Source organism: Amphiura filiformis, chromosome 4, assembly GCF_039555335.1.
Source record: "Amphiura filiformis chromosome 4, Afil_fr2py, whole genome shotgun sequence".
NCBI classification, from domain to species: Eukaryota; Metazoa; Echinodermata; class Ophiuroidea; order Amphilepidida; family Amphiuridae; genus Amphiura; species Amphiura filiformis.
This window is the reverse complement of record NC_092631.1, coordinates 66,398,097-66,542,275: the sequence shown is the minus strand read 5'-3', so window position 1 is coordinate 66,542,275 and position 144,179 is coordinate 66,398,097. Positions and strand designations below refer to the sequence as shown.

Sequence of the window (144,179 nt, the reverse complement as noted above, 5' to 3'; positions counted from 1 at the left end):
TAATCATGTTAAAATGTCCACTTTTACAGTATTGTCAACTCTAGCCTTTGTCTTGGATTTAACTTAGTCAGGTTCCCATACTCTTAAAGCAAGAGGCTATTCAAGTTGAAATTCATACCCCCTATGTAAGACACAACCTTTTAAGATTAAAATCTTCCACACAGGCGGTCACAGTTGTTTGATTTGATCATTTATTAATTTTTCTAATAAAACATTCATAATGTTCAATTCTAGATACAGATATATTTTTTAGCTAATTTTAACAGATTTTCATTTCTATATAAAATTATTCATCTGTTTCTGGTTTTATTTTTATTTGTGTGTAAATTGACTAATTGAGGGAGCTATTACATATATTTTAAATTTAAAATTAGCCAGATAATATGGTTATTGCTTACATTTCATGATAAAAAATTTTTTTGAAAATTTACTTGCCATTTGTTAATCTTTTTCTGATCTTCTAATATCATTATAAAAGTGTCTACCCCTTGTAGAGATGCAAGCAAGATTTAAAATAAATAACCACCATCATTGTTCACTATTATGATAAAATGCCATGCCATCAAACAACTGTGGTAACCCCATTTGAAATTCACACTCCCTGTATAACACAAGCAACCTGACTAGTACTGTGGAAGATATATCGGGGTTTTTTTCCATAGGTATATGAATTTCAACTGGAAGAGCCAGATACTGATTGTAACATTTTCATAAATAATAAATGTTCCCTCCCATGTTAGTTTTTTTATTGCTATTTCATTCTAGCACATATTATCTTCCCTGTGCCCACCCCCCCCCCCCCATCAACACAAAATTGGTAACCATGAGAGTTACTAATCTTTCAAAAAAACCCCTTTGCAATGATTTTTCATCAAATTTAACCCCTTTTTCATGCAAAATCAAGGACAAAATTTGGCCAAATTCAATGACAAGAATTTAAAACATCCCTTTTCACCAATGACACTAAATATTGACATAAAATTACCGGATTTCCCAATTACCTTTTTTCCAGATTTTACAGACAGTGCAAATCAATTTTGCTGATTTCGCGGTCAAATTTTGCAGATAGTGCAAATTATTAAAATACCCCCTATTTTGCCAATTGTCCTCGCTACTGGTAACAAAATTGCACCTTTTCTGTGTTATTTGGTAACTCTCATGGTTACCAACTTTTGTGCAGACTGCTCTGCATTCCCTTTTTGATAAACAATCTATACCATTTCATGCATAAAACACAACATATCCCCAGTGACTGCCTTGCCCAGAGAAAAATGGGACTGCACTAATTGGAAAATGACCTTGTGACCAGTGGCATAGCTGGGATTTTTTCCAGGGGGGGTGGGCAAGCCTGTATGGGGCGGGGGCCCAAATCCACCAAACAAAAATGGGGGTAGGCAGGCCCATATGCAGGGTGGGTGCGAGGGGTGCGATGTCCCCCCCCCCCCCAATTTGGACAAGCATACAAGAAGTCCCAAAATCGCGTACGGTATCGAGCAAAAAAAATCATTTTGGGAAGAAAGTCCACTTTTCACAAAATCGGCCCCCCTTGGAAAAAAAAAAAAAAGTCCACTTAAAAAAAATCTGCACCCCCCAAATGAAATCCTGCATACAGGCCTGAGGGTAGGTGTGGGTGGTGCGACGCACCCCCATCAAAAAGAAAGTGTACTTTCAGAGTAAAAATATCAAAGAAAAATTAAACAAGAAATGTCTTTAAAAAGACAACGCCATGGATGAAGATCATGTTTCATAATTTTGCATTGCAAGTAGGCCTACCGGTACTTGGAAAGCTAGTAAATTTGAATGTTTGGCACAACTAACCGGGTGCGAAATATTGGCATTTATTGGTAAATACCACCAATGACATACTAGGAAATACTCAAAATTTTCATGTCCAAAGCTGAATTGGAAAATGTGTGCTAAATAGGTCTAGGCCTACATTTAATTCATACTTGTAACAAACGGCTCAATTGAAATCACATCCTCTGAGTTTTACAACAATCCAACAATCTATATTCAGATAACCTTAAGAATGTTTGCTGCTTAATTAAGAGATTTCATATCAACCACATTTCATGACAATCCAATTATCTATTATCAGTAACTGTTAACCTTGATATTGGAGCATGGTAATTAATTTAATAATTTAGATATATTTATTCGCAATGTATAGTTTACTGGTAGTTACAATCACATCATAAGGCCACTAACAGTCAATTTTGAGTTTCCCGTCACATAATTTCTGAAAACAAGTGAGGTAACTTTTTCATTATTCATTATTTTTCTGCCTTTCATTATATGACTAACACGAATGTAAAATGTGTTGTTATTTGCCACTCACTCACTTTGAAGATGGGTGTTTAGCCCTAATGAGATTCAAAAGTATATTAAAAATAGTCACAATAATGAATTCAAATGAGGGTCAGAAAATGAAGTGAGGGCGGTGACGGGAAACTCAAAATCGACTTTCATTGGCCTAATCAAAAAGACTGATTACTCAATCCCAGGGATTCCCAAAGCCACTATCTACCCCAATTACTGGTATCCCCCCCCCCCCCCCACGACTAGTGTCACTCCCAACATCAATTAGTGTTGGTAGTAGTGCACTATTTATACCCAGCTCTGGTCAGATCAGGGAATGGTCAGATAATGCTCATTATTATTGTTTAATTAGTGGTCACACTTTACTTGTCAATGCTTGTTGACAGCTTATCAGTAGTCAGATCAGCAGGGGTGCAATTGTATCCTTTTTCATAGAGCAAAATTGTTCAAAATGTTCTAAAAACCTTATTTGTGAACGGATTTTAATCGTTATCAAAGCAAAATGTATGTTTAATATATTAATTATTTCATTAATAGCAATTTCATAAGTTTCCATCTATAAATAACCACAGAGCATTATCTGTTTACAAAATAAGTGTTTATTTTCAATTAGCCATCTTATCAGTAAAACTGGGAGGAGGCCAAATTATAGTCAAATCAATTAGTCATCTTATCAGTAAAACTGATAGGAGGCCAAATTATAGTCAAAAAACAGATTCTTTGTCTGGTAGTCCCGGCAACCCAGTCTATATGTGGCTCAGTTGTAAACATACACAACACAAACCGACTGTGAAGGAGCCTATATGCACATAAACAACTTTCTAGTACATGTATAATAAAATCCGTTTTTGAGTATAATAAAGCAAGTCATGCATTGGCAACATGAAGGAAATGCCTATTGCTAACTTGGTAAAATGCATACTCCTAGCCCAATCTTGTACATCATAGCACCCAGTTTGGGTTTGTAGTTTCGAAATGTTGCAATTAAACATTAGTTCTTTCAAATATGAAACGCTAAAACACAAATCTAGAACAAACGATCATTATATTTAGAAAGATATAGCAAACTTTCCATTATAGAGATTGGACCCAAGACCAAGTAGGCCTACACCCAAATTAGGTGACAATTCGGAATTAAGCCATGGCTGGAAAAAACAAAGGAAATAAGTGTAACTCATTTTGCAATACAGTGGCCCAAGAGGGAAAATGGTCAACTAGGTTATTACTTTTCAAAGAAATTGCGCGCTCCGCCCCTCCTCTCCCTCTCACCCTCTCTTTTTCCTCTCTCTCCCTCCTTTTTCCCTTGCACTAGGGGCGGGGCCCAAGGCAATTTTTGCCAGGGTGCAATTTCCCCCCTGCCCCCAGCAGCTACGCTACTGCTTGTGACCCACCATATCCAGTATTAGAGTGCATATAGTTCATTGTATATTCTAAATATGGTAGACCATTTTTCTTATGGATACCTTGGATCAGAACAGGATTGGTGGATTTTCCATGGTCAGAGAGATAACAAATTAAAAATGGTCTACTACGGTAGACTAACTTTTGTGTTGAGTTGGGCGGTCGTGTATATGCAGTCCGTTGATCATTAATGAGGTAGATTGATTCAATGTGTTTATGAACAAGGAGGGGGATTTTTATTTTTATACACAATGGTTTTGTCATATTTGGCAAGCCATATAGTTTTGGGCAAAATAAGCCCTTAGCGTTCACAAACCATAACAGAGACTGTTGCACAGGGAATGACCTTTTCACGTCGTGTTGGCAATGTTTACAAAGTTTAGCAGTAGGCCTGTATTATCAAAGCCATGATGATACGATGCGTGAAGAATGATCGAAGTAATTAATTAGTGTCACTGATAGATGCATAGCCTGACTCTTAAATCGGCTTGAAGAGGAACGAGTCACAGAATCGAGGGTTTGATTTATGGTAAGAAGAAGCTCCTGGTCATGCTGGTAAGCTTAAATTTTAAGCTTTATAATAATTATTATCATGATCATGATCAGCTCTTAGTTATAGGCGTGATCAGCTCTTACAGTCGTGGATTGATACAGAACGGCGTACACACAGCCAGGCGCAGCACCTACGCGAAGTGCGTATTGCGTGAATGACGCATGCTTTTGTGAATTTACGTGTGTATAAGTTGGAACTTTATTGACTCGCGCAGTAACAAAAACCGAATAATTCCTGCCTATTTTTTAAAAGGCCTCTAACACTCAATTTTGAGTTTCCCGTCACATAATTTCTGAAAACAAGTGAGGTAACTTTTTCATTATTCATTATTCATTATTTGTCTGCCTTTCATTATATGACCAACACACATGTAAATTCGCGTAAAATGTGTTTTTATTTGCTGCTCACTCACTTGAAGATGGATGTTTAGCCCAAATGAGATTCAAAAGTATATAAGAGTCTGCAAGGTTAATTGACAGCAAAATGTATGTTTTGATTTTGATTTTTCCACAAGAAATAAAGGGATATTCATAATTTTTTTTGCAAATATAATGTACCAGTTTCCATTGGTATTTTTTGGAAAATCACAATAATGAATTCAAGTGAGGGTCAGAAAATGAAGTGAGGGCGGGTGGCGGGAAACTCAAAATCGACTTTCCTTGGCCTTAAGAGCTGATCATAGTATATAGGTATGAAAGGTGAATTCAAATTTGCCATCAAACCGCTTCATTTTATATATCAAATTAAAGCGCTTGAGTAAAGAAAGCCACAACTGAAGGTCAAGTAAAGGGGTTGCAATTTGCAGGGTCGATCTGCATTAAGCAATTTTATTTGTGTAGCAAAAATGATCACCAAATTTGGGAGCGAATGCTTATGAATGGTATCGAAATTGCTACACATTGTGTAGCAAATTTTGTAGCAAATGATGAAAATTGTGTAGCATTTTGCTACTGCTACGCACTTATTGCGGACACTGACAATTTGTGACCCTACTTCTCATACCCGACTTTTCATACCCACCTGACCCGACTTTTTTCCGTTACAATAAATCTGTTTAAATATTTCAGTGAATACTAAATAAAGTGTAAACAAATTCTACCGAATTGACAAGGCTAAATCAGTGTAATTAGTGAAAAATCATGTTTTAGAAAATATATATAAACCTTGTTCGCCATAATCTCCAAACCAGTCTGTCACATTAAGGTGGTATTTAAGGCATTTAGGAAGTGCATCCCATCAAACACAAAAATGTTTTTAAAACGTTTTTTATAGGTTGTATTTTGGGTTTTGAATTAGGTAAAAATGTTTCGATAACATTAAAACGTTTTGTATGAAAACACACTACAATAATAGTTTTTAAATGTTTTCAAAGTGTTATTGTAAAATAAAAAATTTTTTTGCTAAATATTTTATCAACACTGAATAACATTACCGTATTCATCTGAGTATAGTCCCACGTTCGAGTATAATCCCCCACCCATTTTTAGAAAAATTCCAGAAATTGTAAAAAAAAAATAAAAAAATAGAATTTGAATGCATTTTGAAATCATTAAAACCCATTCAGTGATCCCACCGCAAGTGTAAAAAAAAAAATTAAATTGTTTATAAATTTTTTTAAAGTGAAGGATAAGTCATTCAAATTGTCATTTGGTATTTATGAAATGACAAATTTGGCAAAAAACGAAGAAAACAGCAGTACTGACGAAGTTGAAGCCCCATTCAAATACATGTAGCTAATTTAGATACTGTCAGTATCTAAATTACAGATTTGGGTAAAATGTCTTATTTTGTCTTTTAAAAATCCACGGCTTTCAGCTGAACCACTGGCAGGCTATGTTAGCACATCTACAATGTATGACAATATCAAAGGTACCAAAATCTGAATTTTGATGATTTTTACGATCGTCCGGATGAGCAAATCACTGACTTGGCCTTTAATAGAGTTTGACATGAATACAAATTATCAATTTTCATATTAAAATTATTTTTAGGTCAACCATGAATGATCCTAGCATTTAGGTCTAGGTCCAGGGAAACTCCAAAACCGAATAAATGAATAACTTAAAACTTGAAATTCGCGTATAATCCCACCCCCCAATTTTGAAAAATTTTCACCTAAAAAACGGGGTGGGACTATACTCGGACGATTATGGTATGTTTATAGAATATTTGCAGAAGCTTATCAAAAAATGTTTTTGAATGTTATGAAAACGTTTTATACCCTTTATTTAACCCGACATTTAAACATTTTCTGGCAACCTTTTCTAACCTTTACGAATGATGTTAAAAACGTTTTGTGTTTGCTGGGTCCATTGATCAGTGTAGGCTACTTTACCCTACTCAATTTGTATAAAACATGTTCAGAGCATTTACTAATTTCTAGAATATGCCTCAAATACCACCTTTATAGATAAATGCATGGTGATAAACTTTTTTATTGTCATTGCATTGAATTAGGTGCGTTTTGGGTCACTCATATTTTGACTTTAGGAAAAAGATATTAAGCTGAAAATTGTAGGATCTGGCCTTAATTAAAAACAGTGTAGTTCATCTACTTTTATCTCCCAAAACCCATTTTTGTTTTGTCATATTTCACCGTGTTCGATTCCAGACCCCCTTGTACTCTTAAATAGGTATCAGAGAATGTTCAAACTTCATATTTATGCCAAATAGGCCAATATCTCTCCCCTGAAACAATAACAGATCATTGACACCTTTTTATCAAATAGTGTCTTGGACCCAAAGTTTGCTCCGCAGAATAAAATCCTGAAAGTTTGATTACCTTCACAAATGCTTTTTTGTGAGTATCCGGCATAGGCCTGAACTGTTTGAGTGCATCAGATATAATAAAACAATAGGTAATTAGTTGGTGCATTGATACTTCAGTTTGAACATTTTGGAAAAAGGTTAAAGCTAAATTGTAACAGTCCCATGAAAAAATAGATTAATTAGTATTTCTTTTCTATAAAATGTTAGCTATTACCGTAACCACTCGGGTATAAGCCCACCCCCCAGATGGCAGATTTCACTTAAAAATGGGGGGGCTAGTGCTTGAATTTAAAAATAAGAACAATCATCCCCCAATTGTATATGCCCAATGTACCAGTATTTTCTATCATCTATGTCAATTTCTTAAAATTGTAAGTGTGGAATGTTAATCATCAACTGATATTTTTTTATATTTGTTCTTAAATATGAGAGCAGAATGTTTTGAAAAATAGGGGGTGGGCTTATAGCCAAAGGTGGGCTTATACCCGGGTGGTTACGGTACTATCAGATATGTCTGCTTTTAATTTTGAATCAAAGAATTGAAGTAAAGCAAAGAAAAATATGAAAATACTACCAACGCCGATGTCGCCAATGTGTGCCATGCCGTCAGTTGTTCTATGGTACTGTCCTTTGATGTGTGTATTCACACAAAATACCCCAAGACCAGAACCTTTCACAGACAAAAAGATTGACGATTTGAAATAAATGTTGTAATATTGTTGTTAAAAATAAACATGTTGTTGCAACTTTTGTTGTTATTTCTTGTAATAAAATTATGATTGTATCACACCAAGAAATCAAAATATTTATATCCTAAAAATTTCAGTTGACCAACTCCACAATGTGCCCTTATTCTTTGATAAAGATACTGGTACCGTATTTAAGAAACTTTTGTTGTTATGTTTTTCCATTTTTTTGACTTCAAATTACTTTTCAGTATTAGGTTTGAATAATTACTGGTACTCTGAGACTACACCATTCTTGCCAGGACCAGATGTTGCGACAATTAATAATCACAAACTTTATAGCACAGCTGCACAGGCTATAAGTACCGGTATACTATAGCCAGTGTACAGCAAACATGGCTGCCACAAATGAGACTCAGATTGATGACGATGAGACTGTGCCTTTTGCATGGCTGGATTACACAATATTTAGTCTGATGCTGCTGATTTCTATAGTTACTGGTTTATATCATGCTTTAGTTGGAAAAGGACAGAAGACTACATCAAAGTAAGTGTATTTGATATTAAATGCAATATGAGTGATTCACTAAATCAGAAAATCTAAAAAATCATCAACAAAACAGATTTTTTATATACACATGTGGGTCTGCTAAATACGGCTAGTGACAAGACTGGAAGTCTAAGGTTAATATTTAATAATAATAATAATAACAAAACATGGTGAATCACATGGTGGGGCCAGGGGATCAGGGCTCCCCATAGACTGGCCCCAGTCTCGGTTCAGTTCCATCTCTGGATAATGTAACAATAAATATAAATTTACATAATGCCCTATTCCTGTATCCCCCCCCCCTTAGTTTTTTCAATGCCAAAAACCCATTCCTCTTCATCCACAAATCGACGCCACTGATTACACACACAGTCAGTGCAGCAATATAGAAACATACTCGTATTATTAGTCATGTTAGTGAACGCGAAAGTACATTGAGCGCTGAATCCTCGACTGCATGGTCCAATCTGTTTCAGATCTCACTTCCAAATATTCGTTCAACGAAGCCCGGTGATTCTGATGTCAATTACGAAAGCCCCACCCCAGTTTCAATTCAAATATGGTAGCACGAAGCTATGCCGCGGGATGTGACGCAAGATCGGATGGGACACTTGTCAACAACTGAGAGGTAATGAGCTGAACTGGCACGCGTCTGATAGACCCATGGTACGCGCAATAATAAAAGGCAACCACTCGACTCGGACTTAGGCCTATTGTCCATATTGCGTATATTATCGCGTGCGGTTTGCAAATGTTTGCACATTATTTAGCTAGAGAATCCTTTTCAAATATCCCCGCGCTGCCAAGCTGCGTTGATTGGTCAGATACAATATCGTTGTTTTAGTTGCTTACACAAACGTTAATGTGGTGAAAACATGGACGTGGTATATAGAAAGATTGCGTGACTCCAAATCCGTAAAAGTGAACTCCCAGCATTTTGTGGGAGCTGGAAGTGAAATTGCTTACAGACTGGGAGGGTCCATGTATTGGGTTGATTTTTAATGCTATGTAATCTACATTACCAGTCGTTCTCCATGGACCCGAGGGAGGGTCTAGGCTCCCCAGTTTGACCGATCAGTCGGGGAAATGGTCATTCGGGGGAACTGGAGTGGTCACTGTTTGAGCTGGAAATTTTTAAGGTTATTATTAAGGTGAAACAATGAAATGGATTAGAATAAACTTAACCACTTTACCCCTTAAAAATGAGCATATTTAAGGTTAAAAAACCTACAATCCAGGAGGTTTGGGGTGGGTGGGGGTGGCACCCGTTTGAAGTTTGGTTAATTTTTTTTTTGCTCTCTACTTGGGTCAACCTTTTTTGGGCACAGTCTTTCAGGGAACAAGATTGTGTGCCCCACCAGTCAAAAAATCTTGCACACGCCACAGTACATCAGCAGAAAAGGTGTAGTCTGAAAAATTTTGTTCAATCTGATAAATTTCTACACCTGCACTACAGAGTAGGGTTAGTCCAATTTGTTATTTTTTGCAAGTCTTAGTTCATACTGTATAGTACATGCAGAATTGAGAGCTTCTGTAGTTTCTACTGTGTACCTATTCGTACCATCTTACATCATGTACAAATAAATAAATGTCCGGGATAAATGTGTTACAGAAATAACAAAGAAATTGGTGCTTTATTTTTTAATTGTAAAATATACATTTGGTTTTCTTTTTATTGATGCTGTAGGTTCTTGATGGCTGAGCGGAGTATGTCAAGTCTACCGATCACAGTCTCTGTTCTGGCATCCTATCTATCAGCCATAAGTCTTCTTGCTCTTCCAGCTGAGGTAGGTAGTGACCCCAGAGGTGCACAGCTGTCCTGCTACTTTGTGGCTACTGTAGTGTACCAGTGCAGTATCAATAAAGCACTGGTAACTAATCTTTATGTGTGATTCTGATGTGTGTACTCTATACCCACACAGGTATATACTCAAGAGTACCAGTGAAGTAAACTCAACCCAGAAAGTATCGAAACGATTATAGATGGTCAGATATATCGGGAACTGAAATATATAGCAAAACCTTATTTAATGTATATAAAGTGCAGCTTTCTCCTGCGCATTTTGATACCTCTTTTGTTGTTTTATGATATCATTTGGTCGAGTTTATATGGGCGCTTGAGTGCCTTCAAGTCGGATTTTGAAAGTTGCACTTAGCTCCTATTCAAGCCAAATGCGTTTGTCGTGTACACGTACACACACACACAAAATCAAGACAAAGGACACCGATGTGCTCTGTTTACTTAAAACCATGAACTTTACTTTTTTTTACTCCTTCGACTTCCAACTTCAATACTTGCTACCCTTTACTTATCTCTGACTTATCTCATGAACTCTTTCTGTTAATACTTGGTGTGCCCACCATCAAAAGCAATGGTCATTTTATATTGGTCACAGTACAACGCATTTGGTTTGAATAGAGCAACTTTCAAAATCTGACTTGAAGCCACTCAAGCGCCCATAACTCAACCAAACGATATCGTAGAGCAACAAAAGAGGTATCAAAATGCACAGGAGAAAGCTGCGCTTTATATACATTAAATAGGTTTTTGCTATTATATATTTCAGTTCCCGATATAATCTAGCTAGGGCAGCAGTGTGTACCTCTGGGGGCAGTAGAAATAGGAATCTGGTAGTGTAGTAATGATGACCCTATTCTTAAAACACAAAAAACTAATATCCGACAAATTATTACTTCTTTAAATAGAGAAAGAACAGTCCAACCTCACCTTAAAAAAAGAATTCCACGCTGTACCTTATGTCTCTGTGAGTTTAATACTGTCTCTCTGTAGAGCGTTCGTCACCTTTACATGCAAGGGTATTATGTTGTGATTCTTTGTATTATAAACCTTTTTCCTACATTTCTGTTTTTCAGATATTCTTACATGGGATCCAATATTGGTTCTTTGTGTTTGGTGCTTTTATTACATTTCCCATAGCGGCATTGGTTTATATGCCTGTATATTATGATCTAGGATTAATCAGTGCCTATGAGGTAAGAAGGATTCAAGTCACAATATTGGTTCCTTGTGTTTGGTGCTTTTATTACATTTCCCATAGCAGCATGGGTTTATATGCCCAGGTATATTATGATCTAGGATTAATCAGTGCCTATGAGGTAAGTCCAGGAAGGTAAGAAGGATTTCAGTCATTGGTTTAAATAAACCAGGATGTTCCCTACCAGTGGGTTGTGAACTCCATTGAGATATGACAGAAATTTGATACAGGTTGCAAATATTTTGACTTGCAGTAAGTTATGTGGTTGGAGATGATTGCAGAGCGTTAATGATGACGCTTGTTATGTCCATTAGCGCCAACCTGGCTTGAAATGTGGGGGGGGGGGGACAATCAGTCTGAATTGTCAAAAAGTGGCTGAAAAGAACAAAAAATGGGTCATTTGCCAAAAGGTGGGGGCACCCCCCCCGATTGATGCCCATGGTTATGTCAAATGTTTGCTACGTTGAAGGTTCACTCTGTCGAAAATAAGGTTTGCTATGTTAAATATAACCCCAACCCATACCTAAACCTAACACTAACCCCATATTCAACATACAGCAAAGCCTTGTTTTAGTTTAGTTTAATTTAGTTTAGTTTAATATCTTTATTGCACAAAATATCAAAATGCGGTGTGTGGTGCAAAAGGGCAACCCCGAACAGGCACGCAGGCCCACTGGATGGGGGCCCTTATACACACACCAAAATAAAAGAACTAAAATTACACAGTACATAATTATAAGCATATTTAAAAAACACTATAAAATACATTAAAAATACAATATAACACTAAAATTGAGTTGCCAAATATAGGGTAAAGACATCGCATAATTCAATAAACATTAGTGAAATTGCACAAGGTACTGAGGTAGGTAAACTGATAAGTTCACAACTTGCAAATGTTCCCCGCACAAATCCAAGAACACCTCGCACAAAGATCCCTACACACCCCAATGACGCTCCACACCACGTAGCACCATATCAAATTGACTGATCAACACTGCACTCCTCGTCTGATTCCTGCTGGAACTTGGCGTTGGTGGCGTCAATTTGAGAAAGTACCACAGTGCAGCACGAAACGCCACCGAGGCATGCCTAAGACCTCCATACCGAAGCATTTCCGGACATGTACAGAAGAAACATTTGCAAATTGTGAATTATGAACAATCCCGATGAAATTATTTATGGATACTGACAAGTGAATTTGAGATGTAGTAATTTAGGAGCTCGGATTTGAAATATTTGAAAATGTGAACGTTCCTAACGTCAGCAGGCAGGGAGGTTGTTCCAGGAGTTGTACACACGGTTAAAAAATGTCTGCTTGACAGAACAAAACCTGTGAGGGTGCAGGCAGACACTGTGTAGTATTTAGAGTGTAAAAGTATAATGTAAACTTAAAAATAACGTTGGTTAAATACTTTATTTAAACATGCTTTACCTATTTCGTTTGTGTATGGACCTTTTCCAGATGTCATTTAATATTCAAACTTGCAGCATATTTAGGATAAGTAAAAAACGAATTCCTTGGTGCAGAGAGAAATTGTTTTGCTATTCAAAAAAAGATCCGCAGAGTATCTGATGTAAATTATCTTTAAATATAAGTGGATCACGTTTTGTTCTTGTGGACATCATCATAATTTCATATTTTGTGTTTTTTACAATTTTCAGTACCTCCAGATGCGTTTCAACATGACAGTGAGGATATGTGGTGCTCTTATATTCATCATACAAACAACTTTCTATATGGCTGTAGTTTTATATGCACCAGCTTTAGCCTTAGAAGCAGGTAAGCATATAGGTGGAGATATAACCCCTGGGTCACGGTGTTTGTTAACATTTAATAACCAAAATAGGGAGATCTAGAGTTGATCCCAATATGTCAGATAGTTCAGTATTCACTATCATTATGCAGAACATGCTCTTATAGCACTTACCAAGGGGTATTTACTGTATTTCCTTTTTCCAGCTGGACCAGTCAGCCAGGAGCTGGTATTTCCTAGTGTTAGGCTCTTTAAATTCTAAAATTACATGCCCGAATGGCTGCTAGTAATTCAGCCTGCTAAATGACACATGTACACCAGTATGTTGAGTTGCTCTGAAGATGGCACTGGCTAAAGTTCCGAAAGCTCAGCCTTCTGAAAAGGACTTCTCTAAAGATTAAATCTTACTCAGTATGTCGAGTTGTTTTTATTTTACAGTTACCGATTTCCCCTTGTTGGCAATGATAACATTAACAGGAGTAGTATGCACAATATATACTGCCTTGGTAAGTTACGTTCTCGGAATATTTATACACTGCATATACATTACCTTTGAAATAAAGCTGCATAGCTAATCTTTGGATGCGGACAAAATCAGCGCTCTGTCAGCCTGTTACAATTCTTGCATTGGCTTCCTGTGAATCCAGCACTGTTTACAAGATCATTTAATACAATCAACTGCCTTAAAAGGGCATTTCGTGATCCACAGCCTCATCTCCCCACTTTTCTCAAAAAAAGTTGAGATTTTTATACCACTGGAAACCTCTGGCTACATAATGTTGATGTACAAAATATTTCTTGCAGATCAATTCGTTTTGCAAAGATATCGTGAAATTTGAATTTCGTTCTGGCATACCAGAACGAAATTACAACGTAATTTCGTTCTGGTATACCAGAACGAAATTACAACGTATTGTCTATGGAGCAGTGTAATACACATAATCATGCATAACTCATAAGCATAAAATCGGAATCAACTAAAATTTTGGGAATATGCTTTTTTCGTGGATATGTACTGAAAAATGTCATAAAAAGAGGATGCTAGGATCACGAAATACTCCTTTAATGACCAAGCACCCTCACACCTGATTGATTTTCAGTTAAATCCAGATGAGGTTTCTGGTCTCTTCCTCTGATTGCACCCAGCTCACCATTCCATGATCTATAAGAGAGCCAGGGACTCTTCATTTGCTGATGAAGTTGCACCACAGCTTTGGAATGGGATCCCAATAGCTATCAGGGAATCAAAATTTGTGTCTGTATTCAAAACCATGCCCTTACTAATTGGGGTGTGATGCTGTGGATCTCACTGTTGGTAACCTCTCCCTGCAAAGGCTTTTTCAAATGGTTATGTTTATCCGGGGAGGGGTGGGGGGAGTACTCAATTTATATAGGGTAGGGTGTGAGATTATGAAATCAAAAACCCTTGGGCTTCAGAACTGAACAGCATACCAACTACGGGTCTTTGGAACTGATTAACAGCTTCTCAACAGGGCACCTCAAGAACTCCTTAGGGAAGTCAAAGAGGGGGTCTTAAGGACTGACAAACTCATTAATGTCATTAAAACTTGGAGTCTCAGAACTGAAAATGTCAAAAATGGGGGTCTTCAGATATAACTAATTAGCATTAGGTGTAATTATGCAACAATTTTGGGCGAAATCGTGAACAAGTAGCTCATTAATATTCACTCTTGAAACTTTATTCTCACTGTTTCATTGGATGAATCTGTTAATTGTGGGTTGTTGTGGGCGGATATGAACTGGTGTTTGAAATTTGCAGGGGAGCTTTTAATCGATCTCCTGGGGTGCTCTAGGAGAGCATTTTTAAAAGCTCCCCTGGAATAATTGAGGAGAGCAATTAATGACCAATGTCTATGACCGACAAACATCCTGTACATGTACATGTACTGGCAATCTGGAATTCAATAAAGGAAAACTCCCCTGCCTGCTTTCTGATAATTATTATGTTAATTTTTTAATACAGGGTGGCATCAAAGCAGTAATCTGGACAGACGTTTTCCAGTTTGCTGTTATACTGGGCTCTATACTCACAATACTTATCATAGGCACTAGGGATGCTGGGGGAGCTAGTTATGTATTGAATTATAACTTAGAGAGGGGTAATCTGGACCTCAAGTAAGTATTACACAATACGAATCTTATTCAGACCTCTTTCATACGGATCTCTCTGTTACCTGACTCTTTATAGAAAAATGTTTTTAGTGCTTTGACACATTAATTTCATGCTCAGAAGTCTACGTTTTGATTGGCTAATGTAATCAAGAAATCTTACCACTCCATTCACTGAACAATCTGCATAGCATCACATGACCAAACATGGTTCTTTTTAGCCATTAATAATCAGAAAGTGCAAAGATACCTTGTTCATAACAGTTACTGTAATTTTACACACTTCACACGACATAATGGTCACTTCACATGATTTATTTGATTTGTTTTTTCAGCTGGAATCCAGACCCCACTGAGCGCCTGTCAGTTTGGTCTTGTATCATTGGTGGCGGTATTAGTGCATTGCCCGTATTTGTTTCTAGTCAAATAAGTGTACAAAGATTCCTGACTGCTAAAAGTTTGAAAGATTCACAAAAGTAAGTTAACTGTGTATGTATAATTCAACAAAGATGAATGCAGGTGTGTAGCCAGCTTTCTTGGTCAGGGGGCAAAATCAAAACTAAAAAACTTCCCAGTCGTATCATTTTGACCCTGTACTATTGGGTACTTGGTGGGATATATATATGTGACATGATCAAGGGAAATGAGTCACATGTCGACCATGGTCAAAAATGAGGTTGGCATAATGTTTCTAAAGAGGACATTTAGTGCTTTCAGAAACTGAAAATCCCATGCTAAGTTGCGCCAATTTATCAATTGCTGAAAACAATATAAAACAAAAGAATTTTAACACTTTCTTTGCCAATATCTCAAAATCAATATTGGCGACATCCGACTCATTCCCCATTGATCGTGTCACATATACTGTTTTTTTTACTGAGAGACTGTACATGTAAAGTCTTGTCACTTCGGAAAAAGGGCTTCATTGGGATTTGGCATTTTACACTATTTTGGCCCATAATTGGGTGAATTTTGGTGGGAAACAGGCTCCCTGCCCCTCTTCTTTTCCTTTCATTTTTTTCTGTGTTCCTCTTACTTGATGCAGCATATTGAATGTAGTGTTTATTGTGTGATCGAATAAGCATTCAAATCATCATAGTAGAATTAAATAAAATTGGTGTTTTCTTTTCAGAGCTATGTTTTATTGTCTTCCATGGAAGTTTCTGATGGTATCATTAATAGCTTCACATGGACTCATTTTATTTGCATTCTATAACAGTAAGTAACTTTGAATTATTATGCAAAATAATTAAAAATGTAATGGAGCAAAGAGCCATCTTTATTTTCATCTTTGTATTTCGAAAACTTGATGTAAGGTGTAGAAATATGAAGTAGCATTATTAGCATTTAGATTACTTTTTATGAACCAATTTACAGAGATCAGATACCCAGTTTCAATGTTTGTCCACAAGGAAATGAGAGCACACGATATGTAATTAGAGAATAAACGATAGGAATTTTTGTTTTTACTATCCTCTACCATGTGATAGACGATAGACGACGTTTATTGTCATTCTTAGTCAGTTAAATATTATTTTAATAACTATAAAGCAAAAGCTAAGTTACCATCATAAAAACTCCCCTTATTATAAAATGAACTAAACTTGTTTACAACTTCACGTATTCTGTTGCGCGTACTGCTAGTGCGTGCGTGTATTCCACACTAGTATACTCATACAATGCGATACATACGCACACCTCTACAAGCGTGTTACGTGTTATAAACACTCATGATGACGTGGGGTCATCTACAGCCTGATAGACAGTACCCAAAATCATGCGATTGTTCAATCAGATTATGTTTCTACGAACTAGACCACTCCCACTGACTCATAATGTAGACTTGATAACTTCCATTTACTTTGCTTTAACATTATTGGCACTGAAATAGTATGGAATTCCTACAGAGTTATTGAGTGCTTTAGTGGTTAAGTGGAAGAAACATTATTTTTCCTACTCGCCTTTGCTTCACAGTTGTGTATTCTCTATAAAGTTTAAATAACAGAATTAATTAACATACAGATTGGTAGGCATCATTTATCTGGCCATGATGGGACCACACATTGTGGCTAAAACTGGACACCCAAAAAATCTCAATATGGGATAATACGAGGGGGTATCAAAAAGTTTTAGAAATCGCCCAGAAGTGAAGGAGCTATATCAATGAAATTTTGTCAGTGCAATCATTGGTCCTTATGTACACTATGGTGCAAAAATGGTTTCATAAGTATGTTTACTTTTTTTTACAGGAGCTAGATGTCACTACCTGCTTATGTAACCGCATAACCAGCAAAATGGAGAAAAATGAGGCATGCAGCATGATTAAGTTCCATTCTAAGGGTTACAGTGCCCAGAAAATTTGTGATGAAATAAAAATTCCTTTTCCAAAAAGCGACAATGACATATCACAATCACCACCGAAGATAACTTTCATTTCATCATCAATTTTCTAGGCACTGCAACCCTTCAAAAGCAGGATCTTAATAATGCTGCTTGCCTCAATTTTCTCAATCTTGCAGTTTATGCGCAGTAACTGGGGCAGCAGGTTATTGGCATCTAGTGCAACCTGTAAAAAAAGTAAACATACCTATGAGACCATTTTTGGACCATAATGTACATAAGGACCAGTGATTGCACTGACAAAATTTCATTGATATAGCTCTTTCACTTCTGGGCGATTTCTAAAACTTTTTGATACCCCCTCGTAACATTGAAAATATGGTATTTTAGTGCTGTATGCAACATTGATATGCCCTTCTAAATGATTCAGAACATGCCATTAACTCTAACACTCCCAGGTACTACAAAGTTATACTACTTGATATATGCACTGTTCGTGCATGCATCCCACATGATGTGATGACACAATCACCCCAAGTGATATATAGGCATGCTTTCGCTGGCCAGGCCAGCGCCAGACCCGTTGCAAAGTGCCGTTGACCTAATGCTTGGCATGCGAGGGGTCTCAGGTTCGAATCCCACCCAAAGCAAACCACTTATTTCTTTGTTTTTTCTCTTTATTCTTTCCTTCTTTCCCTTCCTGTCGCCAAAACCCCCTGGGCGTTAGGGTTAAGGTGAGAAAGCATTAAACTTACATTTCCATATGAAGGTCGCACGGCCGGATAACAAACACAAAAAACATGACCTGTAAAAATTGAACCAAGCAAAGGGCTAAAAATCCTAGTTTTGTTGTTCCACTGAAAAATCTGGTTCACGATACGTCCAGCTGCATGAGTACACTTTAATTTTAGTTTCCCATCACGTTTTCAACCCAGGTTTTCAATTTTCTACAGTCTACATACCGTGATATCAAAAGCAAGGGTCCGGGTCGGACCCTCGAAAATTGGTGAGGACCCTTGAGATTTCAAACCTTGGATTTTTTTTCTTATTTCAAGGCCTGATTGTAATAAGGGTTTAAGGATTAGGGTTGGGATTACAATTGGGGAGTTACCTTAATTCAAATTTCAAAATCAGCAGCTGGTATGGAGTTTGCATGTACTGCATATTAGAAAGAACAAACATAATGATGTGAGTGATTTGGTTTCTTTTTTTTGCAGATTTTATGACACCACTAGGTCCAGCTATAGGTATAAATCAAACAGTATCAAGTAAGTTATGTATTCACAACTAAGGGTGCGTTCTCACTATGCCTGTTTGATACCAGGACGTGGACTCGATCCTACATCGAGTCCACTTCCAAGCATAGTGAGAACGCGAAATAAGTGGTCTCGATCCTACATCCAGGATGTAGCATCGAGACCACCTCATTGAGGTAGTCTCGTACCTAGGACGTGGTATCAAACAGCATAGTGAGAACACGTTTACAAGTGGACTCGATCCACTTATACCGAAATGCTCTATGCACGACCTTGATGGCCCGTCGTTGTACTATAGGCCTATACAATATACAGTCTACATTATATAATTTTCCATTATAAAAGTTAAACGTATGCATTTTAAACTTTAAAAATTCATAGCTGGTATTATAGAACAAATTTCTACAGGCTTTTATATTTCATGTAGTAATTTACAACATTTATTTTTATGTGGAAAAAGCTCGGGAAAGTGGCTATACACGGAAATTAGCTTTGAGATGCTTGCCGTAGTTTGGTGAGGAGCATGCTTCTCGTGCAGTGTGAAAACAACGGCATCGCGGCAAGATACAGATTTTATCCAGTTTCAGAATTAAACAAAACGACATTGAACTTTACAGGATAGTACAAAAGGATATTATTCAGATGTAATATATTCGTTTTTGAGGTGTACATTTTGCTAGACTGAGTCAAAATTACACTATTTTTGATGGTGAATTAGAGGTTGTGTTGCGTGTAAATCGGCGTGCTTGACCAAAATCAGAAATAACAACCCGATGTATTTCTCTTTTACACGTACATAGGCCTAATATAAAATCTTTAGAGCGTTTTATTTCAGATCTTTCCAAATTATACATATCACAAAATAACATATCCATAGATTGCAGAAATATATCAGGGGGCCTGGAAATAAAAAATGATCTTTCAAAATTGATAGTCTAGTAAAGTTTGATTTGTGCTGTGAGTTCGGCTCAAAACATGCATTGCAACAGAATTCGTGACGTCATGCATCAATTGATATTATAACATCCGGGTAAGTGGAGTCGATCCTACATCAGCATTTTGGTGGTAGTGAGAACGCGAAATCAATGTGGACTGAGTCCACTTGTATGTGGACTCGGACCTAGGTACGAGACCCCATGTCTGTAGTGAGAACACGACCTTAGTAAAATATTGAGATAGCTTTTAGATATGTTTCAGAATTGCTATATTGAGCTCAGATGAAGCAAAACGTACAGCTGTGTGCGTATCATGCATCCTGCGAAAATCCCAACAAGAATTAAGAGTCCGGACCCACATTTGCTGGTGGGACCTCTACAGGAGCTAGGGTACTTCCATTATGCACCTAAAATTCCAATTTGCCATGGGTGCCCATATGCGCCATTAGGCGAATTTTTACGGTATATTATGGTTGCAGAATGGAATCACATGGGTAAAGGGACACTTTGTGGTGCAACCACAAAAAAGTATTGCCCCACTGTCAAACTTGCGGTGAACCAAAGTATATGATTTGAGCTAATATTTGCTTCTTTGCTTCCTTAGATATCACAGAACCAAGTGGACCAATGCCTCACTACACTCCACATTATGAGAAAAGTGATCAGGTAAATGAAACATTTGTTATCCAGGTTGTTATCTCTTTCATGCTGGGGGCTGGGATGCCAAGCTAACCCAGCAAACACAAAACATTTTTGACATCATTCGCGAAAGGTTAGAAAAGGTTGCCAGAAAATGTTTAAATGTCAGGTTATATAAAGGGTATATAAAGGGTTTAAAACGTTTTCATAACATTCAAAAACATTTTATGATAACTTACTGCAAATATTCTAACAGAATGTTATTTAAATTATTTTTGTAGTGTGTTTTCATACAAAACGTTTTAAAACGTTTTCATGACCTATGTATAACCCGACATTTAATATTGTTAAAACATTTTTACCAAAATACAAAAAATAACTTGTATAAAACATTTCGTATTTGCTGGGAATTTAATGTTTCCATAAAGAAATGAATTACATCTGGTATATAGTATATTACCCATATTTACTCTTTCAAACGCCCCAGAGGCGATGCATTTTTCAAAAAGAGGGTCGTTTATTAGAAGTGAATTTTCAATGAAAAACTCACAAAATACGATTTCTGGAACTCGCAAAATACTACTTCTGGTTTGAAATACAACATGGCAGACCAATACAGGGACGACATATCAGGGTCAGAATTTTGGCAAGAATCCAAGAATGGATTCTCGTAAAGATTCTTGTAAACAGAGAAAAAAGTGAAATACATTCACTGTATATAGACACACCTTTAAAGATGATCTTCCAGTTTATACAGAAACAGTGATAATACTTAAACACAATTAATATTAATAAATATAATTGTTTGCATTTTAAAATGTAATATCTGACAATAGGCCATGGAACAGCAGTCATGCATTTAATTGTATGCATACTATGAACAATTACTTTTACCCTTGGACAGAGAACTTAAAAAGCACAAGGACGCAACATTTTGCTTGCATGTTGGTAATCAAACACGACAACCAATTTATTTCACTTTGATCAGACCCTCACCCGTACCTATGAACTCAGCCGTGTTATAAAAGATATTCTCAAAATTGAGTGACTGCCCCAACCCAAAACCCTAGCGGCACAATGGCCAGAGTCGCAAAGAGAATTTAAATTAGATCGGAAATTTTGAGATGCCAGTGGGCACTGACTATCCACTTTATTGCAACGCCATGCCGCAATAAATTTTTCCATACGACAACACGTGATCAAAACTTGCCGCAGGTGGCCATCACCCAGAGCTTAAATTCCAGGCGTTGGACCCAAAACCCCTGTTTGATCATTAACACACAAAATCATGGCTGGAACATTAACAATAAATAAAGGTACTATACAAGGGTGAATACAGGTCAACTGCTCCCAGACGACGTAGCCCAAGACTCAACAGGCGTGGGACCTGAAGTTACAATGGATAAGTTGTTAATTATTAATGTTACATTTTATAATATGTGCATATATATCATTATCAATAAATCAGAGATAAATCAAAACCCCACACAAGTTACTTGTATTTATAAGGAACTTGCGTAACCCTCCCCCCTCCCCCCCCCCTAAAACTTGTTAGTTCACCTTGTTGTCAAATTACATGTACATGTAAGTACTTAATAATCCTCCCCTAGCGCACCTGGAGGATAAACTATCGACTGGGGTGAATTATTGAAGTGAACTAGGGCATTCGAAAGTGTTTGCTTGAAAACAAGGAGCCCAAAATCTGATGGGTGTACACAATCATACATATAGATGGGTCTGCCATGCTCATTACGCCTAGAGGAAGTAAAATTCCCGAATGCACTACAATATGAGCGTTTCCTCCCAATTCTTTCTTAATAACCCCATGTGCATACTTGTTGATGTTTCTCTGACATTTCTTTCCAGCCCCTTTACTATTTCTTCTATGTAACCCAACCTAACCAAAATATCCGACCAAATTATCCTGGTATTTGGTAGCACTTCTCTTAAACCTTGTAAGTTCTGTAGCACTCGCTCTCGGATTTGCCATGTTGGGGTAGACAATATATTATTGGTGCCGGCGTGGACAATCAGAGTTGTAGGGAATGGCCTTCTTTTCATTTGAAACAACACTTTACCAACTAGTCCCTCGCATCTGGACCCAGGTTTGCCGAACCAATTAACCTGTCCACCGCCATGCAGTTGCGTATTCTTTTGACCGGCCCGAAACACTATACTATCGCCTATGACCCACGTACGCATAGAGCCTGCAGAGGACAAAACAGAACAAAACGGCAAGCAGCTATTCGTGTTTTCTGTGGGTATACCACTTGATTATTAACATCTATACCAAACTAAGAGAAAACAAAGAATTATTCAATCTGCCTCTGCTAGCGATGACCAACAGCCTAGCTGGTGATGACCCGAAAGGTGGCGTTGAATACTTCTTCTCCTCTGAACCTAAAGACTCCAAATATAAATTTTACCAGTTAACATGTATACATTTACTTTGTATTACCAAACTCATACTCTTAGCCTGCCATCTCAGATGATGACCGTCTTTTACACCTCCTTTTCTGAAATTAACATAAATTTATTTGTTAATAATTGTCATTAAATACAATATATCATTGACATAAGTTTGTCACTCATCATTATGTCCAAGTGGACACTTGGCAAAACACAAGCGTTGGACCTGTAACAAATTCCTCAATCATATTAGTTAAAATTTATCATGCGCTCATGCCTTATGTAGAGTTGAAATGCTGATGATTTCAATCGCCCCATTGTTTTGATAATACTCTCTGAAAACCCACTCATGGATGCTGCCGTGGCTGCCCGATCCTAAAACTATGTGAACTAAAGGAGGAAGGGATAGGCCTAATAACTTCACGCCCTCTTTCAACATGTGCGTGAACTGGAATGATGTCAAAGGTTTTCCACTGAAATGAGTGAACAATGGACCACTGCCATTTGATTTTACTTCCAAATATTCTAACATTGCTCTTACAGGACACAAATTTCTGTGTGATGAACTTTCAATTTTGAGCTGTATTGAAGCCCCCCTCTGATCAGTTTTTGACATTCTTATCTTAACAAACATATCTGACCCTCTGATTGCAATATCATCAACTGCTATCATACGTGTTGTGTCCCCATTCGTGCTTGCACATGTAAATTCCCCTACCCTTAAAAAACCAAAATATGCTAATAAATAAGCAGCTTTGAACAATTTTATCTCATACTCCGATTTACATGTTGATGTCAGTTTCTCGATAATGTTTTTTTAACATAGTCGGGCTAATTGGCAGTCTGCAATCTATCCTAGGATTGGACCTTCTACACCCCTCCTTCAATTTTTTAATGAGGAAAGAAGCTGTTGGATCAGACCACCCATTAATCTTGTGCACGAATGCAATGGCGATATACATGAATTAATAGATGATGGGGCACACTTCTCCATTGATAAAAACGATATGTAAGATACTATTTGGTCCTGACTTACTGGCCACTCTGACCCTAACTGAAAACAATTTCTAAAATCTATAAATTTTTCTATATTCCTTTTATACACTATCCATGTTCCTGGAGCCAATGAAGCACGTAAGAGACGCTGAGATTCACTCACTAGAGCATCCAAAGGAAGTCTGGCACCGGTGTGCCCACCGACTCTGCCTGCGGCGCTACTGTTCTGAAACGGCACATCTGAAACCGAGAGAGAGCGTCAGCAATATCATTAACCTTGCCCAGTATATGCCTTGCGCAAAAGGCTAAATTGAGTTTTAGACACTGGAGTACGAAAAATCTGACCAGTTTCATAATCTGAGGACACTTTGATGACTGTTTGTTAATGATCTTGACTACTGGCATATTATCTGATCTTAAAATAATCCTCTTCCCAATAAGCTGCTCTCCCCATAACACTACCGACACTAATATTGGGAAAAACTCAAGCCAGGTTATAGAACGTTTTTTGATTTTTGCATTTGGCCACCTGCCCTGAAACCATTTGCCTCTAAAATATCCACCAAACCCGATCTCCCCGCTTGCGTCTGTAAATAATTGTAAGTCACTTTCTATAAACCAAGCTTGTTCGGGGATAATCGTTGTTCCATTGAAATGTTCCAAAAAGAGCAACCACATCTCTAAATCCCTCTTTGCACCAGCAGTTAACCACAACTTGCACCATGGTTTTTTAATGCCACATGTGATGTCAATTAGACGCCGTAAAAAGGCTCTACCGGGTGCAACTGCCTTGCATACAAATGACAACGAACCTATTACAGATTGCAACTCTCGAAGAGAAATCTGTGTCATCTTTAGCGCATTCTGTACTTTTTTTTTTTTTTTTTACAGTTTACCTTCAGGTATCGAAACAATTTGCTTTATTGCATCAATCTCTAAGCCCAAATAAGTCAATTTTGAGGACGGACCTACTGATTTTTCCCTCGCTAAGGGGCGCCTAATTTTCCGCATACCTCTTGAAACACTTACAAGGCGCTGGCATGACGACCTGCTTGCCACGTCATTCGAACCAACCAATATGAAGTCATCTGCATAATGGCTGACCTTATCTGACCCCGATTCCTTTTTGACCACCCATTCAATGAATGTGGAAAATGTTTAAAAAAGGCCGGTGAACATGAGGCGCCCATAGGCAAAGCCTTGTCCACAAAAACTGGTTATTTAATTTCATCCCTAGCAACTGAAAATCTTCAGGATGCACAGGCAACAACCGAAAAGCAGATTCAATATCAGCCTTAGCCATGAGGGCGCCCTTCCCGTGCTTTCTAACACCAACTGAACAGCCACATCAAAATTTGCATATTTTACTACACACACATCTGGGTCAATCCGTCATTTATTGATTTACCTTCCGGTAATGACAAATGGTGAATTAACCTTACTTTCCGGGCTCAGATTTGGGCACCAAGCCGATTGGAGATACCATTAAATTAGAAATGGGCAAACTTGAAAAAGGACCTGCAAGACGTTTCAATCTAACTTCTTTTATTAACTTTTCCATAGCTTTTCTGGTTCCAAGTCTACCGACTTTAAGTTAGGAGCATCTTTCAAGTACCTCTGCCCTTTAAAGCCTAATTTAAATCCAAATTGAAAACCCTCACCCAACACTGATGCTGCTTTTCTATCGGGATATAATTTCAAATATGGCATTAAAGCTTCAAGCTTAATTGGTGAAGGATATTTGCAACATAAGCATATATCATTGCGCGATTTGCTACAACCTTTCATACTTTGACTACTTTTTTGCTTTTTTGCAATTGAAAAGCCCATGACCGAACTCTTTGCAGCCAGAGCACCTGTGGCTGTAGATGCATTCTGGTCGGGCACAAGCGAACTTGTTGAAGTCAAAGCACACTTTGTCTGTGGGCATTTTTTGTTTTCCTGACAATCCTCCTGACCAACCGACTCGAGATGGTCCTCTGAATCGAAATGACTGCCGAAACCCCCCTCTTTGCTTCCCTCGAACTACGAAACCCTTATTCTCTAAACTCTGGCTGGTGAAGCTTGGTGATGTAACATATAATGCCCAAAGCTCCCCATCAATAATAGCCCATGAGCGTGGGTTGCATTTGCTGTCGCATGCGGAAGTGTTGATCATCGATCGCCACCCCCAGCCGCCAAACCTAGATGCCGCAGTTCTAACCGTATCCATGTATTTTAGCATTTCCTGAACCTGCGTAGGGTGAGCTTCCAAAAACACTGAGCTGTATACCAAAAATACAGATGTCCACGAGTGTATACTTGTAATGACCTTCTTTACTTTATTGCTTTTCCAAATAATCTGCCCATTTTGGTTGACTGACAGTGCCATGCCCTGTTCATCCTCAAATTGCTTGCTGGGGTCACTTATTTTTCCAAGAGCATCGCTAAATCTACATAATCCCCATTGACAATTTTTGTTTTAATATTCTGAGGTACAGACATGCCTAATGGGCTGCACACTGATACCAGAGGAGAAAAACCTAATTGATGTTGGCTGATATCATTCATAGTCACATATGGTGATAATCACGGGAGTACAAGGAATATGGTCTACTGAACCTGTGAAAACATTCGTATTATACTTTGCCCGTGCATATTTGCACTTGGGGCAGCATGACTTGACATGATACATGTAGTACTCGGAATATTCATGACCCCTGCATGCACTACCGATTCCACCAGTATTAATTGAGCTTGCACCACTTACATTTCTGATATGACCGGTCCCTGAACCCAATTCCATGACATTTGAATTCATTGTATTACGATTCCCAATAGAATTCATCTGAAGCATATTAGATGCATTATTGCTCATTGCACCAACCCCAGTACCACTACTCATTGTATTTATGACCTGATCATTCAATCTCCCATTCCCCATCATATTCAATGCATTGCTATTCATGCTACTTGTGGTATTGTTTGACGACATACCCATTGAAACTGTACATGCACTATTTAAATTCATCCTGTTATTCATACTCATTGGTACTGTACATGTATTCATACTAACATCATTATTCATCAATGGCAATGGCAATGCATTATTTACATTTATCACACTACTATTATTTTCATATGTACCTTCTAACAGCCGATCGGCTACACCTCTTGGTCCAGGCATTCTGTTATTCATTCCCTGAGCCTGGTTTTGGTTTTGGTACTGCCACTGCTGCGCATGTTGTTGTTGACCAACTACTACTGGCGGTTGACCCTCCATCACACGATGCACTGCTGGTTGTTGCACCTGTTGTACATCATCTACCTGTCCCTGTACATGTTCATGGAGTTGTACATGTTCATGGCCCATTGGTCTTGGTTGCTGATGTACCGCTGGCTGTACATGCACTTGTTCATTATTTTGTTCTTGTTGTTCAAGTTCTGCAATGACTTCTGGCGGTGGGGCCCTAGAGCAGCTGGAGCATTAGATGCACTTCCACGACCACCACGGCCCCTTCCCCGCCCTCTACCACGTCCTCGTCCACGATTCTGAACTTGGGAAATTGACACAGAACCACCATTCTCCCGTTGTTGTTATCATTATTATTAATATCATTATTATCAGTCGACATCAGACGCCTAATGGCTTGCGCCTGTGATCTAGTTTGGCGATTTGCATTTCTGTCCATATTATTATCCGCCGCCCGATTTACTTGACGCAAATTAGAGCTTGGTCGTCTATTCGATTTCTTAGAATTCCGACCCATGATTGATAATTTTATCAGCTTCAGTTCAATAATCTGTACCACAATACTGTTCTGTCGTGTACGTGTACAAGATGAGTTGACTATTGATGGTTGGAATACGGCAGCAGTTAAGCTTACCGAATATCACTCAATCACTGGCGGATCAGGATCGCAAAGAAAATTATTTAGATGTTGTCATGTCCGATTTCCAATCAACAGTGAAAAATACCAACGAAACACACCCAAGCCCGCGAAGGCGACGATACCCGTTGGTCCGGTCAAGTAAACAAACACGCTGCCATAACAATTGACCTCTGACCCAGAGAACAAAACATGGGATCGATTAATATTCTCAGCCAGGTTAAATTGAGTTTAACTTGTTGCACATCGTTAAACTTTATTATTTTTTCATAAAATGATAGTACATGTATTTGATATTGGTGGTTAACATGGTTAAGCAGATGCACATCTGTATGATGTATTGTGGAAAGAAAGAATTCTCTTTAAAAGGAATGCACACATCTTAGTATATTAATTAATTCTGGATGCCAATATAAAATGATAAAATAAATATAAATAAAATAAATTTCTGTATTTATATAGCGCCTTACCACAGATCACGGAGTGTTCAAAGCGCTGTAACGCTGATACTGATGAAACATCCAAATATGAAGAGAGTTTGATTTCTTTAATTGTTTGCGCATTGTACATGAAGTGACGATGAAAAGTTTGAGTTGATTATAAGTTTAATTTTGTATTCTTCCTTTTCTTTGTAGATTTTGATATATTTTGTAAATCGTGAGTTCAGTAAGATACCAGGAATACAGGGTCTTTTTGTAGCATGTCTGTATGCAGGATGTATGAGGTAAGTAAGAAGCTTATTATGATATAATTATCATCGAACACAATTTGACATATTGATCTTGGCAGGCCCGTAGCCAGGATTTCTTTTGCAGATGGAGGTGCAAAATTTCAAAAAAGTAAATAACTTCACTTACATGTAAAAAGTTGACTTAACCCCACTAAATTGACCTTTCCTGGGCAATTTGAACATGAAAATTTGGCATGAAAAAGTGGTGCTTTGGTTATTTGTCTTCATATTTTGGACTTCCTTTGGTACATTTGTACATTTTCCCATCTTTTTGTCAATTTGGGGGAGGTGCCTTGCTACAGGCCTGAATACCCCTATGCCTAGTTACATTCCAACCCCCTGGAACAGTTCTAGTTCTAATTCCACCCAGTTTTTCATCACATAACAACTGTAAACATGCACATTATATGGGGAAGGGCATTCTTCCATTTATTCAGTCAAAATAAAAAATCACTGCAATTCCACTATTTTTAGTCAAATATATAACAAATTCTCAGAAAAATGTCTGGGTAAATGGAGACAATCTGTTGTGGGAACAACTGTAGTTTGGGTTTGCTATAATTTTCATTTTAAAAGGAAAGGTTTGTAGAATGTGTGAAAATGCTGATATTTATTATAACAGGATCATGTATTTTTGCGTTCCAGTTCAATGGCATCAGGCTTGAATTCACTAGCTGCTGTAGTTCTTTCTGATATAGTACGTCCGTGGCAAAATCGTAAACTTCCATCTGGCAAGCAGCCTCTGTCTCACGAGAAGGACCTGAAAGAAGTAATAATCAGCAAAACATTGAGTGAGTTAATGCTAAAGTAAATAGAAGTCATTTGGGATACAATCTATGACAGTAAGGGCCAGTGGTAAAAATAAGGCTAGCCCTTGGGCATCATACATACATAGTGAGCAATATTTTGATAGGGGGATGGTCGATACAATCATCTTTCAAATGTTGACACCTGTATGTGAGTTCCTGACCAAATTAAGCTCATATTTGGCCATTTAGCTTAAAAAGTGCCAATTTTGTGTGCTTCGTGTAAGTTTATTCCACTTTTGCACCAGTTTAGCATGCCAACATTTTTTGCATGCTTTGCCCGCATTTGTACCATAGATTTATTCTGTTGCTAAAAGGTGCTGCATTCACTATACTTTTCTCCAATGTCAAAAAGACATCTACGTAACACTACTGGCATAACTTGTTATAGGGCGATTTCACGAAAGGTCATTAGTTCAAATCTGCCTCCAGAATATATGATGCGTGCATAAAGCATAAAAGAAATCCCCAGTTGAAGTGATATTGATTGACTCATTTGCTTTGTACTTGTTCATGCATCTTGATCTTATGACCTTTTGTGAAATTGCCCTATTGAGTTGTAAGCGTGATGTCTTAAAAAGTGTCACAAAATATGGACCAGTCTAACATTAGAGTCTTTAATCTGTTAAATATAATGTGTAAAATTTACAATCAAGTTCTGGCACTTGAGTTCCAAGCACTTGCACATTTTGGCTTATTTGTAACACTGATTAAAGCTTTTGATAGTAATTCTTGGAGAAATAACCAAAAGACTTTGACCACAATTTGTTATTTTATCAAATATCTAAAAAATACAAAAATCTAAGCTAATTGAGCAGACAGTAGGAGAAGTAATTCATTGGTAGAGCACCAGTGCAGTCACCTTCGGAGCCTTATTTCACCCTTATATAGATGAGCACTCCATTATAATGCCTCTTTGAAGGTGTCTTGGGAAGTATTTCTTGAACTGCATATCTCCTTGTCTTGGGTAGGCATCAAACAATTCTCTGAGGTCTCTGGACTTAGGACCAGACTCTGGTGGGTTAAACCGGTTTTGATTAAATCATCATCAGAGATTGGGCACTCCATCCTACTTTCAGGCTAGGAACAGCTGGTATGAGTGGCGTAAACCAGCGTGCGAAGTCAATGCCCCATATTACCCAGCAGACCTTGGGCTAGAGTCAGCTGAGCAGAGTTTGCACTGCTGGAACTGGGATGTGCAATGTCATTAGGGACAATGACTGGTCACAGGAACCTAGTCTTACTATCAGTTGGAGGGGTAGTTCATTGGTAGATCATCAGCGCGGTCATCTTCGAAGTCTAATTTCACCCTTCTTAGATGAGCACTCCTGGTGTAGTTCTCTCTTGGAAGTTGACAAAATTGGAAAAATCACCTTGTTGCAGTCTAATTAACAAACAAACAAAATCAGCTTGTTACACTAGCAAGTGCCACACCATTGCAATGGTCCACCCGGGGCGATGTAAGGCAGCAGGCAGGACTAGTGTATAGCTATGAAAAGTGTCATTGAGGGAATTAGTGCAAAACTTTTTCATTTTTGTATTATTTTCCTGAACATGAATCTTCACAGTATTGATAACTGATTCAATCTATTCTTTTCTTTTTTCAGCTGTAATATTTGGAATAATTTCAGTATTCCTAGGCATGCTGGCTCCCAAACTAGGTAGTCTTATCCGCATGATGCAAACAATAGGTGGTGGTACTGGAGGACCTATACTTGGACTCTTCTCACTGAATCCTGTGTAAAAGGACAACATCAAGGTATGTGTATACAGGCTGACCCATTACTATGGTACAGTAACAGTGGTATCAGTGGTGGGGCCAGATTGTGTGGTTTCTTTGGATATCAAAACCATGACAATTAGCTAGAAATTTGACATTTTGTGCACAAATAGGGTATTACCATAATTTTGCATTTTGTGAGCATTATTTTCTTTAAAGCCATATTATAACATTTTCATACAAAATAGATTAGCATTTCTTTGCCATAAAATGTTAGTTTTTACTGTCAGATATATCCCATTTTATTTTTGAGCGAACAACTACGGCAAAGCAAAGAAAATTGGAATTTACTACCAGCGCATATATGTCGCCAATACGTACCAGTCATTCGGTCATGTTATGGTACGACCCTTTGTTGTGTAGATCACCGTCCCGCACACCGTGTACGTACTTTGTGTTATGAACATCGTGTATGCGTTCGACTAATAATTCCGTCGTAATAATAAAACGCCAGTTCCATCGTTTTATTCAAAATCTCGGATTTTGACAAAACTACAGCATCTAGAGTCTTGATTTTTGCAGGGTATATTCATGCGCGTATTTTGGGGGGGCTTTTATGTGTTTTGACAAAAGGTTGCTTTTAGGGCGCCAGCGCCTAAAATCCTTGTTTCTTCTTCAGCCCCCCGGGGTTGGGGCGGCCACGGTACGCCACTGATATTGGTTTAATAAAGTACAATATAATATAATCGTAAAAAAATGAATTTTAAAAAATCAGTGAGGGCGTCCTCAGCAAATTTTATATGGCTTTAAGTTTGCTAAAGTCATGTAAAAAAATTGATTGATTTTGACGGGATAGTTTTTGAAAAAAATATGTTTGCAAATGTTTTGCAAACATATTTTGAATGTTTGCAATTTTTTTGCAAACATATTTTGAAAATGTTTTGATAAATCAAATCAAATCAGATTTTTCAAGCTTTCAGTGATATTTTACTGTCATAATCCTTCTGTTTCAGGGGTGCTATTGTAGGGGTTGTCACTGGATTTAGCATAGCAGTTTGGATGTCCATAGGAGCTATGTATTACAAGGATGATAATGGGCAGATTCCAGATGATGTACTGTTGCTGTATAGGGTGAGACATTGTCCATCTATCCATCTGTATGTTCATTCATTCATCTGTTTATCCTCCCTTCATTTGTTACTTTGTTCACTCATTTATACTTAATTTTTTTTTCTTTTCAAATTTTGTTCCTTTATTCTTTAATTTCTCAGATTTAATACTTGCAATCTGTTTAAAACATTCATAGAGCACTTCCAAAATGCCTCAAATATCACCTTAATCAGTCAATCAATTAATTGAATGACCAATGATCCAATCAGTCCCCATGAATCAGTTAAAGACCCATTCAGTGATCTCAGCGCAAGTGTAAAAAAATTAAATTGTTTATAAATTGCTTAAAAGTGAAGGATAATTCAAATTGTCATTCTGGTATTTTTGAAATGACAAATTTGGCAAAAAACAAAGAAAACAGCTGTATTGACGAAGTTGAAGCCCCATTCAAATACATGTAGCTAATTTAGATACTGTCAGTATATAAATTACATATTTGTGTAAAATGTCTTATTTTGTATTAAATACACAGCTTTCGGCTGAACCACTTGCAGGCTATGTTAGCACATCTATGACAATTAGCATGTTTCTATTGAGTCCCCTGCATTTTACCGGTAAAACTGTTCGCCGTCAAATAGCGACGAAAGGCGGATAACAGTCAGTTTCCATTGCACGTTGTTTACCGGTAAACACTCGATGAACAGCATCAATTGACACACCTTAAAAGTTTGCCGCCGAAAGGTCGTGCACTGGGGTCAATCCCGGGTCAATCGCATAAGCATTGTGGATTTTAATATTGTAGTATTTTCTTAATTGTTTGGCTAAAAATGAGGTAGCAAACACGAGAAAAGAAGACTGAAGAATAATGTTTTTTATTAGCATTTTCATTCGCTCTCGTGACATCAAATTACCCCATTGGGAAATCCCCCTCAGTGATATCGATGTGATTACTCAGTATTTTTGCGCGCAAAAAAAAAATAGGTCTTAGAATTTAATCTTTCACAGTTTAATTTCAGTTAATATTCTTTTTAGTGAATAGTAATTTAACATCAACAACATAATATTAAATTCATGAAATCTTTCTAATCTTCACCACCGCGGATCCGAGTTGATTTCTATTTATTTCGCATGCACAGCTGGATTCATCCGCTGTTGTTGTTGTTGTTGTTTTATTTCATGGCTTTTACTAGGGTCATAAATCATAAATCATGTTAAATATTTAGCATAATATGTCAATGCACGGATAATGCATTATGAATATTTCTTCCATTTACTTTATTTATAGCAAGTGAGTCAAATATTTGTACGTGATTAGGCCTAAGAATTTTTGCGAACGGAATGGTATAATACATAAACAAGCTAGCTCATTGAAGATGCAGAGGTCAATTTTGCGACTCAACTTCCATTTTCTTCCCTGTATGCGCATTCAATCGGAACGGAGTGAGTTTCTATTGACGTTCACCGGTAAGCGTCCCCGCTATTTTCCTTCCTCAAGAAGGAAAACGTTACCGGTAAAAACTCGCCTCTGTTTACCGGTAAATAGCGGGGAAGGTCAGTTTATATTGAGCAGAATTAATCCCTTTACCGTCTTTTTACAGGTAAATGGTCCCAATAGAAACACACTAAATGACAAAGGTACCAAAAACTGAATTTTGATGATTTTTACGATCATCCGGATGAGCAAATCACTGATTGGGCCTTTAATTAAGAAATTTATTGTTTATTATTATCATTTTAATTTTGTTTAGCAATTTCTGTTTGTACTTTTAATATGAGTTATGTTAGGTACATGTAATAGAAAAGGAAAGCACTCTGTGTTTTGACTTTCAAATCTATTTCCTTTCCTGAATTATCATTTGCTCCGTATTCCTTTATCATGTTTTGTTTATATTTATGGTAATTTAAGTAAATATGATTATTATTAATACAGTCCAACCTCTCTTATCCGGACCTCTTTTGTATGGATCTCTCTGTTATCCGGATGTGAAATCTTCACAGGGAAATGTGTTTTTGATGATTTACCACAGGTAATTCCATGCTCTGAATGCTTAGAATGACATCTATGTTGCAAATAGCACTCTAAAGCCATCTTTTAGTGTTATTACACCATGTTTAAACAATCTTTTGTTGTCACCATTTCAGTACTTGGGACAGTCAATGCAGAATTACATGTATTTCACTTATCCGGATTTTTCACTTATCCGGACAATGCTTGGTCCCATCATGGCCGGATAAGAGAGGTTGGACTGTATGTTGATATGTGAATTTCTCTCACCAAACACTTTAAAATACTTGATTTCTTACCAGATATCTTTCTTTTGGTATTGCGCCATATCTGCTGGGTTAACTATGTTGATTGGATCCCTTGCTAGTGAAATAGACAGGAGAGTCTATCACATAAGTCACCATGTTGATCCATCCTTGTCGGCCCCATTCCTTAGGTAAGGGATTTATCACTAACACATATATATGTGAGCTGCTCCCACAAAATGAGCGTTAAGATGCAAGTTGGTTTCAGGACATCCTAGCTGCTGAGTTTGTGTTCTTTTGACCAGGAACTTTCCTGGTTTGACACACACCTTTTAAAGTAAATTAGTATGGCCTTTGTGAATGTCCCATTGTGCATGGTGTGCCCCATTCACATTCACAAAGGACATTACAGAATTGCAGATTGCTCCACTCACAAAGACATACTTACTACTGTCTTGTACAGGTGCACATAATACAGAACATCCATTCAGCAGCCAGGGTTCTCAAAAGTACCAACTTGCGACTTTACTCTCAATTCGTGGAGCAGGTCACAATGGGATAATGCATGGTCATTATAATAATTATGTCTTGCACAGCACATTAAATTTGCATACCAATTCAGATGAACCTTCATGATGCACAATTTCGGTCCAAATCACTGGGATTAGACTACATGAACTGTACAGGATAACACAACATCAGGCTGTGCATTTAGTGGCATCCTCATCCACTGCTTCTCATACGTTTGTCATATAATTTAAAATGTTCCGGACTATTTTGTAAAAAGAAATTATTATTCTGTATTATGTTTATAATTGAATGCATGAAATAAAACTGAAATTGTACATACACCTGCAGGCTATCAGCATTCTTTGGCACTTTTTTGCCAACAAAACTGGTACATGAATATTTGAGTTTGCTAGCTTAAACAACCCACTATCCTGTAAATGAAACTCGCATCCCTTACTAATCCTTTGATATGAAGCTGATACCAAGCAATTTTGCAATGTCCTCAATGATAACAGCTAGTGTAGATGGCTAGATGCATGGCTTAAAGCAGCACTAATTGCAAACCATGGAGATAGGTACACTACTTGACTGCCAGTGTAATTCCAATGACCTTCAACAATGGTATGGGCCTGAACTCAAATTTGACACAATTACCTATAATGCAAGATACCCTTTGGATTTAAGGGATTTAATAGATGACTATTCAGAAGATATCATTAAATATCTGGCACAAATTGCAACAGTTTAGATGATTATGGAATTGGAAAGGGACTATCAGCGATTGACTAAACCAGAACAAGCTTGATTTCAAAATTCAGACTTCTGCATTTTGGAAGAAGCATAGATGTCTGAGTTAATTTTTTATTACTTCCGTGGTCAAAGTATGTGCTTGAGATCGGCGATCGCGTAAATGTATTGTTGTCAAGACTGTTGATCAGCCAATCAGTGTGATTGTTTATCACTTCTGTGTTTATGCTTGTGTATGCTTGATGCACAGCACAGACCATGGAAGTAATAAAAAATTAACTTTAATGAAATGAACAAATTATAAATGTGAAAGCAATCTGATGAAAAGAAAATCTGATGTTCTAAATGATAGGATTGTATAAAAGTATGTATGACTTGTACATGCTTTTATTATTGTGCATCTGGGGCTGTTGTACATGAGTAGCCAATGCTGGGAATAGCAATTTACTACAAAGCAAGTTATTTGTAATGTTTGATGAAATAGACATGAGATGTTACAATCAAATTGGCCTATTTATTATTGTTTTGATGATCGTGTGATAGAGCACATTGTCACTTTCACGCCTTGCTGTCTAGATTTTAAAGGCGAGTGGCCAATCACTCGCTAGCATGATGCTAGGTGAGTGGTCAAATCACTCTCTACATTATAATCAAATCACTCGCTATGTTTGAAAGATCATTCATACTAATATAAAACAATTTCACACTAGCTGTTCACACCCTCTCTTTCGTATCCAGGGATTAATGCTAACCTATTATGATAGATCGAATATTTTGAAGTGCTGAAACTTGAATGTAAATTGATATTGGATTCAATTTTAGGCAAGCAATATTTAGTGTCTTTGGCGAGTGGAAAATAGCTTGCTAGAAATTGAGTTTGGGAGAGCGGTGGCGAGTGAGAGTGATCGCTCGTCTCAAACAGCAAGGCCTGACTTTAATGTTGATCACTGTGGTTTCTTTTTCTTACCGTCTTATTTTCCTTGCTTTAGGCCACAAGGGTGGGTTTTAAGTAGCAGTACATCCAATGGTAGTACTGATATGGCTTTGAGTCAATTGCTGAAAGAAGATTCAGATGATGAGATGTGAACAAGGTATACACTGGCAGTTTCCATTTACCTTAACCTAACTAACTTTTCTGTCATGCATTTCTCCATCATTTTTGCAATTTCCTTGTAACTGATGAATTGAAGAACTTGATGAGTTGAATTTGTTAATGTTATGAGGAGTAAGGATGTGATATTTGGCGGTCAAAATTTGGGTTTGTATAGAATAATGTTCATCTGGGATTTTTAAATCATTACCCCAAAAATATGCCAAATTTGACAAAAAAAGAGACCCAAAATATACTGAATTTATTTATTGCTGTTCCAAATTACATTAAATGTGCCCATTTCTAGGAACATTTTGCAAATTTTGCTAAAGTTTTCACATAAAGTAAAACCCCGATTACAAGCATATATAGTGTTTTTATAAAAGCTTAATTAATTCGAAGCAAGCGTTAATATACCAATACAATAGATCAGTCTTAAAATAATACTTGTTTGTATATGCTTAGATCCGTAATTTATTTGCTCAAACTCCATAATGGCGACTGGATTAATGTAGCTTTCATCAGAAGCACACTATATGCTTGTAGACGGGGTTTTACGGTATTTGGCTAGAGAATCTGCACTTTTCCAGAAAATTGTGAAAAAATCCCATCTCTGAACAAGTTGTCTGATAATTCACCCCAAATAATACCAAAAAGGCTGAAAAGCACCCCAAATCTGCCACACCTCCTCCCTTTACACACCTTTTCACTAAGCAATATCATATAAATAAGTGTTTATATTATGTTTAAGGATTTCTCACTGAAAAGATAAAAATTACTCTTATGCTGTATCAGGAAAAACAGTGGCACACTCAAGAAATTGGTTAGCATGAAGAAAAATTTGTCTATTTTGTATTTTCATTAGAAAATATCTTTTGCAATATGTACACTTTTCAGAAATTGATCAGTCTTTCCTCATACATGCTTCTAACAAGTCCCCAGCTCTCTTGCAAATGTTAATATTTAATTTCACTAAGAGCCCTGAGTGGCTAAGCCCGGCCCCCCCCCCCCCAACTCAACACAAAAGTTGACAACCATGAGAGTTAACAAATGGCACGGAAAAGGGGTAATTTTTACCAGTAGCAAGGACTGCGAAATTGGCAAAATAGGGGTATTTTATTTGCACTGTCTGTGAAATTTGACAGTGAAATTTGACAGTGAAATCAGCAATATAGGGTATTTAATTTGCACTGTCCGCGAAATTTGGATAAAAGGGGTACTGGAGAAAATCCAGAACTTTTATGTCAATATTTAGTGTAATTGATCAGGGGTGTTTGAAATTCTAATCATTGAAAAGGGGTGTTTGAAATTCTAGTCATTGAAAACCACAAAAAGGGGGTGTTTTAGGCCAAATTTTGTCCTTGATTTTGCATGAAAAAGGGGGGTAATTTGATGAAAAATCATTGCAAAGGGGGCCTTTCAAAGATTTGGTAACTCTCATGGTTGTCAACTTTTGTGTTGAGTTGGGGGGCCGGGTGGCTAAGCAACTCATTTAAGGGGGCATATATTTTCATTTTTACATACATATAAAATGTCCAAAAGCTATTTGCCCATTGCCATCTGTCTGTTATTTTTAATACTTTTTACCTTTAATACTTTTTACCTTTCTACCAGACCTGCAGGATGGATTCGTATGGAAGAAGAGCCACAGGCTGAGGATATTGACTTGCAGGGGTTACCCAAGAATGATGCTGAGAGTTCACCAGGTGACAATGTGGAGAAATAATTACTATACCTCATAAATATTTTAACCCAAACATCTTATTGGTTATTAACGCTAGCATCAGAGTAGGCCGTATTTTGACTACTTCCCCATGCCTATGCAATTATGCACATGCAGGGAAGTAATAAAAACTTCCACACCCCTACTTCGATCCACATGGTTATTCGACCTGCATTCATACGTAGCATTATGCAGATGCGTTTATTGTGAAAATGGCATCTAGTGCAGTTACGAGATCACCGATGGATATTAACATGCAAATTTGACGTTTTACAAAACAAAATGTTATTAATGGAGTGTTAAAAAGACAATTATAATAATTCAAATCTAAATTGATTGAACAGAAACCCTACAATAAAATCAGGCACATTGTGTAAGCAAATATTAAACTTATTTACCATGCTGGCACGCCTACCGATACCGGTGTGTTTTGAGCTTTGTTTACTTTTACTGTGATAGTGAAAATATTAATGAGGTATAGTAAAACAAATATAATATGTTCCATTTCAGGAAGTATTTATAACTACTGGTCCTTGGTGTTGGATGATTTGACTTAGTTCTACCCTTCACTGACACATTGGGAAGTAGTCAAATCATCCAACACCTCGGGACCAGTAGTTTTGACTACTTCCCCTCAAAACATGTTGTATTTGTATAATATCAAACAGAGTTTGATTGGAATGGCAGCTATCCAACTCAATCTGACAACAGGACGTCACAGTTGACCACGAGTCAACGGTGGAAGCTCTATAGTCCGAAGGTTCTTTAGTCCGACGGTTCTTTAGTCCGAAGGTTCTTTAATCCGACGGTTCTTTATTACGAAGGTTCTTTATTCCGACGGTTCTTTATTTCAAGGTTCTATAGTCCGAATTTCAAAAAAGGTTCCCTAATCCGAATATTAAAAGAGGTTCTTTAATCCGAATTTTAAAAGCGGTTCTCTAGTCCGAATATGAAAATAGGCTCTATAGTCCGAATTTTAAAAAGGGTTCTATAGTCCGAATATGGAAATAGGCTCTATAGTCCGAATTTAAAAAAAGGTTCTCTAGTCCGAAATTGCAAAGCGGTTCTGTAGTCCGAAACGGATACCGTGTTCTTTAGTCCGAATTCTTAAACAGGTTCTATAGTCCGAATTTTATTTTCATCATTTGTTTCAGTGTCAAATCATCAATTGTTAAATACATCTCCGCTGAAGTTCAACATGATTGCTTTTTCTGGATATTTTCCGTAACATACATTGACGTTTATCTTTATTCTGGTGGTATTTTCTTCATTTTCATCTATTGTGCATTCCGTTATAATATTATATACTATGCGATATACTAAATAATCAAAGGTGTATTCGAGTTCTAATTTTAATTGCGCCATCCCGCGATCCAAGTAAAATTTTTTAAGGTATAGGCCTAACATGCCTCTCTTTTTCCTTACAAGTCCACATCATCATCATCATCAGTCGGCTGCGGAGCAGGCGACTACAAGCTTTCTCCAACTAGTGCGATCTTGGGCAAGCGACACAATTTTGTTTGGCTGCAGCATCCCTTCAGTATCTCCCAGGAGGTGCTGGACATACTGTAAGTACAGTGTGCTTGGCGTCATCCGGTTTCCTCTTCCCATGTGGTGGAATATAAAGCGCATATTCTTTCACAGGCTCGCCATCTTCAAGACGCAGTATATGGCCGAGAAATTTGAGTTGATGAATCTTGACTCTGGCAACCAGTGGAGTGGTGTTGGTCAGGTTGTAGATGGTTTCATTTGGAATCCGATCCAAAAAAGGCCAAAAAAGAAGTCCACAAAAAAGGCCAAAATGTTTCCAAAAAAGATTTAGTTTTTACAGGAATCCACCCACATTAATTACATCGTGATTTGGTGGTGTGCGCCTTTAGCAGTAGCGCCATCCCGCTTACCATGTTTACCATATAAACTCTGCTTTATCTAGCTAGAGGCGCAGTATATGTTAATGTTTTAACAATTCGGACTATAGAACCTTTTTACTGATTCGGACTAAAGAACACGGTATCCGTTTCGGACTATAGAACCGTTTTGCAATTTCGGACTAGAGAACCCTTTTTGATTTCGGATTATAGAGCCTATTTCTATATTCGACTATAGAACCTTTTTTAAATTCGAATATAGAGCCTATTTCTATATTCGGACTATAGAACCTTTTATAAATTCGGACTATAGAGCCTATTTTCATATTCGGACTAGAGAACCGCTTTTAAAATTCGGACTATTGAACCTTCAAATAAAGAACCGTCGGAATAAAGAACCTCTTTTCAATTTTTTTCGGACTAGAGAACCTCTTTAAAATTCGGACTAGCGAATGCTATGAACACATGTTCGGACTAGCGAACCTTCGGACTAAAGAACCTTCGGATTATAGAACCTTCGGATTATAGAGCAGTCCCCGAGTCAACACTGGGGGCAGTACCATTTTTCTGCAATTAGTTATTCATGCCAAAATGGCGATCACACATTGTCTGCTTTGGCTGCATTATTTTTCCCATATTTAAATGTAGATCAAATGTGTGATTTTAGTAGGAATGAGAGTAAAGTGTAACAGTGGAAATTATCATAAAATGAATTTTGGAAGAGGCTGCGACCCCCGCAGGTTGGGAACTGCTGGGTTTTTTTTTACTCAGTACACTTGGGTGTGAGGGCTTAGAATTTGGTTGTGCTCATGCAAAATTATAAATGTATAGCTGTTTCACACATGCTCTGCTTGATGGAAGCTTACCAAAGGAGGTATTTTTGGAAACTGAGTTACTGTAATTATTACCTTTAATATACAAATATCTATCATAATATACTGAAAACGCCAAAGGTCCTAGTAGCATACTTGGTTCTAAAGTTCTGAGGTTTTATGATGTTTATATTTTTCAATATTTTATTGTCTTTTTACTCCATATGCCTTTGTCTCAATTTCAAATTTGCTGCAATTGGCCCGCCCCCATGGACCAGATTATGTCACATTACCATTTTGGAATGTATATATCAGGAAATGCTCTCATTTTTTACATTTACATAGTAGTGTACAATACATAGTGTTAAGGCAAAATATGAATTGCACAAAATATTTGCATACAAAGTCTATTTTGTTATAAATTCACATAGAATGTGATAAATTCAAAGTAATGCAAAATATTGCGAAAATTACTTTCATTTCTTAAATTGTTTTCTTCAAACGTATTTGTTGTATTATAAACTATTATGATCACATGCAGCTGTATCTGTGAAAAAATAGGGTCAAGATTTTATAAATTTTAAGCTATATCAACCATATCTGAAATATGTGCTATATAATGAAAAGGTATATAAGATTTTTTGAGTTATGTAAGCTATCCACCAGTGGATCTTCTGCGACCCCTACGCAGAACTTCTGATAGTGGATTAACTGCGCAAGGTGGACACAGGGAATCCACAGTCGGATTTTCGGCGCACATGCGCTGAGTCCCCTCCGTATATAGGTGCCGGTGGAGTATTTCTGCGTACGGTCGCAGGGAATCCACTGACGGATTTTCGGCGCACGTGCCCAGAAACTCCCCTCCGTATAGTTCCGGAGTAATTCTGCGCGCGGTCGCAGGGAATCCACTGACGGATTTTCGGCGCACGTGTGCAGAAACTCCCCTCCATATATAGGCGCCGGTGGAGTAATTCTGCGCACGGTCGCAGGGAATCCACTGACGGAGTTTCGGCGCACGTGCGCAGTAACTCCCCTCCGTATATAGGCGCCGGTGGAGTAATTATGCGCGACGGTCGCAGGGAATCCACTGACGGATTTTCGGCGCACGTTTTTCTTGAATTGTTATGACTTAATATTGGCCTACCCTAGAATGTTTCATAAGAGATAAGAAAAAGGGTAGAAAGTAAGAAATGTTATTTAGAGTCAGAAGTTACGGTTCTGCGCATCAAATGTCTCGTGTTTAAAAAGAATAACTTAGAAAGTATGAAATGTATATATTTTTAGAGTTTATTTTTAATACGGTGGAGTATTTCTGCGCACGGTCGCGCGCAGGAAATCCATTGACGGATTCTCAGCGCACCGGTCGCAGAGTATCCACTGACGGAATTTAGGCGCACGTTTTAATCCTCCCATGAATTGTTATGATTTAATACCTGTAATGTTTCATAAGAGATAAGAAAAAGGGTAGAAAGTAAGACATTTTATTTAGGCCTTATATCTTTAGAGTCAGAAGTTACGGCTCTGCGCATCAAAGGTCTCATGTTTAAAAAAAAAACTTATAAAGTAAGAAATATTATATATATTTTCCCGTGCGAGAAATACTCCACGAGCTATATACGGAGGGGAGTTTCAGCGCATGTGCGCCGAAAATCCGTCAGTGGATTCCCTGCGACCGTGTGCAAAATTACTCCACCGTTCTAACTTCCGACTCTGTATATATAATTTCTTACTTTAAATAATATTTCATATTTTCTATCCTTTTTCTTAAACGTGCGCAGAAAATCCGTCAGTGGATTCCCTGCGACCGTGCGCAGAAATACTCCACCGGCGCCTATATACGGAGGGTTGTTTCAGCGCACGCAAGAGAAAAATCCGTCAGTGGATTCCTTTGCGCCCACCGTGCGCAGTTAATCCACTATCGGAAGTTTTGCGTAGGGGTCGCAGAAGCTCCACTGGTGGATCATGTACATACATGATTTTTTAGCTGAAAATTTATGTTCATATTTTGTATAAGAAATATTATATTATAGAATAGTTTATTCAACACCAATTATTGATCTTGAACTGTGTCATGAAAGATGGAAAAATCAACTTCTTATCATGGCTTATAAAGGCCCTTTCAGTGATCCCAACAAAAGTGCAAAAAATTTAATTGAAGTGAAGGATAAGTCATTAAAATTATCATTATGTATTTATGAAGTGAATAATAATTGGCGAAAAATGAGGTAACAGCAGCATTGACAAAGTTGAGGCTCCATTCAAATACACATAGCTTATAAATTATTCATGTAAATGTCTTATTTCGTCTTAAATACACGGCTTTTGGCTGAACCTCAAGCAGGCTGTGTAAGCAAATCTATGACAATGACAAAGCTACCAAAATCTGAATTTTGATGATTTTTACGATTGTCCTGATGAGCAAATCACTGAATGGGTCTTTAAAGCCATATTATAACATTTGCTGAGGAAGACGCCTCACTGAATTTTTAAAATTCCTTTTTTACACGATTAAATTGTACTTTATTAAACCAATATACCCTGCAAAAATCAAGACTCTAAGTGTTGTAGTTTTGTCAAAATCCGTGATTTTGAATTAAAGGCTGATTCAGCGCTTTATTATTACGATGGAATTATTAGTCGAACGCATACACGATGTTCATAACACACAGTACGTCACGGCGTGCGGGACGGTGATATACATTAACAAAGGGTCGTACCACAACATGACCGAAGGAGTGGTACGTATTGGCATGACATATGCACTGGTAGTAAATTCCAATTTTCTTTGCTTTGCCGTAGTTGTTCGGCTCAAAAATAAAAGGGGATATATCTGGCAGTAAAAGATAACATTTTATGGCAAAGAAATGCTAATCTATTTTGTTTGAAAATGTTATAATATTGCTTTAACTGTGTTTATAGTTCAGCACCCTCATAGCTCTTCTTATGTAATTTGCTTTCACACATAATACTCATTGAAGGGCACACACCGCCAGGCATTTAATGACATTCAAGTCATAATATGTGATTTGCACCACAGCGACACCCTCAATTTTTATTGAATCTCTACCTTTTGCATGATTGTAATGCCCAATGGTGTACTAAAATATATACCACATGAAAGACTTAACCTGAAGTGCATGCTTTATTTTACAGTAAAATTTTTAAAAACTTAAAAGTTTTTATATTAAATCTGGAGATCTCCGGTTTTATTCCGAGCTCACTGATTGAGTGATGGCTGACATGTCTCATGTATGTGTTATCATTGAATCCACTGTGCTTTGAATGATTTGAAAAAGAAATCATGTAACTACCTCTTTGAAGGAAATAAATACATTGGTTCACAGTATTAAAGTAATGAATAAAAATTTGTCATAGTATCTTTGTTTTGTCGTCTTATATGATTTTCTTTAAAAGTAATTGTTTGTTCCAGTACAAATAAGTTATTATGTTGGCGGCTGAGCTTGTTATCAGATTAGTTGATAGGATGTTATAATGCCACAGACTAAACGAACCAGCAGCAGACACCATTATGGTCTCAATCAGTGCCCCTCCCCCTTTTTGACCCAAGTCCTATTTGCGAGCATAGCAAGTGAAAATATAGAGGTTTTAAGCCCTTAAAAGTCAACAAATTTTGTAAAAAAATCCACTTTTTCAAAATCCATCCCAGTCCACTTTATCAAAATCGGCCCCCAATGAATCCTAGATATGGGCCTGTACATATTTGTTTTTAATGCTCCAGCAAATGAAACTTTCATAAATGCAGCATGTTGGTCTATGCGATGATTTACCATACCATTGTCATTATGTTGCTATTTTCAGTAGATAGCATGTGATTGTTGTTATCTTCAGTGTTCATCAGTATAATTGGTCCATACAATTTCATCCCAGCAAACACAAAAATGTTCTTTAAACATTTATTCAAAATGTTTCAATAACATTTATACGTAGTTTCTACATATCGGGTTATATTTAAGTCATGAATTCGTATTTAAAACATTATTGTAAAATATTTTGGGCAAACATTTTTGCGAAATACCGTAAAACCTTGCCTGCAAGTATACTAGTGTTTTTGATGGAAGCTAAGCTAAATTAATACGAAACACCCTTAAATACTATGCCAATACAATAGATTGGTCTTACAATAGTACTTGTTTGTATACATGTATCGGTAATTTATTTGCTCAAACACCATAATAATGTTATACGATGCATGGTGCCTGGATTAATTTAGTTTTCATCAAAAGCACTCTAGCTTAGAAGAGTTTTGACAGTACTTCGTTAACAGCCAAATAACATTTTGGTAGGTTTTATTTCTTCACATTTTGTTTTCTGAATGTTATTAAAACATGTTTATACCCTTCTTTAAACGTTTTCTGTAATATGTTGTGTGTTTGCTGCCCTTGGGCCTAGTTATGTTATCTTCAGTGATAGAAAAATTTAGTACAGTCTATGTAAAAGTTCACTGACCATTTTGTTGTTATAATGCAGCAAAAATTGACAATTGACATTTAATAATATAATAATAATTATATAGAAATTTAATAATTATATGGAAATTTATAATGCACAAGTATCCGTCAGAGCCGCTCACTGCGCAACAACAGGAAATCATGAACAAAGGGGAATGAACAGTGCATAATACAGAAAATATACAAAATACCATATTAATTAAGAAAAACATTGTGAGTACAAGTCATCAGCAAAAGCAATATTAAACATACGCGCCTTTAAAGAGTCCGAAGTAGTACTGACAGTGACAGTTTTTAATATGTAAGAAGATTGTTCCAAAGTTAGTGATATTGTTACTTCTTTGGAAATAACAAAGCCATTTGAACAGTGGCAGCACCAGGATTTTTTTTTGTGGAGGCATGGGGGGGGGGGGAAATCGAACAAATTTTGCGCAAAATTGACGCTAAAAGTGGAAATTTACGTAACTTTGCCTCAATTTTGAGGGTTTTGCCTCAATAGTGAGGGTTTTGCCTCAAAAGCAGTAGTGCCGCCACTGCATTTGAAGCCATTTAGAACTAGAAATTCAATTTTCGAAGCTTCTGTTGGCTCTCACCATGTGCACCCAAAGATATTCTCACCCAATGCACCCTTAGGCCTAGATCCAAACAGTCCGTCTCTCACCCAATGACCCCATAGGCTATTTTGTACATTTTGCTCTCACCGGATGCCCTTACTTTCGCGAATGTGCCAGCCCTACACCCATTCATATTGAAGTGCCCCCCCCCCCCGACACCACCATATTGGAGGTTGTGGAACTATCGGCCAGCCATACATTTGCGTCTGACCAGGAGGGTGAAAGTGCATAGGAACAATGCCGGAAACTACGTCACGCTATTGTTCGACCTAGGCTACATATTTTTTAACGCATGCGTGTTCGTCAATACAGCTTTAGTCTCCTCCGCCTTCACAACACGGTACGTGGAGTGTCTGGAATCACACTGACGGCGGAGGAGAATACTAGCTGGTCAGACAGTTTAATTTTATCAAGCATATAATACCTGAACAATCACCGTCATTTGATCGATTTACTACAGAATATATTGTATATTCAAAATATAATTTTAATATTGTAAACCTGTATACTTATATATTTGTGTACTAAAGTATAAGGACACGTGAATAAAATCATGTCGAAGACAAAATGGCCGCTAATCCGCCTATTGTCTAGACCTAGGATACATATTTCAACAGAGGGCAGCAGACTAGGATGCCTATCCCTTTGTCCAGGGGGGGTGGGACGTTGAGGTTTCGATACTAGATTTGGGGTTTTGAGGTTGCAAATGGCGCGAAACTTTGTGTTAAAACCAATGGTGACATATCCGCTAAGATCGATTACGTTGCCCAATTTCCGTCATCAATATCATTTAAACTACCGAGCGCACCTCCACAAGTTTTGGAATATAGCTAGAAAACGTTATTTTAAGCAACTTTTTTCGGCTCACCTCAGAGGTGGAGCGAAGAAATTTTGAGATAAAAGCATTTGAAATTTGAGATTTCGCGGGGTTTTGGGGGATTTTTAGTTTAAAATTTGCCGTTACATTAATCTCTTCAACAGACTCAAAAGCAGTCGGTTGTGTGGGAAGAGGTTATAGTAGCGTACTGGATGTACTGTTTCATAGATGGACAAGTACATTGTAGCTCGTCGCCGGTTATTTCCTGGTGATACGAAGGAGAAGTCAGCTCTTCTGTTTACAAACAAACTAATATAGCTCTGTTTACAAACGTGATGACAACCTGAGCATAATATACTTGATGGTGAGTGTGCGGAGTATTAAATTGGTATAGTAATTTCACTGAGTCGCTTTCTCGAGCTCACTGTTTTCGTAGGGTCACGATCACGGACACTGCACTGATGCAGAAAGCTTATAATTATTGCGAGCGAGCACAGTGATCAGTGCATGATGTCCCGCATGATGTGTCTCTAGTCCACAATAATTATCCATCTCATGATCTATTATAATTAACTGTCACTGTAAACTGTGTAACCATGACCATGCTGACCCTGGCCATGGTAATTGCCGTAATTGTAATTTCACTAAACTTTTAACCCTTCGACTTCGTAACTCATGACTTTACCGTTCGACGCGTTCATGTTCGTAAAGTTACGAATACCCAATACTAGATGTAACTTAAGGGTACTGTTCGTAAGTAAGTTTAGTGAAATGGAACTTACGACTTCGTCTGAAGTTACTGAATAATTTTGAGACTTCTTTAAAGCTTTGTAAAGCTTAGTCAAGTTAGTGAAATGGACACCTTGATCAAACTGTAACCCTGGGGCTGGGCGCTGGGGGCACTTAACACAAATGACCATACAAGTATGTTACCCCGAAAAGACCCCCTATTTCGGATTTTGCAGCTCTGAAAGACCCCCTATAAGTGACCAAACTAGAGCTCCAAAAGACCCTTGATTTTGATAATTTCAGCTTTAGAAGGTTTTGTCAGGCAATTTTCAGCCAGAAAGCAAAGAAAGACCCTTGATTTTGACTGTTCGCAGCTCCAAAAGTCCCCATTTTGCTTGTTTGCAGCTCCAAAAGACCCCCTTTTACCGGGGCAGCTCCCAAAGACCCACCACTTCAAAATTCCAGGGGAACATACCCACCAAATTTTGTTGATGTGCCCCCCCCCCCACCCCGGCCGTAACCCTGCCTATGCCCTACTACCCCTGGTAACTAGTGACGTACTTGACGCTTTAATGTTTTTTGTAATTGTAGTAGGCCTACAGCTTTTAAATGCATGTATGTAAACACGGCAGTAATTATACTTTGAGCCAACTCATCCGATTTAAATTTGAATAAACATTACTGGAGTTTGCACAGACATCACTCTCTCGAGGAAGTCAAATGGACTATTATGCCTCGCCGATTTCGGGCGGGGGGGGGGGCATTTTTTAATGCCGAGCCCTGACCATGTCTCGGCCCCATACAACATGGAATTTCCCCAATTGCTGTCCATGGACTTCCAACATGTGATTGTCTTGGTGCCTAGCAGGAAGTTGCATGGCTGTCTTGCCTACTGCCAATATGAACTGTTTATTTATCATCAGGATGATGGATTATCTCAGAATAATTAATTATCTCAGAATAACTGATTATCTCAGAATAATAGATTATCTCAGATTCTCAGGATAATTGATTATCTCAATTTATATTGCAAATAGGGACATTGACAGGACAGGACTTGAGATAATTGTTGAGATAATTTGAGAAAATACATTATCTCAAGATGTTTTATCTGGAGATGATAAATTATCTTGATAGTAAATTATAGATTATCTTGAGATCATTATCTTGAGATAATCAATTATCTTCAGATGATCAATTACCCTATAATAAATTACCTTGAGACAATTAATTATCTCAAGATAAATATATGGAAATAATAAACTATCTCAAGATAAATATCTCCATAATCTTTTTGTCCAGAGATAAATCCCGGGAAGATAAATATCTTGAGATAATAAATAATCTTGTCATGATAATAAATTATCTCGAAAAAATACATTATCTCAGGATGTTATTTATCTGGAGATCATAAATTATCTTGATTAGCAAATTATCTTGATAATCTCTAGATGATTAATTTACCCTGAGATAATCAATTATCCCGAGATAATTAATCATTCTGAGATAATCCATTAACCTGAGACAATTATCTTTAGATAAATGGAAATAATGAATTACTGTATCTCAAGATGAATATCTCCATAAAAAAACCCTCTCTATATCTTTTTGTCCAGAGAATATCTCATGATGATAAATTATCTTGAAATAATTGATAAGTCACTCGAATCTTTTTTATCTGGAGATCAATATGTTGAGATAATCTTGAGATAAATTATCTTGAAATAATAAGTTATAAGATGACTTATCTCAAAGTAATTTATTATTTCAAGACTCTAATTTGTTATCTTTTATAGATAAGTGTCTCAATAAATTATCTTGAGATAAGTTTTATTAATAAATCTCAAGATAACAAATTATCTCAAGAGAATACATCATCTCAAAACCTTCTTTCTGGAACTAATAAATTATATAAAATCATCTCAAGATAAATATATGGTGATGATAAATAGCTCTTATGATAAATTATCTCAATATATATTTTTGAAGTTAAATATATGGAGATAATAGTAATAATGTCAAGATGATAATATGTATTATCTCAACTTAATTGATCATCCAGAGGCTATTTAAAGCAAGTACATATAAAAAGCTTTTCTTTTTAATTTTTTATGTCATGTAAAATTATTGTTATTATTGTCTTCTGTTTTTTACAGGAAGCATGCATGATGGTTTGGAAAATGGACCTTGTGATGGCTATACCATGGACATAGGAAACCATTGATTTTTGAATCAACAGCGGAACTATTCTTGGTGGTTATTCAATGGAGCTCAATGGATTTTTCAACCTACGGATTTGTCGCAAACTTCTCACATAGCACTATAACATGATTAGTCGTTTGGATTTAAGTACCAGCATTCAGCAGTTGGGGAAAAAATCAGCATAGTTGAATGAAATACTTAATTGTTAGTAGTTAATGGCATTATGTCAAAGTCTGGTTAACTTTATGACTAATTTATGAGACATTGCACTGTTTCACTGTTTGATGAACTCCAATAATAAACTAAAGGTTAGATCTGCACAATAATTATTTGTGAACAAAAATATTTACGGAAATGATTGTGCTCCTGGAGAACAAAACTATGGTAAAGAGCTCCAGAATTACTCCAATAATTACATAAACAACTGAATAATGCACCAAATGCCTGCCAAGATTATAATACAGGACATTGATATGATACAGGGTCTTTGAAAGAGCTGTGCAGTCAGAAAATTTAATATATAATGGCACAACAAAAAATGATCAGAATAGAGTATGATGTTATAGGTATTAAGGGGTACTACACCCCTCGATAAATTTAGTGTCTATTTTTCTCACAAACTAATAACACAGTGATAACAAAAGTTATGTATATTATAGGGCAGGAATCAATTACTACACTGGAATTTCAGTGACCCAAGACAAGCGGTTTGTTATTTATGATAAGAAATAAGGTACCACTAGGATGTACCTCGCTTCCAATCATATACTAAACCGCTTGTCTTGAGTCACTGAAATTTCAGTGTAGTAATATTGGATTCCTTGCCCCAATAATATACATAACTTTTGTTACCAGTGTGTTGTTATTTTTTGAGAAAAATGCAAAAATAGTCACAAATTTACCACATGGGTGTAGTACCCCCTTAAAGCATCTGCCAATTTTTTTTTTTAATTTTGAAAATTGACCCATATGGTCTGGATAACAATTTGAAAATTGCACCTCAATAGGTGTATAGCAATTCCGATTATTACAACATATGGGTCATATAGAGGGCACGGTGGCTCAGTGGTTACGGCCTTGGACTCATAATCTGAGAGCTTGCTCGACGTGCGTGGGTTCGATTCCCGTCCCACCACCGTGTTGCGCCCTTGGGCAAGGCGCTTTGCCTCGCTTGCCTCACCCACCCAGGTGCAATGGGAAGCTGTTAGGGGTAGTCACAGTCGTTGTACTGATGGACCCTGCGCCACTTGTAGGCTGCAAACGTGGTTCCGACATATTCTAATGACGGCTGAATAAATGTAAAGCGCTTAGAGGCTGTTTACGGCATAAAGCGCTATATAAATGTCTACATTTATTTATTTATTTATTTATTTTTCAAAAATATTTTTGTAAGCTATAAAATTTACCATTCTGAAATTAAAGAGGAAACCCAGCCAGAGCAGTTCTTCTGGAATAAACCAAACCTGCCTGGTTATCAAATTAGTTAGTGACAATTTACAAGTGACTTAACTAATGCATATTTATACTATGCCAGGGTCATTTGTTTGGCAATATTTTCTTAACATGATCAAAGACATTTCACTCCCTGGAGGTTTGATTCACCCTGGAAGAACTACTCTGGCGGGGCTTCCTCTTTAAGGTGGTACGTACTACACCCCCTGATAAATTTTGCATTTTTCTCAAAAAATAACTACACACTGGTAATAAATGTTATGTATATTATAGAGGCAAGGAATCCAATTACTTCACTGCAATTTCAGTGATGCAAGACAGGTGGTTCATTATATAAATGGGGTACATTCTAGCGGTACCTCTTTTCTTATCATAAATAACGTACCACTTGTCTTGAGTCACTGAAATTCCAGTATAGTATCTGGAATCCTGGATTCCTTGCCCCTATAATATACATAACTTTTGTTACCAGTGTATTATTATTTATAGTCACAAATTTATCAAGGGGTGTAGTACCACCTGCAAAAATAAAAACCTAGTAAAAATTTCCAGCTATGCAGTAATGGTGATGGTGCTCTTGGAGCATATGATCACAGTGAATCCATGTTGCAACCATGTAGCATCATAGGGCACGGGGGCACATGCCCCCCCCCCAATCGATTGCAAAGTTTATAAAATCCAATTGGAAAATTGCCGGATAATGGATTGTGCCCCCTCAATCAGCAGCCCTCGAATTAACCCACGGCACCCACAGCATTTTGCCGTGGGTGCCCATCCCCACTGCCATAATGCCCTCAAAATATGTCCTTTACCCAAGGCAGTCACTTGCCGTGCCCTCTATAATGAAGTTGCCGTTGGTGCCCCGGCCCAGCCCTGCCCCTTCATAATAAAATCATCTATGTTTGTGTGTGTTTTTTTCACTTTTGAGAAATTGCCTTGGCGCCCTTCTCAAATTTTCAACAGTTGCCATATGCCCTCTTGAAATATTACAAACTGCCGTGCTGCCTTGCCTTTTGAGTGAAAATCCAAGGCAATTAACAACTTGCCCTAAAAAAGTTGCTGTGCCCCTTCAAATCCTTAATTCGAGCCCTGTCAATCAGACACAGATGCTTTAATTACCCCCCCAATATGATGACCTATGCTTTGCCACTGATTACTTCTATTTGATCATGGTGCGTAACATTTAACCTTGGTCCTTTTTGGCTCAAACACATAAAACTGGAATGAAAGCCCGCCCCCAAGTAGGTTAAATTATGCATCTCTTGACTGGAATTTTCAAATTTCGCAAGGTTGTCAACCAACCATACTACCATACATCAATAATCAGCAAAGAAAAAAATGGCAAACCATCTTCTCTGCAACTGAACTATGCGGAGTCTGATACCATTGTGTATATGATATTTACCCATCTTACATGTATTTCTATTCCTACTCAAATGCAACACTGAAATAAATTCAAGCAAAGCAAATGATTATGCTTTCAATTTATTATTCTTTTCATTTTTACACATACAAAGTCATGATTGTTAACATCATCTGCCAGTGATTGTGTTAAAAGTTACCAAATTTGCCTTCAATAATGTAAAGTAAATCTTCAGATACCATGTAAAGAGGTTTAATAAAATGTTATTTTTATATAGCATGGTTCTACTATTATAGACTAAGTCTTGAGATTGTAGTCTTCTTCTCTCATCTTTAATGTCCATTTGCATTTTCCCCATTTTTTTGGCAATAGCTTGTGTTCATGGTGATCATAATTCAAAATCTTCGTTTCATGAAGAACTAGCTCAGTTTGCTGATCGCAAGGCCATATATTGCCACATGACTGAGTTAGCTGGGAGTGTTTCAAAATACTTGCATTTCCCTGACAATAATAATATAAAATTGGATGGTTTGAACCCAATACGCAAATTTATTGGTCGAGCTATGAGTTTTAAAATATTGGACGAGATGAATATTTCAATATTTTTTAACTCATACTAGCGAGACCAATAAATTTTGTATTGGGTGAAAAAACATCCAATTTTATCATTATGTTTTCAGAATCTTTTTTGGTCAAAAACATGACTTTTGGTAAAAAATGTGATTTTTGGTAAAAAATGTGGTTTTTGGTCAAAATGTGATTTTTGGTCAAAAATGAGTTTTGGTCAAAAAATTGTGGAAAACAATTTTGGGGGGAACATTGAACCTATCCAACACAGTCCAAGTTTTGAGTCCAAGTGTTGATTATATTCGCCACTTGCACGGTTCCGCCATTATGCACTATATGCGGGGAGAGCCTCGAACTGGCAGCATCCATGAAAGGAAGAATTACGTAACCTTACACAGAATGTTATGACTGGTTCAATTCCCATTCATGTATGCTGCCAGTTCGAGGCTCTCCCCGCACATAGTGCATAATGGCGGAACCGTGCAAGTGGCGAATTGGACTCTTTAACTCTGTACAAAGTATAGGAAGGAAGATTATGAGAACATAATAGAAATAAATTGAGTGTATGGGCGAATGGGGTTAGTTGCACCTTTGAGTCAAAAGAGTTCAGTGTGGGGCACTAATTGGGGGATGGAGGACTACTTAGGTTAAATCATGATATGACTGCTCTTGTGTTTTTTAACCAAGAACAAATTTGTTTATTTCCCAGGGGGGTCACTCCCATTGTGGCATGTACACCATCCGCGATAATAAAAATGCGTAAAAAGGGTAGTTTTTCGTGGGTAGACACGATACGTGTGTATCGTGTTTAAGGTGTAAAAAAAAAAAAATGGAAAAAGGGTAGCAAAATTGCAATTGCTAATACGTGGAAATGAAATTTAGGGTATGAAATTTGATGCAAGGAACAAAATCCCTGTATATGTTTAGGGTGTGAAAACAGGCGTGTGATATCTGTTTAGGGTATCGTTTTAGCCAAGGGTTAAATCCTTGTTTAGGGTGCATTTCAAAAGTTGATTATCGCGGGAGGTGTACAGGCCACAATGGGAGTGACCCCCTGCAGGTTTATTCAACCAGTCAGTCCGGGCAGACGCAAGCTCGGGCCCTGATAGGGCCAGGCTCAAACAAAAGGCTCAACCCAAAGCCTAAAAGCTTACAAGCATGATGTTCTCAGCTGTCTATCCAATCTATCACTACAAGATTCCTATTTTGTCCATCTGCAGACTGGTACACACAAAGTACCTACCCCGGTCCCCGCACTCCGTGCATCCGCGGGTATTCATGCTTGTCGGTGAACTTTAAAAACACCCCCTTTTGCATCTCATTTCGCGAAGTTTTTAGGGTAAAACAGCCCTTTTTTAGCGATTTCGCAATTATTTGCCCTTCGACAATACCCCTATTTTCGCTAAAACGCGAACGATATATTAATATACCCTTTTCTGGCAGAAACGCGTAGGCTGCTCGATGAAAATACCTTTTTTTCAATTTCGCGAACACATGGTTTGAAAAAACAACCCTTTTTTTGTGTGTTTCGCGAATCGCGTTTCTTCATTTGAAAACACCCCCTATTTCGCGAAATTTTCGACAAGCATGAATACCCGGGGATGCACGGAGTGCGGGGACCGGGGTACCTACACAGTACCAATTATGCCACTGCACAGGATCCACCAGCAGTGGTACTGCACTGGTTCTAAACTGGTACTCACCTGGTACTGCACAGTACCAGCCAAGTACATGTACCTCCGACTACCTCAGCGATGGTGTACCTGTGCAGGCAGCCCAATATGAATCAGGTAGTGTAACTGAGCTTCATAATATTAATCCTAAAACACTTAATGTCATAGTCCACTGCTTAGATTTAATTGGAATGTAAAATCTAAAAGTTACTTGTCGATTGCTTGTTGCCACAAATGGCACTGTAGTACACCAGTACACAGACTCGCAGAGAGAATGTTTATTGCAACTTTTCGATCTCAAATATGGTTCCTGACTACCAGTTGCCTGAGTTATCAGTTTCCAGGGCTTGGTCAATCTTTTGCCTTACCACACACACCAACCTATAAATTTAAAAAGAAATATAATAAAATATTGTTTCACATCGAACAAGTTTTTACTGCAAATTGAAAATGATACGTGGGATACAATGATATTCTGGGAGACAAATTACTGCTGGTGGCAAACATTGGCAAAATGGTGCAAGTGGTTATGAAAATGTCACTGTTAGCGACAACATTTCAAATTCATTTCAAAGCAGTTTGAGGTACCGGTACTCATGCTTTCTTACATGTAGCTCCAACTTCCACTGACATTCTCCGCACAAAGGTGTGAGGTGTACACCACAGCCACAAGAGGGCACACAGAAAAAATAAATTATCAACAAATTCACAACTACTTTCCTCACATGAAGTTAAATTAAAGAAATCTTTATTTTTTACATCAGTGTAAATTTTGAGCACATTTGAAGGTGTAAGGTGACCAAAACTGTGACTGAAACTATAGTCTCTTCCCGGAGACTGGCTTAATCACAAATGAATGAGCAAGGGTTTGCCGTAATAAATACAATGTACATTTGCCTACCAAATCACAGTTTATACTAGTGCCGTACACTAAAATTCAGTGGCTAAAATACACTGTACATGGCAAATTCCTTTGCTGAAACTGCAGCCCATTCATGGTGGATGATCATGGAATTGTCTACATTAGGGACTGTTCACAAACACTTGTTGGGGGGCTGATTCAAAAGGGGGGCTCTTAAAAGTTTTGACCCTTCTAGGGGAGAGGGCTCTGAAAAATTGACCACAAATTTTCCCGGAAAATTGAGTATATGGGGTTGACCCATAATTTTCATGTCAAAAGGGGGCCCTGAAATTTTTGAGATCTGAAAAAGGGGGCCCGAAAAATTTTCACGATGAAATTTTTTTGCATCAGGGCCCCTAACAAGTGTTTGTGAACGGTTCCTTAATTTATTTTACTGTAGGATACATGTGTATATACGAGGGGGTATCCAAAAGTTTTTGACATCACCCAGAAGTGAAAGAGCTATATTGATGAAATTTTGTCAGTGTAATCACTGGTCCTTATGTACATTATGGTTCAAAAATGGTCTCATAAGTATGTTTACTTTCTTTCCAGGTGGCGCTAGATGGGCAGTAGGCGCATTACCTTTTCATGATAAGATCCTCCACTTTCTTGAGTTTCTTCACTGTGGCGCGCCATCCATAAGTGATGGACGCCCACTTCTTGGCTAATCTGTGAGGGACATGTGGCCAGTTTGGAAATTCCTTTTTCAAAAAGCAACAGTGCAATATGATGGGCAATCATCACCGTAGATAGCTTTCATTTCATCATAGATTTTATGAGCATTGTAGGCCTAACCCTTCAAATGCAGGAACCTTAATCACGCTTACGCTCCTCAATTTTCACCATCTTGCGGGTTATGCGCCTAGCTACTGCCCACCTAGTGCCATCTGGATAGAAAGTAAACTTATACTTATGAGAGCATTTCTGAACCATAATGTACATAAGGACCAGTGATTACACTGACATAATTTCATCAAAATAGCTCTTTCACTTCTGGGTGATGTCAAAAACTTTTGGATACCCCCTCGTACAATGTACATGTCATACATCATAGACTTACTTGCAAACTCATTTTGTGTGGCATGGTGGTGCAGTGCTCTAGCCTTCTCCTGTCTTTTTCTCCTAATGACATGAAGAAAGAAATGCAAATTTAGATATCAAAATTTGAGGAAAATTGAGGTACATAATACATTAGATGCATGCATAAACTCCTCTAGTTGATTAATTTCACAAAAGTGAGGTTGAGCTTTACCCAAGGAAAATCTAGTACTTGGACATAATAAAACAAGCAAACACAAACAGAGAAATATTGAAATTCCCAATGATTACACAGACAGTACAAGTACCCACACAGATTTGGTGCCCTAATTTGTATTTACGAACTACACTGTATTGGTAAGCACCGGTATTTTCCGCAAAAAGTTCAAATTAGCATTTTTTTAAATCAAATTACGCGGCGCAGAGTTGAATTCGTTAAAATTAAGTCCTATGAGCAGTGGCGTGCAGTGGACGCCTTACCCCGGGGCTGAAGAAAATTCAATTTTGCTCAGCAGCCCGAAAAGGTTGCCCCAAAATTAACACATTTTGATATATAGTACAATTTTTTCAAATTTTCCGCCCTTTTTCTTTACTAATTCTTTTTGCCGCCCCTTCTTCTTCCGCTGCCCCTTCGATTTGGCCACCCCTGCTTTGACTCCAGGGGCTGGCGCCTAAAGCCCCCAAAATATGCGCATGATGAGGGCGGTCGACTGCATATCCGTCAGTACACGCTTTCAATACGGAATAAATGCTAACCTCATCGTGACATCATCCAAGCAGCAAAGTTCATTTCCCATGGAAAAAGCATGTATTGACGGATATGTAGTTTACCATTCTGCTATGGTCTATTTTCTATACCGGTACTTTTTTCTGCATGGATTGTATTACAGATCACCATGGGTTCTTTCAATTTTGTGAAAACTTTTTTGGAAAATGAATACTTTAAAATGGGTATCTTGGAAAAATCTTAAAATTGTGACCAAACCTAAAATTCAAGCGATTATACCCAAAATATGTGAATGTTAGCGCTTCACATACATTGTACATATCTTTTTAGTTTGATTTTTTTACTTCAATTACCAAGAATGAAGATGTAAATACATGATGAATTAATGCATACCCTTTTCTTTCTTCCTTTGTGTGCTGCTTTGCTTGTAGCTCGATCTTCCCCGTCAAAAACAACTATGGGCGTAACATTTTGCCTAACCAACACATCTACTGCTTAGCAGAAATCATTGACATACCGGGTACCTGTAAGAACCATAATTGCATAAAAGTGACATAAAAATTGGTTGATATACAACTTGTCCCTATCCCAACCCACCCCTTGACCAGTGGCGTATCTGTGGCAGGGGTCACTCTGCACCCCCCCATGGCTTTGACCAGGAAGGAAAACCTGAAAAATTATGCTAAATCAGCCTATTTTACACCTCTGTCTGAGAAAATCTACCCTGTGACCGGGTAAATCTACCGCACACCAGGATTTTGCCCGCTCTGACAAGTGACCTCAATACACGGTACACCACTGCCCTTGACAATATAGTCTACCCGTCCCCTTGACAATATATATATAGTCAACTACCTTAGCTTTATTCCCTCCAGCAAGCAAGGGACAGGTTGGTTACTGGTCAGTGACGAGTTGCCTTCAAAAAATGTGGTACAGGTTGACGCAAGGACAGGTTGGCATAGGAACGGCTTGTCATGTATTCTTAAAAATTTACTTCATTAGGAATGTGACCAGGTAACATTAAAACCAATCAACGGTACAGGATGCTTTTTTGGTCACGCAGCTATAAAAAGACAATTTTCATGGTTTAGAATAGGAGATTAATGCAAAATAAGCCCTTAATCCTTTCCTTCATCACCGAATACAAGTCACACACTTAAAATAATTTCTTAATATATGAATAGTATTGTAAATAATTGTGGTTCTTGAGAAATATGTCAATTATGAAGATGTTGCGTTTCAACTCTTTTCACATCATAATTACAGAACCACAAGATCTAGATCCACAAAATTGTAACTGGATTCAGCACCACACCCGATTTAAAATGATCATAACAATTTCACTACATGTAGATGGTATACCATCTACATTACATAGCATTTAATAAGCTTAAGCTTAAAACTTACTTTCGTGGATCAATTCCAGGTTGTGCAGATGTGTACTTCGTTAATATTTATGTGTAGATCCATAAATTGATGCGTCAATGCCTGCACTTCACCGCCCAAATCCGCGGCAGAAACCCTGGCAGAAACTTTATTTTCTATATTCTTGAATTTTGGGAGTAAAGATTTAATTCCCATTGTCACGATTCGATTGTAACCGTGTGTTGAAGCTGGTCAACTCCGGGATTGTTATTTACGATCAGCTGATTGAAGATCACAGGCTGTTTTTAACGGCTGATATTGCTAATTGTTCAAAATGCGCATGCGCTAGACATGCGCATAAAACAAATCGTGTTCCCGTGGTGTTGCCGTCGGGATTGCCCTGGAATTGCCAGAGAAGTATGACCCACCCCCCCTGCCTTTGTCTATTATTCCTGGTCTGACTCGAAGTGAAAAAGGAGCGTTGATTTTGGTATGTAACAGAGTCTATCATGAGTTTAGTATGACGAGCTGTATTTATCCATGTCCGGATTTGCAAAAGATGATGATGTAATCGGAACCGGTGCAAAAATATAACACATAACAGGACCCTGCCGTTGGTCGATGACAGTACACTTCCTTGTTCTGGTTTCCAATTTCATGATTTTTTGATCAACAGTTCAAAGCTTAATTAGCAACGATGTCTTATTGCTCCTGGTTTTCTGGAGAAAAGTACAAGGACCATTTTGAAAGTGGTAAGCTTAAAAAAGTTATTTTATAAAAAAAAGGATGACAGTTCTGGAAATGGTGTACAATGTTCATTTTCCCGTCGTATATGTTGACAACTTCCTGGTTTTTATACTACATGTAGACTCGCTTGCCAGTCCTATATACGCCGTACCTATGTTTATTAAGGACTGACTTACACCCGAATGTCAATGAATGGGAAATACTAGTCGGGATTATGCACTTGATCAGTTTCTCACGCGTTTGAACGGGAATTGGATTGCGTACTTTTTCGATGTTTAGTGAGCAAATTTCTTCAATATTTTGAGAAAATTATGTCAAATTTTCTATTCTATATTGTTTGGTAATAATGTCTTTTGCCAATAGTATGTTTAAAGTTGTAATTTTGTGTTTTTGATCGCAAAGATCGGATATTTTCGTGCCCGCAAGGGTGCCGATTTCGGCAGAACTTGTACCCGTACCCGTACTCGAGTCCCAATTTCCGTACCCGTACCCATGGCCATGGCTCCGGACCCGCATACTGCACCGCACTCATGCCCTATTTTGTCTTCGGACCCGCACCCGCACTCATGGACTGGGACCCGCACCCGCACTCATGGACTGGGACCCGTACCAGACTCATGGCCCGGGACCCACTCTGCATCCAGCACTCATGGCCTGGGACCCGTACCCGTACTCATGGCCCATGACCCGTACCCGTGGACACGGGTACCATGGGTACGGGTACCATACAGTGCCTGCCTACATGTATGCATGTAAGAAAGTGAGAGTAGATCTACTCTCACTTCTCACAAGCCTGTTAACTCCACTCATGCACTGAGTCCTCTGATCATAGACATATAAATCGAAATAATAGGTTACATGGATGAGGTTGGGTGGGGAGCAACACATGCATGGATCCAGATAGCAAGAGCCCTAAATTGTAGCCTGGCCCAGGGCCCTGAAAGAGGTAAATCTAGTCCTGGCTACACAAAATGTACATGTATGCTACACACAGGGTAGATACCTACATTGTCATGATTGTGACAGCCTCCAGCCTATGCACACTCATGCCACTCATACATAAACTATATAGGGCCTACATGTAGCATTCACACTCTGACTGATACAGAAAAAAATAGCAAACTGGAACTAAAACATTTCAAGAAATTGTTGTTTGTGGTGAATTTCAAGTTATCATGTTTTGATATCATTATTATAGCATTATTTTATTCATCATTTTAATATTCCCCATCCAAATACACTCCCCTAACACAAGTGCACACATAAAAACTACATTTTCCCACCACATGTACTTGGGCAGTATGTGTGCATTTGAGTCAAATGATACAGAGTTCCTTTGCCATTTATGATTTATTGGAGCTTATACATGTAGGCAAAATATTAATAATTATCCAGATGTGCATAATTAATAATGATAATAATTATATTAAGCTAATGGATAATCTGGTGGATGTGTGCTGGGATGTGTGGATGTGCATGAAAGGCTTCACTAAATTTGAAATCCAGTTGATGTTTTGAGGTGAATGCTATATCACTGCTAAATGTATGTTGAAATTAGTATTGTACAGTCTGTGTGTCAATACACAGACATAGTTAACATGATTTTTGCATCCCAAAATATTTAAGCTAGTGTAACGGGACCGAGCGGTTAGGTCTGATGGTATTTGTGGCTGGCAAGTGGCTTTAAGGGGTGGGTTGGCCGGAGCCGGAATCAGGCGGTGCACTGGAGGAGCTATGCTGGACCACTAAGAACTGCACTGGAAACTTAGACTTTACTTTGCACTAGTACTTATTTATTACTACTATTTGTCACCAAACAAAGCACCACAACAAAGTTATTTCACGAACAACAGAGCTTGTACTCCCATGAATAACCAGTAGCTGTTTACTACTACACAACAGCACCACAACCGAGTTGCATCAGAAACCGAGCTGTTTCAGCACGAACACGATCAGCAAACAGCAAAATGCCAAGCAGCAATTTCAGAAACAACAGAATTGGTACATGTACAGATTCAGCAATCGAAACAACAGTCTAGAAACAGCAGAAACATACAGAGCTGTTAAAGATAAAAAGAAAGAAAGAAAGAAATGTCTTGATGTCTAATTGTCTTACTTGTCTTAATGTCTACACACAATATATAATATAACATTGCAACATGCATGAGTGACCTGAGTGACCCGGCTGAACAATCAGATACATAACTCCTATTTAGTAGTAACTCCCTTTGGAACTCCTTTTTGACAATAACTCTCCTTTTGATAACTCCTTTTTACAATAACTCTGACTTGACAATAACTCTCTTTTGACAATAACTCTCTTTTGACGATAACTCTCTTTAGTAACGACTGTCCAGCACAAGCACACTCGTGGTCATTATCGAACAATATACATTATTTTGTTGCAATATCACATTTTAAGAAAACATAAGATAATCAATTATTTTGAATACCTGCTAACGGTGCACTAAGTGAGAATGACAATGATATCTAATCCCTGGCTATCATTAGTCATCTCACACAAAAATAATAGAAATGAGCTAATTTTGGGTTCATGTGTGTATTTCCCCACAACATGATAGTTTATGACCAACTCGCCCCATAACTCCTCAAAGAAAATCAAAACTCGCTAACACATAACTCTCTTGGCATGTGAGAACTTTAGATGCTGCAATTTATGCAATTGACAAAATAGTGCACATAATATTAATAGCAAGGATTCATTCTTATAACATACAATTTTAACAAGGCATGCAAAGGTATTTTGTGTTACATGTATAATATATCAAAACATAATGGACGAGTTACCTTCTTTTGGAAAATATTAATACTAACTAGTGAAGGCCTACTGGGCTCACAAAATAAATAACGCTTTAATAACTTCCAAATAGAGGACCTACATATCTGGTTGAAAATAAAAGGAATAAATGATAACTCGTCTGAACTCGACTTATACCTCGACTTCAAAAACTCACATTTTAGACTGATATCTTTGGTGAAACAAGAAATCACAATATAAAAATGTACCTATGTATTTGGTCCTGAATTAGGTACACAGCAAAATCACAATATAAAAATGTACCTACGAATTTGGTCCTGAATTAGGTACACAGATTGGTAGCACACATTATTAAAAACACATATTTTAAATCTGACTCACTTTATGTGATCAGTTGTTGCACACATGATTATATATATAAAAAGCTGGTAACTTTATGTAACCAGACACACATTTAGCATATAAAATGGACGGGTCTCAATATAAAAAATATGACGATAGACACACATAATTATGATACACAATAAAATTCGCATAATCAGCACCATATAAATATATGACACTCGAGTAAGGTGCCACCTTAATTCCTAGCACACTGCTGTAGCACCACATGACTATAGGCCTATGCGTATATGTCAAACTAGGCCTTACTTTCAGAAAAAGCACCAATATTTCCTTTGCAACTCTTTGGTTCACATTCATCCTTAACTCGCTTCGTCTTTACACTACAAAAATAGACAAATGTTGTTCATTTACCACGTCCACCACCATGTTTATATCCAAACAATTGCAAATGGAATACGGTAATCCAAAATGTTATGATTTAAATACTGTCTCATTCACGCCAACCTACAACCCAATGAACAATAATATTCCTTCTTTGGTACACACATTTAAATCTGGATTATGACTACAGTTCGCTTGGATCGTATCATGAGCTATAATAAATAATGGCATTTCTGCTCAAACATGATGCCATTTTGCATAACTGACATTTATACGCCTACACACAAGTTCATGTAACATGATAAATGCATAATATGAAGACACAGCGCTATCACCTATTTACTTGAACTTCACATGACTGAAATGTAACATCATTGACATGAAACTGATTAATTTCTTTTAATCCGCAATTAACATTTATAAAGCATACATTTCTTTTGACAATTTTGGTCACCTGAATTGACATAACAACATACAGAAAAGTAATTAACTAATTAATTATGAATATCCAAATAATCCATGCCAAACAACATTTTGGTCTATTATTTTGGTACATGAGTCAAAATCACAACAATGGGCGAGCAATCACTTAATTAGGAGCATCTGACATAATATAAACAAAGTACAAACATTCAATCTATTTTATACATCCTACACAATGACCCAATGCTTTGTATGACAAACCGTATTTGTATGTGTGCAGCGCTTGGCATGTACCTTGCCCTATGACCTATTGCCTACGTGACAAATTGCAAAATATTAATTTCCAAAATATAGATGATCTAGAAAATGACCAATTTTACGGCCAAATGCACTCATGGTTTACTCTACTGAAGTTAACATCTAAACATCATGATAAATACACATTAGTAATGACCCTTGCACACAAATTAGCGCCTGACATAATGTCAACAAAGAGAATTTTGAGCCCAAACCCCCGGTTATCATCTCAAAAATACGCAATATTTGGCGTCAATGCTTTCTTCACACGCAATTCCCAATACCAGAATAGGTGCACAAAATCTATCAATTTCCATGATTTAACACACTAAACACACACGCCACCGAGCTCATCGGGTGCTATAAACCTTCCTTTACTTCAATTAATTAACCAAATTTATTATTACCTGAATCCCCAGCCCTGTTTGGCGATGAAATATCACAATCATCGGAGCTTCCACGTTGCAATTTTGTACGGCCTCAACACTCCCAGTAATGCATTGCGCGGATCACGAGACGGAAGCATAAGGTCGCGCACCACTAAATATAAATTTCGAATCCCGTTACACTAGATTCACTAAGACCATCAGCATCTCTTTTTGTACTTCCACAAAACCAGTTCTACAATTTTCTGTAAATGGAAGTACTTCTTAGCAAATAGAAATGTCTCAGCAACTCATGGCACACACAACAAATTAAAATGTTGTATATGGTTATAACAAAATTAATTTCTCTAATTCTGTTAGTGCGAAATGTAGTTTAATTCATTTTTTGTGGTATAAATGACATCAAAGTGTGTATTTACAGCAAGGTATAATAGCCAATAAATTAATGTCAATATCAATAACAATAGCTTTGTTTATACACATGTACCCATAATGGGACTCATACAAGTATTCTAGTCCCAATATCTGTACCCGTACCCATGGCCCGTACCCATACCCGTACTCGAGTCCCAATTTCCGTACCCGTACCCGTACTCATAGCTCCGGACCCGGACCCGTACCCGTACCCGCACCCTATTTTGGGTTCGGACCCGTACCCGTACCCGTACTCATGGCTTCGGACCCGGACCCGTACCCATGGCCTGGGACCCGTACCCGTACCCATGGTCTGAGACCCGTACCTGTACCCGTACTCATGGCTCGTACCCGTACCCATACTCATGACGGGTCCCAATACTACAAGTCTGCGGCAGGGTTCGCGCCAGAGCGCGTCTTCGCGTCCATGACGCTTTTTTTGAGCGCCGGACGCATTAATTTTGAAATTATCAAACCTTCTGCGTCCGACCGGACGCAATAAATTTCAATGTCAGTCTTCAGAATGCAAGAAAGATCCCTGAAATTCGCCAATTGATCATCAAACTAAATACAGTATTCTCCGTTATATGCAAATTATATTATGCAAATTACGTGAGTTCGTGGATCTCATACTCCAAAATTAATGCCAGACAACTATGACGTCATAGAAGTAGCAATGTTTATATGGGTGTATAGTTCAGTGGTGAGACAAAAATATCGTGTATCCTGCCCTGCGTGACAATCTTCCAAAATTACCGGTATACAAGATTTTCAGGATTTCATAGATTCCTCACATTATTTTAATGCTTCAGCTAGTAAATTTGTGAGTTTCCTCTACTCAAAAATGTAGAACTTCTTGATTACTGAAGGAAAATTTGTGTTAGAAAGGACACATGAATAATCAGCTTAAGAAGTTAGGGTGCCGAATTTTGAACCACATTCGGCCTGCAACACTGCAATTGCATAACGTTGCCTCTACCGGCGCAGATAGTAAAGTTTGACTGTTTCACATCATCTAGTAAATTCAGTCCTTCCAAATGACAAAATTACCCAGTAATAAGCTTAACAAATGTTACAATTTTCCATGCATGGGTGGCCATGTGGTAATTATTGTACATGTGTCAATCATATTTTACTTTCAATTAGACATATATTTTGTTAACTCAATCAAACAGTGTGTTATTAATAACACACTGTTAAAACAAAATTGATTAGATATTGTGCATTGGTGTGAATTTGGGTAAGAGGTGATTTTGGCCTCGAGTCATTACGGCTCATAACAACATATTAACATACCTTAACCCAAACCCACCAGGGGCCTTTTGGCGATGGGAAGGGAAAGAAGGAAGGAATAAAGAGAGAAAAGAAAGAAATAAGTTGTTTACTCTGGGTGGGATTCGAACCCGAGACCCTTCACATGCCAAGCAGATGGTCCATGACACTTTGCCATGGGTCTTGGGCTTCGCTGGCCAGCGAAACCGTGCCTATATATCACTTAAGGCGATTTCGTCATCACACCACGTGGGATGCATGCACAAACAGCGCATATATCAAGTAGTATTTTGTAGTACTCGGGTGGGTTAGGGGCAATACATGCCAGAGAAAGAAGGATGACTGTCTGTAAATAATTCTTCCCTAAATGCAATGATATTGTGTTGATGCTCATGTTCATCAAGTAGTATTCATTTTTTCCATCAATCTTTACAGGGGTCTATGTATGTTCCAAGTGTGAACATGAACTGTTTTCTAGCAGAACCAAGTACCAACATGCCTCACCATGGCCAGCCTTCACAGAAACTGTTCATAAGAATAGTGTCTCCAAGCGACCGGATGGATTAAATGCTCTCAAGGTATTGTTGCCATAGAAACATAATAGTAACAATCCCCTGCATTTAAATTTATAGGTACGGTACCGTATATGTAGGATTGTTCCAGCTTGGAACAATCCTACATATACGGTACCGGTCCTATAAATTTAAATGCACAGATTGATCACATCCAATACAGAAATTGTGGGGAATTTGGAAATATGGCTTCGGTTCACACACAATGTACCAGTATTAGAGTTTAACAGGCAAGGCCTAAATCCTAACCTACATGTAGGTTTTTGGATCAATGTTATGTACAGCCTGTCTCAAAAAAAATTGTGCAAGTGAAAATCGCCCTCTCTGGCAATTAGAAAATACCGTTGTGACATAATGCTTACATCAACGGCAAGGGCGTAGTCTTAGCTCGCAAATGCCGTTTGTTCTGTTCAATTTGCTTTTTTTAATCTCGAGATATGTTTAGTTAAAGACGAAAGGGTAAAATCACAATTGTGCCACTTTTACTAGGGAAGAGGGCTTTACATGTAACAGTGATAGCATCAAGTTTATCAAGAGTTCCGTCGTGAAATCAAAAGAATGCATCAATTACATAATACAAAATGTTTTTACTGTTTTATCATGATGCAGGAATGATGATTCTCTTTTTCCACTTAAAAGAGATTTTAAAAAAGATAAATAAATATTTCACATTCTGCTGTATAATTTAATACATGTGCATGTCAATGATTTTGTCATGGTAAATAATGTTCTCTTAGTCACTTAAGACCAGTAGCCCCCCTGACAAAAAATTAAAGAAAAAGTGCCCCTTTGACAAAAAATGAAAGAGAAAATCAGGAGGGAAAAGAAAAAGGGCAAGGAGCCGCTTTTCTAGCAAAATTCAGGGCCAAAATAGTGTAAAATACAAAATTTTGTAACAATAGTGCCCTTTTCAGCCGGATAATGGGCGAAAATAATGTAAAATACAAAACAGTGCACGCGTGCTGATGTTGATGCGTCTAATGCATGCGCCCTGAAAGGGGGAGTGCATTAGACGCATCAACATCAGCTATCATTGATTTACATGTACAGCTCTCTTCCCTAGTAAAAGTGGCACAATTGTGATTTTACCCTTTCCTTGTTAAATAAACAGATCTCGAAATTGGAACGAGCAAATTGAACAGAACAAACGGCATTTAAGACCTAAGACTACGCCCGTGACGTTGATTTAAGCATTATGCCACAATGATATTTTCTAATTGCCAAAGAGGGCGCTTTTCACTTGCACAATTTTTTTTGAGACAGGCTGTATGTACTGATACCCAGTGCATGAATTGTACTGGAATCAGTTTTCAGTACAAAAGCTAGATATGACAGGGTGCTTCTTTCTGGCAGAAACACTTTGGCTTGTCAAAAAACATGTAGTACATCCAAAATATCTATTATCTGGTCCATAATAACAGTTTGGTAAGGTGCTTCAATGCTACTTGCACTAAAATGCAAACTTGATCTAGCTCGACTCTTTTCAATTTTTTTTTTTTGTATATAGGTATCATGTGGAAAGTGTGGTAATGGACTTGGTCATGAGTTCATGAAGGATGGACCTGATGGCAAATCGCGCTTTTGAATATTCTCTTCATCCCTTAGATTTCAGTCTAAGGATGGTAAGTTCAAAATTATGGAGTGATTGCTGAATAGGGTGCAACTCTACTAGTCTTATTACAAGACTGCTCTACCCCAACCCTAAACCCTAACCCTAAACTCTGTAAACGAGGACTGGACTCAAGTCTAGCAAGTTGCACCCTATTCGGTAATTGTGCCAAAATTATTTTGTGAGATTTTCAAAATTAGAAGCAGTCCTATTTGTAAAGCTGCTCTGTCTACATGTATCCAACCATACACAGCAAATTTAAAGGGAATCCATGCAGACATGTGTATAGGGGGAAGCTATTTTTTCCAGTTGGAACTATTATCCTATACCATATTCAAGCTATTTTTTACAAAAAAAACTAACTATAAAAGCCACAAAACACAAGCAATCAACCAACCTGACAAAAGGATTTCAAGCCACCAGTTGAAAGCAACAGCTGTTATTGTTAGCATGGAGAACTCAATACAACTAGAGCTGAACCGAAATTACTTTTGTGCACCCAATCCGATAACAATATTGAAATGTAATTGGATCTGCCTAATTTGTATATTAATGTTATTTATAAATGATCATTTAACTTCTCAATTAATAGGATCCAATGTTGTATTTGCATGAAGCAGGCTTTTTAAAAACTATTGGGTACCAATCATTCTGATACAGCCTGTATTTTAGAAAGGTTCAACGGAATACAACTTATATAACATTATTGAAATGTAAAATTTTACAGCAACTTGTCCTGGTCAGCTCATGTTGAACCAGTATTATATGTTTGTGTACCTGGGGGTTTGTAAAACATTTTCTTTCATTCCACACCATTGTAATGTTGTCAAAATTCCTGCATGGAAGGCAGTGCTTGTGTTTTACCCTCAATAAAGATAGATTACTTTCTATCTATCAGTATCTATAAAATGTAGTAGGCTCACTGTCTGATAAGGCTGCCTATAAGAAAATTGGGAACTGATTTCAGTGATCATGTTTTGATTACGCTTTCTCTTGTTATGTTCACAGTCACAAATGGGAATGGAGTAACCAATGGAACAAAGTAAGTGACTTATGTGACTTGCTTCACCTTTTGCTAGAAGCTTTGGAATGAAATTCTTAAACATCTTCAACATCGCTGTCATCATCATGAAATGAAGACAACTACAAAAACATAGAAATGAGTCAACTTCGAAACAAGACAGGTACTCTACTGTGTATGTGTGTGTGTGTCAATTTATACAAGATTCTCAACGATTAGTATCAGGTAATTTGGTATATTCTACATGTAAGTGAACTGCAAAAATAAAAATAGAGCTTTGTTTGTACTGGCTCTGTAAGTGTACAGATATATCAACCCACCAGAGTTAAATTTAAGTAGTGTATCGGGGGGGGGGGGTGCATTATGAATCTTGTTTTTAGCCTGGTAAACACCTTGATTTTGAGCTAAAATTGCAAATTGGCTCAGTAAAATCAAAACTGTTTCCATGTGTAATTGTGGCCGATAAAGCTGTGTCAAAATTATGCCCACCGAGAAATTATTTATATTTGCCGCCAAAATCAAGTGACCCCTGATACGCTACTGTAACATTTGCCTATACACAATTCTTATACAAGATAATTTTATCAATGGTACTGCAATTTTATATTGTATTGACGATGAACAGCTATGCTTAAAAAGAAATGTTCAATCCCACCAACTTCTTTGATATTGGCTTGTTTAAATGGGGGTAATAGAATAGATTTGTAAACAAGTTTACAATGTGCCTTACGTAAATTCACCCACCTTGATTTTTTACAGATATATAAATTATAATAACCAGAGTGAATCGCAACTCTTCCTAATTTATATCAGTCGTCTTTCTGCAGGCCATCTGAAAATGTCAAGTACAATGTCTGTCTCGTCTCAAGTTGAGAGTAACGCCATGTTGGATTTAGCAGTGGCAGATTCTAATCACATGTGCTAACTTATTCACACGGGGCGTATACACATGCGCAGAAGGGTGATTTGTCTGTACACTGGAGACGTATGCATCCACTGATTCAAATCTGCCACTGCGAAATCAATACGGTGTTACTCTCAAGTCTCAACTTGAAACGAGGCACACTATAGTTCTAGCTACAGCTCTGTCAAGACATCATAATTGGAATTTTTTTGCATCACAGTCCAGCAGCTAGAAGACACTGGACTGTAGCAGAGATGGGTCTCTCTGACTGTAACAGAGATGGTTTCTGTGATATGCAAGCAAAAATGCAAGTTGCGAAAATAATATTGGTATTGTTACGATAACATTGATAGGTACTTGTCATTTTGAGATACACCTGTTTATATGTGTGTTATTCTTCACATAGATTTTACGAGGGGTATTCAACCTGCAGGTAATATATATGTTACCATGGTTATAGCATATGGTCTGTCAAGTGTATGCTAAGCCTTCATGTGTAAAGCAGCAATGTAAGCAATGTATCACTAAAGAAATTTAGTAACAATGCAGGTTAAGAATAAAAGAAACTGTTTCTTACAGTTAGACAGTTGCTCAACTTGAAGACTTGAGAGAGAAGCAATTTTGCCCTTCAGGCTATTCCAGTTGAAATCCACAAACCCCTGTGGAAGAATTTGGAAAACATCTTCCACAGGGGGAATATGAATTTCAAGTGGAATGAACACAGTAAACAGCTCCGTTTTAATTTCATACACCCTCTGAGAAAGATTTAACCTGAATCGTCCACAGAGGGAGTGTGAGTTTCAAATAGCGTTGACAAATGCGCTGCATTTGAAATTCATACTCCCCCTGCAGAAGATATTTCAAACATCTTCTACAGGGGTAGTATGGATTTTAATTGGAATTTAAATACTCGTCTAATTGTATCATTTATAAAACGAGTTTAAGATGGTATTCCTGTGTGGTTTGTCACAACTTTTGCTCCAATTGGTTACTTGCAGGTTGTATGCTCTTTATAGATCAAATCTTTAATTTGATGACATTTTGTTATCATAATTAACAATATATCTTACAATACAACAATACAGTGTGAACATTTAAAGCGTACCAACTCCAGTATTGCTCCCACCACAATTTGCTTCCCAGGTCTAGCTATAGAAAATGTAGACAAGGATTTTATTGAACGTCCATTAAAGTACAGCTTCTAAATATCTAAGCTCAATCCTCTTCATTCTTACCATACTGCTGTATGGCTAAAATACATGTTTTCTTGTAACCAATCAGCAGGTGTACTCGACTCATAGGGTTAAGCATTGCTAGACCTGGGATGGAATGACCTGAGTATGCCTTGACAATTTGGTGTGTGATCATACCATTATACAAACTATAGTATTTTAATTCAACTTAACTATAAGTGCCTTTATAAAATTAATTACATCTGTATAATTTGTAAGCAATTACCTGTATATATATACTATGTATGGTACATCAAAGTGTGTAGAGTTCAGATGCAAAAACCAACATCTCCATTTTTCTCAAATTTGAGATACAGGTACATAAATGGCCAAATATAAAGAAAACACAATAGACAATATGTCTTTCAAAGGTCAAAAAAATTACCTTTGGAATTTTTGAAGGAGGTTTCAAGTTAAAGCTAGCATTATAGGACCGATGTTGGTGGCCTGAACTCAAAAGTTTGAAAATGGTGTTTATCTGGTGTTGCATCTGAACTCTTTGTATCTTCTACATATACTTCATCCCAACAATACCAGTTGTCGATGATCTGAGTTACCATAATATCTTGTGGTTATTCTGATCTCTATATAGTGTCTGCTGTATATCCTCTAATAAACACCCCTCCAGCCTTTTTGAAAAATTGAAACAAACAATTTCTATGCTATGCTATCTTGTGTAGGTAAGCTTACCACTGTCCATACACGATCTGTAATGGCACTGTTAATGGCAAAAATTGTGATGGAAGTCATTGATCATGTGTTCATAGTTCGTCATTTCAGGTGATTTTTAATCTATGATTTCCCCAGGAATTATCATTGAAATAATGATGTCTAAAACACACCCTTTTCAAATATTTCCCCGGGAATTATCATTGAAATAATGATGTCTAAAACACACCCCTTTTCAAAAATTTTACACACCAGGGGCGTTTGTTTATTAGAGCATATATGGTAGCAATTTTAAGCCTAATCCCTTCAGCCCTACTGACTGTTCTTACCTATCTGATTGGCTCAATACATTATATATTCCTTTTTTTAACCAATCAAAATAGTTCTTCGAGACTTGCTTTAAGGAATCTGTATTAAGCAAATACCTACATCGAAATATCTTCCACATTATTACCTCAAACAATTTAATCAGGCGTATTCTACAGGTAAATATTTCAAAGTGAGTTGTGCAGTAAAACCTCTTCTGGAGAGGTTTCCACCATACATAGAATTTCCCTGTTGTGAAAATTCTCATTTCTTCTTTTTCTCATCCAATTTTAAAGATTTGAGTTCCTTAGTTTCTAGCTGTTTCTATGGTGATATGTTGCCATGGTATTTGGATAGCTAATCAATGACGTGTGACAGATAAACTCCACAAAATGGAGGTCTGTGACATTGATGTGTACATGCTGTACCTAACCAACATGTCATTGTTGAGTTTACAAAAAAATATAATATATTTCAAATTTGTATGCCACAAAAAAGGTGCAGGTTCTAAAAATATAGAGCTTAAGTATATTTTACAACAACTATTATTGTAAATTATTGTAAAACTTGATTGGTAACAAAAAATGTTAGAAAAATATTAAGAAATTAATTGATGGGAAGGCTTGGGCTGACACAACAAAACTGTACTTTCATCCATACATAATTATGTGTAAAATAGTAGCAACAGACACACCTAGAAGCTAATTTGATATGACATAAACTTGACATTGGAAATTGAAAAAACAACTAATGTAAAAAACTAAGTGCAAACAACAAAAGGGTGTGTCCCATGGCCAAACTTCAATGTTCACATTTGTACACAAGTAAAATAAACACATTACCATGCTAATGAATGTTTATAAAATAAATTATTGTCATTAACAATAACATTTTAATGAGTCTGGTTAGTATTGACCCAAGTCTTGAGGGATCATATTGGAATATTACTATTTTCTTTTGTGATTTTAAAATCGGATCTTCCTGTCTTTTAACCATGCTTAAGAAAATGCCACATACATTCATGTAGCTCTTTATGAGCTCTTGCACTTACCCAGAAATTCCCAAGTAATCGTAGTAATCAATGGCTTGTCAAAGCAACTTGGGCAAGTCTCAATTAGCCTCAAGTTACCTAGAAAGTCCCAACACTCACTGATGCGCTAGTGGAAGTTGGCTTTAGAGCAACGCTAATTTGTACGTGCCTAAGTTAATGACTTAAATATTTCATGCATTTGTTGTTTACCAATCAGTTTAATTTCTCACAAAGTCACTAATAATATTTTGTGTTTAAATTGTGCCTAGATATATATTAAATGGTATTTGTACAGGTCACATGTATATTTATTTTGTGTTTTGGGGGATATTTTTGTTTATAAGTAGTTAAGTGTGTAATGGGTATTTGTAATGAATCCACTGTATGCGCAACATGTTGTTTTAAAATTTGAAAAAGTGTTGAGGAACATGGGGATAGCTATGGAAATTGAGATCCAATGTAAGTTGATTTTAAATACATTTAGTGCACAGTCTGGTTCTTTTGGTTTGGCTAGTTATCAACATGTTTTTCTTACATTTCATAATGGGAATTGCATTCAGTAACTCTTGTATCTCATAGTTGCGTGGCAGTCACTTCTTGGAGTTTCTTGAATATAATTCATAATGCAAACACACTGATTTTACTGTTATTTGTTATGGTTATATGGAGACAAAACTAGTAACAATGCAAGAGATGATTATACTGTATAGAAAAGCTCTCAGATGTAAGTAATCACAAGTTTCTTCCACAAAATTTCCATCCAGTTTTGTGTCACTTGGCATTTTGAAATGTAGATTGTAACATGTAAGATCAGGTGCATGCCTGCATGCGTAACATGCCAAGCCACACACATTATCAATCGCAAGTTTCTTCCACAAAATTTCCATCCAGTTTGTGTCACTTGTCGCTTGGCATTTTGCAATGTAGATTGTATTATGACAAGGTGCATAACCTGTGTGTGTATGCCAAGCAGGCCGCACACATTTAATTAATCACAAGTTTCTTCCACATCATGTTTCCATCCTATTATTCAAAAATGAATACTATAAGACGACATAAAAAAAACCAACCATTTTTTAGCCATAGTGGATTGATTTTTACACAATTTTGTTTTTAAACTATGTTTACAAAAATATTTTTAGGGCTATTGGGCCTCTTCCAGGAAAAAAACCCAAAACTACTGACCATCCGTTACTTGGCAAGTCAGTACGCATATAGAATGGGTGGTTTTTTTCGTCACTACAATGACACTGATACATGTAATTGTTGTTTTTAAAAGGTACTAGAAGTGGTATTAAATGTCCTTAAGTAGCTGTTAAGCCGCACACCTGTGTGCAGTAAGATATATGTACACTACATTCTAAGTTAAACAGAAAATGAAATACCACACAAGGTTACGTACTGTTTTGGCAATTGTTGATTTTTGTAACATGAATTTTTAAATGTTGTCACTGGGCAGGAAAAACGTATATAAATTTTCACCGATACTCATTTGGCAAAACAGGAAACATTACAAAATGTCAAATTTGAAGGGATTTTTATTTTATTTTGCAAGGGAAATCAAACAACTTGACTAATAAAACAGTAATTATAGTTAGGTAGGTTTTGTGTCCTTTTCAAAATAACAACACCTTCAAGTTTAACATTTTGTTCTGTTCACTGTTCTACCAAATGAGTAACTGACATTTTTCATAGGTTTTTCTTGCCTAGCGATAATCTGGGAGTTTGCTTGCTTGCTATAATCTCACAATCTAAGGTTTATCCAAATATTACACCGTATAGCACTCAATTTTCTAGGGTAAAATAATATCTGCACAATTTGCATGTGATATAATGATAAACAATATTATTGTTCTGACAGAGGGAAAAACTCGGTATTTACTAGTAATTGGGATTGTAACTTTTTTTAATGAAAATGTATTAATTTAGGAAACAAAAGTGCAGCTGTATTTTATGTATATTTTGTGGGACTTGTGGAATAGATAACTTGATTTACAGGGATGCAATGTGGCATGGTAATTCCTGTGGGAAAAAAACCCACCCAAAAAAATTCCATTCAACCATACATAATTTTTGCTTGGTCCTGGGGACTAATTTAGAAATATAGAAGTGTAACCATTTGTTCTTGAACAACTCTTTCACAAAGTGTAGGAAGCAAAGGCCCCAAATTTGACAGGTAGATAGCCCCAAGGGCCCTTTATGATCTAGTGGTAGTCTCAATATATGAATATCGCTCACTAAGGTATTGATCAGTCCTGTCAAAACCCGTGTGTGTCTCTGCAACTTCGCACAGAATGACCATTTATACAAATAAAAAGGGGTATACTCTTGTCCCATTTGCATCTCTGGAAATTGACTTAACATAAAAATGTAGTATTTTTTTTTAAATTGATTAATTGATTTATGTTTTAATTTCTGTATGCACTAGTATAAATTATCTATGCACAGTAGACTAGTAGAATTTCATATAAAAAAAATTAAAATTTGAATTTACATGAAAGCCCTACCATATATTTTACCCAATTAGTGCCCAGCCCAAAAGTGCCTTATAATCTCAGACTAGTAATCCAGTGAATGTAACATTGTGTATCAGGACCTTTCATCTGTAGCCTAATGATCAGTGTTTTTTGTTTTGTTAAGGGGGTACTCACCCCTCGATAAATTTGTGCCTATTTTTGCATTTTTCTCAAAACTAATAACACAGTGGTAACAAAGTTATGTATATTATAGGGCAAGGAATCAATTACTACACTGGAATTTCAGTGACCCAAGACAAGCGGTTCGTTATTTATGATAAGAAATAAGGTACCGCTAAGATGTACCTCATTTCTTATCATATATACGGGACCGCTTGTCTTGAGGCACTGAAATTTCAGTGTAGTAATTGGAATCCTTGCCCCAATAATATACTTTTGTTACCAGTGTGTTATTATTTTTTGAGAAAAATGCAAAAATAGTCACAAATCTACCACAGGGGTGTAGTACCCCCTCACAGTGTATTTTACCCATACGAAAAATCATTCCGTACGGACCGTACCGTGCATGCACGGATCACTGACAGTAACGCAATCAACCAATCTGCAGTTGGAAAATCGTTAACCCAATGACGTCATCGCTGCATTTTCATTGATAAAATTCAAAATCATTCAAAAACACGAGTTTTTAATTGCAGATATTTAATTTTTGTAATCATGAATGTCAATGCCTTACTCAAATTAACATTGTGTATTATCGTAGCGTTGAATGCGCTAAAGCTTGTGAGGCGGATCCTTCGCAAATTTGGCGGATCTTTTGTTTTTTGTGACATTAAAAATCCATCTTTCGCATGGCCGCTGTGTGTGTGTGTGTGGAACGGGGTCAGCTATGCACGCATGGATTCTATTAATAGCGACCTGCATGCATAAACACTAGTACTGCTGACTGAGTGTACCAATCGTAGCAGGGTGTAAAATATAAAACAAAGTCAATGTTTAATATCAAATACGTTATGGGGTAAATATAAGCATTTGAATGATTTAACAATTATTTGAACCTGAAAAATAAATGAACATGAAAGTTCATGAGTGATTTTTCAACATATTTGACTGTTGGATAAATATGGGTGCTGCAGCTTTGGAGCTAAGGCAATATGACGCATTACTTTGAAGTTGGTAATGGGTAAATTACACTGTGCCCCTTGAAGCTTACACAATTTTGTATGGTGAAACAAGGGAATATAAACCTGGGTATTATGTCACACTGGTATTACTATTGTATAGTACTATAATATATATTTATGCAGGATTGATGTGCTATGAATTCTTAAATAAATTTTATATTCTTTATAAAAAATCAGATTTTGTTTGCTTTACCTGCTCAAAGGCCCAGTCCGGGTAACCGCACTTCCTTAAAGCTCCATCAATGTGATCTTTCTCATGCGGGACGTTGATTTCTTCGCTTATGATTGTTTCTGCGCGATAGTGGAGAGTGCGTATGACCCCAAGTTTGTGGACGAGTGGGTGGTGCGACCCAAACTGCAGGTAATGATCTGTGTGGGTCGGCTTACGGTAAACTACTGTTGTGAGCTTCCGTTCGTTGTTAATTTGGACATGGCAATCAAGGAATGCGAGTTTGTTGTCCGTGCACTTCTCTTGAGTGAATTTAATATTGTCACTAATACTGTTGATATGTGTGAAGAAATTGTCCTGTTCGTGTCTGTTGATAATCACAAAGGTGTCAACTACGTAGCGTAGCCAAAGTCGTGGAGGTACACCTTGGTATGTCTCTAGTGCATGCTGTTCAAACCATTCCATAACCAAGTTCGCAATAATTGGAGAAATGGGATTTCCCATGGAACAACCATATAATTGTCTATAAAACTGGCCATTGTTGGAGAAATAGGTTGTATCAAGACACAACTGTTCCGCTTCAATAATATGGTCGATAGTCCAAGTTGTCCTATTTGCCAAGTTGCTGTCTTCCTCTTTTAAAATCGCTTCCGTAGGGGGTATACAGGTGAATAGTGCTGTGACGTCATAAGAGGTAATTATCCCATCATCACCAAGTTCAATGTCTTTAATTTTGTCCACAAAATCCTGCGTGTTGGTAATGTGATGGGGTGATTTACCAACAATGGGGGACAGAATTTTAGTCAAGTGTTTGGCGAGATTGTATGTCACAGAACCAATGCAACTGACTATAGGCCGAAGGGAGATTGGTTCTGGTTTGTGAATTTTTGGCAAGCCATAGAAAGGAACACTTGGCTCGGTAGGAGGGATGAGATTGCATTTTTCCTTGTCAATAATCGCTCCGTCAGCAGTGATCGATTTTCGTATATGTTTTTGTGTAGCAAAGAATGCTACTCACTTTCAGATTTGAGTAGCAATTCCAAAATTGTGAGTAGCATTTTGCAATGCTAATCCTGAATGTTCCATTTTCAGTTCAGGTCAGTGGCCAGTGATCGATTTTCGTATATTTTTTTGTGTAGCAAAAAATGCTACTCACTTTCAGATTTGAGTAGCAATTACAAAATTGTGAGTAGCATTTTGCTACGCTAATCCAGGTAAATCGAACACTGTCCGTCAGTTTCTATTCCTTGCCGATTGACACGTGACCAGTCTCCGACTACGATCAATACCGGAGCATCTTTGCAGTTGCCAGATGAAGTCCAATGAGATTGGATGAAAATTCACAAAATTCGTAAGTTATTCCAGTATTTTATTTATAATTCACCTCTGTTTCTACGACTGGATGAATCATAATATACATCAACATTTGTTATTGGTACAATTTGTAACATGCACAAAGCCCACACTTTAAACCAAATTTTGCTGGGTACATCATGCATGTCAAAATAATCTGGTCATTGTACATATTGTGTTGGAAGATACTTTTAAATACAGACTCTTCTTCATCTGTTCTCCCGGGGCTGTTAAGACCCCCTTTTTCAGCGTCGCCGTCACCCAAAGACCCCATATTTTTTTACGAACACATGCTCTGTCACCCGAAGACCCCATATTTTTCCATTTGATCTGTCACCCAAAGACCCTTCCTAGTTAAATTTGCGCAGCAACTTTCATCTATCACTGATTTTGTTACTTATTTTGACAAAACAAAGAAATTTGAAGCCATTTAGATCTAGAAATTTGATTTTCAAGGTTTCTGTAGCGCTTTTTTTGGCTCTCACCCAAAGATTCCATTTAAAAAAGGTCATGTTCTCACCCAATGACCCCATATTTTTTACATTTTGCTCTCACCGAATGCCCTTAGTGTGAAAGTGCCAGCCCTACACCTATATCCATTTCATATTGAAGTGCCCCCCGGCTGTTCTCTGTCTGTTTTTGTTGTTTTTGAAGCTCCTGCATCTTCCAAACACACCACTGGATCAACTTGAAATGATCAGACTTTTAAATATAAAGTAATTTCAAGTGGATTGGATCAAAACATGAAGACAAATCATTTTAATAGAGCCTGCATTGAAATCAGTTTGCTCACACAGTAAAATGCAGTATCGGCCTGGAAGTGTAATATGTATGTGACCAGCTCCTACAAAACCCGGAACACGTCGCCAGATATGTTTTTGATTATATGCCTTTAAAGATGACATTCCCATAAAAAAAAATCATCAAATTTTGGAATTCTTTATTTCATGGTGTTTGACTGTGGGACTAAGTGGGCTTTCAAATCCTTATAAGTATTATTAAAAAGAGGTTTATTTAATCATGGTAATCCCTATTCAATCCTGTGTAAGGCAGGAAACTAATTGGCCCATTACTCAGAATAGCAATTTGGCAAAAATATCAAGTTATCATTTACAAAATTATCCATATATCTTGAAAACTATTGATGCTATTTATATAATTTTGGTATCATTTTAAAGCTTATTGTCTAGTGCTTACATATTTATTCAAATCATGAAATGTCAAAAATGCGACTTTTTCCTGGTTTTGTCAGAGCGGGTCACATATACACGAATCCAATTTCACGCATTCCTACACCTCAATGGCAGACGTAGCTGGGTCCCTGTCGGCTCCATCTCACCTAAAATGTGAAATGATGCGGCCTTGGAGGGTATTTTAAACTGCATTCTATCACCTGTGTTTACACGTAGACAAAAGAATGATGACAGTTTACAACACAAAAGAATCTCACATCGAATTTTAAGCGAATTTTAATCCACCCAATTGGGCAGTCACAACACCAGTTTAGTGCTGCGGGGACCCAGTAATGGGCGACCAAATCCTGACCATGACTTGGCTTGTTGGATTCGTCTATACTGGATTTTTCCTCAGAAAGGTAGAATAGTTATAATAAGCTAATCCAGTTGAAATCCATACACTATGGAAGATATGACCTTAATCTCCCACACGTGGTGTGTAGATTTAAAATGTAGTCACTCCTTCAGGTAACCCCATTTGAAATTTACACTCCCTGTGGGAGATTAAGGTCATATCTTCCACAGGGGGTATGTATGGATTTCAACTGGACTAGCCCAATGCAGTATTGAATCTGCCAGTTAGAATTGAATAAATCAAACATAAGACATCAATGATGACAAAAAATTGTTTATCAATTATTTATTTCTTTTGAAATATACTTTTCTTATAAGGCAAAATAAAAAAATAAACATGTTTCACGTCCCCTCCCGCTTCCTTTTTTGAGGTTTCCTCAAATATATTTTTAATTTTTGAAATTCAGTTATAACTTTTCAAAAAAACATGTCTAGGAAGTTGGAATGCTTTCTATAGCCTGGTTAAGATACAAGAAACATTTTAGGAAGGTTTTGTGATCATTGTAGGGGGTGTAACTCTCAGAACAACAAATAAAAAAGGGCCTCCTCCTTTTTCCAGGCATTTATTGTATACGCTAAAACAGCTATAAGTATGGGTATTTACACCAATTTTGCGATAAAAATAGAAAATAAAAAGCCCCCTCCTCCTCCTTTTTCTCGAAAACCAGGACGTGAAACATGTTTTATTTTTTACTTGGCCTAACAAAATGAATTGCTCTACATGTGCGAGTTGACCATGCTTGTCTCTAACAATACCGGGTATGTGTGTTTACAGTAGCACAGGATGATTCATTTACTGTGTTATGTAATTACAAAAGAATAATGTTAAGATGGAAAATGGCAGTGGCGGTTGCCAGAAGTTTTGCCCCGAGCCCTTTTTTGTATGTTTTAGCCCATTTTTTTACCATTTTCGTCAAAGTTTGGCCCGCTGAAATTTGCCTTGCCCCCTCTCCCCCCTGGAAAAAGTCCCGACTACGCCAATGGAAAACTGTGGCTTTCTTCAACGAGAATAAGCATACTATATGATGAAATTTTATCAGTTTCACCGTCAAGCAACCAAACGCGCAAAAACAGGTGATTTTACTAATGCGCACAGGGGCTTTGAAACAAATTATTAAATTAAAACAGCTTAAGAATCACACAGTTGAAATTTAACAAAGTTATGGGAGGAAGTATCAGGGCTGTCAACTTTTTGGATTGCTTGGATTGAAATACTGAAAAGATTCACCTAATGGTGCATATGGGCTTCCTTGATATAACTGGAATTTTAGAAACAAACTTAAAGTGCCCTCCTGTAAAACTCCCACCAGCAAGTAAGGGCACGGACCGTTAATTCTTGATGAGATTGTCAGGGGAGGGAGCTCTCTATTTGTATGTGATATTTACCCCAAGGTAAAGAAGCGCATGTGCGCCATTAGGCAAATCTTAGGGGTGTACCAGGACAAAAATATTATTTGCCGATGAAATAAATGTTAATTGGTAACCCCTAATGTGTTTCGCCTGGGCGCTCAAGAATCTAGAAAGTGGTTGGGGACATTTTTTTATCCACCAACAACATTTTGACAATGCGTTGAATTTTACTACCTTGGCATGAGCATGATGAGAAAGTGCCCAAATATCTGAGAATTGACAGCCCTGTACCTATATGTTGAAACACCAAATGAGTTCGATTACTGTACTCATACATCACATTCAGTTGGTTTAGCATTATAATAAAAAAAAAAAAAAAAAGATAAGGCAAATGGGCTATTGTAATTTGTATCAGAAGTTTGGACTCCTTTATTTTGACATTCTTTTTTCATAGTCAAAAACATCAGTTTTTATATAAATGGTTATATCTTTTAACATAGAAATGACAGACATTTAAAAGTATACATTGGTGGAAAGCTTAATTCAAGAACATAGATTATATTGACGACCTAAATGTTGAAATTAATATTCATGGTGTGCCAGATGGTGTAATAAAACAAGTTTTTAATGAAAATACTGAAAAGCTTTAGATTGTCTATTTATTTTCAGAAGTACACTTTAAATCAGAGGACCACAAAATTGAACAAGCTTGAAAAAATCACACCAGAAAATATCAAAATCGAAATCTTCAATATTGGGCTATTACAACTGAAATTCATACACTCCCTGTGGAAGACATGACCTTAATCTTCCACAAAGGGAGTGTAGATTTCAAATGGAATCCAAGTCACCCATTTCAGGTAACCTCATTTGAAATTCACACCCCCTGTGTGGAAGATGAAGGTCATGTCTTACATAGGGGTGTATGAATTTCAACTGGTATAGCCCATTAGATACTACTTTATGTCACAAGTAATCATTACAAAGCACAAAGCAGAAGGAATAAAATTATGAGCATGCATCCACAAATGGCCGAATGCAGCATTGCTGCATTGCGATAAAGATAATTTCAAATTACATTAAATTACCTTACGCCATAATGTACAATTTCCATCAAATTTTAATTTGGTTATTCTTCACCCAAAATGCTAAAATAATATTCAGTAGTAACTAAACGAGGAAGGGTTTTTGTTCGTTTTTAGGCCAGAATAAAAAAGGTTAAAAGAAACCAAACTGGCTATGAATTACATGTATGGGGGAGTCATAATTATGACTTTATGTCAAAATTGCTCTGCTGACCTATTCCATTTAGGTGTAAGTAAAGTTGGGACATGTGTAAACATTACAAATATGCCAAAAAATCAGGTTTGAAAAAAAAAATGCATGTATCATATCTATTATAAGAGCGTACATTATGGCTTTAAAATCCAAAATACACTTGAAGAGAGTGTTTTCAATGCTTAAAGATATGAATGATATATATCTTAAAAGGCAGATATTTTAGGTTTGACCATAATCCCTCATATTCCATCTTGAACTTGCTCTTCACTATCTTGTACTTTTTCTTCATTTCTACTTTCATCCATCTTTTTTTCTGAATCTGTGTTACTATCCTTCCCACCTGCACTCTCTGATGAGTTATTACCCTCACCCATTTCAGGTTTATCTACATTTACATCATTTCCATCACATTTCTTCTCCAATTCCTCTCCTTTATTTTCATCATCTTCACTAGCTTTCACATCGGATGTACCTTGTCCCTCTTCTGGTTTCCCATCAACACACTCTTTGTCTCCATTGGTGTCATCCGTTACATCACCAATCTTACTTTCAGATGACTTGTCTTCAACTTTGTCAACACTTTGATTCTGTGTCACATCCGAGGTAGAATTATTTGAACTTTTCTTAGGCTTCCTATTCCACCTACTCTTGCCTTGTTCTTTAGATTTGTCCACAAATTCTTCCGTAATTGCTTGCAAGTTGTACTTGCGCAACTTAAAGAAGTCTTCCAAGACACTAATGCAGCAGACGTTACGTACACCTTCCACTAAAATGACGCGCTCTGCGTGGTTGAGATCTACGCGATGCTTCCCCATTCCAGTGACTATGCGATGAAGCGTTGTTATCACATCATCACGTTTGAGATGACCACAGTTCCTTACTTTGAACATAATACAGAAACTGAGTTCCTGTCCATCATCACACTCAAAGTGCGGCTTAAGGATACGTGGCGCTTGTTTCTCAATGTCTTCGATGTAAGATCTGACGGATGCGGTGACTGGAAGCATACGCATGATATGACGTGATTTACTTGTTTTGGTTTGTTGGATATCTGTCAAGATGCGGTGGACAAGCTCACAAGGGTTTTCAATCTGCAATTAAGAACAGATCAATAAGGATGAATTGAAGATGGTTAGTAATCTGCAACAAACAATAACATAACAAAAAACAGCAAACGCCGACAGAAATATATATGTTGAGTTTTTATCACCTTACTGTCGACACATTTGAATTTTGTTCACTAACCGGACTTTTTGGGAACAAACTAAAAGTTTGTTGATGTCCTCTAAATAAAAGTACTTCTGTTAAATAGCAGCAGCCTAGCCAGCTTTTTAGTGTTTGAGGGCAAAGCCAAATTTTCGTCCCCCATTTGTCTCATTTTTACTCATTTTAATGACACTTTACTCTTTGTAGTCCCTATTTTCATCCCTGAAAATATCTGTGGCCCCCCATGTGTGTACTGTCCTCAATTGACAGTGTTTATAACACACACCCATACGTGTACCCCACCACACATATCTACTGGGAAAACAGTTAAAGTTGCTGCAGTAGTGTTTGCTTAGATGATACAAAATAGTCCACTATTTACTTTCTAGGGCAACAAAATGTGTATGTCTTTGTGTCAGCTTACCTGATTAGCTTTGATAAAGGCTACATTCTTGGCGCCACTTTCTACTGCTTGGAAGCGTTGCTTTCTGCCTTGACGTTTTTGTTTCATACCAGCAATTTCTTTTTGAAGACTCGCCTCCATATCCTCACACTCATCTACACAGGAACAAATGGACATCAAAGGATAGTATACATGTAAGAGTTTTTAAAAGTTCTTACCGTATATAACAAACTATATTGACCTTGACCTAGAATAAGCATGCTTATTTTCATTCAGTAATTGAGCATGATTATGGAGAGGGGAAAGAGAGGGAGAGGAGTTTGAGAGGAAGAGGAAGAGGGAGAGGGGGAGGGAGAGGAGAGGAGAGGAGGGGAGGGGAGAGGAGAGGAGGGAGGGGAGAGGAGAGGAGAGGAGAGGGAAGGAAAGGAAAGGAAAGGGAGAGGAGAGGAGAGGAGAGAGGAAAGGAGAGTAGAAAGGAGAGGAGGGGAACTTGAGATTGCAGAAGAGAAGGTGAAAATACAACCAATAGCATTAAGAAAGCCTCATAATTAAAAAGATGACAAAGCAACCTAAGAAACTAGTAATGCTGGGCAGGTGAGAGTGGATGAAAGATGGGGGGGGGGGGGTCTGAAGTCATAAGTGTCACATCAATGTGGACCAGTGTAACATCAAAGATTTTAATTTGTGATTGGGCCTCTGAAAATTTATGAGGGCCAATAGATTTTGAGATCAATAGTCATTGAAGATTATTTATAGCATTGGAGTGAACATTTGGCGATTGTATAATTTTATCAAAATAATAGTGAATAAATATAAGATGTAATTTTCTTACAAAATGCCATTTTCATCACACCCAAAGCACCCAGGCATTAACACTGTTTTTAATATGGAACCACTACGTTTCATTTTGAATTTATGTGGTCATCCACTTCATATCCTGCCTATAGTGAAATGATAATTATGGTGAGACATGATGAGCATGGGGTGCTTCACCGCTTCAATCACAGGTGCCCCCAATCTTGTCCTATCCAGCCTTTATTCAGTAGCGAAATTACGTAATGTTACTATGTCAACAAGATCACATGCTTGAGTAATGAACCACAATCGAAACAATCACCACACAAAGTATATGGCACTCGAAGGAATACCAAAATAGCGTGATCCGGTAACTAAGAAAATTACGTAACCACTTCGATCCTGAATTGACAGCTATGCCTCTATTGAATATGATACATTGATATAATGCAAACCTTATCAATGAAGTCAAGTGACAGATCAACTCCCACAATTCTTTGCAATTTTGTAGACTTCAAGAAACCTTAAACAATTCTGAGCCTTCACATCAATGTGACACAGTTTTAAGTTAACAGAACTTTTTCAGTTACAATAATATTTAGCATTGATCTGTCATTAGATTTGCCAGACTTGAGGAGACATAAAGATGATGGACAAATGACAGGTGGATGGATGGCTATAGTCTGTCTTGTCTCAAGTTGAGAGTAACAACATGTTGGAATTTGTAGAGGCAGATCAATATCAGTGCATTTACACAGTTATGTCACCAGCGAATGTGTGTGTGTATTTTGTTAGTGCACACACCAATTTGCATCTGCCACAGCGAAATCCAAAATGATGTTACTCTCAAGCGCTTAATTTACGCACCCAAACCTTCAAAGCCTGCCTAAAGCTGAATTTATACTCGATCGCCGAGCGATGCGATTAATCGCTTTTGAAAAAGCGATTTGCAATCGCCGAATTTTATGATGCATCGCCCGTCAGCTTTTGCATTTATACTTATCACGGCGATAGCGATTGCAGACGACAATTAAAATATTCTAAATGCCACAAAATACGTTTTTAAAACATCAGTTGCTGTCAATAATTATTGCTTTGAATTAATTCATCATCAAAAGTTAAAAATCGAGAAAGGTAAATTAATTAGCAAAATAATAGATCCAGTTGGTTGTATATGATTGGTTGGCGCATTCACGCGTCAAGCGATATCGCTGGGAAGTTGAGATTTCTTCAACTTGCAAAAGCGACGTCGTTTTTGCCTCCGCGATTTGAATCGATTGATCGGCTTGACGCTCTGGAAATGTAAGTAAACATTGAGCATGCGTGAAAATCGCTTTTCTGCAAAAGCGATCGAGTATAAATTCAGCTTAAGACCCTGGTTACTCTCAACTTTAGACAAGACAGACTCTAGCTAAGATGATGTCCCCTAGGAAATCCCACAGGTTCTCTTTACAGTTTGTTTGCCTTTACAATACAAATGCACATTATTGTATAACAAGAATGAAATAACACATAGATGAAAATTACAAATTTTACCCTGCACCTCACTACAATTAACCAGGATAATCAACACTTGATTTTTTATTCTTCAAAATCTTCTCCTTACCTTCTTCGTCCTCTGATGCGGGAGACTGTTCCACCTCCTCATCACCATCCTTCTCAGGCCCATATAATTCATCTGCATATTCTGTCAGTAGATTATAAGCTTCCTTGACGCAGGGTTTCACCCCATGGTTACATGTTAGCAGGAATCCTCTCATGCCTACTGTCAGCATCGTGTCCTTACGCACACGCTTGCCTTCCTTGGCACGTACGTAGTAGGATTTGGATCGCTTCTGCCCACGATTATGCTGACCGCCGCTTTCTTGCTGGATTTCTGCCATCTTTAATTTGCTAAATTTCACAGATTCTGGATCTTCTGAAATTGAGAATAAATCCAAAATAAGTGTACACTGTAAGGACAAAATATGACTAGGCATACGGAACTATATTCTAAGATGTTGATTTTATGTTGATAATTAGGGCTATCAACTTTTTGGAAATGCTTGGCATGAGACACTGTCAAACTGTGGCATATATAGGGATGGAATTATTTGATTTGAATTATTTGATCCAGGTTGCTTGAGAATCTAAAAAGTGGGAGGAGGCACAACTATTATTTTGACAATGTGTGAGATTTTGTTGATTTTACTATCTAGGCGTGATATTTACTACCTTGGCATGACATTTACTGCCTAGGCGTGACATTTACTGCCTAGGCGTGACATTTAATACCTTGGCGTGACATTTAATACCTCGGCGTGAAAGTGTGAGAAAATGCTTGATTGACCGAGAAATCCATCCATAACACCCCAGGGGCTTTTTGGCGACGGGAAGGGAAAGAAGGAAGGAATACAGAGAGAAAACAAAGAAGGAAGTTGTTTGCTCTGGGTGGGATTTGAACCCGAGACCCCTCTCATGCCAAGTACCAGGTCGGCAACACTTTGCCACAGGTCTTGGGCTTCGCTGGCCATCGAAATTGTGCCTATATGGTCGAATCCAACCAAAAGTGTCCACGGGCCAAAAATTAAAGTCCGAAATAAAGATGTCTCCACAATTTTTTCCTTTTGCCCATTGATTGATGACATATTGGCCTTATATGAACCAAAAGTGCCATTACTAATCTTGAAAAATAAATCCAGGACGTGTGATAGTAAATGTGATATCAAAACCCAATGTTACCTACGAATACCACTAGGATGCTTTCACTATCGCAATACTAATCAACCTAAAACAAATGGAATATTCCCACTAACGCTTTTTTTCGTGTAATGTAGACCACAGGGTGTCAGGAAAATGCTAACTCAACCAGAAAATATTTGTTTTTATTTTTATAACGCGATCAAAATGATCTTAGTCAATTTATGCTAGTTTATTTTTGAAAATGAAGTTTAGGTCAGTTTCTGTATTTTATTTATCAAATGAGTATGAATCAATTTACACATTGTATAAGAACGAGTATGATATATATCTTGGTGTAGATTATTCATCCAGTAGTTCAAAACATTAGTTTGTAAATTAAATCTAATACTGGAACTAATTTGCAACTCACTTTGCTACGTTGCGTCCGAAAACATCGGACTTCGTCAGGCATCTGATTGAAGATGTTGTGATGACGTCAAAACCAAAGACTCCACTAAATCCACCACAGGAGAGGTAAACCATGACAATCGCACACAGGTAACCATCCCATACATCGCTGGATTATCGGAAAGGCTCAAGAACTCTTTCAAGTCCTTCGGCATTACTCGTGCATGTTAAGGACAAACCCCCCAGAGATAAACAGTGCAATCTAGTTTATGGCATTACCTGTGCTGCCCCGGACTGTGGTGACTCCTATGTAGGCGAGACAAAACAATCTCTCTGACGCGCTTTGAACCAACACAGGCGCCCTAGCTCCAGCGAAGCCCAAAACTCCGCGGTTTACAACCACTGCAACAAGAAAACTGAACATTTCTTCAACCCTGAGGAAGCGGTTATTCTAGATAAGGAGGAGAAGTGGTTTGAGCGAGGAGTCAGAGAATCCATATGGGAGAGAGTGGAGGATCCCGCCGTTACCAGAAAAGGGGAACACCGCTTCCAGTTGTCACGTGCATGGGACCCGGCGTTCGAGACATTCCTCGCCGTCTGACGTCACAACATCTGGCGTCATCACAACATCTTCAATCAGATGCCTGACGCGAAGTCCGATGTTTTCGGACATAGCGTAGCAAAGTGAGTTGCAAATTAGTTCCAGTATTAGATTTAATTTACAAACTAATGAGTATGATATATGTTTTCAAGAATATTAGGAATTATACGCATACACCTAACGCTTTATACAATGAAAAGGTGAAGAAACCGGTATTCGTAGGTAACATGAGCGATTTAACAATATCTATATTGAGTTTATAGGTTTAAATTTTGCTGTTATGGTAATGAATTAATAAAATGGTAGTTTTTAGATCTCTTTCAGATGGTACGTCCAAATGAATAAATGCTATTACCTTAGATCAAAATTTTTTTGATGCTTTTAGCCAGATTTTGACCACTTCATTTTGATATACAAGTAGTTAATCAGCAATTTTACATAATAAATAATTGTTGAATGAATCCGTATATGGGTAATAATAGTGTCCTGGGGTACAGCTTAAAGTTTTTGACAATTAATTTCCATTGGTAGGGACACTTCATTACACATGTCATGTATTATGCTGTATTCGTAAGTAACATTTCAGTATTTGTAGGTAAGAATTAGACTTTTGGTGGATATCGCAATCAAAACTTCATTTTATAAAGCACTTTGAATGTATTATTTTCTTTATGTGCGTTTATTGATACTTAAGACCCTATCACGTATTGATAATATCGGTTCACAGCGGTTGAAAGAGGATTGAAGTAAGAAACAAAGGCACTAAAGTGACTTTAATTTGCTTAATTGCACACAAATCGCTTAAAACCGTTATTGCAGACTTATGAAGTCCATCTTGGAGTCAGTTACGTCTTGTGGCCTTTCGTTTGAGGGCAACTACAATTAGCTTTATACCAGGGTCCATCAATGTGTTGTCTAGATCATGAGACAATGAGAACAGTCGTTTTTTTTTGGTATTCGTAGGTAACATTAGCGAAAACGTCAAAAGTTACCTTCGAATAAAACAATTTGGACACAAATTACTCAGAAACCAGAAGGTCGGTAAACATTTAAAATGAAGCACACATGACAGTTGACAAATCCAAGTATTTATCCCTTCTAATCTTCTTTGAATCTGATTTTTCTTTCAAATGAGCAGACCGTCGTCTATTTCAATACATATTTTTCACCAATTAAGCCGTATTCAGTTTTGCATGGTGGGCATGTATGTGAATTCGCAATTTTCATTGACATATGATTTGATAGCAAACATACAGGCCTTCGTTATGTACCAATATGGGCATTGGCATGAATGGCGGTGTTTCATAATACTGTCATGATGTCAAAGTGTATTCGTAGGTCACATTCGGTTACCGAAATTTACCTACTAATACTTGCTTTTATTGTTGACATCTCAGAAATATTTAAACGCAGGTTATTGAAACTTGGTAGAAATAAAGAGTGTATTACCCTGCACCTATTGCTTAACTATTGTTTACTATTATCTCACTTTGTGGAAATGGCACAGCTTTTAACATGTATTCGGAGGTAATGCATATTTTTTACCAAACCTACCTTTGTGCCATTTAGAATTTCTGGCAGCTAAACACAATAATAAAGATGTCCGAATGCAATGCATTTCACTATTGGACATATCAAAGCTTGTATCAATTGCGCATTTATTAGTGATTTCCATTTTTTACAGATATATCTAGTGCTATGAAAAATTGTATTCGTAGGTAATGTAAAAAAATACCACTCAAAAAATTATCACAAAAAATTCATAATTATGTACAAATATGTGAAAAATTGAACAGGCAATCTTTGAATACACACCTTTCAGGAAATCAATTTAGATTCAATCCAATGACTTCTTTTCATAACTGATTTAGATGTTTTTAAAAATACTTTAAGAAATATTTTGAAAAAATGGGTAAAAATAGCATGTTTTGGGGTCTCTGTGTCTAAGTTTTTCACAGAAGGGGTCTTATTATATATGGCGCGAAGCGTATGATCAAGGCAAATAAACACAATACAAAAACAAATGCCAATTGATTAATACTTTTCAGTTATGGCCCTGAACATGCCGTGTACACTTTTCGTTGGATTCGACCATATACATGTATCACTTAGGGGCCTGGTAATCGCGTCATCACACCACGTGGGATGAACGCATGAACAGCGCATATATCAAGTAGCATTTTGTAGTATTCAGTCCTGTTACAGGTTAAATTAATCCACTTGTGGAGTTGACCATTAATTTAATGCCATGGCATGATGAAATTTATGCAGATTTCATCGATCTTCGCTCCTTAAGTCTTGCATGTTTGACTTATTGTTGACTTATTCAAAAATGACAAAAAAAAATTGTAGGCCTATCTGTTTTGAATAAATTTGTACTCATGTCATACTCTTTTAATAATTTCAAAATGCATTGAATTTGTATCCATTTTGAAATCAATAATAGAGTATGACATGAGTGCAAATTTATTCAAAACACATAGGCCTACAATTTTTTTTTTTTTTTTTTTGAATAAGTCAACCATGAATTATCCTAGCATTTACATTTAGCTCTAGGCCCAGGGACACTACAAAGCCTAAAAATAACTTCAAATAAATATTTTTTTTACGTTTGGTACGGGTACCTGGTTACCCGCCCGAAATTACCCCGGGTACCCGAATACGTCATTATCCGATAGGTCACAGCCTTAGAATGAAGTAATCCAGACAGAAATGTGAGTGCGCATAAAAATTTGTTTTTTTATGTTAAACTTTGTCTTGAAAGATGTTGGTTTCTCTGTAGAGATGATGTCGTACAGCAAATTGTTTCAATCAACCACTGTACGTGGGAAGAACGAGTACCGTATTACAACAATCCTTCTTGGTCTGTATTCTCTGGAATGTACAGTCATTGGTGTAACAGGACAGACGTGTAGTTGGGCGCAGTATTTCGTTAGCTGGGATGTACATGATGTAAAGCCTTGTGGAGCACCAGGAGTCTTTGCTCTTTCCTTCGTAGTGACAGAGGCTCCCATTTCAGTTTAATCATGTCTGAAGGATGGCTGTTGTAGTTTATGTAGTCAATAGTCATTGTAGACAAACCTAGCACCCTGACGCTTACTCGAGAAACACTAGCAACGAATTTGCTTACAGTCACTGATGCCCTCGCATTGCTTTAGAGAATATTTCGAACAACCCGACGCTGGACTTTGTCAAGCCGATTGATTGTGCATCAAACGTTGCTCGGCAGTGCAGATTAGCGCCCTTGAAGGGAACACAAAGCTCCGCGTATGTTCCTCATTAACAGGGCGCGCGCATCAATCTCAGTACGGGAGAAGCGGTGAATTCAACAATCGACATGATCAATGGATACACTAGCCTCGTTGAATCCAGCGATCATGACTCAGGCAACACAAGTCTACAAAATTTCAGAATTCAGTACAAAATATATTTATTTTATCATTTTGCATGTTGGTTTTTGCAAAGACTGATTTTAAGTGAAGAAAATTGGGCTTAAAATGTCGTGTAAATTGCCGCGTGAACTTCCATTTTGTTTTATTGTTTTCATCGCCACTGCGCATGTGCGGCACTACATTTTAATATTCATGTGCCGGTCATCAGCAAAATGGCGAATACCTGAATCCTCATGACAACTTTTTCCATGATATTTATCCAGACATGCCAACTTTGAAATCCAGATTTCCGTACTCAGAAGAACAAAAATCCGTATTTTGCACCCTAAAACCGTATTTTTTAAATATGTACCTATTGCATACGTGCCAACCCCAGAAACCCCAAAAGTAGAACACACAATTGCGAGGGCACGTAACGGCCGGGGTTCAGGGGCCGGCCCACCTTAAGAATTTGCAATCAAATTTGGCAATACCAAAGAACCATTCCATCAAAGTAATAAATCAAAACAGAAAGATGCTTCCTTTACGAGTTATCACTCATTGAAAGTGCTACTTTGCTATACTTTACAGGAAAGCGGGCATCTTAAAGTCGTCATATTTCCTTAATTACATGACCGATCAAGCTGATTTTCGGATATGTGATACACAGTTGAAAATTAATTATTAAAAGATTTGGTGACCTCAGTCAACCTTTGACCTTGTATGTGACCTTTGACCTCACGAAATTGGATAAAGTAGACAGTCCAACCAAATTGATATATTTCTGGAAACATTGGGTTTTGTTACTTCTAATGTTGTTAGAAGCATGCTATGTTCAAACAGTTCAGAAGTTCAAAAGTTCAGAAAATCATTGATCATCATCATCATCATCTGAATCATCATTATAGTATCAATTGGTAGGCCTACATGTAACATCGGGTTTTGTTCATGTTTTCAAAAAAAAAAAACAATTTAATGCCAATGTCCATTAGAAGACTGGGTATAGCAGTTGTCTATGCATGGTTAAAGAAAAATATTGAAAATATTAATGTGCCACTGCGTGCACCATTGAGAAAACAAAGTCGGAAAGCATCTTGCAGGCTTATTCTTTTGCAGACATAAATAACTAAATACCTCCAGAAGACATCCCCGGTAGCATGCGTAGCAGTTAGATGAAGATGCTTAATCAAAAATATTAATGTGCATGAAAAATCCGCAAGTCAGAAGAAAATTATTTCAGAAAGCATCTTGTAGGCCTATTAAATAATAATTTTTTAATGTGCATGCATCATCGAAAAGTCGAGAGAAAAACGATGTAGGTACCCACTTTTAAAACAGACAAAGAAAGTGGTCAAATGATACCAGTACTTCAGTTGCCAAGTTGGTAGTCTAATCTTGCATCTGTTTATCTTTTTAAGACACAACATTTTATTATTTTGGTCAAAATTATGGAATTCCGTATTTTTTTTGGGGTGACCGTACTACCGTATTTGTCATGCTTTACCGTACAAAATAGTATACGGTGAAACCGTACTAGTTGGCATGTCTGTTTATCCATTTGCATCCGAGTTATGAGGCTAAAAAATAATTAAATAACATATGCATTGCAACCTTTACCCCTTTGACCCCACATTTTTCCAAGATGGAGTCAGAAAATTACGATATAGCAGACAAACAAAATGATTTTCGCCACCAAATCAAAATCATTAATCCCAAGTTTTGCACTTGAAAAATCATCATTTTTTCATCATGCAGCATAAAAACAAAACGGTAAATATTTGTTTCCAAAGGTGGCATTTAAGAATAACTACTAAGGTACAATTTAATGAAGGACAAAAGTGTGTGGTATTAAAAGCATTTGTGTGGTCTCAGTTGGAAGCGTGATGCGCTGCACTATCGGTGTATTCACCAATTTGGTATTGTTGCATCCACCGATATCACGATGAATAGACCGACCTCGTTGAATTCACCGCTTCTCCTGTACTGCTACTGAGTAAGGAACTGCCGTTCTTCTCTGAAACCCAGTGTACATGTGTAGTTACTAGGGCCATGGTTGGTTGGTTGGTTGGTTGACGTAATTCCCTCCTTTGCATTAGGAGCACCAGAAAATCAATTCTGTAAAAAGTCATATTATATATACAAGTCCTTTTATGTAGTTAAAAGTCAAAATTAGGAGTTTCACAAAGTCATTAGGCAGGCAGAGCAGCGATGATAGCAGATCTTGTGACATGAAGTCTGTACACAAGTACACATGTAGTCTTGAGATGGGTTCAGTGTGAGCATGCAGGTTGGGATAGCAGGCAAAGCGGGTTGGATCGAGAATGAGTTGAGTAAGTGCTGTGTTAGATTCAGCAGTTAGTGACCAGCTACCCGGATACAGACTTTCGCATTGAGCTTTCAGCTGCTTGAGAAAGGGGTCTCTCTGTTTGTGAAGGGCTGTGCAGCAGACAAGGAAGTGCTCCCTGGTTTCAGCCTCTTTATTACACAGCAGGCAAGTTGGGTCAATGTTGAATTGGTTAAATTTGGCACGATTGCCCTGTGTAGGTTGTAAGTACCAGTCAGTAGTTTTGTCTTACATACATACATACATACATCGATTTATATTGCGCCTATACAATTTTAGCTCTAGTCTTGATGGTAGCTCTGTAGACATCTCTCTGGTTACATTCCACATTTTGCCATGTTGGGTGGGTTAAACCGATGCCGCAGTATGCAGTGTTGAGATATATACAATGTTTCGGGCTAAAATCTGTGAACCGTTTAGTTACGATTTTAGAAAGTTATGAAGTTGCGTAGACACAGACTTTAAGGTACATATTTCGAGGTGCATAACAAACACCAAATTGGTGTCATAACAAACACCAAATTGGTGTCGATGACCTGACATGCATGCATTCTTTTGTCGAGAGTTCACATGGTATTTCAATTTGTGCCGAGTGTCCTTGGCAGACTTGACTATGCTTCAGTGGTCATGAAACTGATGAAAGGATTCAATAGATAACCTCTGCCCCACTAATCCCCAGCTATTGTCTGAAATTGCACCTCGGAAGATATATTATAACAACTCAGTCCCTCAAATGATAGTCATATAACGACCAAAAGATAATTGACTGACTATCATTGAGGACTGAGTTCCGCAGTCTAGAAGTTGCGTCTCAATCGACGTCTCGCATGACCGCACTCTTGATCTAATCCGTGCTATTATAGGACGGTGACTTTAAGAGAAGAGAAATAGAGGTAAAAGAAACAGAAATTAAGAATACTAGCGAGCCAAATGGGATATATATGGGACTAAAATAACAATACTTACTTACTCAAACATGTGTTGGATGCTGTGGCTTAATTTTTGATCAGCTAAACACAACCCGTAGGCAATTAAACAATCAGTCTCTTCAACAGCAATTAAAATATCGCAAAGTGTAGGTTCCCGTTTTTTATTCTCTACGTTGATTATTCGGAGATCGAGTACAAAATTGAAAACCATCAAATAGCAACAACTAAAATGGCGGACGTGTACAAGTCGCTGGATGATATTATTTTGGAAGGAAATTTCGGGACCTCTGGGAATAGAGGAAGGTAGGCAGGGTAATTTTATATTTCAAAGTTGAAGAATCATATTTATCATTGATTTTTGCAGTTCTAATTAGATGAATGTGGTTTCCGTGCCTTTGAAAATGGTTTGTCTATTTTGCAAGGTTGCGGAATTTTGCACCAGCAGGCTTAGTCCGAATAATCAGACCCAGAACAAAATATTAATTTCTGACATGATCGTGTACTGGGTCTGAACTGTTTCCATATGAAATCTTGATGGCAAATTGGACAATAGAAGCACATGGTTCTACGTGACAGCTTTTTAATCCCTATTCAGGTTACGTGAATCGCGCTGTGGACCATCCTTCTGATACTTGACTGAGTGTTTGGACAAGCGGAACGGTTTTTTGTCTACCTCTCTGTTTGTAAACAAACCAGGAGGTCGAAATCGCCCTCCTCGCTTGAATCTGAAAGTCAGCGTAATATAGGTAACCCAGGCAAACCTTAGTTAACACATTTGCTAGTCAGCCAAATTCGCCGACAATGTCAATGCATTTTTACATAGAAATTTAAAACAAGTGCCCGAAGAAAGAAACCTACATAAATATGTTTTCTATACTTCACTTGACCCAAATATGTGATTTTTTATGGTGATAAGCTAAGTCACCCGCACATGGAATTTTAGAGGGATTTGGATAGCAGTTCCATTAAAAAAAATCTGCTATCATATGAGACTTAAGATCTAGAAACACCCCCGAAATGCCGTTTTGGGGAATTTTGCTAGCTGAAACTTTTTGATGAAAGTCAATCTTTGACAAGATGTAACTTTGCTACGGAAAGTGCTATGAAAAAATGGTTTTCAGTTTTGGCTTTGTTTACTCAAGGGCTTTAATTTGATATATGAAATGATGCAGTTTGATGGCAAATTTGAATTCACCTAGCATACCTACGTAATAGTACGGCACTGCAGCAGGCTCAGCTAGCTCGAGATACCCCAGACTAAGTGGGAATTCCAATTGAATGAACGCAGCTTTCAATAGCGTGACGAATTTTTGCGTACACTGCGCGATATACGCCAGCGTGTGCGACTGTGCGGGAGTAACGCGGAGGTGAATCAGATCAGGCCAGCGCACTCGTGATTGGATAGCATTGTAGGCCTATCCAAGGTCGTCGTGCGTTCAGCGTTATAGTTTGAAATACGCAATATACGATCGCGGTTGGATCGAGTGCAGCTGTTAAAAGCTGCGTTCATTCAATTGGAATTCTTACTATAGTACAAGGAACTTATACGATGTCCTCAATCCTCATTCACAAACTGATACTATCTGTCCATCGTATAAGACTGTTACCGCACGGCAACTGGTTGAAGGAATATTACACAGTCAAGAATAGGCTCCATCATTTTTTTGTTCTGAACCCTCCCAGTCTCCCAAAACATCAAAGCGTTGCACTTATACTCAAGGTCTTAGCCAGCCATGCGTCCACCCGTCTTTAAGACGGGCTAATCTAATTTTAGACGGATGGATTTAATGGATTTTACAGATGTGATAGAGCTAAAACAGATGATTTTAAGGTTATATGAACTTGAGACTAATTCAGAGTGACATGTAAAGGCCAATCAGGACATATTTAACCCCAGTGACCCTTCCATGGGTGTAGACAAGTTGTTTTATATTTGAGGGTCAAATTATGGTATCTGCTTGGACGGGTGGTTTCTGATTTCTGGCTAAGACCCTGCTTATACTTACTTAAGACTGTCCTTTTTCATATAACGCAGACAAAGTAGGGCCAACTTGCCTAGAAATGGTCAAATTTTGGCAAGAAATATCTCTGTGTAATCCTATGTAAGTCCCATATCACATCGTTATCGGCGATCGAGGTTTTTTTTTCTGAAGTTTGGTTGATACCCACCAGCGTTATGCATGTGACGTGACACGTCTAAAATAAGCGATCGGGGATCGTTAAAACGTCAACAAATTTCAAAACATAGAAAGCAGTAAACTTATTGGCGAGCGGTCCGAATTTTGAGCCATAAGTTTACGTGGTGAACTAACCCCAGACAGGGTCTAATTCTGCATAAAACCGGGCAACGTTATTTCTATAGATCTGCTGCGCATTCAAATTGCATTGTATTGCATCGTAATTTCATTTGTGTCTATGCTAATTATGTTTACACAACATGAACTCACGTGTTTTCAAGCAAATTCGCCGATAATAGGTGATCAAAAGCGATCGGAATGTTACTAAAGTACAGATCGCATTCAGCTTACTTCATGTGAGACGGGTTTCTTCTTCATCTTACGTAACAGTATTGTTCTCCAAAAAAACCCGGAAGCTTGTCGTTTGGAGCTCTAGCTGAAATACAGCAAGTAGGTATGCCAGGTGAATTCAAATTTGCCAACAAACTGCATCATTTTATATATCAAATTAAAGCCCTTGAGTAAAGAAAGCCAACACTGAAAACCTTTTTTTCATAGCACTTTCCGTAGCAAAGTTACATCTTGTCAAAGATTGACTTTCATCAAAAAGATTCTGCTAGCAACATTCCCCAAAACAGCATTACGGGGGTGTTTCTAGATCTTAGTCTCATGACGATAGCACCTTTTTTAATGGAACTGCTATCAAAATCTCTCTGAAATTCCATGTGCGTAGTCTCTCATCACCAAAAAAATCATATATTTGGGTCAAGTGAAGTATAGACAACATATTTATGAAGGTTTCCTTCTTAAAAAGCTTCTTTTTAATTTCAATGTAAATTTGTATTGCCGGATTAGGCCATTTTGACTGACTAACAAATGTGTTAACTGAGGTTTCCCTGTGATACCTACAGCAAGATAATGTAAGATAGTAAATGTAAACCTGTATTTTAGCTAGAGTATCTCGAGCTAAGATACCCTATCCAAAATACAGTTTGCATTTACTATGTTACATTATCTTGCTGTATTTCAGCTAGGGCGCCATAGGTGGAAAACCCAGGTTTTTTTTAGAACAATATAAATAATATCATATGTAATCTTACTTCTTCATGAATCATTGACATTATCATTATTATGACTAGCTCGAGATACTCTAGCTCGTTCACGTAGCGTTTTCGTTGTCCCACTGGCCTACTACAACGCTACGTATTATAGTATAAGCCCATACCGGGCATCGCCAAGCAGGTATTTCATGTCTGTAACCGATTTATTCGAAACCTCATGCTCACCTCCTGCCTTGCTCCAGTAGTTGTTTCATATATTTTTATAAGTCATCCATGGCCTTTAAAGAAAGTATTTCCTCTTATGAGTAGAAATTTAAGTTATATTAGCTTGGTTATATCTTGCACTGTCACGAACGATCCATTTTGTCAAGTTACATGTACTTCCTGGTTTTGAGTTTAGGGTTGGGCGATATCACAAAAAGATCGAACATGTTTTTTTTTTTTTTGGTTTTTTTAGCTGATTAAATTGAAATAGCAGTGTTATACAAATGTAGTAATGTAAATGAATTATTTCTTGGGATAGGTATTCACATATTTTATATATTCATGTATAAATATTTACTGTTTTCTTTATATTATTATTATTTTTATTATTATTATTGTTATTGTTATTAATATTATTACTATTATTATTATTATCATATTATGGGCTATTTCATTATAAATGACAACATTGAGTCCCAAAAGGGGTCAAAATTCAAACTCATTTATTTCATGCAAATTCATTATCATTTCAAAGTTCAGATGGTGTGTCAATAATTCTCAAAATATTAGAGCGTCAAACCCTCAGGAACCATTAAAAAATTAAATTGAATTTTTGCTGTGTAAAACATAGCTGCCGTCTGGAGGGACATTTTTTAAACAATTTAATACACAACTTTGAAAGAGTATATGTAACCAACATTGGGTTCATACTTATTCATATTTAGTCTGCAATAATTGTTGTATGTTCCTTTACACTTCAGTGTCTTAAATATGCCAGTTTCAATATAAAACAATTAGTAAATTGATGCTAATCCAGATAAATGGTGCAAAATTACTACATATTTTAAGGATAAACTTTATCTTCACATGAAAAATTCATGAAATAGTCATTTTGTCCTGCCCAATAGCTACACTGATGCATAAGTGAGTATTCTCGTCAATCTGTTGTACTAGTCATGGAAAACCTAAAATAAAAGACCCTCCTGTGTCATTTGTTCTGGATAGGACACATTTTTAACACATAATAAAGCATACTTTAACTTTAGAAATAGCTGCATCAATATTATTGCATCAATATTATTGCATAAAAGATCCCCAGCATTTAAAATCCAGTACAAACAGGGTTAATATTCTGGTTAAATTAGGAATATTGCAATTTTTAGCTAACCGAAGTTCAATGCAGAATAATATCATATGTGTTCTCAACAACTGGACAACAATTTGAACACTAAAGTGGTTTGTAAGCATAATTTGCAATAAAATGCAAAAATTTCTTGTGGGTTTGGCTCTTTGAAATTTTTATTTTTTAGTTTGTTTACCAATTCATGGAAATGACATAATTGTGCTGGAGAGGACATTTGTTAAATTGCAAACAGAATCGTGGATACAGGCTTGCAAAAATGCAACAAATACCAAATCATGTGCCACCTTGGTAGAAGGAAGACCACTCTTCCTCTACAAATTTCACATTCTATGATATAATCCTTCTTATTTCAACAATTAGTAATTAACTTCAGTTCTGGAGAGGACAATTTTTAACGCGGAACTGTGGTATCAAGAACAAGTGGTCTACTGTATGTAAAATAAATGAATTCCTCAATCAGTGCCCTGTCCCATCAATTGGTAATATAACACAGATTATACAGGTAGGGTAAGGGTTTATATTTCCTCTTTAATGTTAACAAAAATGGAGGCATGAATTGGAGAGGACACTCATTTTTTTATTTAACGTAAAATGCCAATTTTGCAAGAATCTACTGAATTTTAACATTTTGCACCAATTTTCACCATTCAACTTGCATGATGTTCCACACATATCATATTTTCATTGCAACAAGCACATTGCCATAGAATGTACCTAATTTTTCAAAGAATTAATTCAGAATACATGGGCAAAATGAAATGGGACTCCAAAATTGGGTTAAAAATGTACCTTTTGGCAATTTTTTATACAAAAAATAGACAGAATTCTGTAAAAATGCTCATGTAGCTTGTAGTTTGTGGCATACTTAGAATTAAGTTAATAACACTGCATTATCACCCTAATTATATCAACCAGATATGATAAAAGCCATTTTTGTGAACGTGTCATTTATAATGAAATAGCCCTTATCATCATCATATCTTTATTTAGGCCTATACTAAGTATTTACTTTTAATTATGTGAATATTTGTGCATTTTCTTTTCTTCTTATTTAATTTTGTTTTCCCATTTTATAAATCTATTTATTTATGAGGAAGCAGTGTTTTTATTACTATGATTTATTAACTGTTATTTATTTATGTTTATGTCTTTATTTATTTTGGATTAAATAAATTAGACCAAGTAAAATAAAAACAAGTTTCTCATCCGGTTTTCGATAAAAAAACCCTGAAGAGTGGCTTTCTATTTATCATTTATTATCGCAAAATAAATGCCCATAATAATACGTTTTAGCGTAAACAATTATGCTTGGAAGAAGGAGGAGGCCTCTTTTAGGGGCTGTGCAATAATTATGAGCCCCCCTCGGGTAAAATTTCCAAACGCCCGCCATACCCCCCCCCATCTCGGCCTGCAAAAAATTGCTTCCCCCCCTCGGGCCGCCAAAAAATCTTTGCTCCCCCCCTTTGAACATGCCAAATTTGCAAACCTTAAATGGTCTAGAATTATGTTGCGAGTGTAGCGAGCAGGAAAATTTGCATAGTAAAGCGTTTCCGTACTGTTTTCCCCCTTCCCCACGATTTTCAGACCTCCCCAGGGCTCATAATTGTTGCACAGCCCCTTATTTTGTTATTTTGTTAGATCCCCTCATCAGGCCCGTACGCAGGATTTCATTTGGGGGTGCTGATTTTGAAAGAGTGGATTTTTGTCCAAGGCGGGGTGGGGGCGATTTTGTACACTACATGTACCATAGATGACATAAACAAATTATGGGTAAAGTGCTATCTCCAAGTTGAGAGGGGGAACCAGTGGCGTGCGGTGCCCGGGGCAGGGGGGAATTGCCAATTAAAAAAAAATTGCCTATTTGGTACCCCGCCCCCTAGTAAAAAAAGAAAAAAGAGAAAACAAGGAGGGAGCGAGAGGACAAAAGAGAGAGAGAGAGAGAGAGAGAGAGAGAGGAGGGAAAGAGAAGAGATGTGGGGAATCCATATGATATGCAGTAGGCCTACCATACGATTATTATCAATAAGCCTGGCAAAAATTTATTTTTCATCAAATTTACCCCAACTTTTCATGCATTATCGAGGACAAAATTTTGCCAAAAACAACCACTTTTTTGTGGTTTTCAATGACAAGAATTTCAAACACCCTTTTCAATGACACTTGATATTGACATAAACTTATATCGCATTTTCCCAAGTACCCTTTTATCAAAATTTCATGGACAGTGCAAATTATACCCCATATTTTGATGATATCACGCAGTCAAAACAGTTAATGACTTGAACCTGAAATCCATAAGTGCAAATCAAACCAATTTGTTTAGTTGCGGATCAAATCTCGACAGAGAATTCATGCCAATACAACATTTTATTAATTTGACCTCATATGGTCCCTGGTGACCTCCAAATGACCATACCAAAATATGGTTCTAAATGGTGACTGTATACACCCAAGTTTCATGCCCATATGACAGTTTTTAATAATTTGACCTCCAATGACCTCTGGTGACCCCGAAATGACCTTCAAAAAATTGGCTCTAAATGCTGACTGTACCCAACATGTTTCATGCCCATATGACAGTTTTTAATAATTTGACCTCCAATGACCTCTGGTGACCCTGGAATGACCTTCACAAAAGTTGGCTCTAAATGTTGACTGTACAAACCAAGTCTCATGCCCATATGACAGTTTTACTCATTTGACCTCAGATGACCTCTGGTGACCCCAAAATGACCTTCCAAAATTTTGGCTCTAAATGTTGACTCTACACCTATCAAGTTTCATGCCCATATGATAGTTTTTACTAATTTGACCTCAGATGACCAAAATTGTTTGGCCAAATAATAATTGCCCTTGTTAAACAAACTGGGACATCCCCATACCCCACCCCCATTTAACATGTGCTTAATATCTGTATCGTCCAAGCATCCTCATCTTCAATGCAACGTTCACTATTTATCACATTGGAATTATATTGGATGTTGAAAAATGTAGGCCTAGGGTTGATTTTCTTGACGGCATAACATGCAGGCCTGGGCGAGCGCGGCATGAGAAAATAAATCTTGGAATATGATCCTGAAATCTGCCAGGTTAGTTATTTTAATTTTGTTATACAAAATGACAAAATGAACAACTTCCTCAACGTTATAAATTGATTTATTTGGACAATTAACAGTCTATTATTCATACTTGATAGTGGTTTATCGTTGAGTGTCTAGGACAAGAAAATGATAGGCCTACACAATTTTTCGGCCTAGGCCTACATCATTTTTAACATTTAGTTAACTTTTTATTACTTGTCTTTTTAATACGAGCTTTAGGAGGATTAGTTCGACAACAACACCGATTTAATAAGCATTTTTACCATTTTGGCGGGTTTATATGCGACTATTTGTGCGAATGGTTTTTTTTTGGGGGGGGGCTTTAATTTTTACACAAAATAGTTCAGTGGTTTTCACTTGTTGTAGGCATACTCAATATTAAGAGTCCTGCTGCACGCTGTTTTCATAAATAGGGCCTACTTGTGCATAGGCCTATATCGCGATGATATTTTATTAATCAGTTAATGGCAGAAAGTCGGCCGGGGGAAAAGAGGCTTAGGCCTATTCATGTCAGAATTTCGACACGGACGACTCTTGAAAATATTTATTTTTTCCAAAAGTGGCATAATTTTTTTTTGCGGCACCAAAAAAGAGGGACGGGGCCGAAGTGCGAACCTAATTTTATTTTAAGTAGGCCCAATCAGGAAAAAAAAAAACCCAAAAATATCACAGTCAAAAATACTTAACCCACATAAAAAACAAAAAAACAAAGAATATAATTATAATATAAAGAATATAATTATAATAATTACAAAAGGGAATATCTTAATATTAAAATCCTAAGGCAATTTTAAATTAAGATTAAAAGGATAAACTTGAGTGGCTATACGTGACGTGACTGTGCATGCCTGAGTGTGAATGAAACGAATATACGATATCGCCCAGGGATGTCCTTGGGAAAGTCCATTCTTCTGCGCATGCGTGATGGCACTAATGCAAAAATTTTACCGACGAATTCAAACAATTTTAGTGCCTGTGATTATCGTTAAAATACTACGGACTTAGACATAATGAGATTTTAAAACGTAGCTCTAAATATTCATATGATGGAGGAGACCACATGAGACCGTGGAAGCCATAGCAAGTAAGTAAAAGAAAATGGGGCAATTTGTTTGCAGTCAATTATCCCTCCCAATCTGGACGTAGTCCTTCTCTGACGTTACTAACGTAGATTGCCTGGCGATCGGAGTGTTATCGTCAGAGCACCTCGGACTAGAGATACTCTAGCTAAAATATAGGTATCCCAGGCAAACCTTAGTTAACACATTTGCTTGTCAGCGAAATTCGCCGTATGCATATTTACATAGAAATTTGAATTTTTTTCGAGAATAGGTCGGTGAAGGAAACCTACATAAATATGTTTTCTATACTTCACTTGACCCAAATATATGATTTTTTTATGGTGATAATCAAGTCGCACATGGAATTTTAGAGGGATTTTGATAGCAGTTCCATTAAAAAAAAGCTGCTATCGCCATGAGACTAAGATCTAGAAACACCCCTAAATGCCGTTTTGGGGAATTTTGCTAGCAGAATCTTTTTGATGAAAGTCAATCTTTGACAAGATGTAACTTTGTTACGGAAAGTGCTATGACAAAAATGTTTTCAGTTTTGGCTTTCTTTACTCAAGGGCTTTAATTTGATATGTAAAATGATGCAGTTTGATGGCAAATTTAGCATACCTATAAAATACAGGTTTACATATAGTAGGTATCCCAGGCAAACCTTAACACATTTGCTAGTCAGCGAAATTCGCAGAGACCGGGGCCCAAACACAATGCATATTTACATAGAAATTTGAATTTTTTTCGAGAACAGGTCGGTGAAGGAAACCTACATAAATATGTTTTCTATACTTCACTTGACCCAAATATATGATTTTTTGGGTGATAATCAAGTCGCATTATGGAATTTTAGAGGATTTTGATAGCAGTTCCATTAAAAAAGCTGCTAAGTGCTATCACCATGAGACTAAGATCTAGAAACTAAATGCCGTTTTGGGGAATTTTGCTAGCAGAATCTTTTTGATGAAAGTCAATCTTTGACAAGATGTAACTTTGTTACGGAAAGTGCTATGACAAAAATGTTTTCAGTTTTGGCTTTCTTTACTTTAATTTGATATGTAAAATGATGCAGTTTGATGGCAAATTTGAATTCACCTAGCATACCTACAAGCTACATAGATCTTACATTATCTTGCTGTATTTCAGCTAGAACGCCAAACAACGAGCTTCCGGGTTTTTTTGGAGAACAATACTGTTACGTAAGACGAAGAAGAAACCCGCCCCGGAGCCCGCCCTACTCATTATTTCAGTCAATCATTGTACTTACCGTATTTCGTCGAATAAACACCCCGGGGACGTTACATTTTCCCAAGGGGGGGGGCGTTTATTAGAGGTCATTTTTAGCACGAAAATTCCCGTTAAAATCATTAGGTAAGCTTAAAAGTCACGCTAAAATGACAAACTATGACCTTTTGACACTGACTTTTGGTTCACTTCCGGGTTCGGATGCAGATTTTCGCCATTTATTGCTGCTACTCGCGACCATGTGAGCAACTTGGTAAGCTTACTACACAAGATGGAAATATCGGATTTTTTGAAACATCTTGGTTGAAAAAAGTGGTGGTGGGCGTTTATTTGAGGGGGGGGCGACTATTCGACGAAATACGGTATTGCAATTTGCCTCCACACATTACGTAATCAACACAAAGCTTTTTTGTGAGGATTAGTGAGTAGATAAGAAATTGACAACGGAGGATACGAACGACACGCCGATTTTTAGTTGTCAATCATGAATTGCCGCAACGTTTTAATATTTTACTGCATGGCATTCCGCAAGCACCATGACAAATTATGCCGTATTTTTTCAAAGATCATCTCATATGAAGTAAGCTGAATGTGATCTGTACTTTTGTAACATTCCGATCGCTTTTGATCACCTATTATCGGTGAATTTGCCTGAAAACATGTGAGTTCATGTTGTGTAAACATAATTAGCATGGACACAAATGAATTTTACAATGCAATACAAAGCAATTTGAATGCGCAGTAGATAGAAATAATGTGGCCCGGTTTTATGCAGAATTAGACCACGTCTGATGATGACCGATGCGTGCGATAGCCTAGCTAGCTAGGTATGTGAGCATTCCTTACCTGAGCATGCGCAATATTCAGCCGCTCTCAGCATAGGGAAATCGCGCACCCGGTGCCATTTTGGAAATTCATTACCAGTAGTAAATTTACGGCTCAGAAATTTGGGCCATGAACTCTGGGTGGCATCATGTTGGAGAGGCCTTCACCCTGCAGTGGGTCGCCGATGGCTTTTGATGATGTGACATTCTGCATTATAGTACTGACAACGGTTGTGTCCAGTGCAAGATTAAAAGAAGATTTTTCACCAATGAAAGCTTTGTGGGTTTTATGCTTAACTTCTAAAGATGTTTCTTTTCTCATTCCAGGGGCCGAGGTAGAGGGAATAGACGTGGTAGTGGCATGAGGGGTGGAGGAGGCAGAATTGTTGCACAAGGTGGTGTGCAGCAAGGAGCTCGTGGAGGCATGAAAGGAGCTCGTGGAGGCATGCGAGGAGCACGTGGAGGCATGCGAGGAGCTCGTGGGGGCATGCTAAGTAGAGGAGGTATGCAAGGAGGCAGAGGAGGGGGATTCCGTAAAGGTAGAGGTGGATTTAGAGGAGGACGAGGTGGTGGTGGAAACACTATCATCAAACAGAACCCACAAAATGTTGCCATGCCATCAGGTACACAAGTAAACCAATCCTTGGCTAGACAGGCCACGTTCAGGCCTCAGCAAAGTATTTCCGTGCAACTCCCAGACGCTAGGGATAAACTCAATATGAAGGCAAGACAAACTGATGCACGGCTGAAGCTGAATAAGAAAGCTCAGCAGACTGATGCCAGGGTCAAGTTGAATGCCAAGAGACGCTTTAGTGGTGAGGGCGTCACCAATGTGGGTCCTAAGCAGAAACAACAACAACAGCAACAACCTGGACAACAGGGACAGATCTCAAGAAACATGGGAAATGTAAGTAATTCGTGAATGTGAAATGTAAACGTGGGCAGACGTAGCACTAACTTGCACATCGCATCATAAAGGAATGTAAATCCTCCGGAAATTTGGCCAAAAAAATCTGGAAATGGGAAAAAAATGAATTACTTTGTGCATTTCTGAAATTGGATGATGATAATTCATCATAGAACAAGCCAAACCCCCTAATTGTTCAATACCGCATGCAAGCCCTTGGCCACCTGTCCAAGGACCAGATGGATTTTCAGGAAATTGATGATCATACATGTAGGTATGTTTCTGAAGCTAATGGCATACAATAGTATCATTAAGTTGTTAAAGGGTTGTGTTATACCCCTTCAGTGAATTCGATATCCTGCAAATATTTGAAAATATAGTTGGCACACTTTAAGTGTTGGAACTCTTTTTTGCCCGTATGCTAGTAGAGTGACGGTATTACCGTAACTATATTTGATGAGAAGTACAAACTTTCCCCTTCCCTCTCCCATTGCCCATCAATCAGTGTTGGGGAGACAAGACCATAATGTCAAAATTGCTTGTATCAACATTTAATTTGGTGAGTGGAATGGCAATTTACATATTTAGTATGCAGGGTCAGAATTTCGGCGTGAATCAGAGAATCGATTCTCGCAAAGATTCTCGTAAACAGGGAATCAAATGATTCCCGCAAATTTATTCTGCAAGAATCAAGATTGATTCTTGCAAGTGCTGTGAAACGAAATTTCTACAGTTCACAAAATGCTCAGGAAGTTTTGACAGACCCCACTAACATCTCTGAATCTCTTATTTATTTTGAACCATTGTAAAAGAGTGCTAACATGAATTATTCTCTGTTTTAACATCATCAGCTTGGCTTGACACAAGTGACAATTCGAAACCCAGGAGCCCAGGCACAGCATATTCAGCCAGCACCTACTCAAATTACAATCAAAAATCCACAGGCATCTAGACCACAACAGCAACATCAGCAACAAGGTTTTAAGAAAAATAAAGGTGGAAACGTGATATCACTCACAAAAAAGACTGGTAACACCGTGGGCATAGGCCAGGGTGGTGGCCTGAAAATAACTACAGTTAACCAATCTGCTACATTAAAGGTAATTGCAGGGAGAAAAAGTTTACATCATATGACACAAACAAAACATAATTGTAAAATAATTTAGATTGTATCTTTCTAGAAGCTCCTTGTTAGGTAATTTTGGCATTGGAAGATTTTTTTGTGTCCTCAAATAAAGAAATATACAACTTGTGGGATGTGTTGTTATGACTTTCCTACCAGGAAATGCATTTTTTCCAGTCTTGGAAGAAATGCTTTTATTAATAAGTAAGTTTGATAACTTAACCCTAACATGCCCAAGTACTACAAAATACTACTTGAATACTTGATATATGCACTGTTCGTACGTGCATCCCACGTGGTGTGATGACGCGGGGGGGGGGGTCTCAGGTTCGAATCCCACCCGGAGCAAGCAACTTCTTTCTTTGTTTTCTCTCTTTATTCCTTCTTTCCCTTCCCATTGCCAAAAAACCCTGGCAGGTTAGGGTTAATGCAACTTACTCTGACAATGTTAGTTTAACATGTATACTTTCCACCTCAAGTCAGGTAGTGATGTAGGTGTGTATTTTGCTGGTCATCTTATTGAACACATGCTAACCTAATCCCAAGAGTATAACAGTGAGTACAAGGGCAGTTTGTTGACACACTTGCGGAGCAACAGTGAAAAAGTGCTGACATCACTAGCAAACGCAGGACAAAACATACTCGTTAAGTTTCAAAAAGTGATATACCTCAATGAATCAAGAAGATCCAATTTTACATGTGGAAGAAGTATGCATTTCAATTAACCTAGCTTAAGATGGATGCCATTCATTCTGACACAGTAAATGTATACATAACTCATGTATGTAGACACAAGCAGGTCTAATTCAATTCATTTCAAATGGTTACAACCATATTTCCTCTTTTAGTCGCCCCCTTCTATTAAATCCCCCCCCACCATTGTTTTCAACCAAGATGTTTAAAACATGCTAAATTTTTCATGCTTTCTTGTGTAAGTAAGCTTTCCACGGTCCACACAGGATTGATAACGGTTGAAAATGACATCGCAAAATCCGGAAGTGAACCGGTTCAACTGGAAGTCATTGATCCTATAGTCTGTCCACATAGAAGTACAAAGTAAATAGACCTCGGAAACTGGAGGTATGAGAATAATTATTTCAGTGTAATACTTCTTTGGCGCGCCAACTGCTCCGCGATTTGTGCACCACTCTCTTTACGCGTCGCGTCGCGCTCGCGTGTGATGCAAAGCATCGACCCCCGATGCCACAGATTTGGTTTGTACTTCTAAGTGGACAGACTGTAAGTTCATAGTTTGTCATTTTGCTGTGATTTTTAAGCTGACCTAATAATTTTTTCAGGATTTATCGTTGTAAAAATGACCTCTAATAAACGCCCCCGTTTTGGAAATTGCAAGGCCCGTGGGGCATTTAATAGAGTAAATATGGTACATGCCATTTGCTTTCAAGTTACTTTTTCAGAGTCTTTGTTGAACAACAATTAATGTAGTTTACGACACCATACCACACCATCTTCATTTTAGCGCTGCGTTTGAAGAAGCTGTGATGGTGTTGCATGCTACATTGCTGCTCAATAAAGACTCTGAAAATGTAACTTTTTAAGCAAATATCATAATGACAGAGTACAATATCAATATCCATGCTGCTAACCTATGTGCTACTACTTTTTCATCCTTTACTTAATAAACTATAATAAGTTCTGTCTGTCAATTTGAAGTCTTGTTTATATTTTGGTATACTGGTTTGTTTTTTGAATACTTTCTGCAGAGAAGAGCCGCTCCTGTACCAGTGAAATCAGAACCATTAGAAGATTATGTGCTACCAGCTAAAGTGAAACGAGAGATGATGGCAAGAGTGACGCCACCAACATCAGGAATAGCGCGCATCAAACCTCCACCAGTCCTTCCCCCTGCTGCTCCTGTAAGTACTTGTTTTAACATGTTTTAACATGTTAAAACAAAAAAAAGAAGAGAATTAAATAAGACTGTTTCAGGTAACTTGTGTCTTCGCTGGAACATGCTGCGAGTTGATAACATATTTTATTTTATACGACATGTAATCGTTAGTGCACGCTGGTTCGAATCCGAACGGTTCTGATTTTTTCTCTCCTTTAATATAATGCCAGTTTGTCTGAGCTTCGTTTCTTTAATTATTATATATTTTCTCAGGCATGTATCCTCTGGATCCTCGCATTTAATATTTAATGTCTCATATTGACTGATGTTCTGCCAGGACACAGCAGATAGGCCGCCCTCTAATTATAATTAAGATTACATTGGCCGTGAGACATTTTCGAGAGAATAAAATCATTACATGTTCAATTCGCCGGTAGATCCGCCATGAGCTGTTGTGGCGTGTGGTGGTGAGCTATGCGACATGTAATCGTTAGTGCACGCTGGTTCGAATCCGAACGGTTCTGATTTTTTCTCTCCTTTAATATAATGCCAGTTTGTCTGAGCTTTGTTTCTTTAATTATTATATATTTTCTCAGGCATGTATCCTCTGGATCCTCGCATTTAATATTTAATGTCTCATATTGACTGATGTTCTGCCAGGACACAGCAGATAGGCCGACCTCTCTAATTATAATTAAAATTACATTGGCCGTGAGACATTTTCGAGAGAATAAAATCATTACATGTTCAATTCGCCGGTAGATCCGCCATGAGCTGTTGTGGCGTGTGGTGGTGAGCTATACGACATGTAATCGTTAGTGCACGCTGGTTCGAATCCGAACTGTTCTGATTTTTTCTCTCCTTTAATATAATGCCAGTTTGTCTGAGCTTCGTTTCTTTAAATATTTTATTTTACAAAAATTATTTTGAATTCCGGTTACATTTGGTTCAAAAATGGATCGGTCGGTCGCAAAATTATTTTATTTTACATAAATATTTTGACTTCCATTACCCCATGATAGCATCGTAGTAGTTGCACGTAAATTCCTCTTCTTGAAGGAGCACCGAAGCAAGCTTCGTAGAAACAAAAACAAAGAATCTAGAATTAGAATCAGGAAGTGCAATCACTAGAGTGAGCCCCCAGTGACAACCTGTTTAGGGCTCATATTGAAATACCCTACCTACCACGTTTTCACACAGAAAGAAGGCAGGATTCCCTCGCTAAGCGTGCGCCTCAGGAAAGCTCGGTCATAAAACGGATGGATTATATGCATCAGTGATACACCCTGCCCAGGATTTTAACAAAAGGCGGCTAGCTCAGGAAAGCTGCAGGATGGCGCACACCTTCCTATGTAAGGGAATTTCAATATGAGCCCTTACATATATAGGTGGGGAAAATGGCATATTGTGTGGGAAAAAGTAGCACGTTTTGTGGGGAAATTGTGCGGATGCTAAATTTCCCTGCAGAGTTGTGCGGAGAATGTGAAATGGCTAATGTCAGCACACATAACAACTTGCTACTGATCACTGTGGCCACACGTCACTCTATAAACCATTTAACACAACACAATACAGGGGGTTTAGTTTAGTTTAGTTTAGTTTAGTTTAGTTTAATACCTTTATTGCACATAAAAATATCAAAATGCGGTGTGTGGTGCAAAAGGGCAACCCCGAACAGGCCCACTAGATGGGGTCCCTTATACACACACCAAAATAAAAGAACTAAAATTACACAGTACATAATTATAAACACATTTAAAAAACACTATAAAATACATTAAAAATACAATATAATACTAATTGAGTTGCCAAATATAGGGTAAAGACATCGCATAATTCAATAAGCATTAGTGAAATTGCACAAAGTAGGTATACTGATAAGTTCACAATTTGAAAATGTTCCCCCGTACAAATCCAAAAAACACCTCGGCACAAAGGTCCCTTACACACCCCAATGATGCCATGTACCACACCGTAGCACCATATCAAATTGACTGATCAACTCTCGCACTCCTCGTCTGTTTCCTGCTGGAACTTGACGTTGGTGGCGTCAGTTTGAGAAAGTACCACGGTGCAGCACGAAATGCCACTGAGGCATGCCTAAGACTTCCATACCGAAATATTTCTGGACCTGCACAGAAGAAACATTTGCATATTGTGAATTATGAACAATCCTGATGAATTTATTTATGGATACTGACAGGTTAATTTGAGATGTAGTGATTAAGGAGCTCAGATTTGAAACATTTGAAAATTTGAACGTTCCTAACATCAGCAGGGAGATTATTCCAGGAGTTGGAATGTTTGCTTGAAAATATTGGTATTGCACTTATTTGGGATAATTGTAGGCGAGTCAGAAGATTTTAAAGAAATGGATTCAGTGCCACAGAAATTCACTCTATCTTGCAATGAGATAAAAGACATGCCATGTAAACCCTTGAAGAGTTGCTGCTAAAAAGCACCCACTCACAATAAACCTTCACAGCCAGGATCAGATTCAGTTCCTTGAGTTTTGTACACATAAATCAGACAAGAAGCTGTAAGTTCTTTGTCCATGACAATTCCAAGCAAGCTCAATCTTTCCCATGATTGGAGAATAAAGCTGGTGGGGACTGGTTGGCCTATAGAGGCATGGACCAGAGTCTACTCAGTCTAGCAGTATACCAATTTAAAAGCTGAAAGTGAACTAGTGTCTACTATAATTAATTCTTGGACAGAACATGCACATTTGAAGGCAACCTGGGGGTCCACAAGTGTTTATTTAAGTCGACCAACCACACAGAACGATTTTGTATCCAGGCAGTGTCTGAGCTACCACGAAGTATGCGGTGTTAAGTTGTTAACATGCGCAATCTAACTCATCTGTACTCATGGAAGTTTGTTATTAGAAAATCAGTATCTGGAAAATGTACAATTTCTGCCATGCAGTTAGTGGTATTAGGCCTAAAAAAAATTGTTTGTTTGGCGTAACCTGACCGACCCTAAAAATAGGCCTGACCCTAGACTTTTTTTTTTTTTTTTTTTTCAAAAAAATTTAAAAAAATTTAAAAAAAGAAAGAAAGAAATTTAAAAAAAAAAAAAGAAATAAAAATGTTTCATATGCAATTTACTGCTTAAAATGTGTGTAAAATTTTTTTTTTTTTAATGCCAACCGACCTACCCTATTTTATTTTTTTTTTGTAAATGCCAATCAAACAATTATTTTCTAGGCCTTGTTTTAAAGCTATATTTATTATTTTTCAAGAAATGGTTCGGTTCCCATTTTAATAAGCTTTCCATATGCATCTTTGGATATATCATTCATATATCCAGGCATGAAAAATTTTGGCATTTTAGCCGATTTCAGTGTGTTTTGTTATTGTTTTCCGTGGGTTTTTTTTTTTGCCTATTTCTGAATCAAATTCAAAGAAAATGGTGAAAAACATGGTTTTCAGTTTGTATTTTTCCAAGACCAGTTTTCATGCCATCACATATTGTATATTTTTGCAGAGGATTAGTGCTCTGGATAGAGTGTCTGCACCAAGACCAAGAATAAGCACCCCACCAGCTGTACAAGGAACAAGAATTATTATTAGTAATTTACATCCTGTAGTCACAGAGGAAGATATTAAGGTAAGCTCTTGGTTTATAGGGCTATTCCAGTTGAAATCCACCCTCCCTATGGAAGACATAAGCTTAATTTTCTACATGGGGGGTAGATTTCAAATGGAGCCACTCATTCAGGGAACTCGTTTGAAATTCACACTCCCTGTATGGCAGATTAAGGTCATGTCTTCCATAGGGGATATGGGTTTCAACTGGAATAGCCCATTCTGTGTACAAAATATTACTTTGGGTATTCATGATTGATTGGTGAGGTAATCTGGTAATGGTAGTCAGCATATTTGATGTTGTGAACTGCTACAAAATTGTGTATGATTTGCTTGGAAGTGTGCAGAATTGTACTTTGCGATATCAGCTGGAATTAGCCTTGCCCACAATGTTTTATTCCAGCTGAAATCCATGTCCCTATGGAAGACATGATCTTAATCTTCCACACATTGAGTGTGAATTTCAAATGGGGTTACCTGAATGGTTGAATGCATTAGAAATCTACACCCCCTGTGTGGGAGATTAAGTCATGTCTTTCATAGGGTGTGTGGATTCCAACTGGAATAGCCCAGTTGCAGAGTTCTGGTTCTGGTTGAATCGGCATTGCCAGACATGCTGTACTTCACCAACTTGGTCAAAGGTCTATGTGCAAGGCGTCGTTATACAAAATGTACTCTCATTTTTTATACACTGATGGGGGCAAAAAGGTCAGCTTTTAATTCATCCAGCCGTAATTCTAGGGCTTTTATTAATCCATTGTTTGGTCTATGTGTGCCCTTACTGTGAGGTCTTGTTGTAAATTTTGTGTCCTGTTCATTAGATCTTGATAAACTAGTTCATTAAAAATGACAGCATTTGCTCTGAAATTACACAAGGGGGATGGAAGCAAAAATATATGTACAGATCAATACTTTCAAGTGATATACAGTGTGTGACTAGAAACAAGAAACTTACATGTTATTGATTTGACACACAATGAATACACGTGAATGCACAAGTTTGTTGCAGCTTTAAGCATATTCCACAAAGATTCGCCTAATGGCGCTGATGGACTCACTTATTTTATGTTCAAAATAAAAGAGTCCTGCAAAAATCCCACTAGCAAATAAAGGGCATAGACACTTAATTCTTGCGGAAATTTTCAGAGGAGGCAGCTCTCTATTTTGTGAAATTTAAAGTAGCCCATCTGCACCATTAGGCGAATCTTTACAATATACCATCTTTCTTCTTGTCGAGGCAGCTGTTTCACATGGGCATATCCGCTTATGCAAGGTCTTTAAACGTGTGCATATGTACACCAGTGATTTGTATATGGGCCCAATGATAACTTGACTGACATCACTGCCTCTTGAAGGTAAAAATGGGATCTATATATACTTAATGCTTAAAATGAATGCTTACCGGTACCTATTGTTTCCCACAGGAACTTTTTGGCGCAATCGGTAATCTCACAAGAGCCAGACTAGTGCGACCTGGTCTGGCTGAGGTCATCTACATCAAGCGAGAACAAGCATTACAGGCAATTACCACATACCATGATAGGGAATTAGATGGCCAACCAATGCAGTGTAAGCTGGACACAAGTACAGTACCAGAGGCAGTGCAGCAAGTGCAGCAGCAGGCTAAACCAAAGACTGGCATGATTACAGCAGCAACGGTAGCTGCAGCCTCTGCCGCTACACAGAAACCATCTTCTCTTAGTGATAGATTCAAGTAAGTAGGCCTAATTTGGGCAGTAGTGGTTTAATTTGTTTCATTGATCGTCAAATTGAATTGGAAGTTCTGCTATGCCTACAAAATGGTAATAGTTAAGGAACCATGCTGCTTACAAATTTCTTATAATTTGAGATAAGTAGCTCTAAATGAAGGTGGCCATGAGACCTTTCTCAGGGACTGCCTTTTGAGGAGAGCGAGAGCAATTGCGCTCTTCTGCTTACCTTAAATCTGATATAGGAGAGTGATTTTTAGCTTTCCTTAGTTGACCATTCTCCCCTGATATTCTATTGTAAATGCTCTAAACAGCTCCTTGAAGGCTCTAGAAGAGCTATGCTCTCCTGCAAATTCCAAAAGACAGTCACTGCTTTCTGCAACAGCCTACAGGAACCCAGAAAATTATGGGGCAAAATGGCCTTTTTAGACCCGGAGGTTGTAGAGTCACTACTAACAATGGAAGCAAATGAGCAAGTATGGAAGACTCACATTGAATGAACAAGTGAGATTCATGCATCTGATATGGATGGAAATAAGAAAATAATAAACAAAAAACCCTTTCATCATTTGTCTGTTTGTGCAGCATAGTGTGAAGCACACTATTTTGGTGGCATTAAATTTTTGTGATTTGGAGCAACATGAAAATTTCATTAACCCTAACCGTACCAAACAACAAAAAACCACAGTTCACAAAGCATATGCACAGGCAGGTATCACGCGTGATGCGATTGTGTCATCATGAGAACAGTCATATGGTCACGGAAAGCTTGGCCGGCAAAGCTACACCCCCGTGGCAAGGTAGGCCTGTGCACATGTCTGGCGCCCGAAGGGTCGGTGGTTCAAAACCGCACCCGAGAAAAAAAGTTTTCTCTTCTTCTTCTTTCTTTCTTCCTTTCTTCTTTCCTTCCCCCTCGCCAAAAAGCAGCTAGGGCGTTAGGGTTAATTTATTCATTTCCTGAAAAAATATTTGCGTCCATGAAAATTGTGTGACTCAACTGCACTTGCAGAATTATTTTTAACAGTATGTTTACCAGTGGCAGTATGTCCATTCAAAAAATAAGAATTGAACTGAAACTTGACAATTGAATTCAATACCAACCTAAACTAAAAGAATTTGTTGTTGTTATGTTTTCAGATTATACAGCCGTTCCAATGTGGAGTTACCTACATCCGGTATGAGATCAGACTCGTTACCTCAATCCTCATCAATAGACCCATCAGTCATACACAAGGCACTCTTCAAAACAGGTGTACAGACCAACCCAACCAAACCTGTCTTATTTACTGTCAAGATATAAACATTGTGTGATGACTCAACAAAACCAGGACAAAACTCATTAATGCTAATCTGTCAGTGCAGAGGACTATTGGGCTATTCCAATTGAAATCCATACATCTCTATGGAAGACATTACATTTATTTCCCCATACTGCGGAAACATGGCATGTTGCCTATGGGGGTGTGCGAACTCAAAAATAGCGCAAATAACGTGAGTGTACAGTCCACAAAAGAAGTGAGATGAGCATTGTCGCAAGGTCTGAACAATGTACCGGTGTCAGCAGAATTCAGGTACGCTTAGAGAACACAGGCATGGAATATTCCAATCTTGTGTTTTATTAATGTAAGAATTTCCCACACAGGAGTATAGATTTCAGATGGAATCACCCATTCAGGTAGTCCCTTTTGAAATTCATACTCCCTGTGTGGGAGATTAAGGTCATATTTGAGCACAGACTACTACAGACCATTCGCTACCAGTATAAGCGATATGGGGTATGTGCATAGCAGTTTTGCCTATCGCATTTCATGGAACAATCGGCCTTCATTATCAGGTGATGCTGAGACTTTGACTGTTTGGAAAGCGTCTGTTTCGTCCATGGATTTGAGTACAAAAACTCATATATATTCTGCAACTTGAGGTCACATTTTGAGCTATGATTGTTCAATGGGAGTTATTGAACTATTTCATTGGGGATGAGGCCATTTTGGCTCAAAGTGAAATCTCTACATTGAAATGAAGACAAAGGTTGGGATATGTTCTTCAAGTCCTTAAGTTTCGTTTTGAATTAGAGCTGGGAATTTAAGCAAAGTTGTTTGTTTTTGACAGGTTAGGTCTACATAAATAAATTGTTTGTTTGGCATAACAGTTTAGGGTAAGTAGGTAGGAATTGTTTTTTGGTCAAAGACTACTAAATATAACTTGCTTGTTTTTGAATACTTAAAGATGGTGATACACACAGTATATCATGAAACTGTTAAAATTCATATGTGTACATCCATATCAAAACGATGCACTTGTCGGCTGCTACATGTGTCTCATTTCACATAATAGCTAGGAATAAATACCAGACTCATCTAAAGTGGACGTCACTTCAAAATATCCCCAGATCACATAGTTTAGGAATATGTTCTCTGTATTCCTAAATCAAGTGACTTCGGTATGATTTGAGGTGACCTCCACTTGAGATGAGTCTGGTATTTATTCCTAGCTATTATGTGAAATGAGACACATGTAGCAGCCGACAAGTGCATCGTTTTGATATGGATGTACACATATATCTGTTTACTCTTAACCTCTTAATAAATGAAATCAAGCAGTTAGAAACTACTTGAATCCATTTTTAGAGAATTTATCATTCAGAACATATTAAATGTAAAGGACTTTTTTTTCATTCTTTAAAATTAATAAGAATATTCAAGGCTGGCAGTATATTTAGCATAGGTTGAGTTATGCCAATCAAACAATTTTTGTTTTAGACCTTATATTGCTACCAAATACTAAGTATCGGTATATATATATATAGTTGCAGTAACACACATATTATAATTATGTATCATATGTGACTACATCTATTGCAGTTCTGAAATGGTGATGCTTTTGTTACAATACATGCAAAAAAGACCAATTTTGGGGCACAACCTACCCAATTTGTTCACGATCATGTTTTCATCTTTTTCAATTCTGCAAGAGCTGTAACTATTTAATACTGATCAAAGTCTGAGTCTTTATTAAAATCAAAGAGATAAGACCCAAAGAGTACCAACTCTGAAAATCTACCATGTTGACAAAATAGTGTAAAGTAAATTTTCTAATACTTATGTGGTCTGCATACTCGCTGGTGGTTATCGATCACATAGAAGAGGTGAGGTTGACGTGCCAATGGGTAAAACGTCTTGTTGTCATGACCATTATGATAATTATCAGCCAATCAGCGATGACAACTTGATTGTTTATCGCTTCTGCGTATGCTGTATGCTCGATGCAGAGCACAGACCATGAAAGTAATAAAAAATTATCTCTGCCATTTATCAAAAAACTTCATATCAAATTTGTGTCTTCAAGCTTGAGCAATGCAAAAATTGGTGTACATAGCACTTAGCACCTGATCTGCACAAAGCAGTAGCCGTAAAATGCAAACAAGCACACACTTCAAATACAAGTTTACCAGGCACATGGCAAATTTATCTGGAGGTATACTATTTTGCCCTCCATGGGCGACATATAAATATGACACAGTCTGCTCTCTTTGGGTGTAATGTCTTTGATTAAAATATGTTTTGTCAGGGCTGTGATACTTGTATATACTGTCTTTACAAACTGGTGGAGATACTTTACTTTTGAATGACAATTGCTTACAAAGTTGTACCACTGAGAGTGCAGCTATGTTTGCACCTCAATGGAGAGTATATTTATTTGTTAAAAGGGGAGAGAGTATTAGATCTATAATTCCTCACATGGTTGTTGCATTTTTTTCATGTTTCGGGTCCGCTTACTTCACTTGTACACAGACAAAGTGAATAGTGAATATCTGTATGAAAAAAATATGTTTGGTTGTGTTGTCGAGGAACATGCTATCAATTTCAATGTGCTCAAGATTAGCTACAACCCTGTTCATGCATAAAGGAAAGAAAATGAAACAAGGCTGCATCTTTGCATGGTCCAGCTTCAGTGTATAAAGCTAACCTTTGAAAGGTTTTTTTCCTTATCTCTTCTTACATAACAACTATTAAATGCATACTATTTATTTGTTGGTAATCAGTTGTAAAGTGAGGTAGGCAATTGACATAGAAGACATATGTTATGTTGTGTACTTTGTTGTTTCACTGCAACAAACCTTTGATCTTAAAGGGACATTCAGAGATATGTCACTGTAAATCCCAAAACACATGTCATATTTGTACAGTACATTTTTGCAATATTTACCAATGTATAGTCTATATATGTACCTTGACTCACCAGCAATAGCTTTAAAGTTCAGCATGTTCTGCGTTAGCTTAGCATTACTTGGTGCGTTTACATATTTTTATGCACTTGATCAACATGCAGCATATGTACACGCAAGAAATCACACTAAGCCAACGCAGCACACGCTGAACTTCAAAGCTAGTGCTGGTGACTCGAGATAAATATAGACTATATAGTAACTCACCACTGAATAATAATTTTTCATGTCTTGATCAACAAAATTTTATTCTTTTATGCCTGGGCATAAGGAATTTCTTGCATATCCAATAGGTGACGTAATCTCAAAGATGGTCATAACCTTTCAGCTTTCTTCATATGTTGTGGATATCTGAAATGGAGATGGTTTATTGCTGATAGTGAACATGATGGATGCTGGTAATGAAATCAATAGCTTTTGAGCCCTTTTCATTCCCAGCATGCATCACGTTTAGATTGCTATCAGCAGTATGCCTTATTTTTAAGCGACTTAAATTTGACTGTTAATTTTTGGGTCCTTGAGGGATCTCTGAAAGTCCCTTTAAATGGCACAGCTGTTTCATGTGAAAAGCATTTTTCTTGCTGCACATGTCATTTTATTAAATACTGTCAATTTCATGTAGCGTGCTTCTGGTGATCAATAATGCATACCATGGTATTATTTTGACATACATGTATTTGGACTTTTGTATTAATGATAATTTTGCAGTAAGTTTCTTGCTTGTAATAATGCCAATAGCAGATATGTCATGCCTGTGCTCATGGTCGTACATCCAGACCTTGCCAAGTATTTACGTAGAGGTGATCATCTTCTTGGCAGCATTTCAAGTACATCCCTCCATGCAGCTTGTTGCACAGATGTTCATTGAAAAGTATAAAATTTCAGACCATTCCTCAACGCAGGTTCACATCCAAAGTGCACATTTTTCTATCTGGTTTACTCTTGTGTTTTAGTTTTAAAATCCCTGAATTTGCAGCAACCAATGTGCTATGTTTCTTTATGCTTGTTTTTTTTACCAAAGCCCCAAAACATTAGAAAGAACATGTTTGTAGAAAGTGTGAAAAGAAGCCAGGGAACCAGCAAATTCTAGTGTGTTTCTTTTTGCTGCTTCGATAATTATTCATTATCGATACTGGGAATCCCCAAACATAACCAGATGTACCTGCGGCTTGACAGGACAATCTATAAATCTTCCCTGATCTTGCAGTTACATAATAATTCATCAGTTCAAGTCTTTGCCTTGTTGATTAACAAAGCTTTGCAGTCTTTCGCTTGTTTCATGCACCACTTGTTCAATAGGATAATTTCCTCTTGAGCCAATCAACAAACGGGTTACTGAATGACTTTCAATAGGGTTATGGCAGTAGGGTTACGGTTTACTGTGTTGAACAAGTGGATTATGAAACCAACGGAGGGCTGCCCACAGAAGGACTATCAAGCAATCAGCATCCACAATAGAGTTCTGTCAATGAGAGTCAGAATTTAACAAAAGGAGTAATAAAATACATTAAGCTTATAATCATGATAATGTGGGCGTAATATATTCCGTTATTCCCAATTGAGATGTTTCACAGCTTCTCGCATCCAAGCACCTGAATGGGCCAGCTGTTTAGCAAGACTGGGAGCCAAAAGACCCAGCAATAACAAAAAAGTTTAATTCATTAATAACGTGTATTGTTTTAATAACATTTAAATGTCAGATTATATAGAGGTCATGGAAATGTTTTGAAAATGTTTTATATAAAAAATGCTACATTTTTAAAATGTGAAAATGTTGTTATAAAATATTTTTGAGCCAACATTTTTGCAAAATATTGTGTCAACACTTAAATAGCATTTTATTTATGTTAGAATGTTTTGCAGGAAGTTTTCGATGTTTTTGGATGATATTGAAATGTTTTATACTCTTTACATGCCTTTTATATTATCTGACATTTAGATGTTTTCTGTAAAACATTTGTAATTACTGGGTATAGAAGTTATGATGGATTTAAACCAAGCCAATATTTTTATTTCAAAGTACCATTTGCTTTTTCCTGGCTTTGTTGAATCATATTAGTTTTTTGTACCTAATAATATTTTAGATAATCTGTATTGTGAACCCATGTGATAGAATGTATGTACTTAAGCACAAGAATTGTCAAATTGTGCATAAGTCTGGTCAGGTGAGTAGATACCAAAGAAATTAGACTGGCTATGTTGTGATCAGCTCGTAGTAGGCAAGAATTATTTTTTGATACTGCGGACATCAGTCACATCATACACAGATCACAGTGTGTGTAGTTGCTACACCGGGGTGTGTGTATGTGTGTGCCATTCTATATCAATCCATGATGTTACGAGGCCTGCCTACTTGGAGCTGGTCATAGTATAGTGGCATAGCCAGCGGGGCTTGTCTGGGTGGGCGAGTGGCCCTACTGGAGCAAGAAAATGAAGAAAAAATTAAAAGGAAATAGTGGCAAAAGAGGAGCGAAAAAATGATGGACACAAGAGGAAAAAGAGAAGATCGAAGGTTAAGAAAATAAATCTACTTGTGACAGAATTGATATGATCTGGCTCACCCGAAACAATGAGGCTGGCTACATGCCCCTGGCCCCATGTGTGATGCTTCTATGGCAAATGCCATTTTGAATTGTCACTCATGGTAATTTGATGATATTTGGAGTCGTAGCACTTGAATATTACAAAGGTTTGTGCATGTTGCATCTGCCATTGTACATGTGTTATCAGCCAACTGTTAATTAATAGTTTGCCAAGGGCTTTGCAAGACAATCCGGAGGCATATATTGCTCTCCATGAGGCATTTTTTGTTCCGGTTTTACTGCTCCATGAAAAAATGTTCACATTTGTGCACAAGCTGTTCAATTACCCCCAAATGAAGGTGAATTTTGCTTTTGATAGGCCAGTGCAGGCAAAGCATGAAAATTTTGGCTGAAAAAACACAATGTTTTGGAAGAAATGTTCAAAAGGTCTATTTTTGATCCCACTGGTATTCTCCCCCTGCTATGTGAAAATCTCTATGGCATGCCTTAATCATTTAATCATTTTGATGAAGTCAGAACCATTCCTGACAATAGCTTGACAACTTTTTTCCCAAGTCAAGAAAATGTTTTTCAAGGCAGTGCCAGGCAGCTGTAGATGCTTCTCATTTCTACTTCATTCCTGATGAAGTTGGACCCACACCTGACAAAAGCTTGACAATTGATGTCGTTTGATTTATACGTTTTTCAATCTGACAGCGTATCCATAGAAACCTTGGTACTGTTATGGATACCTGTCATTTTTTAAAGCTTCTGTACGCATATAATATATTTTGAGCCTCTATCAAATACATTAACATGTACAGTTATGATGTACACTTAGGGAGTTCACATGTAAAATGTAATTTTTTCCAAAGCCTAGTACCAGTTCTGTAACAAATTTTGCAATTAATTTTTTTCCTAGTATTTTTAGTTCTTTTTTTTTTAATGGCTATTTTATTTTAATGAATATAATATTCATCTTTTATTTAGGAAATCATTTATTATGATATTTCTTCATATTAAATTATTATTAATATTTAAAAAAAAGGCAGGCAGTGATGGCGTCTATCACATTTTGAATCTGAACTCATCATTTGTAGGCAAGCCTTGAAATAAGCGGTAGCAAATTTGCCCTCGTAAAGCCACCAATTCTTCTGGTTCTTATAAAATTCACATGAACCAGGAGCAATTTTTGAACAGAAATTGCTCCTAGTTCCACTTGATGCAGTATTGCTGGTATGCTGTATTGTATTGTATGCAGAAAAGGATGAAAATTGCTCCTGTTTCTTCAGAAATTGCTGCTGTTTTTTCGGAAATTGCCCCTGGTTCTTGTAAAACCTCAGTTAACCAGGAGCAAAATTTTGTCAAAAACAAATTGCTCCTGGTTCCAGTCTGTTTATTTCAAGGCTTGTTTGTAGGCATGTTAGTACTTGACACACTTTTCTGTGCTGGTGAAGATAATGTTTATATATTTACACCTGCTTGTTTGCATATTTGGTAGCTTTATTCTGTGTATCAGTAAGATTTTGTTTCAATTGTTCAATAACTTTTTTGAAATATAAAATAAGACCTTACTATAATCAACATGTCAGTGTTTTATTTTGTGTGTGACTTGTTTAATTTAAGGTTAGCAACTATTTTAAACTGTTGCGATTTGGTAGTTCACAGCATCTTGCAAACGGTAGTGAGCTTTGGCAAAAATTGCATTGATCATTTCATTGCGAGTGTGTAGAAGAATTCAAATATCACAGATATACTTTTGTAGGTTCTGTGGTTCTTGAGTTATGTTGTGAAAAGGGCTGAAACAACAACACTTTTGTGAAATGTACGTAACTCATTAACAACAATAAATGAAGCAAGTTTTTAAAGTATATGATTTGTAGAATGAACTTTTGCAAAACATCAAAGTGTTATTTATAGGTTAATACATGAGTATCACTTGTTGGGAGTGAAATTGTACAAAATAATGCATGCATACTGAGATGTTGATGCGTCTAATGGGAGTGCATTAGACGCATCAACATCTCAGTATACAAGCAATAAGTGATACGCATTTATTAACCAATTTCATACACAAGAAAATAATCCAGTGATTATCCAGTGATTTTTGCTATTTTTATAACAAAATTGTCACAAAAAACATTGAAAAATGCACGCAAATGTAAATGCATCCACCCGTAAGAAAAATGAACGCGTCCAAAAGCACTGCGCGGAGTACGCGCCCGTGCAATTATACCACATTTATGCACGGCCAGTAATTTACTAACAATTGCTCTGATTGGTTCTCACTATCTAGGAATGTATGAATTTTTAATAATATATTGATTTAGACAATGAAAATCAACAATACCTCATGTACCTCTCTACTGAGTGTGTGTTTTAGTTACCAAAATGCTTCTGCATTTATATTGTTTGTTATAAATAGATAAATCCAAGATATACAATCCAAGATGGTTGAAATCATTCAAATCATCCAAAGGTAAAGTGCTCAACCGTAATGGGAGCTAAATAATTAATTTGGACTTGTGTTGATACAGTTACATATTACTTGACAGATCTGTTTCGTATTATGGTTATGTGCTTCTGATGAGTGAGGAAGCACCAGAAGCATCATAACCATTATGGTTATGTGCTTCTGATGAGTGAGGCCCTATGGCCTTACGAAACAGATCTGTCAAGTAATATGTAACTGTATCAACACAAGTCCAAATTAATTATTGTTTGTTATATATATCAATTTACCATAAACATGTTATTAAGATTATTTGTGAGATTTTTAGCGTCGGCTGCATAGAGACAATTGCACTCTGCGCGAGTGCATGTTTTATTTTACATTTTCAAGTTACATTAAAACAAATATTGAATGCTTTATTTGATGGACACAATATTTTCATTTGGAGAAATATGAACTATTCTTGTCCCCCAACACTAAAAATATTTTTAAACAAAATTTGTTAAAAAATTGTGTTGTTTGTAGCCTATTGTTTTAAACAAGTGGTTGCGTTCAGTTGTAATGGCTCATTATGTAAGGAAAGATGCAGTTTTAAAATTTGCACTTTGGTTCATTCAACTCCCACGAAGCATGCATTGCAGCACGTCTTTCGGTTGCAAACTTGTAAATCATGTATGTCAGGCTTACTGTATTTTTAAAAGTTTGCAAATTGCAATGAAAACAACATCTTTTCTTGCATGAGCCATTGTGACCAAACACAATGTGTGACATTTGGACCAGTCGTGTGAAACGAAAAAAGGCCACCAACATACCATTAATTTTTTCGAAAAGCTTTCAGTTCATTCTAAAACCTGGTGGGGGGGGGGGACTAATTGGAAAGCTTTTTTAGAACTGATGGAGCCTTAATACCTCAAAAATATTCCTACCATTGTACTAGTAAACATTCAATATTAATATCATAATTAGGCGACAAAAAAACAACACCCTGTTCTATGGGCCAGACCGACCCAGATTTGAAGTAATCCAAGAAAAGTTAAAAAATTGTTCAACACTTGCATTTTTGTCAGAATAATTTCAGAGTAACCATACTCAGTCCCCGCTTTTTTGTTCATGGATGATACCCCTTGTCAATACAGAGTGGCACCCAGGGACTCCCATCATCAGTGGTGTGATACTGATGTATGACCACTGATGGACGGAGTATGGTTAATCTGTCATTATTCGGACAATATATACCGTGAGTGTTGTTGAACAGTCTTTTTAACTTTTCTTTGATCCAACTCAGATTTGAAGAAATTGGGGAAAATTTTGCCTGTACAAATGAATGTACAAATTTTGAAAATTGCATAACGTTTTTAACTTGGGAAGGGCTTTGAAACGAACTATTAAACAGGCTCCGATAAATCCCCTGTCCGATTGCCCGGGGCAATTAAAAATACTGTTGGGCAAGCTAAATCATCAGACACCCTGCCCGATCGGGCAATTGCAAAATTAATGTAGATACATCACAAATGCTATGATGAATGCTGATTTTGATCAATTGTTATCTTAATATTCTTCATTTTGCCACAAAGAAAACTTACAAAACATTATTTGGGAAGAGATAACAATCTGAAAAGGATAGAAATGAGTCTGAGGATCAAGCAGGCAATACTGTAAAGCTTCAAAGCAGTTTTTGTAAGCTTAAAATCACAATTTCCTGAACAAGGTTCCCGAGTTTATACCCACTTTGCCTCATTATGGACAGTTTCTTTCACAAATATTCGGGCATAATCGGGCAAAATTAAAATTTATCGGAGCCTGCTATTAAAGATGGCCTTAGTACCCCAAACCGGAAGGCTTGTAGCCAAAAAGGCACGAATTGATTTCCTGCTTCAAAATCATGTATTATTTTGCTCTATTACACCTCACAAGACTTCTGACTGGGGATGAGGTTGTAGGGAAATAATCAAAATCACAAAATGCATTAGACGGAGACGCCATATTTAGCGTTAGCTTTGAATACTGAATTATTTTCTTTATTTATCATCTGGGTAAGTCGGGTGGAAAATAAAGAAAACAATTAAATGTCCAAAGCTAATGCTAAATACGGCACCTCCGCCTAATGTTCATGAATATTTGTGAGGTGTAATAATTACACTTTATTCCATGTTACTATACACACAAATAACTCGCACACAAACAGACATGTTTTATATTTCTTTTTCATAGTTCAAACAACATGTTTTAATGCATCTAGTCGACTACACAATCCACATGTTATTCTTTCAAATCTCTTCATCTCCATGACAACCAATCATACATATACCACCGGGTTAAAGGTCAAATTCAAACTCAATTCAACAAGACAATGATGCAAATAAAAAAAAACTTCTGATACAATAATTTCTTGACCATTTTCTTAACATTTTTCTCTAATAGTAGTTTCATCTGTACAAAAATTACAAGTTTGTCACAATGACGTTTTTCCTTTTTTTGTCCTTTTTTGGTATATTTTTCTGTTTTTCTTTTACAAGTAAATGTACAATATATGTTAATTGTTAATCATTATAAGGCTGTTAAACAAAGGCATGAGTACGAACTAAACTACACAGAAAGAAGACATAATCTACATCATGTACTATGCCCATGCTACACCACCTTAAATCTTATTTGGTACTCAATTCCACCATGGTACAAACATAAAAATATTACAAAGCTTCACCTAATATAGGTGTATTTCTTCCTTTTTAATTATTTTTACATTTTTTTCTGTTTTTTTCCTTCAGTAATCACCATAATTATGCATTCTGAGCAGCCTATCAACATGCCCATGGACACTATTTGATTGAAACCCAGAATGCATGATTATGATGATTTCTGATTATTTTGTCTTACATAGTACATAAAATACAATTTCAAACTGTCCATATTATATTCCTTCAGTGTGTTCTATAAGACATGCATCCCATCATGCAACAGGGGCATATCCAAGCATGCAGTTAGCATATCCCAGCATGCAAACGGAAATTGTTTTGTCAATTAAATTTAGCCAATCCCCAGCTCCACAATGAGACACAGCATTAAGAACACTATTTCTTTTGAGTTTCAAATCTACTAGTATCTGCAAAGTGAAGTATTGGTATCAATTTGATGAAAGGAAGTTCCACACACCAGAATAAAATTTAAGGTGTTTTGCTTCCCCAGTTTTGTACATCACTTTCTGGCACATGAGACATCCCTCTCATTACTTATTGCACTGTTAGCATGCCATACAACACATTAGCACAACCAGACTATCACACACCCATGTCCTCAAACCTGTGTCAAAAATGAACCTGAATTCAAAACCAGAGCTCAAAGATATTCGTGGTTACTTTTGCTTTTTTACAGACCTGATAATCCAAAATTGGGCTCATGCATTCTCTACAAAAACTAAATAATTTGTTTAAATTTTGTTTCTCCATTCTGTAGGAGACCAAATCCCTCCTAAACATGACCCCACCCACCCACTTTGGAACTCCTAGGTCCATTTGCCTATTCTCATCTTTTCAATACCAACTTTTCTCAATGCAGATACAATTAATTAACAATGTATTATACCTGAACTACAAGGAGTAAAAAACATGGCTAGGAATAATAATTGGTGCATATTTTTCAAACATTTGTAAGCCTATTTTTAGGCAATAATATAGTTTTAAACAATGTCATGATCTGTTATGGAAATATAATTCTATCATGATAGCGCCACCACCGCACAAATATTGATGCAAATATTTTGGCCATTCCTTACTGTGCATGCTTTAAATCACTAATGCACTGATGCATGTACTGTACATAGTAATTCCATGTAATTGTGAGACCCTCCTGAGTCAGAGATGCAAATCCCTTGGAACTTTTACAAATATCTCAAAATATTGCCACCATCATGTATGATGACTAAAACATGACTGGTATACATCATACCTGCAACCATTAATGGTACAGCTACATGTACAATTAATCTGTTGCAAGAAAATAATTGTATTCGTAACTCAAAACCAGCAAGTTGACTCACTTTTTTGTCCAAATTTGTGTAGTTATCACTGACGACACAAAATACAGGATTACATCTGTACATTATACAATAAAGTCAAAATCGTAAAATAACAAATCTGATAAATTGCTCTGCCCACTTTGCACTTACTTAAACTTTAAAGAGAAAATTGTACTAAAACTATTCATCTACAATCTATGTATTAAACATTAACTATTATACCCTGATGGCTCTCGAGACAGAAATGTTTCAAAATCATGTGATTTTTTTCCAATGCAATGCAATAAATGTTTTGAAGTAAATCATGAACCTCTTGAGGTTGGGTACCTTATTTGGTGGCATGTTTACCATACTTGGCGGTACGTATACCGTATTTGGTGGTACGTATGCACACAAATTCGGTATCTTGGCTACATGTGTACACTATTATGTACAAGCCATCAAAACTTCAAAACCAGTGACGTAATTGTGATGCAAGCAAGCAAACTCAGTCAAAAGTTGGACACAACATCTTATAATAATCCCATTGCTTATAAGCAACAGTAAGATGGGTGGGCTGCGGATTAGAGTGGTATCAATTTGAACTCACAACAGTCTGATGTTAGCTTGTTTCCAACAAGCAGCTAGCTGATTTGTTTGATTACATCACACAGTGAAGCACTGATATATCAATGCATCTAATATATTTTAATATCCAGAAATAATGAATGATATAATGTAATGTTCACTAAAAGAGTTGCTTAAAATTTAAGAAAAAAGACAAGCTAATTAATACATGTATTTATTGTACAAACTTAACATAACCATTTATGATAGAAATTTCAATGAAGATTTTCTCATATTTTTGTATAAAAAGATATTTTAAACAGGTTGCCTTCTTATCTGTTGTAACACTATTGTAATAATAACACAAACGATGACCAAACTACATTCTGAATTGTCTCATTTGGCTTGCCATACAAAAATGGTGATATCTCATAACATTTTTGTAATACATGGTACAGCCATAACAAATGTGGTACAGAAAGTAGTTTTTGATTTCACCTTCACAAAATATTATTGATATGGGCAAGTGGAACATCCGTCCAGCAATCAATCATTAACTGTGCATTTGTTTATTACAAGTTACAACATTTGTGCTAACTCTTGATGATAAGTATCAAATATGCTATGTGCTGGGACTTTTTGTAATTCATTTGTATAAATTTCAATCCAAAAGAAAAGTTATTTTATTACAAAATAACAGGTAACAAAATAAAAACTACACATGGGGTGGATGGTATCCATGTCTAATCCATTCTACCGGTCAATAAAAAAAAATTTGAAATCTTTATTTTGAGAATAAATCAGTCATTAATTTCAACCATTAATAGATGTACAAATAAAATTTAAATGTTGAAAAACAACTTACAAAAACATACTTTCATACATAATAAGGGCATGTAAAAATCAACTTGAAATTTACAATATGACAATACTTTTCATACAAATTTTAATTCCTTTCTTCTTTTTTTACATTTTTTAAAAAAAAAAAAAAAACTTGACCTTACAGTTTTAAACATAACAATGTATCACACACTGACATACATAAAACAATCATGCAGCAAAAACGTAAAATGCTGCAATGCATATTCTCCTCCTACAACACAGGTCCATCAATGGGACCTGCCATTTTGGTCAATTCCAAGAGCCTGCACAAGTAACCCAGACTATGCACGGCATCAATGAGCACATCATTACTGCACAGTTCCATGTGCGCAGTAACAATCTGTGCAGAAGATGGAACCGTGTCTTTAGAAGGGGAGAATATGAATGGCAGCTGATAAAAGATATATCTAGAGAAGAAAAATATCATCTTTTTATAAAATGTATTTCATGATGCTAGACCATGACCTACCTTTGACATGTTCTAAATACAACATCTCTTTATGTAACCACAAAATTTCTCAAAAGACGCAACTACGCATATAGCATGGGGAAATTTTGTGATTTGAATGATCAGAGCATCTGTACTGCTCTTCAAGTTTTAATCTAGAAATGACTCCATTTCTCAAAATTGTCAAGCTTCAAATGGGAACAATAAAATTGGTCAGTTCCATGTGTATAACTTTTCGCACTTTAACCACATTGCTTGGTTAAGTTTTGTTACATAGATCTAAACATAAAATAATCTATTCATGGGTTTTCATTTATGCAGTGTTGAGTACGAAAAGTAGAAAAGCATGGAAATTTCCAGGTTCATAGATCCATTCCTACAGCTCACTGTCTTTTAATACCACAGCCAACTTTGAAACATTTTAAGGAGCATTATTGTACCATTCTACATTCAGTAGCAACATTGCCAACTGCCTTTTAGTATTAAGGGGTTTATATAATCATGACATTGTTTAACAAAACAAATGCCACATGTACATTTAAGCTAAATATTGGATATAAAATTATCAACTTACAAAAGAGATTCTACCAGCAACAGTGCCCTTTAACATAACACACAAGTCCTTTAACGTTTACAAGGGAGGTAGATTGATCTTTTTAAGGTTTGTATTATTGGTGTTTTAAGTAAGAAACAAATCACATGTACATTTTGTGTACGCCTTCATACATACATACACATTACAATGGTACACCTGTTTACTCAAATATCAGGTCAATTACATTTACATTATGACAATGAATTTATCAAAATCCTGTTTACAATAAGCTTATAAGACAATGGCCTTGTACAACCACCTTTAAACAGTTCTGGTAATTAACATGGCACATTCAATAGACCCTTATGATCTGTGACCACTTGGTAACCTCCCGGGGGTAACCTTAACTTTATAAATACAATTTTTTATAAAGGACCACTATTGCTACTTGTGTGTCAACTTCATTAGCTTAATGTTAATGAGTTTTATAGTCTTCGAGCCTTGGCATTTGTTGATGAATGCATTGTTTCTGGTTGTTTGACAGATGCGCACTAGTTGAAAAACAAACCTGTGTTTTGCATGATACATTGAAAAAGGGCATCAAATTCTTTCATAATAAGTCTTTTTGTGGATTTTTCCAGTTCATTTACAGTCATACATGTTTCATGACTTCAAACATCTAAACCAGAGGAAAGGTTTACGATAAACCTGTAGTTCTAGTAACATTGGCCCCCAGATTATAGAAAGAATAAGAAATCCAAATGTGCAATTGAGCAATCAGCCACATCACCCACATGTCTGCTTTTCTTCAAACCAAATCTAGAATTTTGATTTTTTAAACTATAAAAATGTGATCAAAATTAACAACTTTCATCCCCTGTAAAATCCGGCTATCTGGATTCTCGTACATTTATATTACCCAAATATATTCATAAAATGAAACGTTTAAAACAAAACCTTTCAAATTTGCTTATAAATTTGCATACATGTATGGTGCTTTATGACTAAACCAGAGACAAAAAACAGCTCAGATAAAGTCTTAACAGGTTTAAAGTTTTCCAAATATGGTAATAAACTAGTGTAAGAGTTACACATACATGAATATATCCCATTACAGACTAACAGGGTGAAGGGTCTACTGTCCCACCCAATGTAATAATATCTGGGTATACAGAGATGGCTATGAGCCAAAAGATGTATCACAACTGGGATATATTACATGTAGTTCCCAAGGTGTATGAGTGAGAGACTATGTGAACCTAAGACCTTCTAGTTGACTTACAATGCTGCAACATAAATGGCCTAATGCCAAAAACTTATCGGACACCTTGACTTGGATCAGCAAGGCAGTCACCATTTAAGGTTAACAAAGAGGATTCTTATATATGTTCACTTCTCTTCATCACCCAAGCTGATCCAATACAACTCAACATAATTTTTATACTCATGGCTAAAATTATTTCCACTTCCTGCATTCTATGGTAAAAAAACATTGCCAAGCACTGCATAAGGTGTTGAGTAGCACTGTGCCAGCATGTCCTTTTGTTTTGTTTTCTTCATTTTTATGAGCGTTATTTGTTATTTCTGAATTAACAGTGCTTGTTTATTCAAGCATGTGTCCAGAAAACAGGTACTCAGTCTACACAGAAATAATAAATAAGAAAAAAACCTAACACAAACAACTGGCTTCATGGCTGATTAACTTCCTTCAATTACCTGTATATTTCCTTTCCTGAAGATTATTGTTGTTGTTATTGTTTATGTTGGCAATACTACAAACCCAAGGACAAGTGCACTAGCATTACTTACTCTGAATCACACTTTATAAATAATATTTGTACATGAGCTGAGTTGATTTTGTTGAATGAAATTTCAAAAATTTACACCAACACTGCAACACAGCACAATTTCGGACAAATTTTCATAAACTGGCGACAGATAGCTATGTCTGTTTACAAACTTTACTTGTTGAAAGAACACAAGAATTTTGCAGTCTAATAGAAATTGGTAGAACAAGTCTTTGCAAGCTAGGTAGACAGGACAAAATTTATGAGCATAATATTCTGGTGTTTTGATCAACCATGGCATCAGTTTGGAAAATTCATTTCTTCCCTCAGCTGTAACAATGATGTAATTAACCCAACTACAGCCATGTCATTATATCTAATTGTAGACAATGTAATTCATAGCAATTGTATTATTTTTGGGGTACCGTATTGCAGTTGAAATATAAACACCACATATGGAAGACATTGCCTTAATCTCCTGCACAGGGGGTGTAGATTTCAAATTCAGTCGCCCATTCAGGTAACCGTATTTGAAATTCACACCCCTGTGTAGGAGATTAAGTCACATCTTCATAGGGGTGTACTTCATCTCTTGTTCGAGTTTAACACTCACCCTACTTTGCATATTGCAAACCCATCCTCCAGTACACATTTCAAATCATGAACTAATTGTACTGATTAAAACGCAATATGCACTGTATGAGGAGAAGATTGTATGAAGTCAACTCATACAAGTTGGCAAAATCTCAAAAATTGCACTGCAAAAATTTGTCATGAATAAAGGTTACATGTCTGGTTCAAAACAACCTCATACTTCTCTGGAGAAAAACATGGCTGTAATGACTTATTTGACGAGAGATAGAAGTGGAAGTTGACTCAATTTGGTGTTGGCTCCAATTCAATATTTTATTCAATAACATGGTTATCAATTTGGGGTGATATCTCGGGGATCAGGGTTACACTCAGGTCACTATCCGTGTATCAGCATGTTTATTGTTATCATTTTCTGCAATTTCATACATGACTAGGAATAAGTCTGATAACTCATAATATCTAGGGTTGTAGAACTGTCAATGAAGTCAAACAAAATGCAACTCAGGTGAAGGCTTTTAATTTGGATACACATACGTATGTTGTGTGTGCATGGAGGTGGTCAAAAATTGTACGGAGATGTGCAATGTGGACTCTGGAGTTCTAACTTTCTCTATACATACATATGTATAATACATGCGGATAGTGGAAGTATAAAATGATACAACCCATTAATATGTACCCATTTTTCACAAAAATCAAAATTGGGCGGGGGGGAGGGGTGGTAATAGCCAAAATAACAGTCATGGGAGGGCATTGCTATACCAAAAATTCCTGAAAATGCACTCCAAATCAGTGGCACATACCCGTATACCATCAAACAGAGAGAAATGCCCCAGGAGTGTGTCTAACATAAAAGTGATAATGTACATAATCTTGTCCCTGTTCAAAATTTTCAGCTTTTTCAAGATAAGGAAAATACATGTGTATTGGCATGTTGGATACACTTTTCATAAGCATTAGTAATGAAATTAAATGGCACATTGTTACTGAAAAAGCCATGAACTGTGTATTCAATTTCCCAGATTCTTCCAGATCTTCATTCAGGGAAGGTAGAAATCAGAACCAAAAATCAGTTCTGATCATTGCACTATTAAAAATATTGAATTAGAAACATGAAGTGGAAATGGTTTACAAGATCTGTACAGCTAATGTTGCATTATATTTATAATGATTACAAAGCTCTCCAGGTTACACATGTATGATGTATCACTATCACATGCATGCATGTAGCAGGTAACTTTGCTGTCTGGTTGTTTATTTATAATTTACTAACACTTTGGCATTGGCAGCAAAAATAAACTACATCAAAAGTACCAAAAGTACCTATCAGCCAGCCAGGTACATAACGCCTTCAGACCAGTTATCCTAAATAATGCGAGATAAGCTGGTGGTTTTTAAGCTGTGCAGGCAACTATTTACATTACCTGCCCCTGGGAAGTGTTACATAATGCAAGAGTTGAAAGTACAGCCTGGTATCTCTCACTGCTGTTCTTAAAATACAATAATCCCATGCCTATACAAATGTAGTTTGCTTGGATTTATTTTTTGGTAAAAAAACTTTGTGTAGTTGGGCTCAGCACTTACGCTAGTTAAGCATTGCATAATGTGTGACTGGCGCACGCTTACGCGAGAGTAATTTGGAACTTGATGATGCGTGCAGTAACTAAAACCAAATAATTTTTGCCAATTTTCAGCTGAACAAACTTTATCCTAAATTAAGTCAATTCAAACAATCAAAGATCACCTTTTGTAGTAAGAATAATATCAATAAACTATAATTAGGAAAAAATATTCAGCATGATCCTCATTGACACCCAAAAGATTTGTGGTTTCAAAATGAAGCAGATTTTTGTAATTCTTTGAATATTTTCCCTCCCATCAAAATGAAAAAATATCAAATGCACTTGATTTAACTTGGCATTCAGAACTGGTACACTCAAAATTGTTCTCCCTACAGTAGTTGTGTTAGTATTTAAGGCCTGAGCTGATAAATGTACATTATACTAAGAACATTAATAACATGGTTTTGCCTTGTGTGATGTAAACATGAAAATAATAATAAACATGTAAACAAAATACTTCTTTATATCGGTTCTCATCACAATGAGTTCAGACAAAATTGGTGAAACATATAAGATGCAATGTACTTGTGCTGAGTAATGGCCGTCTCATTACAACATGTACTTCACATGCACTTACCGATGAGCTCAGCCTGGGAAACAAATTCAACTTACTACTAAATACCTGTTGCCTATATTTGGCTTTGTATTAGTAGCATTGTCCAGTCAAAAATGATGCTGTGTTTCAAGACTGCTGCTTGAAACCAATACAGTCCTTGTTCCCATCCATCCCTCCAGCACATTGCAACAACCAAAGACACCCCTGTATATTGTATTCCCAAACCAGGGGTGTGTGCCCTATTCACCTCTGTGGTTCAACTGCCATTGTTTGGTTATTGTTAGTAGTAGGTTGGTATGGTGATGTCGGTACCTGCTGCTGCTGCTGTTGTTGCTGCTGCTGATGATAGTGTTGCTGCATCATCTGCTGCTGATGTAGCTGAGGTTGTATGGCTGGTGACATGGATACAGGTGATCTTGGTGACCCGCTACTTGTGCCTAATTTGGATAGGTCTGTTAACAAATCAGGGAAGTTGGGTGGGGTTGCAGGTGTGTTGGCTGGTGGGTGTGCCTGCATGAAAAAAATGAAAAAAATGAATATTTAAACATGTCATGCAGCAGGTTTGGTACCGCTACCAATCTGGTGGAAATGAGTAAAACAGGAGAATCTTAGATGTCAAAACTAAAAACATATCTACACTAGCTAGCAAAATATGTGGAGCTTTGTGTTCTTTTCAATGTGTGGAGCACTGCGCTGACCAAAGCTTTGATGCGTAATTTGCCAATCAGGTTATAAAAAAACATCAATCTGTAAAACATGATTGTCAGACGATTGAATCGGCCAATCAGACCCCACTTCCATGTTTATGCTGTGCATGCTTTCAAAATACAAACAAGTGCCATGCTCTGTGCCAGCAAGTGAAGATGCTTCTAGTGAACATTTTTGGACCAGAACTGGTATTATTAATCAAAATTTCGTACTTCTACTCCCCATTCCAGAAAAATACAGCACTAATTTTTTGGGATTTAAAAAATATTATCAAGTTCTGCCAAATGAAACATACATGTAACTCAATCCTAATCATTCATTTAGTCCTGGAGATAAAAGAAAAAGTTAACTATTTTACCAATTTCTTGAAAAAAAGAGCCAAAAACATGCATTTTCGGCATATTTTCCCGGCAATCGAGTCACAAACATCACAGACTTGGAACAAGTCTAAGCATTCAAAATCTTGAGAACATGCCGAAATTTTGCTCTAATTTTCACTTTTTTGTGTTACTTTAATAATTTGGTTGGTTAAGAATGAAACATGTCTTTTCCAAAAATTAGAATACATAAACTGAAATTAGTCTTAGTAAAGTCTTTAGGCTTGATTGTTATAACATCTGAAAAACACCCTAAAAACGCAAATTTTAGGATCCCAATTTGCAAAATATTGCAAACGAAGCAAGCAGGAAATCTTGTATGTGTTTTCCTTTTCACTTTACGGTACATTTAAATTAAGCCTTTTTAGAGCGTTTTATCATGTTTACACTACAGTAGAGTAGGGCTGCTAAGAATATGCAATTGCATTATTTGCAGTGCAATCGGCGTATTTTGGCTCCAAATGCGTTTTAGCAGAGACATGGGGCAATGAGTCGGATATTTGATGATCTCCAAATATTTAGTTATAAAATTAAGTTTTTTAATTAAAATCACATTCCGCATTCGTTTAAAATGGGGAATATCTAAAGATGATCATAAAATGCTGTTCTGTTGCAGGATCCAAATGGATTCCCATCGGGTGGTACGAAATTCTACCCTGTAAGTGAAAGCATGTGGATATTGAACATTATTACTCACCGGATGACCCCCATGTCTGTAGTAACTGTTGGGAACTGCTGCTTCCTGAAAAAATATACTTAGTGCAGTCTGAAAAGAAGAAGATAAAGAACACATAAAAACATCAGCCTAGAGCTGCAAACATCATATTTAGTCAACAATTATAATATTGCATGCCTTTGAGGGTGATACAAGAATATACCGCATGACAAATGCAGTACATGTATATTCTTGAATCACACAAAAATAAGCCATCAAATATTATGTTTTTAAATACAGTAATAATGAAGCTTTTTTGATGATTTTTGAGTGCCAAAGTACCAAAGTAAACCCATTTGGAAATCAGTCGATTAGTTGTTTCATTTTCATGCTCACATACACAAACTGCATCGTAACTGAATCAGTTATGCTTGCTTTGATCTCTACGCTTGCACGGGTATGCCTCGTAATGCATGGTTGATTTGCCAAAAAAAATTATATATATGACGTATCATGTCAAAAGGAGGTTATCAATTTTGAGATTTTTACTTAAATCTTAAATATAGAGATATTTTGCTCCATGACGCCGTTTACCGCAATGGAATCGGACATTTCTAAGTGAAGATATGGAGTTCGAAAGTTATGGTAAATTATATTATAAAATTGGAAATTGAGATATCAGCCTTTACAAATATATATTATTGACAATGTTGAGAGTAGGAAATACCTCAAGTGACAAATGTCTCAAAAAATACAAGATGCCAGTCCGGTCTGAAAGTATCAGACAATATTTTAAACACTACTAACAAAACATCACAAATTTGCAACAAACCCAAATTATGGAAAAATCACACCCGGGCAGATTTTTGGCTGTTTCTCCATTTATGATCCTGCCCAAAAGTGTCTCCTTTTGACATGACACGTCACATATTTCTGTTTTAATAGGCTAAGTGATAATTTGTGATCATGCCATACTCTATTAAAGATTTCAAAATGGATACAAATTCTATGCATTTGAAATAATTATTATTAGAGTATGACATGGACACAAATTATCACTTTGCATAGTATATTTTATTATTAAACTCAATAATTTTTGTTGCTGTTGTTGCATTGTAAGTCAATCAATCAATCAATCAATCTTTATTTCATTCAAAATACAACAATACAATATTAACAGCAAAACATACACATTTGAATGAGGAGATTCTCAGAAGGCCAATAAGGCCTGAAACAAACACCCCCATAACACAATGGCCTAAATTTCATAATTTATCTTATAAAAAAAACATGTACAGTACATACAAACTCAGGCGCGCGCTTAGCGAGGGGAATCCTGCCTTCTTTCTGTGTGAAAACGTGGTAGGGTATTTCAATATGAGCCCGTAAGTTTAAGCGGTGAATGATCCTAGCATATTTAGCTCTACATGTAGGTCCAAGGACATAAAACTGATTTTTTTAAAAATTTGAGTATAGTCCCACCCCAATTTTGAAAATTTTTCACTTAAAAGTAAAAAAGGGATGGGACTATACTTGAGCCAAACAGTATCCGAATATCTTGCACGGTACATGTTAAATTTGCATATATACGCACAAGTGTCTGCAGGTAAGCACTTGGTATCTGTAGGTGCACGTAACGTAAGCACAAGTACCAGTGGCCCCCATGGGTTGTTGACCCTCATACATGTATCTCATTTTTATTCAGGACATATTGCAGTAAGGCGGATGGACTTTTTGAGTAGGGTCAGTCGGTCATGATTTTTTCTAAATGTTTTTTTTGAAAAGTAAAAACAAATACATGTCCGAAATAATCTGTGAGCAGAGCAAGCAAAAAATCAGCGTAATTACAATACACAACGTATTTAGCAACCAAACAAAACAGACAAAGAAATAGGGGCTATAGGGCAGGATCATTCCAACTTCCTTGGGACAGGTCGCTATCAGTATCATAGGCGGTGGAAGCGAGGGGGGACACCCCCCCCCCCTAAAAATCAAGAAGAAAAAACCAAGCAAAAGCCCTGTGCATATCCTTTTTACTTTAATAATTTTAGTACAAATAACACCATGTTTTGGCCCCAAATATGGCAAAACTGCAAATGTTTGCACACTTTGCGTGCACTGATCCATCAAATAGCAAAACACAGCTTCATTTGGGGCTAAAATAGTCTGAAATTGACATTTTGCGCTATACACACGTAAAAAAGGTCCAATAAAGCCAGAACAAAATATGCTTGTCCCCCGACCCCCTACATTTGAATGCTTCCTGCGCCACTGGCCGCATATCATTTGAGGAATTCCAGGATTGGGTTGGGAAAAATCTTGCCCTATTATCAGGGTTCGAATTCAGTCAATTTTTTTGCATCGCAGTTTGTGCTATGCAAAACACATGTTTGCATAGCAGTATAGCACTTTTAGCTATGCATTTTGGAAAAGTGCATAGCAGTTGATGGAAATTGCATCGCATTTTGCGATGCGATACCGTCGAATTCGATCGCTGCCTATTATAATACTCCCTACAGGGTCGTAACATGATCATTTACTAGCATGGCAAAAAGTTTTTAAAAAATTGAATTACAGCTCAGCTGCCAACATCTAGATGTGATCTTATTACAAAACACAAAGCGAATGCTCAAGCGTAGGGGCTGTGCAATAATTATGAGCACAGGGAGGTAAAATTTCCAAATGGTGTGCCAAAAAAATGCTTGCCCAGTGCCTACCCTCTCGTCCTGCCAAAAATCTTTGCCCCCCTTTTTAACATGCCAAATTTTAGGATCCCAATTTGCAAAATATTGCAAGCGAAGCAAGTAGGAAAACTTGTATGTGTTTTCCTTTTCACTTTACATTTAAATTTAAGCCTTTTTAGAGCGTTTTATCAAAAAGGGCACCACATATACTTGTACAACTAAAATTGCTTGCCCCCGGTTTGCACTATGGTTTTAAAACCCATTAATAACCTGTAACTCTAAAAAGAAGGGTTTTTCCATGAATATTTTAAGGTTTTTTTTTTTGTAAATCCGAAAAAATTTCTTGTTTCTGGCACAAGAAAAGTGAATAAAAACCTTATGCGATCGCTGATATAGCCAAAATAATTAAATCTCGATCATGAGAGCCAACTTGGTACGCGACAGTTATTTGCGTCGAGCGTACTACGCAAATACCGGCGCAAACACAGCTTTTGAGAATTGACCAATGACACGGTCGTTGCTATAGCCAAAATAATAAATTCTCGATGAGAGCCAACTTGGGAACGCACAGTTATTTGCGCCGAGTGTACTACGCAAAGACCGGCGCTTATGGCGCAAACACAGCTTTTGAGAATTGACCAATCACACGGTCGTTGCTAGGCAAGATCAACGTTCGGTCATGCAGGTTGCGCGATCGTGTTATTCTATGAAAAGTACGCTGACGCAGAAGGTACATCCTCTCATGATCGAGAATTTATTATTTTGGCTATAGGCAAGGTCAAGGTTCGGTCATGCAGGTCGCGCGATCGTGTTATTCTATGAAAAGTATGCTGACGCAGAAGGTACATCCTCTCATGATCGAGAATTTGTTATTTTGGCTATAGTAAAATATAATATAGTCACAACCACATATGTCACAACCACATAATAATATTGCCCCCCCCTCATTGATTTTTGGAGATTTTCAAATATTATTAATTGTTACTTTTCCTATTTGCTTCCTTACTTTTTCTAAAATTGTTGTGATGAATACATAAAATACATCTTTTGTAAAACTACCCAGAACAATCATGACAATTCACACCAAACATGCCAGCAAAAGTACATGAATCGTTGCACTGACATTGTCTCCAATTTAATTATAATTTACCAACACTCATCACTCAGTCTCATGTCATGACACTCGAATTTTGACATGCAATGCATTTATGGTTGGAATTTAATTTCGTGCAAAAGTTATGAACTAAGATTACTTTAAAATATAAAATTGTATCCCATAGACCTGCATTCTCTGCACTTTCATTTTTTTATAATACGGTTTAAATATCAACGATCATTCTCTGTGAACAATAACATTTCGTCACGTCGTCATTCGCAACATCGCACGACATGATTCCCAGAAATCGACACAACTTATATAATTTTAATTAGATTCATGTGCATGTGCCCGTTTAAAAAATATCGGATAGGATTACGGTACAACATAACAAGATACATCAACCTTTAAATAAAAATATATTGCAGCGTTTGTTGGGGAAATTTTCCTTTGGTATGAATGTATGATAACGCAATAAAATATAAACAAAAAACCTACGTTTTTTTTTTCAATTTAAATATTGATTGGGCAACACGCCATGCATGATGATCAACATGACCCAGACAGCACGAATCACAACATAAACACACCCGACAAGATGAATTTTCACGGCTTTCTTACCTCAAACTGCCAATGTGATTTTTGAAGAAGTTGCTTGGCTTGGTCCGAAGCACATCCTACAGCCATTACAAACTGGTTTATCATAACTTGTTGCTTTAAAGCGTCCATTTTCGGCTCAAAATTGTGACTAAAACTGAGGACGGAAATGGACAACAACACCACATCAAAATAGACGACTGGTTGATTATCAAATTTCTATGTGCTTTACATCAGGGAAGAGAACAAACCGAGAACCTCAGACGGAGTGGTTTATTGACGTAATGACGTCATCGGATAAGTGTGTGCAGTTACTCCATTCTGATTGGTCACTGATATCTGGAGCTCGCCAGAGGATCTCTAACCTCATCTGTACGAGGTGACAGTTTCCTATGGGACTCACTGAATGAGTAATGCTGGCGTCATTAAATTGAGGTTATTTGCAGTACATTGACCGTGATCACGAACCCAACGTACCCAATCATCTCGCCCCATGCAAAAAGGTCGTAGAACTGGCAAGCTTGTGTCGCGTACGATTAAATTAATTTGCATATATACCATAACAAAAACATCCGGGCTCGTTGCCAAAAAACAACAAAGTTGAGGGCCATGATGATGATGTGAGGGACATTTCAGCGATCCCAAAAAGGACAAAAAAGGACATGGGGGAAAATGGTATTGGGCTGTGCAATAATTATGAGCCCTGGACGGGGCCCTGGGAAGAGTAAAATGGAGGGGGAGAAATTTTGGCAAGCCGAAGGGGGGGGGGAGCAATTTTTGGCAAGCCGAGAGGGTGGGGCCAGTGGCGTAGCTGTCGGGGCCGGGGGGAATTGCCCCTGGCAAAATTGCCTATTTGGGCCCCGCCCTAAATGCAAGGAAAAAAAGAGGACAAAGGAGGGAAAAAGAGGAAAAAGAGAGGCCAGGGGAGAGAGGGATAGGGGCAGAGAGATGGGGAATCCATACGGTACGATATGCACAGTGCAATTATCAATAAGTTGTTTATTGTTTATTTGTCCCCCCCCAGTGCAGGGAAATTGGGTGGATTTGGGCCCCCGCCCCATACAGGCTTGCCCCCCCCCCCCCCTGGAAAAAAAATCCCAGCTAGTGGGGCAACTAGCAATTAGGCCTATTCTAAAAAGGCTTTAGGCCTATAGGAAAACAGTATACGGCGTATTTATTCATTTATTTTATTTATTTCACAATAGGCCTATAATTTCAACAGGGTAACCTGCTCAATAAAATTGATTTTCAGCAGGGCCCTGCTTATAAAACACAGTTTTACATGTTAAAATAATATAGGCCTAGAGTTTAGATAGGCTATTTGCAAATTTTCCTGCTCGCTGCGTTCGTAACATAAAACTTAACATGTAGGCCTATTAGGCCTACATTTTTTGTATCTGAGGTTTGTAAATTAGGATCCCAAAAATTTGGCATGTGCAAGGGGCCAGGGGAAAATAATTTTTGGCAGGCCGAGAGGGGGGCATGTGATTTTTGGCGGGCTGAGGGGGGGGGCAAGCGATTGGCGAGCCGTTTGGAAATTTCTGGTGAGTCATAATTATTGCATGCACAGCCCCTGATTTGTATTCAAAATAGCCGTTAATGCGAATATGGATTTAAAAAAAAGCATCAGATTGTATTCCTCTCATTATTAGGATTCAGAAAAAAGTATAGTTTACCTATCTCCCCTCTCAGATGTACAGTTGCAGTTCTTGAGTTATATAGGCATAAATGGTCAAATTACTGTCACTGATTTTATCATACTTTTTCGCGACCATTTACTACCAGTATATTGCATTGTAATCCCGATTGTAAATTTTGTAATACACTTCAGTCGGGACTTCAGTATAATTTCGAGTTCAACTGAATGCGTTCATCATAGGCCTAATAACATATTTTTATGTTTATCAAAAATCGACTATGGCATGCATTAAAAATGGTCTATAGATAGGCCTATTATGATGTGAGCGTAGAGAGTAGGAAATTTTGACATTTCTGTGCTGTTTTCTCATAAGCCCTTTTAGTGCGGGTAAAGAAAAGTGCCATGTAAATGTGTGCCAATATTGTGCCCCCCCCCCCCCTCTCAGGCTACCAAGAAATCTTTGCCCCCACCATTTTACTCTTCCCCCAGGGCTCATAATTATTACACGGCTCCAAAATATGTTCATATGGAAATGTTTGGCTGCAAAACGGTTCTCTTACAAACCAGGTTATCCCAGGATAACCTGGTTATCCCGGGATAACATGATTGTCTCGGGATAATTATCCCGAGATAACCTGACAATCATTTTATCCCAGGATAACATGATTGTCTCGGGATAAATATCCCGAGACAACATGATTATACTGGGATAACAAGATTGTAACATGGTTATCCCGGGATAACATGATTGTCTCGGGATAATTATCCGAGATAACATGATTATCCCAGGATAACATGATTGTCTCGGATAATTATCCCGGATAACACGATTATCTCAGGAT

The 144,179-nt window shown here is 37.2% G+C and overlaps 5 protein-coding genes and 1 long non-coding RNA gene across 8 annotated transcripts; 3 read left to right on the top strand and 3 right to left on the bottom strand.

Annotated features, from left to right (window-relative positions):
- Window positions 1-4,107: 4,107 nt before the first annotated feature.
- Window positions 4,108-39,027, top strand: LOC140151236 (sodium-dependent multivitamin transporter-like). The gene is given in 18 exon segments (XM_072173504.1): window positions 4,108-4,275; window positions 7,980-8,275; window positions 9,966-10,065; window positions 11,153-11,272; window positions 12,940-13,057; window positions 13,470-13,537; window positions 15,016-15,167; window positions 15,497-15,637; window positions 16,294-16,379; window positions 18,719-18,769; window positions 20,297-20,358; window positions 28,241-28,329; window positions 28,981-29,126; window positions 30,749-30,885; window positions 30,887-30,900; window positions 31,875-31,992; window positions 34,279-34,412; window positions 38,183-39,027. Coding segments are annotated over 17 exon segments (1,800 nt in total). The 5' UTR covers window positions 4,108-4,275; window positions 7,980-8,123; the 3' UTR covers window positions 38,295-39,027.
- Window positions 39,028-54,013: 14,986 nt separating this feature from the next.
- Window positions 54,014-58,044, bottom strand: LOC140149908 (uncharacterized). The gene is made up of 4 exons (XR_011858771.1): window positions 57,920-58,044; window positions 56,822-56,883; window positions 54,813-55,238; window positions 54,014-54,423 (listed from the first exon to the last, which is right to left on the bottom strand). It is a non-coding gene; the product is annotated as an uncharacterized lncRNA (long non-coding RNA).
- Window positions 58,045-59,472: 1,428 nt separating this feature from the next.
- On the top strand, window positions 59,473-72,003 carry LOC140151235 (methionine-R-sulfoxide reductase B1-A-like). Its single transcript, XM_072173503.1, has 4 exons — window positions 59,473-59,643; window positions 66,371-66,513; window positions 68,015-68,129; window positions 69,125-72,003. Exons 1-4 carry the CDS (start codon window positions 59,589-59,591, stop codon window positions 69,160-69,162), a joined length of 351 nt encoding a protein of 116 aa, XP_072029604.1. The 5' UTR covers window positions 59,473-59,588; the 3' UTR covers window positions 69,163-72,003.
- Window positions 72,004-82,414: 10,411 nt separating this feature from the next.
- Window positions 82,415-95,524, bottom strand: LOC140151233 (THUMP domain-containing protein 1-like). 3 transcript variants are annotated; one of them, XM_072173501.1, is made up of 4 exons: window positions 95,438-95,524; window positions 86,689-87,000; window positions 84,309-84,442; window positions 82,415-83,769 (listed from the first exon to the last, which is right to left on the bottom strand). In XM_072173501.1, exons 2-4 carry the CDS (start codon window positions 86,963-86,965, stop codon window positions 82,918-82,920), a joined length of 1,263 nt encoding a protein of 420 aa, XP_072029602.1. In that variant the 5' UTR covers window positions 86,966-87,000; window positions 95,438-95,524; the 3' UTR covers window positions 82,415-82,917. The 3 variants fall into 3 exon arrangements, with proteins under 3 accessions (XP_072029602.1, XP_072029603.1, XP_072029601.1); XM_072173502.1 differs by having other exon boundaries at window positions 86,689-86,997; window positions 95,438-95,491; XM_072173500.1 differs by lacking the exon at window positions 95,438-95,524 and adding an exon at window positions 91,399-91,543.
- Window positions 95,525-95,610: 86 nt separating this feature from the next.
- LOC140151232 (uncharacterized) lies at window positions 95,611-117,116 on the top strand. The gene is made up of 7 exons (XM_072173499.1): window positions 95,611-95,699; window positions 106,544-107,123; window positions 107,975-108,223; window positions 109,971-110,123; window positions 113,588-113,710; window positions 115,113-115,402; window positions 116,535-117,116. The coding sequence occupies exons 1-7, from the start codon at window positions 95,626-95,628 to the stop codon at window positions 116,695-116,697; spliced, it is 1,632 nt and encodes a 543-aa protein (XP_072029600.1). The 5' UTR covers window positions 95,611-95,625; the 3' UTR covers window positions 116,698-117,116.
- Window positions 117,117-126,786: 9,670 nt separating this feature from the next.
- LOC140151231 (UBA-like domain-containing protein 2) lies at window positions 126,787-141,926 on the bottom strand. Its single transcript, XM_072173498.1, has 3 exons — window positions 141,723-141,926; window positions 137,364-137,432; window positions 126,787-136,091 (listed from the first exon to the last, which is right to left on the bottom strand). Exons 1-3 carry the CDS (start codon window positions 141,828-141,830, stop codon window positions 135,825-135,827), a joined length of 444 nt encoding a protein of 147 aa, XP_072029599.1. The 5' UTR covers window positions 141,831-141,926; the 3' UTR covers window positions 126,787-135,824.
- Window positions 141,927-144,179: the final 2,253 nt, after the last annotated feature.

Excerpts from the sequence above, each read along its gene's own strand:
- LOC140151233 (XM_072173500.1), bottom strand. The coding sequence starts at position 91,420 with ATGACGTATTCGGGTACCCGGG. Across the intron at positions 84,443-86,688 it reads CGCATCAGAGGACGAAGAAG|ATGAGTGTGAGGATATGGAG; the intron begins GTAAGGAGAAGA and ends GTTCCTGTGTAG. Across the intron at positions 83,770-84,308 it reads CCTTTATCAAAGCTAATCAG|ATTGAAAACCCTTGTGAGCT; the intron begins GTAAGCTGACAC and ends TCTTAATTGCAG.
- LOC140151232 (XM_072173499.1), top strand. The coding sequence starts at position 95,626 with ATGGCGGACGTGTACAAGTCGCTGGATGATATTATTTTGGAAGGAAAT. Across the intron at positions 108,224-109,970 it reads ACCAATCTGCTACATTAAAG|AGAAGAGCCGCTCCTGTACC; the intron begins GTAATTGCAGGG and ends TACTTTCTGCAG. Across the intron at positions 113,711-115,112 it reads TCACAGAGGAAGATATTAAG|GAACTTTTTGGCGCAATCGG; the intron begins GTAAGCTCTTGG and ends TGTTTCCCACAG.
- LOC140151231 (XM_072173498.1), bottom strand. The coding sequence starts at position 141,830 with ATGGACGCTTTAAAGCAACAAGTTATGATAAACCAGTTTGTAATGGCT. Across the intron at positions 137,433-141,722 it reads AATCACATTGGCAGTTTGAG|ACTGCACTAAGTATATTTTT; the intron begins GTAAGAAAGCCG and ends TCTTCTTTTCAG. Across the intron at positions 136,092-137,363 it reads ACAGACATGGGGGTCATCCG|GCACACCCACCAGCCAACAC; the intron begins GTGAGTAATAAT and ends TTTTTCATGCAG.